The sequence below is a fragment of the Thunnus albacares genome, chromosome 11, assembly GCF_914725855.1.
Source record: "Thunnus albacares chromosome 11, fThuAlb1.1, whole genome shotgun sequence".
Lineage (NCBI taxonomy): Eukaryota > Metazoa > Chordata > Actinopteri > Scombriformes > Scombridae > Thunnus > Thunnus albacares.
The window spans coordinates 23,974,302-24,115,145 of NC_058116.1; the positions used below are offsets into that span (position 1 = coordinate 23,974,302).

Sequence of the window (140,844 nt, forward strand, 5' to 3'; positions counted from 1 at the left end):
ACTACAAAACCACAAATATTAAATGAGTGCAGACATGAGAAATGTGTAATAAAAGATTGTTTCTCAATGCTTTGTGTCATTGTTTTTGTTGTGACTTTCTAGTACTTGATAGCCATAAATGTTGGCCTGGCCCATATCAGATGGTATATGGAAAAGTGCCCCCACTGTTTCTGAAAAGCTAATCTTAGGCAAATAGGTGATTTAGACATGTGGATTCAGGGTCGTAGATCTGATCTTGTTTGTTATGCTCTACAGATGGGGTTTGATGGTCCTCTCTCTGCACAGGAGCAGATGTACATCCTTTATGAAATCAAACTGCAGTGCTACCAGAACCTCTCCAACATCGACCCAGGGACCTCAGGTACAAAATGAAGTGATACAGTGTTACATTATGTAAAAGGCTAAAAATGCTGCTATGGCTGTTTACTGTGACGTAGGATACATTATGTGACCTTTAATATAAAGACTGAATGGAAAGACCATTGTTTTTTATAATGGCACTTTACAATGTTTTCTTTACACAAGTACAGCCATTTTGTGGGTAGAGCAGAGAGGAGATGAATCAGCACAGTTGCATATTTTGGTTAGAGATGTTCATGAGCTAATTTCTAAATAGGCTAACATTTTCTGAATTTGATCTTTTTATATTTTATAGTTTTTTTATTAGCTTTTTTTGGCAAAAGATGAAGGAATGAGTGCTTGAAAAAAACAATGTAGGACATGAAATATGTTCTTAAGATATTAAAGCGTGTGTTAGTATACTGTATAGCAGAATCATTTGCAAAGAACAACATAGTGACTAATGATGCGTAATGCGTGGCTTAATTTACTTTCATGTAAAAGATAATCAGAAAGGCATGTTTTTTTGTGCCTGGGTGTTTTAAAACCAAACAAATCAACCCAAAACTGTCTCACAGCTGATGAAGGGACAAGTCCAGTGAGCATGCATCATAAGTTTATAGAGGTAATTTCAGAAAGACATTTAGACATCTCGGTTAATGACTCTGTGTCTATTTCTGTTGGTTTTAGTGACCACAATATAATAGCTATAGCAAGAAAAGCTGAACTACTGAAGGTTGAGCCAAGGACTGTGCTGCAATGATCTTATGAAGCCTTTTGTGAAGAAAAATTTATTGTACAGACACAGATATTGCACTACACTTGTTCTTGGAGATCTTACAGACTATTGCTGACAAGCGTGCACCAACAAAAAGATTCACTGTGACAAAGACTTTGGCCCTGTGGTTCAGTGAGGAATTTAAAACTTGTATGGCTCAATGGGGTGAAATGAAATGCACTGCAATATTCAATGGAAAAAATATCATGAACACAGAAACAAGGTCACAAAAATGAATAGACTCAAAAAAGATCTCATTACCAGAACAAAATTCATGAAATAAAGCATGATGGGAAGAAATTATGGAATACTTTTATTAGGTAGGTTTAAAGCAAATAACCCTTCCTTCATAGAGTCAGGTGGCAAATTCATTTCAAAGCACCTTGAAATTGCTAATAATTTTAACAACTTCTGAATAATTCAAATGGTGAACTATTTGTAGAATTAATTAATGAATTCATCGTGGAAAAACAAATATGGTAGGTTTAACTTCAAACCAGTACAACTAGAGGAGGTAAAAAAAAACAAAAACACTTCGTATCTCAGTAAAAAATGATAAACAATCTGGACTGGATAACCTTGATGGTTAATTAATAAGAATTATTTATTGGAATTTTTAACTTTAGCCTGAAGGAAAGTGTTTTCCCTCAAACATGGTAAATCGCTAAAATAATTCCAATATCTAAGAACAGCAGGATTAATATTCCTCCTACTCTTAGTAAACTTACGGAAAGACTAGTCTTCTCTCAAAACTATTAAACTATTTCTCAGTCAATGGCCGAGTTTCAGCATACCTATAAAGATGGCCACTCAACCTGTACTGCCTTAACATAGATGACTGATGACTGGCAAATAGATGATTAAAAAAAAAAAATGTTGGTGCTGTCTTACTTGACTTCAGAGGTGCTTTTGATGTAATTGACCATGAACTATTACTGATTACTGGTTTCAGTGCAAATGCTGTCAGCTGGGTGAAAAGTTACTTAACTAACAGAATGTAGTTTGCGTACTTTAATGGGAGTTTTTCAGCTACAAGAAAGCTTGAGTGTGGGAATTCCCAAGGTAGCTGCCTTGGTCCTCTCCTCTTCTCAATTTTTACCATCTATGATGATGTAAGCTGATGATTCTACATTGTATAAGTCCGCTAACAGTCTAAATGAACTAGATGATGTTCTGCAAAGTGAACTTGAATGTGTGTCAAATTGGGTAGAAAAAAATGAGTTTGTGCTAAATGTATCTAAAACAAAGTCTATTGTCTTTTGTTCGAATCATACATTGAGAAGTTAGTTGCTTCTCTGCCTCTAAATGAAGGGTCTAGCTTTGGAGCAGTTGAATGAAGCGAAGCTTTCAGATGTCACCCTGGATGAACAACTTATCTGGTTTTGTCATATTGATAGGATTGTAGCCAAAACGGGTATTGCAGTGTCTGTCATCAGGAGTTGTGCCTATTTCCTGACTGATCACTCAATCAGACAGATTATACAATCGCTGGTTCTGTCTCCAACTTGTGCAGAACAAAGCTGCACGTCTAGCTCTTCACTGTTCATCCAGGACGAGTGTAGAGGGCATGCATTATGCTCTCTGCTGGCTAGCAATCTCCTAGTTTTTTTTTTTCCATTACATTTGTACTATGGCCAAGCCTAAAAGTTTACACTCAAAGATTTCATATATCAATGGCAGAAACACTACCAGACAGATAACACAAGGTTATGTAGTAGTCCCTGCACCTAGAACTTGTGCAATGCAGAAATTGTACAAGGTTTTTCTTTTACAGAGCTACCACTCAATGGAATGTGCTATCATCTTCCCTAAAAAAATCTACTAGCAAGGCGTCTTTTGAGAAAACAACTAAAAAAATTGATTCTTTCTAGATAAGTGAAGAAATAGTTTTTGTCAGTTTGAGAATGACCTGTCAACTGTAGTCTGGTGTATGACTGTATGTCTCTTGGTCTTATTGTTGCCTCCCAGTTCTGTTCTATGTGTTTCATTTTGCGACTAAATGCTTTCCCTCCTGGTGGAAACAGAGTTTTGTTTCATTCTATTTTATTTTATTTTGTTTTCTCTGTTTATTGTTAGACTTCTTATCATTGTCATTGTTGGAGATATGTTTGTCTTTTGTATATGGTTGGGAAATGTGTCATTTGAATATACTGATTGAACATAATGCTTTGAAGTTCAGAAGGCTCTGTGAGGGACCAATCTGGGGGGTTCTGGGTGGATGTGAGGACTTTGGGTTTTGGGTATTGTTGTTAAGTGTTTATGCATGTTGTATGTTGAAGAATAGTTGCTACCCTGGTGGCAACTAATGGGGATCTAATTGAACAAATAACAAATTATGATCAAACCAGAGTGAAGTTAAAGTTAATTTACTGCCACAAAGAATAATTTGCAGTGCGATGTGAATTAATATGCTCAAATTAAAATATTACAATATTGGTCCTCAAAAAACAAAAGACTGACAAGATCACTGTGTGTTTGTGTGTGTTGGTTTAATCTCCTACTTGCTGCAGATGAGGTGTGCCCTCCAGACTGGGACGGTCTTATTTGTTGGCCCCATGGCTCCCCTGGGCTGGTTACCAAGGTTCCCTGCCCCTCTTACATCTATGACTTCAATCACAAAGGTTAATTTTTTTTTCTTCACTATTTTGTTTTGGAAGTTTTAAATTTATTTGACATTTATGGAGAGGCTTATATTCCAGCCAAACTGGAAGGAACTTATCTTAACTGAATGTCATCCATGTTTATGATTTGACTGCTGCACAGATTACACTACTGTTATTACATCTGCGCTTGCTTGGCAGTTTTAGACCTCAACATTGTTCACACTGGAGTTGGATACACGTTACTTACAAACATGAACGTGAGCCATCAACACAAAAAGATTGGATCTAAAAAAAAAAATCACAGTTGAGCATTAAGGCCTGTAATGTGAATGTAGCTTTAGGCAGGCTTGTGGGCAAGTGCCCATGAGATCCACCCATACTCTAGAACAGAACAAAACAACAGTCTAACGTTAGACATTTAGACCTCTTGTGAGTAGTTTTCCATCTGTATGAAATGTTTAAGTCATGACCAAAACCGTAATTGAAATAAAAATATGTTGTAAATGTCCGAAATTATGTAAAAATATGTGTTTACAGGATATGCTTACAGGAAGTGTGATGGCAACGGTTCCTGGGTGTTTGTAGAGCTCTGGAACAAGACATGGACCAACTATTCAGAGTGTCTGCGTTTTCTTCAGCCCACTGATGAGGAAGGGAGAGTAAGTATGGCTGTGAAATATGTAAGCAGCAGCTGATTTGATTAACTAATCCAATTTTTACTCATACAAATGCATGGAGGCATGTGTTAAACATGTAGATTGTTAGCATACTGTATGCCGCCGTAAGAGCTGAAAATCCCACAGGATCTCTCGGGGAAGCTAATGTGGGGGCTGACTGTGAATATTCTTTGATGTCCTTTGAGAAATAAAATCAGATGAATATGCTGGGTTGCTGTACGTGCTTTATGTTATGTAAGGACACAATGTGCAAATTTGGCTGTTTGTTGACATTCACATCCTACCACAACAAATGAAAAGCTCCCAGGAGCTCCCAACGTTACCCCTTAATATGTAGAATGTCAACTTTTGACCCGTTACCACATGAGTATTTAGCAGTTCAGCTGGAGTGGTTTTCATTCTCAGGCTGTTTCATCCGTTTCATCATCTGAATAATTTTGACAGGTCTCAGGAGGAAAAAACTATATTATTTCATAAGAAAAAAAAGCACTGAAGTGTTTTTTTCCTAACTCCTACGTCTGCAATCGAAATACCAAAGATTTATCTTCCGTCCTCATGGACGAAAAGAAGCTTCCCCAGGTTGGGAAGATAAATTGATAAAGATGTAATAGTGACTACTTTTGGAAATTAAATCTGCACTTGTTAGGATAGGGGCACCACCCTTATTGAACGGAATAAATAAAGAAACAAATTAATCAGTCTTATTCCCAAGATTTGGAATTCTTTCCAATATATTGTGTTCTTGGGAAGCAGAAGACAGAGGTCAAACAGACAACATCTTGCTGATAACTTAGGGCATTTATTTATAGCTAAATGTATAAAGACTACACGATGAAGAAACTTATGAAGCAAATGGATAAAAGATATTTAAGTGGTGAGATAAATTGGTCACCGAGTCGGTAATAGTGATGGAGGAACATGATTTAAGTACATAGGAGGCTAGGGGCGATCAGCTTCTCTAAGGGAATTAATTTCTTATTCAACATCAGCTCTTAATCACAAGAGGGCCTTGATTAGGTCTACTTGTTGCGTTGTTGCAGAGATGAGACCGTTTCAGCTAGTTCTGGACTGGAGTTATGAAAACGAACATGCAACTCGACATGGACTTGTCTGCGGTAACATTTCACATAATTGAGAGTTGATTGCCTGACTTGACTTCTCTTGAGACTCTTAAAAGTATGTAGGAGGGCTGAAGTGGATCCCCATCTTGGTTTGCATTCTTTAAATTTTGACGAAGAGTAAACCATGTGACTCCTGTGAGACACATGCATAAAATGACACATAAGCCTCCATCATATAACTTTCTTGTGTTTGGTGTGATTTTCAACGTTGTTTGATTGTAATTGGCACACTCGGCATTGATAAAGTGGAATGATTGGCTTTTTGACACAGCTTTGTTGTGTAGTTGATAAATGCCGCTGCTCACAAAAAAAATGTATTAATGTTTTTTTTTTTCCTTTTAATTTGATTCAAATGTTTTCTTAACACCATTCCAGGAAATCATGTTTTTATTTTCACAGAACAGATGACAAATACTCCCTCAACCAAAATCAAAAACTTAATGGGTTGAATACAAAATGATGTAACACTTATGCCTCTAGTAGTGTTGCAGTGCAGACATGTTTTTCTCTCCTTTCATTTCCTAAATATTCTTCCAAGAGAGCTATTACTGGTTACACTGGTGCTAATGAAAGCATCTATAGTGGAAACACGGAACGGAGCAAAAGTTTACGTTCAGGACATGGGAAATTTTCAGAGCCCCGTCACAGACTTAGCTGCTAGCCTAGCCTACCACAGCATACAAGCTCCGCCCACCATCAAAAGACAACATAAAAGCTATGTCTCCAAACCCAACAAAGTTGGTAAACTGCATGGACTGTGAGCAAATGAGTGAGAGGATAACGCAGCTTGAAAAGAAGATGAGAGTGAGCAATTCATTAACTCTGTAGCAGCTAATATACGAGGTACAGAGCTACCAAATGGTAACAGACAGACACAGACCTTTATACACGGGACTACATTAAACATAGAGCATCCCAACACAGACTTGGCCAACACGGTCCCCTGGATTTGTTCTTACACCACTGGATTAGCTGCTGAGGCTCCCACACCAGCCTTCCCTAATGATGCTGCTCACTGGCACTGCACAGGAGATAGCCCGAAAACATTAACTCCAGTCCGGACTTGGTCTGATGTTGTCAATACTCACTCCACCACCTGAACTCTTATTACACTGAATGAAAAGTGTGAGAATTCTAACTGTGTTGAACCCAGGGAAGGGGTTCACATCATTCGCACAAAGGCTAATCAAAGCCTAAGAAACAGCCCCAAAACCACTGAGCACAGGGAAGCTAATCCGAGGGCCAGAAAAAACACTGCTAATTCCCCACCTAAGTCAGGCACTATTTTTGTGGAGACTCTATAACCAAGCATGTAAAAATGGCAAAGACTGAGAATCTAACCATGGATGTCAAGAAGCTAACAGGGCCATTGCCAGTTATCCTCACAACATGTCCAAGTAATATGAAAGTTATTATCCACACTGGGTCTTTCAACATTCTGTGAAAGAAAACTGGCTCTGAAATCTTGAAAAAAAAGACTTTTCACTGCAACTAGAAAAACTGAGTGACTATAAATCACAAGATGTACTCATTTCTGGACCAATTCCAACTTTGAAAAAGGAATCGAATACACGGCTGACATCGACATGCTTTACCCATGGGATAAAGTTTACTGACAACTTCAGTATTTTTTGGAACTGTAAAGCACACTCACCAATCAAGGAGTTGATTAAAACTCTTCAAATTGATGAACTATTAAACAGCATGAACCACAGATATCACCACTCAGGTGTCTACCGGAGATGAGACAGACCCCTGCCACTCCCTTTAACATACCAGTGATATTAGCCATCACAGACCATCTGGTACCTGTCTCAGTAATCTTAAATTTGTCAATGTCCAGCCACAGCCAGTCTCCTATCACAGAGTCTCTATGGCTGGAATTAGCTCTTTTCAATGTCAGATCATTGGCTAACGAATCCTTGGTTAATAATTTGATAACTGAAAAGAGCTTGCATCATACGTTTTTAATTGAGACCTGGCTAAACAGCACTACTGGTGTTGCAACACTGATAGAGGCTTGTCCTCCAAACTATACCTTTTATCAATCAGTCAGACAAAGGAGGAGGGATTATAGCCATTTTCTCTACACAGTTTGTGTGTGATGACATAGACTTGGGTGATTTTACATCCTTTGAATATTTTGCTCTATCAGTGCCCAGCATTACATTATATCAGCCACCAAAATATTCATCATTATTTCTACAGGAAATTTAAGAGCTGATCTCACATGACCGGTTAATCCTGAACGGAGACCTGACTGTACATATTAATAAAAAGAATGGCTCCAAAGCTATGGAGCTTATGAATTTATTGGACAGCTTTGAACCCACCCAACATGTAAATGAAGCCACTCGTCAGCATAGTAACACTCTAGACTTGGTAATATCAAAAGGGTTAAACATTGATAACGTTTCACTATTTGAATCACCTATTTTTGACCATCATTGTGTGTTTTTTGATGCCAACCTAACCGAACAAAGAATAAAAGGGAATTTTTGGTTTAAAAGAGATTCCTAGATGACAAGGCTGAAACAATGTTTTTTTTTTCTTTGTGCCTAGTTTATAAAATTTTAAATGGTTTGGCCCCTCCTCCACTATGTGACTTAGATCCTCCAGAATATTCTCTATACAAAGTTGTACCATACCATGTCGTTGCGCTGCATTTGGGCAGTCAGCTTTCTCTGTAAAAGCCACAAAAATCTAAAAACATCAAGACCAATCAGCTGTGTGACCACTGAGTCTAGTTTACATTATTTATTTTTAATTGACATTGTGGGTGTATGTGATGTGCTGTTGTGTGTAGCTTTGTATTTTGTATGGTGTGTTCTGTGTGTTTTGTTTTTTTTTTGTTTGTTTTGCTTTGTTTTGTTTGTCAGGTTGGGGAAGCAGGAGTGGACCCAAACGCAGAGGCCGGAACGCAGATTTGATGAAAATCTCCTTTAATTGTGGATGGTCAAGAACAGGCAAACAGAGCTGAACAGAACAAAACAAAACGAATGATCCAACAAAGACTCAACTCAAAACCAGACCTTAAATACAGACTAAACTAATCAGGGAATGGGCAACAAAGGGCAGGCTGGGAGTGATTGGCTGAGGAAACAGGAAGCGGGGCAGGGCTGACGAGACTGATACAGGGCAGGTGTGGGGAAGACGCAGAGCAGAGCAGGGCTAACGAGGGTGAAGCAGGGCAGGTGAGGAAGAGCACATGAACGCACCAGGGAAACACATCAACAAAACCAAAACCCAAAAAACACAAAACTCCAAATACAACCCACACCAACCCGTCCAAGAACCCAAACCCAAGTACACAATACGCCAGGTTAAACAACAAAAGGCAGTCCAAACCCACCACCCAAATACAGCAAGAAAACCCACATGACCAGAAGGACTAAACAGAAGTGCGAACCAGGAAACCCCAAAGAACACAAAAACACAAAAAGACCAAAAAACACACAAAGTCCAGGCAGGGTGTGACATTGTTTTGTTTTTTTTTTGCTTTGTACTGTTTGTTGTTGTGCTGTTGATTGTTTTGATTGTGGGGGATTACGGATGCATATTAGCTTCGTGCTAACTCCAGTGCAGTGCATCTTTAATGTTTAAAACACTCATATATTATGAGATCATTTTAGCCATACAGCTGTGACTGCCCTTAAAATGACATGGTTGAAAATTTCAACAATGCATTATCATCTGCTTTAAATACTTTTGCTCCACTAAAGGTTAAAAAGCAGACAGAATCTCCCTGTGGTTACACTATAATAGTGTTAATGAGATCAAGAGAATCTGTCAGGCAGCTGAAAGAAAATGGAGGAAAACTAGGCTCACAGTTCACTATAATATATACAAAGAAGCCACCAATACATCTGGCAAAAAAGATTATTACAGAGAATACTGTATTATTATTATTATTATTATTATTATTATTATTATTATTATTATTATTATTATTATTGTTATTATTATTACACTTAAGGAAAGGCAAGGCAAGTCTATTTGTATAGTACCTTTCAACAACAAGCCAATTCAAAGTGTGTTACTGAAGAATAAAAGGCATTAAGAGAAGAAATGCAATATAAAAAGACCACTTATTGTATAAATAGGATTTTAAAGGAGGAATATAAAATAGAATATAAAATGAGGTAAAGTAATATAAATAATAACAGATTTGTGGTGCACTGTGGACTTTAAGTAAAGTGTTACCACCTTTTTCTATTCAACCCATTCATTGTTTGATATCATTTGAGAGAGTCTTATCATCTGCTCTGTGAAAATATAAAATAAAAGGGTTGCTCTCAGAAAATAGAGCTGAATGCATCTTTTGTTTGTGCTATCAACTGATTCTTCTGGCTCCTCTGAGCCTGACCAAGCGTCGCTCAGATAAAGATGAAGTTATCTCAGGTTTAAGCTGAAGTTATTATAGATTTCAAACAAATAGGTTCTTTGTTAAAACTCTCGATGCTCTCTCCAGTTTACAAGCGTTTGTAAAGCCCTTCATCTGTCAGAGATTAAGGATTTAAAGCTGCTATATTCTGACTTTATAACTTTAACCTTTTTCTGTTTTAATTAACTTCAGAGAAAACACACACTGACATGGTTACAGATCTGAGAGCAGGTTACTGATCCATTCTTTGATTTGTCAATGGCAGCATTTGCTTCAGTAAGCTTCAACTGTAATATTCTTGGCACCTTCATCCTGTCAAAAACGCAAATACAAAATAATTAGATCCCTAAAACATGAATGGTGAACATTGTCTTGCTCTCATAGAAGCATCCTGTTCAACCAGGCAGCTGTGATTCATGGCTGTGTATCTGACTGAATGGCTCTTAAACTGTATCGTTATTGCTTCTCTTTGTGTTCACAGCAAGACTTCTTCGAGCGGCTGTATGTCATGTATACCATCGGCTATGCTGTTTCCTTCAGCTCTCTGCTAGTGGCCATCTTCATCATCGGATACTTCAGGTAAGAGGAGAGGAGTTTCTAATACGTAAGTGACAGACTGCAGAGTAAACACAACATTATCATATAATATCAGAGATGCACACATCAGTGGAATAACTATAGGAAGGGGTCCTCTGCTGTGTCTTGAATCTTCAAATCCTGCCTTGTATCTTTAAAAAAAGGTTATCTAGTGAGTTTTGAAAAGTCTTGAGACACCTGGGAAATGTAATTTTCACTGTAACACCTAACGTGTCCTTCTGTGTGTTCACAAGGACAACTTTACAAAACTAAGTATATGTAAAAATGACATCATACAAATGATTTAATTGTTGAGTGAGGTGTTGCCCTCCACTACTGCATGCAAAATTAAAGATTTACTCACAGTGCTGCAGCTGGTCAATACATATTTTCAAAAACAATTCAATAACAATAAAATACTAAGAGCTTAGATAACAAAAAAACATTTTCTCTTGCCAGTTGTTAAGTTTTCAACTAGAAATGTGGCAGTAGCATTAAAAACTGATTTGATTGCTCATGCTTTGAGAGCTCTGGCAAAATTTCATACTTCTGTTTTGTTCCAGTTTTTCTCTGATTTCTTTTTCTTTCGTTCTTTCTGTTTCTTCTTTGTTCTGCATCTCTTCGTCTGTGCAGACGTTCAATTAACGTTTGCCTTTTTATTAATTGTTACCAAGATCTTTCCCTAACCCTAACCAATTATTTAGTTGCCTAAACTTAAATAATACTAAATAATACTGTAAACATTGTTTTTGTCACTGAATGTATTGTAGTTCAAGGTTTTGCAAATCTGTCCAATATTGATGTTCTTGTCTGGCAATGTACAGATGTATTTAAACTGTTTTAAACTGTTTATACTGTTTCTGTTGCAGAGAAGCTGAACACCTCAGCTTACTTACTGAAGTGTGATTGAATGCATGTTAGATATTAGACCAGCTTAATGGCACATGTGGTAAATTAATCCAGCACAACAATAATGAAAGAAGGGGGCAATCAATGAATAAATAATCATGTCCTGCACTGAGATTACCTTGTTAGCAAAGCAATATAGCGCTGTAATCCTGACTTTTGTTAGCAGAGGAGGCTTGGAACTTGTTTGGTTACTATTTCCTGTCACTGCTGATGGACAGGCATCTGGCATCCAGCAGAACAAAATATTCCTCTCATTTCACGCTCAGTACTACAATACAGGATGTTTCCAACTTAATGCTAATCATATTGAAAATGGAAACAGTGTTCAATTCGAGCATTTCCAATTAATTAAGTCATAAGCAGGGAGTCTCGGGTGCACAGCAAGTCAGATGAACATGCAAAATTGTGCAATTTGTCTGCAGGGAAGCATACAATACATTATATACAGAAGATAAAGTTTTGACTAATAACTGAATATTGAATTAATATTCATGCAGGTTTAAATTGCACCTTTCTTCTAAGAAAATTCCTATTTCCTACAATTAGTACCAAGTCATATAGCTCATTTTAGGAATTATGGGAATTATTATGAAATCACAAACCCATGAAATAAAGTATTACCGAATAGCCAGTTAGCTATCCATGCACAAGAGAACACTGCTTTCATTTTCAGAGTAGTCAGTGAGGATAGAAACTGGAGGCAGAACAACAAAACTTTTATGTGTATTACTGGATTCAAATGTATTACTGGTAGATCAGTTTATATCCATTTTGTGAAAGAAGAGTATAGATGATATGCATTTTTAAATTAAAGTAGTTTAAAAAATAATGATGTAAAGAAAATCCTTAAATACCTCCCTCAATTTGCACCTATTAACTTAAGAGATGCAAGTAAACAGGAAACCATCTCTCTTCATGCACCACAGACAGCCTCCTTATTGAGAAGGTTGATCATTTTCAAAAACACTTCACCGTACCTTTAATCAAGAAATTGCACTGGCGAGGCTGTACAGGTTTATTTTGGAATTTTACAGTGGGTGTAATCATCCCATCAGCAATTCAAAAACCTTTTTTGGAAATCCCACCTCACTTGAAACAGTACGTAATAGAGGAGCACACTTAGCTGAAGTGGCCCTGCCTTGAAGCTCAGAGCCTGAGATGGATAGACGGCAGGCAGGGAGAGAAGGACTGAGAGGAGGACAGCAAAATCAGAACAATTATGGTTTACAGCGAAAACTGTTGGCTGGTAAGAAGAACTGGTGAGAGTTCAACAACTCAATGTCCATCTATGAAAAGGCTAATGACTGATAGTTGACATCACAAGAAAGATATTTCTCAGATATGTATAACTTTGCAGGATTGACCATTTTCTACTAGACTAAGTGTACTATTAGGTTTTGACTTTTGAATGCTTTCCATGTCGGGGAAAACCATCATAGTAATGGCTGTGTCACTGCTAATCGCTACTCAGTGTAAAAAGAAATTGCCTGCTGTCTTGCTCCATCATTTTCACAACAAGACTGGTGTGCAGAATTTGATTAGGAGAGACTGAAGAAGAAACTTGAGTCAGCAAAATGAGTGTCTAACTTTCCAGACAGGAAACTCTCCTTGGTGAGCAGAGCTGCATGTTTAAATAGGAAAACAGAGCAGAAAGTAAAATTTCAAAGATCCATCAAGATGACTTTTGAGAAAAACAGGTCTTATCTTCACTATGTGTTTGACTTCATAAAGCAGCTTCTAAATCTTTGATGAAAGCTCTTCCTCAGCCTCCCTCAGCCTCCCTCAGCCTCTCTCTGCTCTCTCCGCCTCACTGAAAACAATGTGCAACACCTAATGTGAAGCTAGATTTATCAAGCTACAGTACATTAACCTTTTCAAACAGTCAACAGTTAAATGGCTGCATTTATTGACAAAGCCAGGTCGTAGGTGGAAGTAGACAGGCCACCATTACTGCGGTGCTGTCTCATGTGTAAACTCATATGTAACACTGTAGTGTACAGTATGTAAAAAGTTCTCACTTTATGGACATTTTTGTCAAAAAAAAAAACTGTACAGGAGATCCTGTAAAAGTGGTTATATGTTGAAATTATAGCCATCATATGCCATGAAATGAAGGTTAAAATAAAGGTTATAATCTAAAAATCTTTTCACCAACATTTAGTTCATTTTAACTCTTTTCTGGGCAATTGTGGACTTTAATTTTGAAAAAGACATAAAATAAAAACCACAAGCCTCTGTTCCATGAAATATATTTTTATAATATAATTGTTTCCAGTTGTTTCCAAGAAATCATAGCGTTTAATGGTTTAAATCATAATCTAGCAAGTTTCTGCTGAGTTTAAGTAGCTACTACACATGTCACATTCATATATCCATTAACATTTAAAGCTCAATCGCCAGTTTTTGAGTACACTTTGGGGATTTGAAGGAAACAACTGCCCTGTGAGCTGAGAGAATCTGCTTGGTTGATAAACTGGGAGCATGTCAGATATAGCCTGGGGCCAGAATAAGAGCAAAGCCTTAAACTAAATCCTGTAATGAGCAGGTAGCCAGTGGAGTTGTTTTGAGAATTGGGCTGATATGATTAAATATTTGGTGCATTTTGAATGAGCTGAAAGCCTTTGAATGGTAGGGAGACCAGTGAAAAGGGCATTACAATAATCTATTCTACTGGTGACAAAAGCATGGATGTGTGAAGTGTTTCCATGTCTGACTGAGATAAAAAGTGATTGTTCCATGGCCAGATGAGAGTTTTGAAGGCAATGCATCAATTGAAAAAATAGTCTGAACCACCGACAGCTTCAGGAGGGGAGAGAGGGAGAAAGGCTTAATTAGGGTATTGCTGTGTCTAATACTTACACAGAAAAATAAAAAAAAAATGAACTCATTTGGTGATGGTGGTGTACTGGAGCTCATTATATTTAAAGGTGTTTCTAATATTTTCCATTAACACACATGAGGGGGGCAAAATAATAGGAAAAATTTACGGCAGAGCTGATGTATTGGATTGCATTAGATTACACAGGTTTACATGATGGAGTGGCCGGTGAGTGTATATTGTTATGTATATAGGGGAGACCAGGGATGGTTGTAACATGGGTTAGTTGTAACACTGTAGCACCCTCTGGCAGACACAGCCCATTTTAGAAAGAAAAAACTAATTTGGGGGTAAGAAAGTAGTAATTTTTTACTTCATTTATTTTTGTGATAGCATTGCCTGCTTTGTAGATAAACTCATCAAACCTAAATCATGTTAATTATGTGTCTGTGTAGATATCTTTCATGTTAGTTGTTAGTGCTAATATTTTAGTTGTTAGCTGTAAGGTAAGCTAGTTCATGGTTACAAGAGTCTGGGTTAGTTGTAAAAACATGTGAAAAAATGTTGCAACCTACCCCAAGCAAAACATTTCATTATATTTATCATATATATATGATAATTGAATTGCCTGGGTCCTGAAAGAGAAAGACTGACAGGGGGTGCCTCTCAACATTTAGAAGAGAGCATCAAATGATGTAAAAGAGCAGGGGAAGCTAAGATTGGGTTTGGTGTATGACCTGTAGTCTGTGGGCCCGTGAAGCCTGCACTCCAGGAGTGCCATACATTTGTCACCACTGTGACTCCGATGGTGACTAACATACTTGACACACTCACACAGAAACGCACTAATGTTCAACTGGTGAAGCGGGTGCACATTTGTTTTCAGTTTTATTATTATGTTCAAATGTTAGTGTGACACACACACATACATACACACACACACACATGCAAACACATCCCAATTGTGTTAAAAAGTCATTCAAGTGTTGAGTGTTGGGTTTTAAATATCTGAAGTTTTTGTCCCAATCCTTATTTCATAATTTTACATTTCACCTCAGGGTATGTTACAACTAACCCAGACTACGGGGTCAGTTGTAACATTTCATTCCTTGTGTTTGAGACTAAACCATGCATTTTCTGTTTGTGTTGCAGAGATAAAAGCTACACAATTTAATAGCAGACACATGTCACTAGTTTGCATTACATTTTGAATGCATTGGTTTAAAAGAGCTCCATGCTACAGACAGAAATGTCAAAAATGTTATAACCATCCCTCCCCTACAGTATGTGTTTCCAGAGCACTTCAGCTGTAGAACAATTCAGTCCACAAACAATTGAAAACCAACACTAAACCTGCTACTTACCTCTTCAGTCAGTGAGAACAACAAAACACATTTTATACAGTACCTTAGAAGGAGGGGGATACATGGAGAAGTGCAGTGCTGGTTTCTGTTATAAAATTCTGCAAAAACAACAATGTGTCACTGCTAGTACGCAGTGATGTGCGAGGTGAGGGTCTTTGCACAAATGGGTTACAAAGTCCTTGAAAGCTTCTTGTTCACTAGGAATGAGAGTCAGTTTGCAGTTTTAACAAAAAAGTTATAACAAACCCCCTACAGCATGTCATGGTACCATATGAAATGAAAATCTGAAGGACAGGCTTTTGCTGCACTGACAGTTTTTAATGTCTTACAGCAACAGGCAGGGTCACTGAGGATTCACCTGGCTCTTGTTGGAGCAGAGGTGGACCTTCAGTAAAGTACGTTTGTGCCGAACATTTCACTCCAAACCCTTCAGAATGTGGTGAAGATGGATTGTGTTGTCTCACTTGTATTTAATTGTGTTTGGCCCTGATGAAGACTAACTTTACAAAACTGGTTGGCTGTATTTTCTCTAAGATGTCACTTAAATAGTTTTTTTTTCATCAACCTCTGTAGTTGACAGTAGAGAGTAAACACGAGGAGAAAGGTGATGTCATCTCAGCAAGATGCCCCAACTTGGATTAAAGGACAGGTTCACCAATTTTTCAAGTCTGTCTTAAAACAGTCAGGTGCCCGAATAACCACTCACTGTAAGCATCCCTCCTGTTCATACTGACGGTTAGAGGATCAAGACAATGTAAGTAATGGGAGACAAAATCCACACAAAAATGTAAAAGTTTTAATGAAAAGTTTGTCTGAAGGTAATATGAGGCTTCAGCTGTCTGAGTTAGTTAAATAAAGTGAATTTCCTCCAGAGTCTTTTTAGTAAAAAATTCTCTCTTTGTGTCTCGACAGTGTTTCCCTGTTCAGCTGCAGTGGAAGTACATTAACAAAGAGGGAATTCAGCACCAAAAAGACAGAAACTTTGAGAGGTGTTGACTTGGTTTGACTAATTTGGACGGCCGAAGCTTTATATTAGCTTCAAATAAACGTTTAAATACATTTTTGCACAGGACGGCTGTGGATTTTGTCCCCCATCACTTACACTGAAAGTACATTATAAAGAGATTTCTTTATGGCCAGTATGAACAGAAGGAATGATTACAGCAAGAGACACTTGTAAATATTCATTTGGGCACCTGTCTATTATTTCAGGAAAGACTTGAAAAGTATTCTTTAATGTTTTATTTCTTCCATCTCTACTCTGCCTGACTGAATTTGAACTTGTTCCCCAGTCTAGACGTTTTTATTCCCTTACAGCATAAGCAACATCCTCTAACCTCCAGATGAACCTGCTGTGCTTAAATAAATGTGTCTTAGTGGTCGGGTTGCATTTAATTGTGCGTGAAATTATGAATTTTAACAGTAATTATTTGTTGTCATGGCAGGCGTCTTCACTGCACCAGAAACTACATCCACATGCACCTGTTTGTTTCCTTCATGTTACGGGCAGTCAGCATTTTCGTGAAGGACAAAGTCGTCCATTCCAGCGCCGGCTTGCAGGACTTTGATTCTGCCCTGCTGGACAACTTAAAAACAGTTACCATGGCACCGCTGGACAATTCTCAATATGTAAGTACCCAGCTTACTTGTTTCTATAGAATAAAGTGCTTTGAGTGCTTTGAGTGTTTTGGCCATAGAAACCTGCTTTAGAACCATATTTTAGAGTGACTGACTGAGCTGTAAGCCCCCCAAATTAGTTAACAGACTCTGATCACTATGTTCCTTAATATAATCACAAATTTTTGTCTTCTGAACCCTTGTAGAAAGTATGTGATGTGAGATGTATGTTTTTAAAAAAGTAAATACTGCAAGTGCTGTTATTTTGTGAGTCTTTTTCTAATGCTGAAGAATAAGAATAAGTAACAAATGTGGAACAACATAATGAAAGACAAAATCCATACAGTACATTATCAACAAATCTGGTAAAATAGTTCTAAATCTTCAAACTCAGTACTCACCAAAAAGTATTATAGTTTTACATACATCACCTAAAACAAATGGTGTGGTTTCTTTCGCCAATTTTGTGGCCCATTTTTAATTTTTTCTATAAAAAACTTTTTTTGCATTTTCTCTTGCAAATAGTTTGCCATGTTAATGGTAAATATGTCCAAATAATAAGCATTTACAACTCGGCTTTCTCCAGTAAGATGATTTCTTAAATGTCATATGAACGAGTTTGTTTCAAGACATATAAAAATCTGTGTCTGACATAGTTTTTTTTTAAATAAAAAAGTTAAATTCTTTAAATTACAAACTATTCGTGATGTCACATATCATGCTGGTTGCAGGTGAGGAACTTTCCACTGTCTGCAGTATAATATGAAAATAGCTTTCTACTATCAAACTCTGCTCATTCTGCACAGTGAAGCTCAAATACTTTAAATTCACACACTTGAGTGCTGTGAGGAAGTCACTCTGTCTGTCTGCTTGACCTGTCTGCTCCGATTAAAGAAAAAATAATGTGAGAAAGCAGTGTCTTCTTTCTTTAATACAGTTAAAAAGGAGTAGGGAAGAATTCTGGTTACTGATCTGCTGCATGTATATGTGAATTAACAGTTACCAGGTTACTTAAGTGCACGTAAACACACTGAGCGACTGATCATGTGGCAGACGCTTTTGGCTAAAGCGACATACAAATGAGGCACCATCCGAGCTACAGTAGATCAAGGAGAAGCCTTTAAGAATAAGGAGGAATAAGAGCCTCAACACTCCATGTTCTGCCTGACACAAGTGTCACAAAGCCTGCAGGTGCTTGAAGTAACAACTAAGTGCCTGGAAGATCTTTCTTCTTCTTTTTTTTTTTTTTGAGAAAAAGAGCTAGAGAAGGATTGTTTGATGGGGTGAGTAAGTACTCTTGGAGAGATAGGTCTTCAAGTGATTTTTGAAGAAGACAGGGATTCTACCAGAGCACATTCATATACTGGAAACTTTACTGATCAATCAAACTTTATAGCAACTATAACTGTAATAACTGTATAGCACCTTTCGTACAGGTTTTGTGCAAAAGTGCTTTATAGATGACTGAGAAGCTTATAAGAAGACAGTACAAATGTAAACAGTAAAATAACTACAGTGGCTAAATGATGAAAATGTAATAATAAAACCAATAAAACTGATTTAATAAAACAATCAGTAAAATAGATACAAGACAATAAGAAATAAAAATAGATACAGTAAGGGGGAATAAAACATTTTAAAACAAGAATACAATAAAATACATAATTAAATGAATAAAATAATGGACATAAAACATTCTAATCAAATGCCAGCTAAAATAAGTAGGTTTGAAGATATCAACACTCAACTGGCTCATACAATGCGAGCATGTCAGACAGATAGGCTGGTACAAGACCATGAAGTGCTTTAAAGACAAGTAAAAGATTTTAAAAAACAATACAGAGACTGACAGGCATCCAAATGTCAGTTCTGTCCTTCTGATCCTTGTCAGCACTCGGGCAACAGAGTTCTGAATCTATTCTAACTAATATATATTTTTAGGTGGACCAGGAGAGCATTACAATAGTCCAGCCTGTTAGATATAAAAGCACACAATAGTCTCTCTGTGTGGCTCAGAGAGAGAAAAAATATTGCACTTTAGCGATAATTTTAAGATGATAAAAAGCAGATTTGGTGCCATGACCCACAGTTTTGAGTCAAAGACAACAACACCAAGGTCAAGTCCTGCAGAATCTAATTTTGTGGACAGTTTCTCTCTCTGACCCTTAGAAAATTTTAACTAAAATGTCCAAAATGTTCAACTGTAGCATGATGTCATTTTACTTCACTTCACTTGTGATCAGAGTCAGTGGAATTTGTTTCGGGTGCAACATGGAAAAACACTAAATACACAGAGAGACATGTAACATATAATATACGGTAACATGTACAATAAGTCCAAATTAAGTGACTAAATAGGTTGTTTGACCATGTACTCCAAACAAACCTAACAAACATGTTGCTATTGGGGTTTAAAAGTAAAATATTATCTCTATTTTGCAATTCATACATGGGCTTGGATTGGACCTCGCAAGCTCACCCACTGACTCCTCTCACTTGTTGATCATCCATATTTAAATGTAGCCCACTTTTATCTAAGTGCGTCCTTAGTGCTGTAACCATTAGTGGCAATTACCTGGCCTTATATACTCTCAATTACAATCATTAAACCCTGCCAATACCTGATGATGTGGAATTTCAAAGCAATTACACCTAATAGTGATATAATTACAACTGTAAATGCACAGCTTTGATAAATGCGCTGATAAAATGAAAGAGACTCCAATTAAATAGATTTATAGTGTCTCAGTTAAAAACAGCTGTTTAAATTCACTGCTGATTATCAATTGCACTCTCATGAAATTACTTTCAAGGCTAAAAAATGAGTCTGGCCTTCAGTTTGCTGTGATGGATGCGTATTTACCAAAAGGAACTGATAGGTATGCCTGATAAACAGACACCCTGAGGCGATATATAAAGGATCTGCCCTTCATCTTTTTGTGTCTGACCCACCCACACATCATCTTCATAGACTGAAGTAACCAACCGTTTTGTTGGGAAAAGACAAAAAGAAGAAGGAGACATTTGTTTTGATTCTCCACCGTGTGATTAAACACAGTATAGTCCTTTTTTTTTGTTTTGCTGCAGGCATCCCCCTAATTTCTGACGCTGTTGTCTGCACTGTGACATTCAATGCATGTTTTTTATGTTCTTTTTCTGTCTTTTGAAAACTTTGTGCAACAGAATAAGCATTGCCAAAATGCCTCAAGATAATACAAATGTTTGTTGTTTTTTTTTTTATTCTTGTTTGTAGCTTTTCTACCAACTGATGAAAGGAATATGCCTCTTGTCGTCATGCCATGTCATCTGACAGATAAAGATTTGAAGATGCCTTTAATGAAGTACAAACTGGCATGGCATCTGCAGGGTTGCTTAAGGAGAATAAAAAACATCAGTTATCTTAATACTGTGGCTGCTTTATAGCAAAAAGGCTTTCATCATTCAAAACTCCACAGGTTTTTTTTTTTGTTGATACTGCACCTCCACACAAATGTTCTACTGAGACTTTTATGATTGAATTTAACAGACCTGCTTATTTTTCAGTATGTCATTTAACATTGTCATTTTCTTTCATTTCAGTGACTCAGCTGCAGCCATGATCCCACCTTGAATTTTAGCTTTTAATTTGAGTTTATTTCATTGTTTATGAATGAATTAAGGCGTCAGAATGTTGTTTTTGAATGATCATGATATCGTTACATTTAGTTGAGTTGTGAAAGACGCACATTTGGAAATCTAGGGATCTCTAATTAGCATCAAAGGTTGAGATTGCTTGTTTGATTTTAATCAGAAATAATTGTATTAGGTTACCAGTAAGTTTACACCCCTGAAAGAGTAAAATCAATTATACAGATTTCCACTGAGCCATATAGTTTAATCCTTGCCCTCAGAAATCTTTCCCGAGATGGCAGTGAAAAGAAGTGAAAGACTTATATAACCTGAGCTGAGTATATGCTCACTTAGACTAAATAAAACCTAGTTTTGTCTTTTGTCATTTGTTTTTCAAGCTTTGAACTATAGCACCATGTTTACAGGATTTGTGTTTTTATAGTATAGTACTGAAAAGGTCAGCGCAGTGAACATGTGTGATCATACATGTTACTCCAAGTGTTTGTCATCTTGCTAATGAATTCATCATGTTTGTGCAGACATGAATTATTATAATATTTGAGTCCTCACATGTGTACATATATACCCACATGTAGTCTGAATATTCATAACATTCCCACTTATAGATTCTGTTACCTGGAGCTAAACACATACCGCTGAGGCTCAGTCAGCTGCAAGTTTACCCTCTAAAAACCTGAGAACTGAGAGTGAATCTAGCAGGCACAGTACCTGGTTTAATACTCTGCCCAAAACTCAGTAAAATGTGTGAGGCCAAGTGGGTAGTCAAGAGGCACAGTACATTAGATTTGATGGCTTTTACTAATGTGCATTTAGTATTGACAGTTATTTTGTGCTGTGTATTTTTTCTCATTGTTGTGCAAATTTATACAGTGAAGTATAATTGGATGATCTGCTCTCTCATGGCCCAAAGCGATAATTGACGCACCTCATTTGACGTGCGTCATTTGATGCTTCTATGGCTCACTGCAGGCATCAGATTTGAAATGCCAACAACCACAGATCCAACACAGATTTGTCCTGTTGTTCTTTGTATTTACTGCTACATGATTTGGATTGAATGAATGGAGAAAATGCAGAGGAGAACAACAAAACTAAGAGCGTCTGTTCCCACAGTAAATCATCTGTTGAGTGTTTGATGGTTATTAATTTGTGCTTTAGAACCTAACCACAATGAAACAATCAGAGAATAACGTTTTATTTCTCTCATTCACTCTATCGCTGCTCGCTGGACCACAACCACCCTGTGTCTGTCTCCCTCTCTCACTCACTAATACTCTCAGCTCGCTCTCATTCTCTCTCTTTTCCAGCTGCAGAAAAAACAGCTTTGGTTGCTGGGTCCTCATTTGACGCTCCAAACTCGCAACAAGATCGGAGTAGCGGCGTCGAGGCAGTTTGACGTGCCTCATAATTAGGGGTGTACCCAAATACAAAGACGCTATTTTGCAAAGCACAAATATTAGGTTTTTACAAATATTTATTTTGTACAAATATTTTACAAAAATTGTTTTTGGGATGAAAAAAGAACCATGTCAAATACCAGCGCGCAGGTTGGTTACATCACTATCTCAGTCTCTCTCCTCTGCTCCACTGTCACGCCTATCAGCCGGTCTCAACAAGGGGAGTCTCATCCACCTGCCACATGACGCACATTTCCTAATTTGGACATCACTCCCGGAGTTGGGGGTGTTCCCCAAAGATAACACAAGTGAAGTGCTCCCAAGGGACTCTCCATAACCTGTTGTTCCCCTTCTCCTTTCCACAAAGTTAGGTTGTAAAAAAAAAAGGCAGTAAATGAAAAGTGCAAAGCAAGAATCGCCTTTGAAGTTCTTTTCTATATGTTACATGCTGTGCTCTCTGTGTTATGGGTGTATAAATAAGTAGAGGTCTGTCTGCACAATGGCAATGCCCTCAGTTTAGCTCAGTAGTCAGTGCAGTTGTCGAAGTCGAGTTTGAGAAGATGGTTTATTCATAAACACACTAATATCCCAAAATTAAAAGCATAATAAAAACAAAAAACAGATTTTTATGCCTGTTTCCACTTTTATTTGAATACGAATACAAATATAAATAATTTTGCTGCCTCAACAAATACAGATACAAATAAAAATACTGGGCTCTCTGCACATCCCTACTCATAATGTCTTTGGTGCGAGTTTGGCAATTTAAAACAATAGGGGTACTTCAAAACACGCATGTCAGATGCTTTCAGTGCATTTGGGTCATTACCCCATGTCTAGACAGCAAGTGTTTCAAATGCGTTTTTTTGCGCACACCTCACATGCAACAAATATACTCTCATTTTAATCTATGCAGCTGTCTGCACCAGCTCCATGCAGGCTCCCGACTTAGCTGTGTCTCATGGGGGTAACCACGACCTTTACGCTTCAAGTCTATTTTCCTCTGTTTTACACGCATCACTACAGTCATGTGTATTGGGCTCTGAACGCTTCCAACATGTGGGTGACCTACGCTCAACACTGCACATGAACACCTCCAGTGTAGACACACAGACAGAGCACTCGCCGCTGCCACCACTCTGCTGACGTGTTGCTCACACTACGCTTGCTGTCTAGACACAGAGTTAGGGGCACCTGTGCTGTAAGAATAGTTTGTGTGGTCACAAAATGTGTCAACACACAGGCAGACAGGTATGAGCTAGATGTGATAAAAGTGTTAATGTTTTGTTGTCAGATTGGCTGCAAGGTGACAGTGCTGCTCTTCATCTATTTTCTGGCCACCAACTATTACTGGATCCTGGTAGAAGGCCTCTACCTCCACAGTCTCATCTTCATGGCCTTCCGATCAGACTCCAAATACCTCTGGGGCTTCACACTCATCGGATGGGGTAAGCAGTCAATATATACACGTCTCATATCACACATATAGACATGGTGCAGTATGACTAAAGAATCCATTCTAAACAATTCTCCATCTACTTAAGAATAAATCTAACTGATGCTGAAAGCTATTTAAGGCACAGCTTGAACTTGTCATACACCCAACATCAGCATGTCAGTTTATGATTAAATATACAGATAATACAATGCATTAGTGTATACAACACAAAACCTAATCTATCTCTCCGCCAACTCATGTTTTAGGGAAAATGCATAACACAGCATTGACATAAACAACTACTGCATGTTGCCCTCATATATGATTGTCCTGTGGTCATTAATATTATCTGGTGCACAAGAGAAATTGAAGGCATATAGTGGTCACAAATCTCTACGCTTGCATTTTGCAAAACAAACTACTACTACAAACTAATGTAAGGCTTCAGCAGTCTTGGACAAATATCTCTCATAGTAACAGACACAGTATCTGTGAAGTCATCCAGGTCAGGGTATATCCTGAAGGGCTAAGTCAAGGGCAACTGGACTTGCTTTAGATTCTTAAAGATGCTTGGCCCCTCATCCAAAAGGCTTCTTCAGTGCCTTTGAATGAAAGGTCAAACATCTTACTTAGCCCTTCAGGATTCCCTGGACGGTGTTTCCTTGCTGACCTTCAGGGGAGGGATAGTAACACAAAGAGGGATTTTCAAAAAAAGACTAACTTTGGAAATGGTTTGACTTAATCAGACTGCTGAAGGTTTGGTATATTTTAGACCGTGGATTTTATACTTGATCTCTTTCACTGGAATTGCATCAGGAAGGGATCACTTCACAGGAAGTATGGGCAGGAGGAACAAGTACCGCAACCAAAAAGCGGTTTCAGTGTACCCATGGGTATGTGAGTGTTGTTTTAAGATAGACTTGAAATGTGGACCTATCCTTTAACTGGTTTTGTTGTGTTTTGGGTGGTTATTGAAAATAGGTAGATTGAAATAGGTGCAGAACAACTTGTTTTGTATCACTGTTTTCTTATTTGCAAAAGTCACTCATAAGATGTGATGCATTTCTTGACAGGTCCAAAATAAGTTCTGCCAAATGGTGCATCCACCTCTTAATCTTCTATCAGGAGACCTGAGAACTAAATTATTCTTGCAGCCTGCATGTTGTACTATTTTGGCATGATAGTGTGAATACAGATGGAGGGGAGGCGTTTACTAGTGGATGAAAAAAAAAAACCTTGCAGAAAAGCGTACTGATAGTATTAATGTAGATATTTTGGTGTAGATGTGTTGAGTGGCTGGTCTGTTTCCAACATAATTGTTTTTCAATGATTCCAACATCTTGCCTTAATTAGCTATTTGTTATTTTGAGTTGGTATGGATAAGAGAGGCTGTGCTATAATCCCCCTGACAAGCTGATAAATGAATGAAAATGTGTTTCCTTCCATCAGTAGGTACTATTAAGTGCTCATAAACCATTAGATATAAACCACCCTAGCTGTTACCCTAGTGCAGTAACTCAGTGACTACCATAAGATTTTGGTTACATCCCTGCATTTCCTCCATTCACGCTCTTATAATGCTCTCTCAGCCTCTTATACTCAGTTTCTCTTTATTTTCTACATTTTTCCGTCTATTCCTTTTTAGCTACAGATAAGATACAGCATTCATTTAAAATGTGTGTCTAGTTAGCTAAATATATACTAAAAGATAGGGGAACACTTATCACAAAATTAAAGTTTCATTAATTAATCAGATTGACTGTAATGACGCTACCATATGTAGATGAGGTGCTTAGAGGGGATGAAGGAGGGAAATTGCATTTTCTATTTCTTCTGAAAGAAGTCGAGCTTTCACAACCACACTTACAGTGTTATGCAATCACTACTGCTTAAGAAACTGTGTATTCAGGAGGCCACATCAATCATTTCAGATGCATTATCTATGACAAAATTCAATTTTCATTCCCTGTTAGTTTCTCTGTTAGTTTACCTAAATGTTGCAACAGCTACATGACATTTACAATTCAAAAAGAAAATAATGGAAAACCAAACGTGTTTGTATTGTTCATGTTAGAGGGGATGATTGTGGATAAAAAAATAATGTCTGGCTCTCTTAATTTCTGGATTGTAATACATGAAGTCTCTCTCAATAGATGTCATAGTAGATTACACTATCTTCTTGGCTCTCGCAGATACAGCATTTCTTCATGAGGCCTTTTTTTTCCACCCAGAGATGAGAGAGGTTTAATTTTGCTCTGGTACAATTTTATCCATAATACCATTTGGAAGCTTATTTCTAAAATTGCCCAAGGGTACCATATGCTGTGGATTTTAAAAGTGTATAGTAGATTGTTCCAAGACCTAAATGCAGCCTCAACAATTTCAAAATTGATCCAAAGAACATGCAGTGCAGACTTTGTCTGGTAGCAGGTTTGCTATATGTGCACACCAGTATATAAAGACTGATTAAATCTATGCTGGTGAAAAATTCTTTTGTAAATATTAATATTAATGGAATCAAAGAGAATCAACAGTTGCTCACTAAATTTAAAGAAATTAATGGTGCAGTAGAAAGTTTCTTGAGAAGGTTTTGTTTCTTGACTTCATAATAGCTTTAGAAAGCACAGCAGCTCTTTTGTATGGTTATTCTTTGTGTGGTATGGCAGTAAGTGTGAATGCTTCATAATAGCTTTAGAAAGCATAGCAGCTCTTTTATATGGTTAGTCTTTGTGTGATATGGTAGTAATTGTGAATGCTGTTTTTGTTCATACGCTGGCAGAGCAGGTGTGACAGAAGAAATATACAGTAAAGGTGGAATGTGCTGATCTTGGGAGCAGGTGTGGAGAATTGATGTGTATCAGTGCTAGGGAATAGGACATTGGCGTATCTGGATGCTTGATGTGTTAACCTGTGATGTGGATTAAGGTTAGGGTTAGGATTGGTGTGTGAGCTCACAAATAAAACAATGATTTCGGTTGTTTTTACGTGTGTCATATGCCATGTCATATGATCAGACATCATGCATCATGGGTGATAAAAATATGCAGAGGATACAATAACAATCGTGTCTCTGTGTCAGGTCTTAATTTTCCTTTCACAATCAACTTAAGTTCACTAGTTCAACTAACCAGTAGTATTTATGTCGATTTACGTGTTTTGACCAGTTGTGTTCTCACTTGTTTGAATTTGGTTACACACACCCCAGCAACCCCATGTCTTTTGGTTGAGTGCGATGTTTCACTTTATCCCATTTGATTACAACAGGCAGGCATGACATTTTATTACACTTTTATGCAGATGACACAGATGTGTAAACCAGTGAAGTCTGACAATTCCACTTTTAGAAACGGTTTAGCAGATATAAAAGATTAGAAGTCAGCGAACTTTCTTCAATTAAATTCTGATTAAATAGGAATTCTTATCTTTGGCTCTGACCTTCTGCATCCACGAATCCAGTCATCACTTGGTCCACTCTGCAAATATCTTCTTGGACCTGGGTCTGATGTTTGACTCCAGCTTCAACTTTGAAATACATATCAATAAAGTAGTCCAGTCTTGCTTCTACCATCTCAGGAACATCCCAAGAATTAGTTAAATTTTCAGTTTTACAGATACTGAATGCATCATAAATTTCCTCTTGCCTGCTCCTATGGTCTCTTAACTGGTGTAAATCATAAATCAATTCACATACTCCAAATTGTACAAAATGCAGCCACCAGACCAATCAACACAGACCAAGAAAAATCATATTGCTCCCCTTTTAGTATCCTACACTGGCTGGCTGTTGGTTTTCAAATTGATTTTAAGGTCCTTCTCATTACGTTTGTACCACTTCATTGCCTGGCCCCAGATTACATCTCTGAGTTACTTTCCCCCTATTGACCTGTCTGCGGTCCTCAGGCGGGAACTTCTTGGCTGTTCCTAAGGGAAGACTGAAGGCAAGATGTTTTTTGGCTAAGTTGTTTTTTAATGCTGTGTGGGAATGTATGTTTAAATACTGTATATATGTGTATTAGTCTTTTTTTTCTTTTCATGCTTTCCCTTTTAAGTCACCGATCTTTATCAGTGTTATATAATTAAACTTTATTGTCAATATAAATGCTTGAATTGTGGTATGTCATCAATTATTTACTCTTTACCTCTTTTAGTTATTAATGTTTGATTAATGTTAAATCAATACTGTCATATTATTTTGAGATGTACTGGGAGGGAGGGTGTCGCAGCCTTTTTCTAAGTCAAGATTCCAAAGACTGTTTCATCATTTTAAAAAGTAAAACAAAAGTTTTATCCCCTCTGCCCACTCCAGTAATTCTTGTACAGTCCTTAAGGGAGTTAAATAATGTGTCCAAAGAAAGTCTGGTTCTTTGAAAGATGCTGCCCATGAAAACGGTTCATGTGTCTTTACTTTCTTAATATGATGTGGGAATAGGGGAATGTGAATATGACCTGCACCATATATCAGGTAAACAACACAAAGAGTGTTACAATATCATCAGGACGGCTAAGCTCATTGTTTGTTTTGTGCACTTTCAGGTGTTCCGGCTCTTTTTGTGGCAGTGTGGGGGATTGTCAGGGCAACGCTAGCAGATGCAAGGTGAGAGTGCAAGTCACAGTATGTTTATTTACTGGTCTTCTTTTATATCAATGAAGTTAAAAGAAACCACGATTCAAAAGGGAACCAATATTTAAAAAGATGTAAATGAGCTTGAAAATAAGCATGAAAAGGGAGACAAAAGAAGAATTTCAAGAAGTTAATCAGTGCTTAATTGCAGTGACATTTCAATCCTTAGTGAAATCCAATTAAATATGCATGCATCTCTTGTGCAAGAAAAATCTGAATAAATGTTTATGTATGTATGTATGTATATATATACACACAACCACCATTCGTCTGGGAAGATTTTGTAATCTGGATGCAGAGATTTCCTCCCTTTCAGCCACCACCGATGCTGTGCGATAATATATTTAGTTTAATACAATTCATCCCAAAAGGTGTTGGGCAGGGTTGAGGTCAAGATTCTTAACCACCAAACTCAGAAGAAGAAGAAGACCATTTCTTTATGCTGGCTTTGTTTGAGACCGTTCAAGAAAAATTACAGGATCAGTTATTTATGCAAGTCCCCCGAAAAACATATACGCTAATTGGCCACTTTATTAGGTACATGTGTTCAAGTACTGGTTAACACAAATATCAAATCAGCCAATCATATGGCAGCAACTCAGTGCATTTAGACATGTAGACATGGTCAAGATGATTTGCTGAGGTTCAAACCAAGCATCAGACTGGGGAAGAAAGGTGATTTAAGTGACTTTGAATGTGGCATGGTTGTTGATGCCAGACAGGCTGATCTGAGTATTTCAGAAACTGCTGATCTACTGGTCTACTGATTCGAGCTGATAGAAAGTCAACAGTAACTCAAATAACCACTTGTTACAACTGAGGTATGTAGAGGAGCATCTCTGAATGCACAACATGTCAAACCTTGAAGCAGATGGGCTACAGCAGCAGAAGACTGCACCGGGTGCCAATCCTATTAGCTAAGAGCAGGAAACTATGGCTACAATTTGCACACCAAAATTGGACAATAGAAGATTGGAAAAATGTTGCCTGGTCTGATGAGTCTCCATTTCTGCTGCAACATTTAGATGGTAGAATCATCACAGACTACAGCCTACTAGAGTATTGTTGCTGACCATGTCGATGTCTTTATGACCACAGTGTACCCATCTTCTAATGGCTAATTCCAGCAGGATAACACACCATGTCATAAAGCTCAAATCATCTCAAACTGGTTTCTTGAACATGACAATGAGTTTACTGTACTCAAATGGCCTCCACAGTCACCAGATCTCAATCCAATAGAGCACCTTTGAGATGTGGTAGAACAGGAGATTAGAATCATGGATGTGCAGCCAACAAATCCGCAGCAACTGTGTGATACTATAATGTCAATATGGATCAAAATCTCTGAAGAATGTTTCCAGCACCTTGTTGAATCTATGCCACGAAGAATTAAGGCAGTTCTGAAGGCAAAAGGGTGCCCAAACCAGTGCTACCAAGGTGTACCTAATAAAATGGCCAGCGAGTGTGTTTACCTTCTGGGAGGAGGTTGGGGTGGATGAATGGGTAAACAAATCATCACACTTTAATACAAGAGATTGCTGTACCATTTCACATTTCCAACCACAAGTCAATTCTGTTTTTTAAAGACCGTGGCCACAATCATCCCCTAACCTTAACCTTGTGGTTATTATTGTAACCATGTAAACAAGGGTATCCTAACCTTAAGGAAGTAGTCATTTTAACCCAAACCATGATGCAGTATTTTTAAGTACTTATTTGTTGAAAACGTTTGTATTGTGTTGGTCCTGGAGCAAATGGACTAACAACATATTTTGTCATACAATTTGGAGGACTTGTTGCATTGTCATGTTGAAACAGAAAATGGCCTTCCCCATACTATTGCTACAAATCTGGAAGCACAGTATTGTCTGAGGTATCATTGTGTGCTGTAGCATTAAGATTTCTTTCAAGTGGAAGTAATGAGCCTTGCCTAAACTATGACAAACAGTCCCAGACCCAAAGTACACATACTTTAGGCTACGCTGTGTATTTCAGAAACATAAAAGGTAATGTTATAGATGCAGTTCAGGATTTCTACTGGACAATAGCAATCTACTATGTTGTATGTTATACTACTATGGTTATATTTGTACCATTGAAAAGGTCCGACTCCATTTGCATGAAAATCATCAGAGGTCTTCACCCCTGCGTTGAGTGGTGATTTTCATAAATTCAGATATAATGGTATTCCCTGCCACATATGACCCCCCTCTGCCTCTCAGTAACTGTTAATAACATTTATTGTTTGGTTCACACTTGTTCAAAGACTGAACAAAACCCGCTGTGCTGACTCTCCACAAAGGTCACAATACAAACAACAAAAGAGTTGCAAAATCTGGAGCAGCTGAAGTGATATGCTAAATTATCTTAAGCTTTGAGAACTGTATTTGGGTTGGACTTCTGAACAGATTACTTTGGACTAAATAGCAAAATGTTCATCAAGGGCTGACAAAGACGTACTGCTTCCGCTTCAAAAAGTAGTTGCCTATTTGTTGGGCTTCAAATTTTGGGAGGCCTCATTATGCATCTGCAGAAATGTACTGCAACACACTTGTTAATGCATAAGACAATGCTCATCTCTGCATTCAATCTCTTACTCTAAAAAGAAAAGTCCCTCCGGAGCCAGAGCCATCAGCAAAATGACAACTAAATTCTAAATTATATTTTTCATCTGTGTGAACAGTTGATTGCTTCATTCAATTTCCATTTATGCTAAATCGTTGTGCCCCAGGACTCTGATGTCCACCACAAGCACTGGTGCTCTTATGGGGAAGAAAAGATCATTTTAAAGAGGTAAAAATATGCCCTCATCCATGGGTGGGGTGTCACATAAAAAGTCCAATCCCAGGCACTCAAGTGGATGGTTAAAAATAAATATGGGCTAATACATTAACAACACACCAATGCATATTGGCACACTTGCCTTTCCACAAAAGTTGGTCCTAATACATATTTGTGCAAATCACATTAAGCTTGGGTTAGTACACTGTGTTGAGTTAAATTTATTGGCATTACTATAAAAGTTGTTTCAAACTTAGCTCACAGTGCAAACAGAACATACAGTGCAACTTTCAACACAGCATACACTATCATGTAAAGACATATGAAGACATATTCAAAATAAATACCATAAATAAATGTTGAAAGGACCATAAGAGCCACTAAAAACAACATAAAGTGTCAAAGGTTTACCATTCAACAGTCAAATAGTATCAGGGAATGTATTCTAAAAGCCGCTCTGATTTAAAACTAAGTTGTCTACATACCCTCCCGAGAGGCATTTCCTCAAAAAGCAAAGATATTCTGAGCCTTTTGTAAAGTGTAATTTAATAAATTGAATAAGGAGATAACAGGGGATGGCCAGTAATTTTCAGCAGTATTGAGGCTACCACTAAAAATGAACACACATGTCCATAACTAATGTATAAAACTGAACCATACTGTAGCTTTCCTTGAAACTCCCAAATCCACTGTAAGTCAATGCTGTGGCCTTACAGCAAAAAGTTTTGGGTAGCCGGTGACCCTTTGACCTGTTCAGGGGTGTTTCCCGGCCTCCTGCCTCCTGACTGTCGGCTTAGACCCACCAGCAAACATGACCAGAATACTCAGGTATAGAAATCAGCTTTTCCAATAGTTTTAGAGATAAATTTAATGAATTTGTATCCGGTTAGGTCTTTCCATGTACTTGTGGTGAAAGGAAGTGGTGACATCAGCAATATAATCTAACGGGATTATTTTCTACATCTCTTTTTTATATACAGTACATGTAGTAGTAGTTATATTTTACCCAGCACAGCCTGCATCAATGACAAGGCATATTATTTATTTGATACTCAGGACCATGCCCTGGTGTATGAAGACTTGTTTGTACACAAAACACACCATCACAGGGCTTAGGTGAATTAAGGTATTTGTTCTGTAAACAACCGTAAAAGCCCTGAATATGGGAAATAGAGTACTGCTGCTATTCTCCTGGCAGTATAGCAGAATTCAATTTACTCAGTGACCTAAAAAATGGAAAATCTGTGTGCAGTGAACAACAAAGGCAGTGCTGTTGACAAAGTATAACAGCGTGCAATAACAAGTACATTTATAAAACTTGTGTTCAGTTGTATTGTAGTTGCTGCCATGAACTCTGTGGTAGTTATTAAGGCTGTGGTAAGAGGTGATACTCTTGACTTTCATGCCACTTCCCCCACATGAACGCATACATAACATGCAAAGTGCACATGTCGCCAGGTTTGAAGTCTGCTCAATTTGTGATACAACTGCATAATCCTATTCGCATAATTGCCGAAACCCTGAAACAACTGCTCTTTGGAAAGCTATATGTTTGTGTAGTGATGTAAGGTTTTCTTTGAAGTTTTCTGTGTTAAAAAAAATCCTTCATATTTTTAGAGTAACACAGACAAAATGAACCCATGTATGTTAGTTTCACCTTTATCTACAGGAAGATTAACCATTTTCCACCTGGTTCATTTTTTGAAGGTATGGAGGGCAATTCACGTACAAGAGTAGAAAAAAAAGGAAGTATAAAATAATTGAAAAGTGAAGTAATTTTGCTGTACTACAAGGAAAATGCAAGTCATTAAAAGACTAGGAAATAGAAAAGACAGTTTTTGAGTTGCAGTTATGTCACAAAATAGTAGTTTAGAAAAAGAAAAGTAACTGAACACTAAGAAAAATGTTATATTTAGAATATAATTCCATAGGAAATGGATGAAACATCTATAATGAAAAAACAGAAAATGACCTGAAGAGAAAAAACAACTTCAAAAGACTGAAAATAAGCTGCAAAACATATACTGTATAGATTTTTTTGGCTTTTTTTTGGTTTTCCTTCTTCCCTTTTGCATTTGCTATGTATCTTTCGGCTTCAGAATGTAAATGAGGAGGAATGGCCAGAGGAGTGGAGCAGAGAAGGGACATAGACAGACATTTAGAGGGGCAGTGGCTCGATATTTTGCAAAAAAAAAAAAAGGGCACTCCCACACTGTATCGCCCCCATGCCTTATGCCCCATGCCAGAGATATGGAGACATACCATCTTCAGTGGATGTTAGATACTTCAGTAATGATTCATCTGTTGTCTGGCTGCTGCTTTGAAACCAGGTTTTCAAAGAGCTACTTCCCTTTGCTGTCTCCCTCAGCTCTTTCTCATTTCTCGTCTGTCACCCCTTTTGTCACTGTAAAAAATACAACCCTCCTTCCAAGTAAATGTCAAATAACATAGCAAGCATACATTGGAAAGATCATAAAACTCTACATTAGAAGGTAAGCAACTAAGCAAAAGGATGCTATTTTCATGTAATTTATTGCCATGGTTTTCTTCATTATTAATATTACATTATGATTTCCACTGATACCACAAGACCACAAATCAGACCGCAAAAGAGTAAAGAAACTTCCCAGCTGGTTAACAAATTCACTGATACACTTACACATTCTCTGTGGTGTGACAAGCACACACCCGACGACTCTGTTGAACTCTTTATGAATCAGTGACTTTGGCCTGTCTGTCAAACACACAAGGAGACAGACGGCTCCTTTAATGTCAAATGTTTACCAGCAGAAACACGAATCAGCACAACATCACACAGATATGAACTAGAAGTAGAAATCCAGCAATCACTCAAAAGTGGGCATATGCGACTACATGTCAGACAAATATTCTTTGTCTCTCGCACACACAGCAGAGCATATTCACCAGCAGTGTCTGACATAGGTGTTTACTTGTCCTCTGGCTTTAATTTCTCTTTATCTCTGTCTCTCTTTGTCTGTTTTCCAATTAAGATTCTGTCTCTGTTACTTGCGGTATCCTCTCTGAGATCATTACTTTGATTTGTATCACAAATCTTACATTAATTAATCATTTCTAACAAAAATGCAATTTCTAACTATTTCTTTTTCACACTGAACTTAATCATTTATTTGGTGCCTACTCAGTCTGTCTGTGCCCTTCCAGTTAATATCACCCAGCTACTTCTTCCTTCTGTCTTCCATTATATCTTGCTTTCTTAACATCATCTTTTTGTCTCCTCTCCTTTAAATTCTTGTCTCAACTGCAGGTGTTGGGAGTTAAGTGCTGGTAACATTAAGTGGATCTATCAGGTTCCCATCCTGACAGCCATCGGGGTAAGAGTGTGAGACTGTGAGTGAGTTTGATATTAACTATCGATTAGTGTTGATGTAGCTTGAGGAGCTGCTAAGAGCAGGGACAGACATCCCAATTTGGGGGCCTTTTGTGTGTGTGTGTGTGTGTGTGTGTGTGTGTCTGTCTGTCTGTGCATGCAAGTTATGGTATAAAACCTTTTTTTAAAAAGTCCTCCACCAGGTAAAAATGTGTTTTGCTATATTATTACTTCACTTGGATGTTTGACCTTCACTGTGCAGAATGATGTATGTGGAAAGTTTCTTTTTGCTTACTTTATATCTGAGTTTAAGGTGTGTACCTGTGAACATGTTTTGTGACAATTGTGGTTCTTTATGCAACTTACACAAGAGTGATGTGGAAACTTGAACTTTACAGTGAAGTAGGAGACATCTTGTGTCCAGCAGTTGAATCTTTGAAGTAGAAAATATTTCATAGATTCTGGATTTTTCAATGAGCAAGAAGGATTTGATGTAATTTAAAGGATTTTAACAAGGTAATAATATATTTTTTGTGGAAAAATTACATATAAATTATTATTGAAGCAGAATATTTTTATCTATCGTAAAACATGTCTGGAGGGGATCTTTAACCTTGTGAAAAAATCAATACATGTACCTTGCATATCCTTATATGCTTCTAAGAGGTAATATTTTTTAAAAAAGAGCCTAAATCAGTCTTGCCCTCCATGATTTATGTTTGCTGACAAGTTATTTGTCAGCAAACATAAGTTATTCTTTCTCATTATTTGTCATTTAATTTTTTCTTTTCTTTTCTTTTCAGTCAGTCATTCTACATGCAGTACATATGACTCATATGACTCAAAAATCTTATGTTATCAGTATTATATAAGTCAACTTTTGCAAACATACACAAGAGAGGGAAAACAAAACCGAGCAATATAAAAAGAAAAGAAAACACACACATACACACAAAAAAAGAAAAACACACACCTACAGACACACACAAAACCAAAACAAAACAGAAGGACAGTCAATTACAGCACCTAAAACATTTTACATTTTACACATTGATTTTCTTACATCCTAGCTATTATGTATTCAAAGGAAGCAGTTTCAGTCATAAATTTAACCCATTCAATGAGCTCTGGTGTTCCGCAAAAAACAAGTCTTGCTGCAATAATGAAACCTGTCAGTATTAATCCAAACTATACTTTGGTGACACCCTGTGGTAAAAGTGTTTTTATCACCGAGAACATAAACAGTAACTGAGGACAGTCTGATAAGGGCTGTTCTATCCATACTTTAAGTTTCGCCAGCACTTCCTTCCAAAAGGGAAGAACAACAGAGCATTCCCATATAACACATAACAATGTGCCAATTGCCTCTTTACACTTACAACACTTTCTATCTTGTATGAGGCTCATCCTAAATAACTTCAGAGGAGTTTAATAGTATCTATGTATAACTTTGTAACTTCTAATATCTCTAGTGGCCAAACTCCCCAAGTCCCTTTGCCAAATTAACCTTAGATTCTTAAACTTCTCACTATGCGTATTTATGATTTTTTGTACACTGAGGTACTGTGCATTATGTTTGGTAAATCAAAGAGCTTCTGTATCATATTAGATTCCTCTAAACTCCTGTTAAGTTTGAACACAGTCCCTATACTGCTCCATAATTAGAGGCATTTCCAGAAAGTTAAACCGGTCAACTAGCTCCTGGTATGTTTTAAATGTTGCATCTCTATATAAATCATTAATCATGCATATACCACTCCCCTGCCAACTATCCCAACTAAATGAACGTTTTCCCATCCAGATTTGAGAGTTATTGCATATGGAAGATAAACTTGTCTGTATTGACATTTCCACATCATTTATGCACCTCAGACCACACCCGCTGGGAATGCCTTAATATGGGGTTTCTTTCTCCATCTATATGTCTTATCCGTGAAAGGGCCTGTCTAGGTTTGAAAGGAGCCGTCATAGACTTTTCTATTTTTATCCAATCCAAGTGGGAATCCAATCCTGCCCGCTGCATAGCTAACTTTAAAAGACAGAGTATATATTTTCACATTTGGGATTGCCCCTTTCCCTAAGAGTACATGGCTTCATAAAGCTGATCCTCTGCCTTTTCCCATTCCATATGTAATCTTTCAACCTTATAAAGTTAACCATAACCTGGTATCTTGTATACTCTACTCTACTCTACTAGAATGTGAGAAAATTAGCCCAGACAACCCATTTATTAGTAAGCTTCTTAGGGTGGTATCCGACTGCCAAACCAAACAAAAATATTATGGATGGAACATTCTGCACAAACCTTAACAGTAATTCCAAACAAACAAACAAACAAGCAATAAATCCTACTCACTCCTCGAAGCAGAACGGGAAAACAGAGGCTTGTCTGCCAGAGTCCCTGTCTGTCAATTTCAGTACAAATGAGAGATGTGGTCCATGTCAATTTTCTTTCTAAATGAATTATTATAAAGCAAATCAGTTCTCTCAACAAAAATAATAGTGCAGCTCCTCTGTGTCCTTTTGCGGATCAATTTCTCACAAATAAAAGAAAAACAGAAAGAAAAACTAAATCCAGTTGATGGTTAATCTTTACCAGCAGTTCAGTATTTCAAATGTCCATATTTACTGAGCATGTTTTCCATACTAGTTCAGTTTATTTGCCGGTGGTCTCTTTGTTCAGAAACCACTTTACATTGGCCATTATGTGAAGTGAAGCACAGTTCTTTTGGGTATGCCATGGTGAAGCATATATCCAGGGCATGCAACTTCTTCCTCACCTCCGTAAACTTATTCCTCTTATCTGCCAATTATCTTGTCTAATCTGGGAAGAAAGACAGTATGCAACGTCCCCATGCGACATCCTGTCCACTTCTATGTTTTCTCCTCGTGGCTGGCAGCACTCTTTTCCCGCTCCAAGTTGCTCAAGAAGCTGATGATGATAGGCCTGGGAGGGCGGCTTTCATCAGGCATTGGTTGCACTCGTTGTAGCTGCTTGGTCTTTCTCAATACCCAATGCCTCCGTAATAATTTTTTCATGCATTCCGCCGGTTTGCCGCCCTCAAGCTTCTCTTTTAGTTGAAAAAACCTCACATTCTGGCGCCTATCACGATTAGCAGCATCTTGGACTGCCGCATTAAGCTCCTCACATTTTCTAGTTTTCTTATCAGCTTTTTGACGAAGGCTGACATTTTCATATTCTAGCTGTTAGATCCGACTTTCAGCTTCTAGCCTTTGATGCCGTCTACATCTGTTTGGAGCCCTGCATTAACGTCCTTGATTTGTTCGATATTGGCCTGCAGAACTGTTAGAAGTTTGCTAACCTGGCCAATTTCTTTTCCAAAAGAAGCTTGCATGGCAGACAAAACTTTTGTCTCAATTTTCTCATTCTCCGTCAACGGGGTGACTGTGGGATCTGTTTGTTTGGCATGCTGCATTTCACTTGCCATGCTAGTGTAGCTCAGCGCTTACTTGACAGCTCTAGTCTTGGAGTTACTCGCTGTTGACATTGAATATCATTGGTGTTTAATTAAGATTAAATTAAACTAAAATAGAAACCCCACAAGTAATTTTGACCATATAAAAAGTATTCTATCAATTGAATTTCGACGTAAACTGGTTGTCCCTTTGGGAGCTTCGGTTTAGTTTGCCATGTTCTTCAGTGGTCCCAAGTGAGGGAAAAGGAGCTGAGGGTGCCTGCTGCGATAATAAAGTTCAGAATTTGTAGAATTGTATTCAAGCATGTATAATGAAGGGAATTGAGACATATTATTCTCTTTCCCATTATTGAGCAGTCAGCTTTTCATGTCTTGAAGTGATTTATACTGGTGCCAAACAGTTTTTACAGAATGGTTGCATGGTTACAAACTACTTCCTGCCTGTTGACCTCACTGTTTGCACTTGACCTACTATAGAGCAACAACCTTTTTTTTTTTGCTCCTTTCATTGTGGACAGGAGATTTTATGTCTGCTCTGACTCCGACTCCAACTATTAAAGCCACTTAGAGGAGTAGTAAAACTTTCTCAAAACTAAAAGATCAAATAGTGTATCTTTGACTCAGTGATTCTTGATATCCTATGACCTGGATGACTGAAGATCTGCATGCCGTGCCTTCTTCCTGTACTGGCACAGTACGAATACAGTGTGCCAGCGCTACGGGCCAAACCTCAGGTCATTGTCCTCAAGTGTCTGCCTTTTATATGCATCCTTTGGTTATGGTCGTCACTGTGTTACTGATGGAATAAGAGATTTTCAACTGGCAGGGGGGTTTAACTCAGGCCTGGTGGGCCACCAGGCTTGCAATGCACTGGCAAAAACCCCTGTATTATACACATATAGGGAGGGAAGTTGCAGCATTCTTAACTATTATCTTAGACAAAACTATTACATGCTCGAAGTCAGTTTATTACTTGGCAACTTAATTTATCAGTCAGTGAAAAACCTATACTATTTGTGTGTACAAGAGCAGTTAAAATAATGATTGTCTGCAGATGGAAACCCCCTCGTTCCATTTCTAAACAGAATTGGGTTGAAGCGTTTAGAATTAGCAGCGGCAAGCACACATGTCGCTGTCATATCCAATATCAAAGTAATACACCAGATAAATCAGAAAATACAAACTCTATTGTGAAAGGATGATTAGCTAGACTGAAGGATAGGTTGGTCTTCTATGTGGCTGAAATGGGATTAGGTTCTTCTTCTCCTTTTTAAATTATTTTTCTTTCCCACTGGTTTCTTATTTTCCTTTGCTGCTTATTTCCTTTCATTGTGTTGGATTTTTTTCTTTGTCCTTTCTCCACTCTTATTTAGGTGATGATAAAGACTAAAGGCACAGTTGATCATTACTTTCTTTTTATGTTCATTTCACTATCACCTAAATTACTTTTGAGCATTTACTTTTACTGTATACCACTGGAGACTCATTGGTTGTATTTCTATTCGTTGGGACTATGGGACTATGTATTCAAATCGCTTATTGCGTTCTATAATGTTATATGTCAAAACAAAACAAACGCACACACAAAAATCAATATATATATATATATATATATATATATATATATATATATATATATAAATGGGATGGTGGCGTCATTTCCAGTCTGCATGTATGCAATACTCTTTTGTGAAACGCAACCTAATTTGTAAATGTAAACATGAAAATAACAATCCCCCAAGTTACTACTCTGACTCTGTGGTCTTTGTCATCGTGTCTGCATGGTTACCTATACTGCTGAAGCTGGGTGTATTTCCCTGGGTAGCTGGATATCCAGTGTTCTGATTACCACCCAAAATGTGACTGCAGCATAAATAATTTGAATAAAACAAGTTTAAGCATGTTAATATTCCTTAAATAAGGTATTTAGGTTCTGAGATATTTTGTTTGCACTGACATAGAGATTTTTTAAATGATTTCCAATCCTGCCCTGGAGCGTAGTAAAATTTATGTTACACCACTTAAGCAGCAAAAGCAGCATGTTAACAGCAGCAGCTGCAGTCTTCTGTCAGTTTCTACATTATTCTGGTACTCACAGAGTGTAAGTGGATAAAAGAAAAGACTTGAGGCTTTGGATTTCGATTGCAGTTGAAGACATACAGTGCAAGTGAAGCGCGAGCCATTAGGTTGGAGTTAGACACACATACATACTGTATAATTTTATCACCTGACAGATTATCTATACTGGATGATTTAGCACCTGTTCACTGGCAAAGTTTAAACATTTAATGATGATATTTATTTATTTCTACATGTGCAATGCAGATTTAAGGTTTTAGCGGCGAAACCTTTGATTAAGGTTAAGGAAATATTGTAGTCATGTTTTAAAAAAAAGCCATCATAAGCCTCTGACTCAGTCTGAAGAATCAAAGTCAGATGTGTTAAATGCCAATCCACCACACTGACCTCCACATTCCTAGGGAAATGCTTTTTGGGCTGCAGGGGGATTTTTTACTGCAATACCGTGAGTGGCCACTGGGAAAAAATGGCTGCAAGGCTGAGCAGCGGCACCATATCCAGCTATTATAATACATCCATGGTCACAAACTTTCTCATATTACAGCTAAACAGTACACTAAAATATGTTTCTGAAAACATTTGAGGCGAGAAATAGGCAATACAGTAACAGAATCTTGATTCATATTTGATCAGCACTGCTCAGTTTTACTCCTCCTTGGTTCGGGTGCACAGACTGACAATAGCTTGACAACAGTGTTAGTTCTGCCCTTGGCGTTGATTGGCTAATTGTTAGTCCCTCTGTGGTGCTCATTGAATTGATTCAACCAAGACACCGCTGTTTCATGTCATGATGGGTGGATTCAAAGATCTTAACCCAGGCAATACAGATTATCTTATTGTGGGGGTTAAGAATATCTAAAACCCTCAGTTTTTTAGATTACATGCTTTCTGCAACGGTGATTTAGGTAACCACTGCTACTCCTCATCATAGCCACCAGCCATGAGTCTTTCTGTCTCAAACACTATTCTGTCATTTTACAACTGTTGCACAGTATAGAACGAATATAATAGCCGAGTAAACAAATCCACAGATTTGAAAGACAATAATCTGAAACAGAGCTGCCACAGAATAGAACATAATGAACAAATGTCCTCCATGGAGACTTTCTGACATAGGTTATCAAGTGGTGGCAAACTGAAAAAGATTTATAGTTGTGTGAGTGTGTGTATGAACCAATTATTGTACTGGTTAAACAACTGCACCAGACCAGAGCATAACCAAAACAGCAAATAACTGAGCAGAATCTGAGCACAATTAACCCAAAGGCAGTACTGTAAGTAACCTCAGAGTTGGCTGAACATGTTTTTTAATGATCTCTGGTTTATTCCAAAAAAGGAAGGAACGGCACAAATAAGTACCGAGAGACATGAACAAAGAAACTGAGAGTCGCAGAAAGGAGAGATCATTAAAAAGGCTGCATCCAACTTTAATTGTTTGTTTCTCAGAGAAATGGCTGTACGCAGACATGGCACTCAAAACTAAAAATATTCTTTCCCTTCTAAGTAAGAAGGGAAAGAAGAAAATATACACTGAACCTGAATACTGGGAATGAAGATATGTATTCATAAGTATCAAGAAAATGAGTCTTTATTATGACTCCCTTTAATTCAAATTCAAATGAGCATTATGGCTTAAAACCACAGTATTTGTTGCCAATGCAAATGATGAGAATCAAACAGGATTAACACCAGTCTCTTTATGTCTTTTATCCATACTATACATACTACCTCTAAATGCTGAGGATTTTTTTAGTGTCTGCTGTTATATATATAGAGAGAGAAATGCAGTGTCTTGCTGTAAGAACCACTTTCACAAAAACTATGAAATTATGACCAAACTCCTGAAATGTGATACACTTGTAGAAAGACATGTTCTGACATCAGTCATCTGTCCCTGTCTGCTGAAGTTGCCACCAAGCTGCGACTGGAAATGCAGACTGATGCGCTGCTGGCTGCAACAGATTATCCCCTGAAGATACAAAAAGAGTTTGGACTTGCAGAAATAGTTGCACATGCTCTAATTCAACTCTTACAATCCTCATACACATGTGCTGTAAATTACTTCCAATGACTCCGGCTGTGTGAAAAGACTTTCAGAACACTTCATCTCAGCAAAGCATGTCTGTGTGCTGATGAAGTCCTTGGTGAGAAATTAGATTTTTATATCCAATAGGAATGTAACAGCTGATTACTGATAGCTGATAACTCAGAGATTAAGTGGACAAAACAGAACAATCTCAGCCAGTGGCATGGCTCTGTAGATGTCTGCTGATCAGTCGGCCCACCAAACTGAAATATCTTGACAACTATCTGATTATTTACCATGAAATTTTGTACAGACATTCATGATCCCCAGAGGATTAATCCTACTGGCTTTGATCATCCCCTAACACCACCATGAGGTTGTAATTTGTGGTTTTGAGTGAAATATCTTGACAACTATTGGCTGGGTTGCTATTGAAAGTGGTTCAGATATTCATGTCCCCCTCAGGATGAATTGTAATAACTTTGCTATTCGCTCTATTTAGCAGCATTAGCAGGCTTTTTTCAGAAAACTGAACATTTTTTCAGAAACTTTTGTTTATGACCAAATACCTGCAAAACTTCCTTATCTGAATCGATGATCTAAGGATAGAGGATGTTGCATTGCTGTGCATCTGTCAGTAAAGTTCACTGAGGCAAATTTGTTATTTGTGATAATAGGCTATACAAATAAAATTGCTTTGACTTGGTGTGATATAGCTCAGTGTTTGTAAACCTTGACATATTTGGTCATTGAATCTATACTGATTATTTCTCCACATTAAAAGAAGGCATTTGATTTTAGCAGTATTGTAAAGCCCATTGTGTTGTCCCACTCTTTATGCAACCATTTGAAAAAATGTTTTTGTTGGTGAATGTTTCAGCATCACGTAAACAAAGCTAGTAGAGATGTGTTTACCAGTTTTTACATTACTAACATGTTGCCCATCCTTTTTATTTACTGAGAGTTAGAAGAGTTATATATTTTGTACACTGCTTTGGACAAAAGCGTCTGCCATATGAATAAATGTATGAAGGAGTTTATTTTATACAATAGTTTTTTTTCTTCCAAAATTCATTACAATATTAACCTTCTATTGTGTTCACTGTTTTCTGAGAGTTTATAGTTACATACAAAGTAGTTTGTTTGATATAAATATTGCTTGTGCATCAATAACTGATGTTAGAGTACCTTTGTGAGTAGCCTTCAAATAGATGTGGAGAAAAATTCAGCTCTGTGTGTGTTTTGTGTGTGTGTGTCAGACAATTGTTGATGTTTTTGCAGTGCAGTCTGTATATCAAGCTCTTCAAGATAAGATGATCTATGGAAAATGTTGAATGGTCAATTGCTGAACCTCAAGATGTTTACATCTCTTGTTCAGTCACTGCTCAAAATAAACTTGCACAGGCTTGCATACACAGGTGATTTAAAATGGATTAATATTGCTGTAAAAACATGCAAAACACCTGTCACATTGTGTTACATTTATAGATACTGGAAGTGACGCCTCATAAATTCTGCATGTCAAGAGTAGGCTTTGATTCCATTTACCACAACGTGACCAGTCATGAATGATATTATTAATAGTCATCACAGTCTTTGATAAGCATTATTTCTGGATGGTGCTGTAAGTAGGTTCATAGTCTAAATGCCACTTTTCCTTCTCATCACACAGAGTCACATATTTTCTGGGTTTTTCAGGGTCAGATGGCACTTTCTCATTATCATGTATTCCAATTACAGGTGCAAAATTTCAATCTTGATACTGTCAAGCAAGTCCCAAAAGTCAATTCTTATTTCCGTCTGTGATAATCAAGGAACAATGCGACTGTAGGGCAGCTCTGGGTTTGAGTTAAAATCTTAAAAATAAAGCCATGTTTGGAATATGTATACTGCATCTGTTAATATACCCTCATTCAGGCTCATCCAAGTGGCCTACAGGATTGAAAGGATTATATAGATTCAGTGGTCCAAGTCTTTATCCATGTTAAGAAAATGGCTGCAGAAACACAAGCCACAATTTACATGTTTCTAATTACTTTACTCAGCCTCACTGGAGGTCTCTCAGAATAAATCCCCAGACTTGGCAAGTCTTTTTTTTTAGCTGTTTTTCAACTGCTGAAAAATAAATTGACTTTACAGAACACTACAATAAGTCAATAAGTCAAGTTTTTTACTATTGCTGTTGTGGCTTTTAAACTGCAAGCATTCAATACTTATTTAATCCTATCTTGTGATAAATTGACTTGAAAATGATGTAAAAAATTTACAGATTATGGTTTCTTACAGAATTAGATACAGTATGTTAGTATTTTTGTTGCAATTTAAAGATGGAACCATTTTCCTTAATATGTCATTCAGGTTTATGGTGGACGATAGTAAAACACTAAAATTGGCCTGTGATTTGGACACAGTCCATATTTTTATTGGTAATAATGTTTTGTGTTACTCTGATATATACACTATAGATTGAGATTAATATTAAGATTAACTTTATTGTCCCACATAGTGGGAAATTTGTTCTGGGCTCTTCACCCATGCTGCAGTCATTAAAAAGACAACATTTCATACAAAAAATACAATTGAGTTAATAACTAACAAATAAGGTACTAAGACCTTGTAAGCTGTAACCACAATATTTTTTCTTTGATTTAATTTCTCTGATTTAATTTGATAAAACTGCGGTAATAATTTGCCTTTTGTGAATATTGATGAATGACAAGTTAGTGATCTAATTGATGAGAGTTTTTCCACTTCTTTTCTTTTGTTTCAGCTCAACTTTATCTTATTTGTGAACATCGTTCGAGTGTTGGCCACTAAAATTCGAGAGACAAATGCAGGGAGATACGACACCAGGAAACAGTACAGGTTTGTACTGAGCTGACTGTATCTATAACTCTTTTGCTCTTTATTTCATATCCAAGGTGGGAGTTTGACGTAACCTGCGTACTGCAGAATTGTCCCATCTCTGTCTGTGATTGCTCATATTCACATTTTCTTAATGTTTTCTTGTTTCAGTGTTTTTTCACTTTTGTAAAAGTTCTGGAAGCATGTCGTTTTTAACCTTAAAGGATAAGGCTGCTGTTGTTCTGTACTGTATCTCAGTAATTTTTGACAAATTGCATGAAAACACCAAAATCAACACTGCATTAGTCAGCCTCTCAATACTCCTTAACCTGTCTGTTGTGCTTGGCCCCAAGCCCAATTGTTACTACTGAAGATATAAACTCAAAAAACAGGTCACAAATATATACTGTATATATGTTTTTTTTTAAAACTCTTTGCTTTTGATTTGAAGCATTTTTCTTCTTTCCACAGTCCTCTCCTACTCAACCCTCCAGGGCTCAATAGGTCACCTGTGATACACTGTCTGACAAAAGAGTTTAAGATGTAAAGAAAACACTGAAGAAAGAACGAGTGAAAGAAAAAAATAAACCCAGGAGAGCAAGATACATACAAGAATCTCAAATATGACTATGTACAAGTAGATATAGCAAGTGTACATGCACGTATCACAAAACAACACAGGTATAGGAGTATTGTTTAGGCACATAGTGTTATAGTCACAGCAATCTGTAGTTTATATGTATCACTGTTTACCTTGGAGACGGCTTATATCACAGCTCATGTAGGGGATTCATTCGATGCCACTGATATCTGCTGACAACACACGGCTAAGTACTTTCCTAAACCACAGTAGACAGATAAAAAAGGAGAAAATATTGTATTTGATGAACTATTTTCAAGTGTGGATTGGTAAGATAATGACTGGGACTGACTCAATAAACACTGTTAATCACAAGGAAGAAACATGTCATCCTCTGCAGCAGAGCAATCAGTGGCTATACAGACACTAATTGTTAGCAGAGGATCAACTCATTGTTTTTTTTGTCTTCATCAGACTTATCCTTTAGACTTAAAATAAACTTTGTCAGATGTATCTCGCTTGGTGTGAACCAAGTCTTTGATTTGTGCTTATGCACTTGTTTTTTTGCTAATCCCTTTGTCAAATTTAAATTAATTCAAATTTATACACCATGATATCCAATAGATTTTATTCCCAGATGCCTTTCATATCTTCACTGACTCTCAATTATACATAAACATGCAGAGCTCATGCAAATGAGTAAACACACACACACAAACAGACTTGCCCTCCATAATGCATAATCACTAGATGCTAGCCCTTAAATCAAGACTTAACTTAAAATTTATATTGTGGGGACTTGCATTTTGTCCTGAAAAGGGAGGCGAGTCCCCACAACATAAGTAGGCTAATATGTACAGACACACACACACACATTTTCACATCTGCAATTATCAGTATTATTCTCCCCTGCTGGTGCTGGCATGCATGTGTCAGATAAAAACATCATAATTACAGAGTATTTTCTAAGAAGAGCTTGTGTTTTGAATGCAGCAAGCGAGGCTGTTTTGTATAGATGAGCAGACTATTAGACAGAAAAGATGATAGTAATCAGGTGCACTAAACTGGAACCAATGCTGAGAGATGAATGCCAAGCCAATAAAGCCCATTGCATACATATATGTGAAAGAGTATCAATAAATAAAGAAAGAAAGAAAAAAAATAAAGGAAACAGAAAGAGAGCACTGAGGAAAATCAACATTCTCTCAAAAGAATACATCTTGCAAAGACTGAGAATGACTTAAGCAATATTCATTAAATCTATGACAGATGTACCATCACGGTCTACAGACCTACTGAACTTAGTGTTGTTTTGTGCTAACACAGTTCCCCTGTGTAAATGAGGGATTGTTAGCAGCATTAAGGGAGCACTCTGATTTAACTCCAAGTAAAGTGGGTTATATAAAGTCGCTAAACTTTTTCTTTGTTATGTAAAAAAAAAAAAAGGAGTTTTGTAGGGAGTTTTTCCTTATTCGAATCAAGGGTCTAAGGACAGGCAAGGAACTGATTGGCTAGGGGAAACACAGGGAGCAGTGCAGGGCTGATGAGCTTGATGCAGGGAAGGTGTGGAGGGAAAAACAGGCTGGGGAGGAGTGCAGGAACACAAAAGGGAAACACAGAGCAAACGGAAAACACAATATAATTGTGCATAAACCTCTTCATAGATAACACATCATAAATCAAACTGTCTCAGAATTACATAAACTTAAAGTGCACAAGTCATATTGAGCAAATGCAGCAAACAACTTGAGCAAATAACTTTCAGTACACAACACTATAAGCTAAATAATCATGCAAGACAGTCCTTTAAAGACACAAATCACTCAAATCATATGAACAAGCAAAACCATGTGACCAAAAGGACTGGACAACAGAAGTGTAACACAGGAAACCAAGAGAACAAAAACACAGACAGTCCAAAAACCATGAGTCCATTACAAGGGGATGTTGTATTGCTGTACAGACTGTAAAGCCCCCTGAGGAAAATTGGCGATATTGGGCTATACAAATAAAATTGACTTGACTGTTAACTATATGATGCCATAGGATGTAAACAATGCAGGATTTAGAATAAGTTTCATGGGGAACAAAATGCATTCCACATGTATAGTCCTCAAGGATACACACAATGCGTTTTGTTGTGTAAAACTGAATCAAAATGTTTGTTTACAAGGAAATTCCACAGGGCCCCTTTAAAATGGATGATTACATGTGAATTCAGATTTTTTTTTTAATCATAAGCCTCCTAAACGTTTACCACAGATGCTGTGGAACCGAGAGAGACCAAAGGAGGAAAAAACATGAGCCAAAACGAATGGATTGAATTTTAAATCGAAGTCATGCAGTTATGTTGCATATTTCAGGGTAAAAAATATAAAATTGCCTCTTGGATTGCATTAAATTACTCCTTTTCTTGGCCGTATGTTGTTTATACTTCATTTTCACACTAGCAGTTAAACTAGAAATGCTAAACGGACAGAAACAGGAAAGAACATCACTGTTACTTTTTTTTTGTTTGGGCAACAGATCTTGATTTGAGGCTTGTGTATTATGATTTATTTTTCTTTGCATTATTAAAATGTGCAGGCATTTAGCACTGTTGCCTAGTCAGCATTAATTATGACTTAGCTAAATTGAAATTCACATACACAGTAGAGCTGCCACAGAGTATTACCATCACAGCTGAAGAGAGCAGCAGACAGATCAGTTTCCCTTCCCAAACGGAGGATTTCTTCAAACATAGCGACCTGCTGAGAATCGCTGCAATTCTGCTCCGATATCTGCTTCAGTCAGTTACTGGAAGCAGATATGTTGAATGAATGTATATGCTCTCCTTTCAGCTAGTTTTGAGTTCATCATGCAGACGCAGTTTGCTATTGTCGTCCAAATTGCTCTTTCAATACAGGAATTTCTGTTTTTCTCTGTGTGGCCATTTTCTGGGACCTTTTACATTCCCAGCAGAGTTTGAATAGCTACATCTGACTTGTTTTCTTTACAAAGTACTCTTCCTCTCTTTTCTGGATGGATCATTATATGAAGATATTGAGCTAAAGTCCTCACTTGAACTTGTGGTGAATGTTGATAATTCAATGCTTTGTACAAACAAACTCCAACAAAAACACTATTTTCTAATCAGGAATCTTCACCTCTGTCAGTTTGCATGGCGTGAGCTTCTGCTACGTACGTTCCAGATGGTCACCATAAATTAAAAATGTTTTTTCAATAGGGCTGTCTGGGTCCTAACTGTGATTACTTGATGGCTGTGTGGCACTGGGTCTGAGATTTGTATATAAAGATGAGAGAGATGTATGTAGATGCATGTAAATCAGCCAGCTAGGTAAAGATAGTGTGGTCTGGATGTTGGATTGCCATGAGCTAAAATCTGTAGTGATCTGTAGGATTATGTAGTACTTCTAACACTGCTAGTCAAAGCACTGAAGACACCTTAATTAAATATATATATATATATATATATATATATATATATATATCCACCAGGAAATCCCCAGAGAAAAAAGTTTACAGAACAAATTCAAACATAGAGTATGTCACTTCTTGATTTAGACGTGCGGGTTAGCTGACTGGATTCTAAGGTGGGTGTATTACCTTAACATTAAAGTTTTTTTTTAGGAAAGTCAGCAGAATATCAAAAATCTGTCATATGCTTTGGGAAATAGAAACCCAGAGGCAGTTTGCAGGATTTATAATGCAATTTTCCCTAACAGTAAGCCTAAACAAAAAGTGCACTTCAGTGTTGCAGTCTAGTATCGACAGAGACAGCTGCACTTCTGTATCTAAGATAAGAAACTCAATCTGTGGAAGGAATGTGACCTTGGCAAGAAAAAACCATTAATAATCTCACTATTTGGATTGTTAGAAGTCATAAGCGCAGAAACCATAAAACTAATTTGCTGTTGATTTGTGCCTCTACGTTAAATTTTGCTGCTTTGATTTCATTTGATGTGAAACTCAGATTACTTATCATAGTGTTTACAAACATATACACATGCATTTCACACATTTTTGTTTTACATTCACACATGAGGCTGGCCAAGTTTACACTTTTGTTAACTTATGCCACGACATGCCATGTCTGCAGGTTGTTCTCTGATAAATAATCACCAATTCCTTATCAAACAATTTTGAAAATTTCCTTGAGGAATATGTATCATAGAATGATCAATCAATACACAGATACACAGGTATGTTGATACTGGTGTATTATGTTGGCAGATAATATGCAAAAAGAAGAGCAAATTGCAGCAATACATGTTTTCAGTGGGCTGCATTTTATTTCATATTAAACCATTTTTATTAACTAAAGGTAATTATGTTTTTGTGTGTGCCATTTGTGTTCATAATAATTTACTGACATGTTCAATAATAAACCATTTTTAACATAACAAATCGATAGGAACTCTTGAAAAAAAATAATGTTTCTGTAAAAGAATAAAAATAATAAAAATTGGCTTTAATACCATTATCAGATTTTTCTTTTTCTCTAATACTGATATCAGTATTGATTGCAAACATTGCAAGCAGTTGGTGTCATTTGTAGCGGAGCAGGTGGACCAAAATGCAGAGACTGTGAACAAAGCAGACGAAGAAAAACTTTTTTATTCTGAAACTGGGCAGTCAAAAAACAAAAAGCTGGCTGAACTGAGCAAAACTGAACACAGGACAAGACTGAAGAAACTGAACAGATGATCCAACAAAACTGAACTGAATACCAGGACTAAAATAGAAACTGAACTAATCAAACAACAAGGAACAGGTGGCAAGACACAAGGGCAGGCTGGGACCTGAGAGGCTGAGGGAAACACTGAGAGCAGAGCAGGGCTATCAAGCTTGATGCAAGGCAGGTGTGGAGGGAAAAATGGGCTGGAGAGGAGTGCAGGAGCACAGGAGGGAAACAGAAAACCAGAAAACACGATACAAATAATTAATACAACCCAGCATACATTAACCCATCCAAGAATACACATGAATATAAACCCAAGTAAACAACATCATAAGCTAACTAATAACAATAATAACAATAATAATAAAACAATAATAATAATAATAATAATGATAATAATAATAATAATAATAATAATATATTTATTTATATAGCACCTTTAAAAAAAAAGTTTACAAAGTGCTTTGACAGACAAAGCAAAAGCAGTACAATGCAAAGCAAAGACACGACACAGAAAACAATAACAGGTCTGACCTTAAGAAGACGGCAGCAGAAGACAAAGAAAGACAATAGAGAGATGATAAAAAGATTAAAAGAGAATAGATAGATGATTGAAAGAGAACATTACATAAAAGCAAGTCTGTAGAAAGGGGTTTTAAGAAGTGATTTAAAAGAAGTTCCTGATTCTGCAAGTCTTATCTCCTCAGGTAGGTCGTTCCAAAGTCGAGGGGCCCTGTTGGCAAAAGCACGGTCACCTTTAGATTTAAGCCTCGACTTTGGAACAGCCAGAAGGGCCCCACCTGAGGATCTAAGGCTGTGGGCTGGCTCGTATGGGGTCAACATATCTGTTATGTAGCTTGGAGCCAGACCCAGACGTGCTTTAAAAGTGATCGGTAAAATCTTAAAATCAATTCTAAAACAAACAGGGAGCCAATGAAGAGAAGCCAGAATTGTGTGATGTGATGTTGTCTGTTAAAACCAGTTAGAAACCTAGCTGCTGCGTTCTGAACTAGTTGGAGGCGAGAGAGGGATTTTTGTGTTATGCTGGAAAGGAGGGAGTTACAGTAATCTAATCAGAGTGGGAGAGCATTGGCTTAATTCTAGAAATGGTTCTTGTTTGGAGGAAACAGGACTGGACAAATTTTTTAATGTGCGGTTTGAAACTTAAATCTAAATCAAACAGTACTCCTAGATTTCTGACAGTGGGCTTCATGTAGGTGGACAGGGGACCAAGACTGATGGCGTTTTTCGGATTAGGGGCACTGAACAGTATGATTTTCTGTTTTTGAGTTGTTGAGTTGAAGGAAATTTTGTGCCATCCAACAGTTGACATCGCTGAGACAATCTACAGCAGCGGCTAGGCTTCTAGGATCACGGGGTCTCAGGGGAAGGTATATCTGTGTCGTCTGCATAGCAATGAAAAGAAACGTTGTGTTGTTGAATGATTTGGCCAAGTGGAAACATGTAGATGGAAAATAAAATTGGACCTAAAATCGAACCTTGCGTACACCACTGGTAATGTGGGCTGTGGAAGAAGTGAAGTTACCAGTGGTGACCGAGAAGGTTCTTTCTAAAAGGTAAGAATAAAACCAATCAAGTGCAGTGTACTTGATGCCCACCCAGGTCTTAAGACGGTCAACTAAAATAGTGTGGTCTACTGTGTCAAAAGCTGCACTTAGATCTAAAAGAATTAAAATTGCACTCTCCCTCCTGTCAGCTGCTAAAAGGAGGTCATTAGTTACCTGCAGGAGGGCAGTTTCTGTGCTATGTAAAGCTCTAAAATTTGACTGAAATTTCTCAAAGATATCGTTTTGACACATAAAAGCTAAAAGTTGGGTTAAAACAACCTTTATTAAAACTTTGCTTAAAAAGGGAAGTTTAGAAATTGGTCTAAAATTATTAAAAAACAGAGGGATCGAGGTTAGGTTTCTTTAAAAGAGGTTGCACAACAGCATGCTAAAAAATAGAAGGAAAAAGTCAATTTTCTAGGGAACTGTTGATAATCAATAAAATACTGGGGCCAACTATGTCAATAACTATAATGCAAGACAACTCAAATCATAAACGAGCAAAACCATATGACCAAAAGGAACAACAAAAACAGTCCAAAAACCACGAGTCCATGACAGTTGGGGTCTATACATATTTACATGTGTGTGTCTCCATAGGAAACTGGCGAAGTCCACCCTTGTGTTGGTGCTGGTGTTTGGCATCCACTACATCATCTTTGTTGGACTGCCTCATACATTTGAGGGACCGAGCTGGGAGGTCCGCATGTACTGTGAGCTGTTTTTCAACTCCTTCCAGGTACTCTTTTTCAATTGGTAATGGGATGTATTCACATATCAGACAGCTCAGTGATTTTATGATTGTTCACTAAAAGCACTTTTGTGTCCACACATCGTCTCAAAGTCAGCGTGATGACTCTCAGTAACACAGAGACACGCATACAACACATTTAGAGTCCATTAGATGACAGATTTCAGTTTGTGCTGCCCCATAGATGGTCTCTCACTGTGGGCAAAGTGCTGACTTATTGTAACTTATAACATTTTAATTTCACAGTGTGAGGCTAAACCACAATTATCTGCGATAAATTACTCACTGTCAGTGTCAGAGTGAAACTCTGTTCATTATTCAGTGAAGCAGCTTGTTAATGAGATTGATCCAGTGTCATAATGTGACTCTGCCAAAGTTTAAATAAGCAATTTAAATCTATGTGTAAGTAAGGGCGTGATTTCCTACATATTCATAAAATTACATTTCATACTTAATTAGAATTTATTTCTGCCCTTAATTTATGAGCTATTGTAATTAAATGATTCTCAGTTCTACGTTAAATTGCTTGGATGACAAACGGGAAATGAACCCTTCCATGTAAAAATGATGATGGATGGAGAAAATCAAATTACACTACAGGGGCTCAGCCAAAAGCAGCTAAACATACTCTAATGATTACTCATTTTATGCAAAATTCAATATGGAAAAAACATGTCTATCTTGCATATACAGTAGATACTTTTTAGATCACAAGAAAAGTTTGCTGAGTAAAGTATAACTTGCATAGTATTCTTATGCAAGATAGTAAAAAGTCTTGCCTCATTATATTGAATATCAAGAAGACCCAGAGTTAGACCAATATGTAACAGATTTTACAGTACCGAGTCAGGCAGATGGCTTGCATACTTATAAACTTGGAGTTAATGTAATACTAAAAGCATATAAGTGAAAACTATGAACTTCAAGGGCACACAGACAAATTAGGATAAAATGAAAGTACATGATGACATTGCTAAAATCTGGTAGCTTCTAACCTCTCATACACTTTTCCCATCAAAGTGCTGTGCATCTCCTAGAAATCACACCCATTTGCAAGTAATTTGCAATAGGAAATACATTTTGTAGGGAACTTAATGCTGCCCGGATTAAATTTTTTTATGAATATAATAATTAGCGGTGTCTGCAAACTGTTCCTGCAACATGATCATCACTCGTGTATCATCGTGTATCACTATACGGACAGACAGCATCAGTGCCCATGATAAAAGTTCACTGTTTTGTTCACTGAACAAAAATAGAAAGACATTAATAATCCTGTTGCAGTTCCTTGTGAAGATTTTCCATCATCTTAAAGGTTCCCTGTGGAGTTTGTGACCTCTAGCAAGCTATGGCCCCAACTACTAGGGGCCCCAAACAACTATAGGTTTATTGATGTTATTTAGATATGAAACATACAAAATTATGTTAGGGCTTATTATTCTAACTCATTATACCCTCCAAAATTACTTACAAAGACCCCCAAAGCACTCAAAAAATATATTCAATGTAGGATCCTCCCCAAGCACTACAGATTAATGGACTAATCCATCACTGTAGGAGCAGCTGCAACCGCTGCACACCTCTCGATTCACATGTGGCTAAGGTCACAGAAACCCCTTGAGGTAACATGCAATTCAACACAACATCAAACAGTGAAACAGAACACATTTCAAAGGGGAAAAAATGAGAAAAAGTCAAACAATCATTGTACAACTCCAGAAGGTAATCTGCTTTTCTATTGCTCCCTGTGAAACAACTAGCAGGACCACAGTTACTAATGTTTTCTTGTTGCATCGGTTCACTTGTTAGGTGATGGGAGCACCTTCATGAAAACAGGCAAAGAGAAAGATGATGATAAACGAAAAAAAATACATTTAAGGTGGAGGGAGAGTCAACTAGTAGCTTATAAAAAAAGAAAAAAGCTTTCAGGGAGAGAGGAAGACAACATGCCGGTCCCAGTGAGGAAAATTCAGACTTTAAGTCACAATACTGCAATATAGAAATACTCTTTTACACATCAGAGTCCTGCATTTAAAGTTTTACTTGTGTTATATTATGTTACATGCTACATGTATTATTTTTACAGATGTATTGCCTAACATTTGAATGTTAATTTTAATATAATTTTAATTACCTTATATACTGCTGGGTAGTTTAATCTATATTGATACTTCGTATTTTATCACTTCATATATTTTGTATCAATAATCTTAATCTGCAAATGTAGTGGAATATAAATATAAAGTAGCATAAAATGAAAATATTCAAGTAAAGTAAAAGTACTGGTAAAGTAAAGTGGCTGGTTCAGTGAGCAGTTCATGTCAGAGAAGAGGAATACCATATGTTGAAAAGTAAGCAAGTACATTTTTTCAGGTATTATGCTTGCAGTTATGACATACATGTACTTTACTTTAATATTTCCATTTCCAGGGATCCAAAGATCCTACAGTTCCTTCTGTTTCAGAGGGAAACACTGTACTTGTCATTCTACTACATTTATCTGACAGCTTGTTACTGGTTACTTTACAGGTTAAGATCCTCCATAAAATATATGATCAACAAATAAATCATATTGACTTTGTTTACTTTGTAAGTACAACATCTGTTTATGGAATAAATGAGATGACGTATTCCCAATATATGTCCAAAAGGAAAGAAAATTCATGCTTTTAAAATAAGCCAAAATTGTGGTCACATAGATCTTCATCGCATGTTGTTTTCCTCAAATTACTAACTAGAAATGTCCATGTGCTGCAGACACAGCATTACAGTTAAAGAACTGTGTATTCCTGAATATTGGTACACACTCACACTTGACACACAGATATACACGAGTGCTTCAGTAACAGACAGTTCCTCTCATCCTCTTTAAAGCAGTTTTTTAATGGACCGGATGCTGGTGCATGTGGGAAGATTTCTCTTATTAATGAATGTATCCGTATCGTATGACCCATTCATAATTATGCAGAAGTATATTCCTTAACACTAGAACTGCCAGGGGTCGCTATATACCTAAAACCGCCAATGGGTAAAATTTACCTGTGTGCCTGGCTACCGCATTTCTAATACTAAAAAATGTACTCTGTCATCGTCTTCACAAAGGAATGTTTAAAGTCACAAAATTAGTTTGTTTAATCCTCACCTGTGCTTTGTTCCTTTTGTTTTATAATATCAGTATCTTTAAGAGCCCTAATTGCTTTGCATGGCCATCAGTATAAATGAGTCTAAAATGACACTGGAAATGGGTATTACGAGGAAATATTTGTATATTTGGGTGGTATGATATTTTTATAAAATGACATTCATCACATAATAAGATAACCCATGTTATTTAAATTACCAAAGTAGCCTAAATACCCCAAATGGACAGTAATGAGCCACAATAATAACAATAAACAGCCACCACACTTGTGAGTGATTTAATGTTGCAACAAAATCGACATGACAAAGTCAAGCGCACAATTTCATCTAATCAATTATTAATTTAGGCATTGCAACAATGTGTGAATAAGACTTGAAGTAACCATTAAAGACATCATAACACAAATATATATTTCTCTTTTGATGTTCTGTTCATCAACAGAGTAAGACAACGGGCAAATTAGGCTAAATAGCCAATAAACAATAAATGATAACATGGCAAAACAAACATGAATGAATAATCAATTAACTAAAAATACATTTTTCACACTAGGAATGTATGTGAGTTAGCTAAATCATCTTCATTTGAACATATGTGGTTATATGTGTCCCTCAAACAAACTGAGCAGAGATTCAGCACCTTGACTGTGCGTATCCCTCAGACCCTGCTCTTTTTATAATTTAATTATGAGTTAACGTAGTTGTCGGATCATACACTCCAACGAATGCCATTGCCTAGTAACTAGAATGTAGAAACATAAACCACAGGGAAATAACTGCATTTCATAGGGTTAATATAGGGTTACCCAGTGGCGGTTATAGGTATAAATTTTAATCTGGATTCATCCTCACTATTTTTAACAAATGGGAGTGCTTCACAACATTATTTTAGGAAAAGACAAAGACTGAGGGACATGAATATTTTATTAAAACATAGTGACACAAAATTGAAAAACCGCCATGGGTAAATTTTACCCATCTGTAGCGGCTTTAGTGTTAAATTATAGGCTGCCAATGGAGCGAACATAATTCTTGCTGCAGTGTGATGGTTAGTGGTATTTAGTCAACCAAAAGGGATGGGACCTATTCATTCCTCAAGCAATTATATCAATTTAATTTTTGATGTGAATTTAAATGTGTACTTGTTGAAATAATTTCTATTAAAGTGAAAGTGGAAACATTTACCGTCATGAAAAGGCTTTTTGTGATTTTAGAGAGGTCTGTTTTTGTGCCTCTGCCACCTAAAGCCAAAAAATGACTCTGGTTTGCATTTGTGATGGTGGTCTGAATGGCCAGAGATACAACAAAAGCACAATTTCATGCCAAAACAAGTACAAAAAAAAACCAAGAAGAAAAACAAACAAACCTTCAGCTGCATCACTCCATCACCCCAGCATGAGCAGATTTGTTTTGAAGCAGATTAAACATTTGAGATGTTAAATATGGATAATAAGGTCTATGGTATATAATAACTCCACACTCACACGCTTTATATATTATGTTATAATTATTAATAACATTATTATTATATTTTTTATAAATCAATCTGGATCATGGTGAGTGTATGTTTTGACACAGGCCAATTGTTTCTAAAACAAATTGAACCAAAAAATAATCAACAATAACTGAATCATGGAAATTCCAATAGTGGATTCACTTTGTGGAGAATCAAATCCTGGTTAATCAAGTAACTTTATTGGACAAGTGATTATAAATACTTTTATGAATCATCTAACTTTCATGACCTCCCTCTTGTACTTGAACTTGAATACAATATGGGATCCTAAATCAAGTGCAAGTCTTTGTAATTTGGGAGGTTGGTGTCTCTTTAACTTTACATGCTTATGGCGACAGAGAAAGATAATCTATGCTCTGAAGAAAAATAAGTCACAATGTATAAAAAGCCACATACATGACCAAACTGTGACAAAACAAGATTTATTTAACTGAAATGGTTGAGGCTTCCTTGTTTGCCATTGTGAAGCTGTGTTTAGCAAAGTTTCTTCCTGCAAGGTGGATACAACACTTCAACCAAATTTAGAAACTATGATAAATCCAGACATAAGAAAACAGCCTTTTCTGCTACCTGAAGTATTTGGTTATTTATCTGATGCAACTAAGGATGAGTTCCACATGTGCCTTAATGAAAAGATTAAGTAGTGTGATGGCTGCGACTAGCATTTAAATTTGTACTCGTTGATAATTGGGGCACTGCCTCCAATTGAAGGAAAATAAACAAACCAAATCAACCAATCTTATAATTGGAAGTTGCGAACGCTCGGTACAGTGATCTCTGTCTGCTGCTTCAAGGAATACACACAGACGACGACTTGGCGATAGATGCAGACATTTATTTATCGCTAAATGTCTATCTACAACTGAATAAACGAGGCATTAATAATGAGTACATAACAGAAGATCAGAATCAAACAGATGAATAAAATAGATCTTTTAAATGGCAAAACATAACTAATCAGTTTAGCAATAGTGAGTATGTGATTCAGTTACTATGAAACAGCAGAACGCTAGAGGAATAATTAAAACTTCTCTATGAGGATCAAAAATAAGAATTCAGAGCACTATCCAACATCAACTCTTATCACAGGCAGCAGACGTAAAGTTCATCTACTCGTCGTTCGTCGTTGTAGAGATGAACTCGTTTCAGCGGACTGTGTCAAATAGTCAAATAGAGCTCTACTACACTCACTTTCCTTAACTAAATTTGTTGGCCGGATGACAAAACTTCCAAGACATATCAAATGCTAGGCTTACTGTGGTACAAAAATATATATAAAAAAGGTTCATTCAGTTTGATAGTGAGGTGCAATCTGGGGCTCGTTTCTATCTAAAGGTTAAAATGCTTGCATACTTAAGGCAAGGACAAAAGATGAACAGATTAGACATCTATAGAAAAAACTAAGATAAACTGGAGCAAAGCCTTGTTGAGCTTAGGAGGACCAGCCTGCTGACAAAAATCAGTCAGGTCTTATTATCAACTAGCAACGATAGGCAGGGATTTTGTGCAAGGAGAAGATTGTTATCCGTCTCTAATGAATATTTATTCCTTTGTGTCAAGGAATGAAAAAAAAAATGATCTGAAACTTTCCCAACTCTAGGGAGATTAATTCACTTGAGGTTTTACATGCAAAAGTCACATACTTCAGCTTATCACTATTGTCAACAACAGTGATTGTAAGCATATATTGCATGTTTCAGTGTATTATATAGAATATCCAATATATAGCATAACAATAGTCATAGTACAGCACATCAGGTAATTATTCAAAATGATGTTCATGACTAATTAATTGGCAAAGTGATTTCCTATACTTCTAATAGATGAACAGAAAGTTAAACAACAACTAATTGGATCATACAATACGCAAGCAATAACTATATACATAGTATTACAGAGAAATAACTGTCTATGGGCAATAGATTGCAGTGTGGCTACACAGCAAACAATGCATTAAATCTGTCATTTTATATCATACAGATATGGGAGTTGAACTATTTTTCATGAAAACATTTGCTTAGTAATATTAACTGGATTACTACATAGTTGGACAGCTATTTCACATTAATTCAGACGTGTGCTTCACAAGGAGAAATACAGTGTGGAGTCACTGCAGGAATGTCTCTACAACTTAGGACGGTCTGGCAGATATCTCAGACTATACAGGGTATGACAGGGAGAGGGTATGTGTGTGTTTAAGACAGAGATAATGGGGAAAGAATGAGACTGAAGGTTATTTGTTTAATCCTGGTGATTTTTCTTTTGTTCTGATGTGAAATGTATTTCAGTCTCTTAAGTGAAACTCATTTCTCTATTCCATGGGGAGACAGAATCCCTTTGACTTCTGTCTTTTCATTTGGTTCACGGCTAAAATGACCCCAGAAGGTCATTAAGTGTTTCTGCGTCTTGCTGTTAATTTTGTTATCTTGTTAAATCATCGGTCTCTCAGGGGTTTAGAGCACCAGTGCCCCGTCTGGCCAGTGTCAATACTGACACCCCCACCACGAGAGATGAAAAGCCAGTTCTGCAGATCCAGAGGGCTGGAAAAACACCCACCTTTATCTCTTAGCAGATTTCTAAAGGGTGGCTGCCCTTACTACAGTTATAATGAATGTACCCATACACATATATACACAGGTGCTTAGAATTCAAAGAAACATCAGCTATTCCTAGAAGGCAGTATCTAATTAATGTTAAAACAAAGTTTTTTTGTTTTCTCCAAAAAAGTATAGACAACTTTTATAAAAGGTTAAATTCAATGAAATGAAGGATTACAAAATACAGAGTATGGTAGGTTCAGTGCTCTGCTACAGGGCTCTCGAGCTAAAAATCATCTGATTTCACTAATTAACTCCCCTTCTCTTTACAATGCTAGAGAACTACCTGACCTGTTTGCTGTGTTATAATTAATTAAAATCATTTATAGAAATATGCATTTAAGCACAATACTCAAATAATGAAGCGTTAAACTAGATTTTGATACAGGGATCTTCTTCAGTAGGAAATTAAGCAGGACCCACCTTAAGGCCTTTATGATGTCAGTTGATGCATATTTCCAAAGATTAAAGATTAAATCAGCACATATCAGTTGATAAAGTGAGTTTGAAACTTTGGGGCCTCTGGGGATAGCTGCAATCCAGCCTTGGCAACGCATATTTGTGCTTTGAATCTTTATTGTGTGTTGCTCAGCAGTTTGAGTCACAATTTTTGTTTATCTACAGTTTATCTTCATATAGACATGCACATCACTACCATTTTTACTTTAAAAAAATGTATGTGCTCTGATTGCATGCCACTAATAAAACTGTACCTGTGCACAGTTATTTTTTATACAGGTACTTGAGTAATCTAATCAGATACTTTAGTAATATAAATACCTACCTTTTCATTTTGCTACAGTCTATATATACCTAATAATTTTGCTTTTTTAAGAATGATCAAGAATCTCATGTGCCATAACTCCTTTGGTTGTTTTGTACATTTCAAACTCTACTAGAACTTCAAATTCACAGTTTAAAAAAGGAAAAAACAAAACCTCTAGGTCTTAAAAGGGGTGTTGAATTGTAATAAAGAAGTTATTAGTGTTGCTGGTTTTCAGTGTTAAGTAAATACGTTCTTATTAGATGACTGTTAGGATAAATGTCTCTTGAGACTGTTCTTCATTACAGAGTGCAGTGTTGATTTAGGCTTATCAGAAATTGTCTCTGCCAGGTTGTCTCACTAGCAAAGATATGCAAGAAGGCACACACACCCATGCACACACTGATGGTCACGTAATCTACCACTTTCACAAAGACTGTGTGTCCTTCAACTTCTTATCATAGTGTGAGGAAAGAACACAAGATGAAGCAGAGATTAATGTTTCTGTCTTTCTTTTTTTCATTAGAATAAGCAAAGGGATGACAGTGGGTGACTTGGAAAATCATTATCATATTTATTTGATGATAAATATTGTTAGTGTACTGAGACAAGAATGACATTTGAAAAATGATTTGGATCATCCTATATCTACTGTATATTAGTTTTTTTCTCACTTGACTTGCCACCCACTGTAATCTACACTCATAATTTATATGTCAATCTCCTCTCTTTTCAGGGTTTCTTTGTGTCCATTATTTATTGCTTCTGCAATGGGGAGGTGAGTGTATATACTGTATTTTTCTTCCAAATGACATTAATCATAGCACAAACACTCCAAAACTGAAGCACATTAAAAAAATATGTACACAATGTATTTAAAAAAAGTTTGTGTTAGTATTATTCTGGTGACACACATAACAGGGGGAAGTATGTCAAGTATGTTTTCTGTTCATCTGCTTCTTGCCCTCTCTAATGAAATGTGATTTCATTAAAAGTGTTCTAAGCCATTACATCGTTCTCTGAATCCCTCAATCTCATACACTCTGTACTCAGCACTCTCAGTTGCAATCAGAATTGGCAGTTCTGCCAGTTTTGTCTTCACAAATGCCTCCATGTTCTTTTTGCATTTTCTCTGCTCGCTTTTTATGTTCTTGATTGTCTCCTGGGGAACACTCTTTTCATCCTCCAAGACCTTTCGGAGCGACTGCAATTCATACGACTCAAAATTATCAGAAAACAGAGGATGTCTGTTTTCTGTTGAGTCAGAGCTAAATCAAAGCCCCATAAAGCATAATTTTGTTATTAACATTATTATTCATGTGGTGTGAAGGGGTCTCAATCCGCCCTGAGAATTAACACCCAACTCTGTGGCTCTAGATAGCTTTATGCTGCATTGTTTTTGTGGTTTGGTGCAGACATAAATGGTATACTTGAACCTTACCATTTAATTAACTGGACAATAGAAAACTGTAGGCAGCTGTGTCGCCACAGCATTAAGTGGCAGGTTGAAAATAAACAAGATGCTAGTGAAGGCAAACATCTAGCAAGTTAAGACTGATGCTTTTTCAGTTGGAAGAGACCAAACACAGATAGTGACATGGCCAAAAACATGACTCCAAATGCTTTTGTTGCTTTGTGTTTGCTAGAAGGAAATTGTTTACTGATATATTCAAATTTAGTCTGTGTTGTCCCACCGGTCACAATTGTGACAGAATGTATTTTTAATTTCTGGAAGCTCTAAAAGTGTTGTTGTTGGCTTTGGGCAAGAAATTCAACTTTTAAATGATAAAATAGACGGATTGTCTTGATTAACATTAACATCAGTCATGTGACTAATGTGAAAGGTCACATAACCAGATCAGTTTACAATTGTGACTGATAGTATAACACAGTGTTTCAATTGAAAACACAGGTATTGGCTGTTAATCCTAGTGACCATTTATTGTTATTTTTTTTACACAGTTTAAAACTATTAGATGTGTTGGACTTGGTAGACATATGGCTACCCCCCAAGTGCTGTGTGCAGCATCACCGTCATTCCTACACTTGAAAAAGAGGCATATCTCGCTATGGAAGGGTGTGCTGACTTTTGTTGCAGTTCATTCTTAAATATGGACCTTTCATTATAGTTTGATCATAATGTTTTTTTTTTCAATGAATTGGCTTAATTTTTCTTGGGTTTCTTCTAAAAACAAATAAAATTGTATGAAATGGACAGGGCTTGTAATTATTTAACATTTTAGTGATAGTGACAGGGGATGTACTCAGTCTTGTTATATACTGTGTTTTTACCATGTTCACCATCTTAGTTTAGCATGTTAGCATTGCTAACATCTGCCAATTAGCAATAAACACAAAGTACAGCTGAGGAAATGTGATTCGTTCTGCAGGTATTTTGTCATAACCACAGTAGCTATAGGACAAAATAAAATTTTGACCAGATGATGGTATTTGAAAAGATAAGAGATCATCAAAGTTATTACATCCTGATGGGGAATTTCTGACCCAGACTCAACTCAACTAAAAACCAAAATGTCAACCTCATGGTGGTGCTAGACAAAAATTCGGGGGATCCCCAGAGGAGACAATGAATCTGTTCAAAATTGGGTGCCAATCTATCTCATACATTTTGAGATATTTCACAGGATAAGTGAAAATTGGACCTGCTTGTGGTGCTAGAGGAAAAGTCATCAATGAATCAATGAATGTGCTTAATTTCATGGCACCCTTACAGCTATTGAAATATTTCAGTCTGGACCAAAGTGGTGGCCATGCTGTTAGCGTGGCTAAAAACAAATTAGGATGAAACCAACTTTTGCAAAAAAACCCAAAATGATTGATTTAGATATTTGCAAAACAATGACGACTTCTTTTCTGCACTTGATGTTTATTGCTTCCTTTGTTCACATTCCCACAGGTCCAGACAGAGATAAAGAAAACATGGACTCGCTGGAATCTGACCTTTGAGTGGGAAGGACCTGTGGTCTGCGGCCGCTACCGTTATGGCTCAGTTGTTGTCGGCCTCAATAACAACAGCACCAGCAGCCAATCCCACCTGGCAGGGGGTGGCCCCTCCACACGCTCCACAACGCTTGTTTCAAGCCGTGTTTATCGCAGCACAGGTCCCCCCATGATCAGCATGCACGCCACCCTCCCAGGATATGTGATCAGTAACTCAGACCCATCCATACCAGAAGAACCTGAGGACAGCGGCCCCAAGCAGGTGGATGATATCTCGCTGAAGGAGAATCTGCCTGTTTTCAATACCAGTGCTGCAGCCGAGGATGAGGAGGAAACACTGTAGCAGTCAACAACCATCACAAGGGAGAGACTGATGAATTTTTTTTTAGCTAAACTTAAAAAAGAAAGTAAACACAATTACAGAGTTATGGAGCTGAATGCCAGTTTGCTGCAGTGGTGCCATTCCGCAGTGTCTCTTGATAGTACCACTTGAAGTCGCCAAAATCAGAAATATTGAAATCATACACACAAGCTCTTTAACAAAGAATGTTGATCTTGGCTGAAACTTATCAATGAGTACTACCTGCCTTGGCACTAAATGTTGATCACTGATGTGGATTATTGTGTAAGGTCCCACCTAGTGCCCTAAAGGCTAAATGCAACTCATTCAACTGAAAAACTGCAGATGTCTTTAGATTTAAAAAAAGGGCAAACATTTTTGTTTGAACACAATAAACAGAAGACCCCATGTTTTTCTCAGGGAGGGCAACACCATAGTGCCCTCTATTGTCCAGCAGCCACTGGAGGCCACTTGGTTTGGTTGGTGGACAAATGGAAAATACAGTATGCTGTTGAACAGCATTTGCATTAAAGTGCACTTTTCCTGCTGTCACCCTGATTCTATACCTGGAGATAATGATAAACCACAGTGGGGAAAAAGCACACAGAACCCTTGAGAAATTTACATTAAAATATGTTTACCATAAGCTGGGAGAAAAGGGAGGTAAGAAACAGGTGCATACTTTTCTAAAAAAAATAAATAAATAAAATGAAAACACCAGCAGCATGATAGCTGTAGAATAAAAAACTGGAATGGTGACATGATGAATCTTTGTTCTTGCCAACAAGTGTTCACTTAATCTTTATAGCAGATACTGTATGTCATTTTCTCTGCATAGCTCCAAGCTCCACAGAAAATGTAATTTTCAGCCATTGATAGGAGTGTGCATCCCTCCTGTTGGCTTAATTACAATTACAGTATCTGTCATGCAAGAGGAGTCAGTCAGTGTCATGGTGAAATGATGTGCTTGCTTGTACAGTCAGCCCACTTTGTGAAAAGTCATGCATTTTGTGAAGAGCAACATGCTACCTGCGGCTCCCAGTGGAACTAAACTGAATGTTTCCAGAATATTTTTTAATGTAACTTTAAAATCAAACTGAAATGAACTTCAGATGTTGCTCACCTTTTGGGAGATGTATTGATATATTTGTGTGCACACACAATTTTGACTTTTATTGCCGTGAAGTGCTCACATTGGTGGATTCACTTGCTATGTTTAAGCTGTAAGCAAGGGCACAAAAAACAGTCCCAGTCAGTAGCACATAGAGTTGTAGTGGCACATCAAATGTGACAGCATTAAAAGCACCATTTTTCTATTCTGACAATCAACTATTGTGCTGACAGTGAAGGCCTGCATTTGGTGGCTGCTTAAGGATTTTTTTGTCTGCTTTGTGCGTGCATGTCTGTTAGTGCATTATAATGCTTGTCACACAAATAGTATATTTATTGTATGCCTCTCCTGCAGAAGCTTTAAAAAAATGACTTGAAGAGATCCTTCTTAATCTCATCTTTCCATGTGCTAAATGAATTTGGCTGTTTTTCTCTGTGATATTTGTTTGTGTCTTTCCTCCCTTCATTCTCTCCTCTCCCATATATTTTCACTCTCCCGCTGTTAACTACTGATAAATGTTTAATGTTTTCAACAACTACCTGTTGAGCTGCTCTTTGATATTTTAGCTATCAATGGATGTGTGATACTGTTATGGCCACAGATAAGAAAAGACGCTTGGCTCAAGAGAGCGCCAGAACCATGGTTTAGTTGTACCACAAATTATTTTATTTACAAAGAATATTAATTAAAATAAGCTGCTGAGAATTTAACCAAAGCTATGAGAGTCGGGAGGTCAAGTCAAACAAAACACAAAGGTGGGGGAAGTCAGGGCCAACCACACAATGGGCTGTTGGAACCAGAGCTTCCCTCCCTTACCTATCAAAAAAATGGACTTAACCTAACCTATCAAACAAAGCCACGACCTCCGTCCTCAAAAAGGAAAAAAAATAAAAAAGAGAGAAGCAAAGCAAAAAGGAACAAAAGAAAAAATGAACCGCAACAACAGTAGTTGGCTGTTTAGTCAGGGAGAGAGACATCTCCTCCAGCCTCTCTTAAATAATGGGGCCATTCGCCACTCAGCTGAATACCTGAGAGGGGGGTGGGATTTTATGAGTTAAATAATTCATATACACATAAATCCTTTTTCTGGTTGTCTTAAAAAGAAAACCAAAACAAATTTATGACCACCACATTAGTATTGTTCAGGTTATTCAATTTTTATTAATTTTATGTCAGTAGCTGGTATTATTTAGCCGTGATTCCTCTGGGGATCAGAGTTTTAGGGTATGGGCGCCGTTCCAACTCATAAAGCAAGCGACACGTGGCATTCACTCACTTCTGTTTACAACTTTTTCCAGGTTAGTGGAGAAGCATAGTCTCTCAAAATCAACATTAAAAAACTTAGTAATGTTCCCTCAGAGGATAATGATGTTTTGTTGTCACAGCTTGCTAACAAGCAGTAAATTGCCTGTTTCATGTACCCTAAGGTGCCGTCTTATACTGGGCTTTTTATTAGTGGTGGTTAGCTGGCAAATAAGCTCATTACTGTGAATATTTTTGTACAATGTTTAGTGTATTTGAATCAACGTAGTCATATTTCCAAGTTTCCAAGTTTGCTACAAAGAAGTTTGTTCAAGTGTGCTATTAGCATACTTCTTTTAAACTAAAAAATAAGACTTGCTTTCAGTTTACTTTTTATGTAACACTTACATGAGGTCTACCAGTCAGTACTGTGGGACAATACAGCTGCCCACCTCTCCCATAGTGATGTAGTATTCAATCTTTTCTCTGAGGGTGGATGTCAAGAGGATAAGCCTGGCCCTTAAGTCAATTCCTGCAATGCAGAAAAATATCCTACTTTCATAATTACATACATCTTCAAGTGTGCAATGTGGTAACTACAGCAGATCTATTGTCAGGTTCATTAGCAAGGTGACTGTCACTACCTGGTAGAGCTTCAGCCAGGGCATCCTGTCTTGCACCGGTGTACTGTTAGGTGAGATTTTCCCCCGGGAAGTTTCAGCACATTTGGCAAAACACCTGCGAAGTCCTCCCTGAAGCAATGACAGAAGCTGCTTGTTGAAAAGTGGATTTGGTCAACTTCGTCAAAAAACTGTAAAATATAGATGAAAACATTATAATTGACATTCAGTATATCACTTATTTTTATATTTACTCATTTTGCACTAAGTGAAAAAGTAAATGTTAGATTAGCTGGTTGGAATGGGTTGTACTACTGAAGTCCACATGGGCTCCATGAGGGAGCGCCAATGCATAAAATTAATAAATCCAGAAAAACCCAGTGGAAAAAAGTCCCAGTGGAGAATTGCAAAGAATATTGAATGAAACAGTAAAAATACTTTGTAAAAAATGAGATAAAATGGGGAATAATGGTGATGGAAAATGGAAACATTTCGATTCTGCTAAACTGCAGTTAGCAACTTGGTAAAATGAACAAAATCACTCTGAAATAAAAGTATTCTGTCACAAAGTTAAACTTACTTGATTAAAGACCTGAAATAGCTAATAAAAGTGTAGCCTATCTAGCAACAAGCCATAAATGTAGCTAGCTAATGTTAAGTTACAGTATCCTGAGTTAGGCTTGTTAAAGTCAGCTAGCTAGCTAACAGTAGCATGAAAGGAAATGTTAAGGTCCAGTTACTTACCCCTGAATTTTCTTGTCTCTTCTTTGTTAAATTTATATTCCATCTTCAATTATCTTTTTCATTAGTTCATCTGTGGACATGCTTGACAAAACAGGAAAACTAACCAACATTTTCACTGTCTTGTGCCATTTCATGTCTGGGAACACAATGGGGGATTAACCGGTTTGAACCAGCTTAAGCTTGTTAAAAGTACAATTATGTACCCTTTTCTGTGAGCAATGATTTTGTACCTTTAAAATAAAACAAAGGCCTACAGTTATCACCTTAAGGACCATTTCCGTAGCTTACAGGGTACTTTTCTGACAAATGTACCTTTAGGTACAGAAATGATACCCCTATTTCTGTGTATGTATCATCTTTCAAGTATACAGCACTGTTGTATCTTTTTTTTAGTAGTAGTAGTTTTTTAGTCATATTTTTGACCGCGATACAAAATTCCATCTAAGCCCAAAAGCTGTGACTTAGATTTCCACATAACTTGAAAATGGCAAGCCTATATGAAGCTGTGATATTTTCTTGCAATAGGGATTGCCCAAAAATCCTTGACGCTTTCATTTTGTATTTCATATTTTTCTGTTCTTCACTTCTTAAAAAGTTCTTCAACAAATTACTGAACCTTTGCACTTGCTACAGTGATAGTATGCTTGGGTTTTTCCAGCAATTCTCTCTACACCAGAAAATTTCTTTTCTTTCACTCATTGACTTTGGTGTCCTAGTTATCTCAACAGGAGGTTTTATTTTTACAAGTCGCAAGTCAACCTCTTCCATCTGTTTGACATTGTACCACGGGGCTTTACTGTTTACTGTATCAAACCAAAATATGGACAGTTGGCTATTGACTCCAGGGCACGCACTGTGTTGATATTCAGGAATGAAACCATTTATCATTTGGAAGTGACTAAGCTTCATTAAAGGAGATGGCCCTTTGGCTCCAAACACTGGCTCATTAACTGAAGCTTCCTTTCCATGACTGAAATGATCTCTCTCATTTCATAATGGAGGTTCAGGTTGATCACATGGATAGGATTGACCACTTTTGTGATAACAAAAGTCACAACCATTTAAAAACATTAAACTGCTTTTTGTAGTGAAGCAATGGATGAGCCATTGAATCTGAGCTACAAACCACTTAAACACTTTAGAAACATGACAGTTTCTCTGTATGTCTCACCAGTCGATACCTCCGGTCTCTAATAATGAGGCTTCTTTAACAAATGGCATTAGTAATGTAAAAATGGTTGGTTTACATTAGATGGTTACATTAAAATGTTTTTCCTCACTTCTGGTGCATTTAGAACTTTTGAACACTGGTGTGCCATCACAATTCCAAATTAGCGTCAAGTCATCTTTTCCAAGAACTACATTGTCACATAACTTTTGATACTCTTCACTAGAAGAGTATCCAAAGGTGCACCAGGATAAAAGGGCTTGTCACCAGTATCTGCTCTAGCTTCACTTGCCCGAGAGAGACAGAGAGAGCACAGCAGAATGAAGCAGGGATATCAGTTCAGTTTATTGTCTTTTATTTTAGCAAATGTAATCTTCGAGAAATACTTGCCTTGGATTATCACAAAATGGAAAATAATGTCATCATATCCTACAGAGCTGCAAATTCAGAACAAAGAGTAGCTACCCGAGTATGTACTTAGGTGTTGAACTAAGTAGTAGTAGTAGAGTCTTGGGTTATATAATTATCCAGGCATGACATGAGTCCTAACAGTGTTGAAATATCCTTATTCGTTTCTTTGTGCCTTCCTGTATTGGTAATACAGAATACTGTATTTGTATCTGTCCATGCTCTTCCATATTATGGCAAAACAGGTCTCATAATCACACTTTTTATCACATAAACAGACAAAAAGCGGATTATGCTAACATAAAAAATAAAAAGTCCCAGTTCCCCTTTTTTGTGCAATTATAATTATTTTCCTATTACCTATGCTGAATGTTGGTACAAGGCTGCTATTTTGGCATAATCCATTTTGATATGTTTGTTATTGTCCATTAAGTTCATTTATATGCAAAATGTCTTATTAAAAAACATAAATTCATGGTTACTTTTTATATCATAAATTGAAAAAAAAAAACAACAAAAAAACAAAAACATCACTGTGGCATGTGTTTGGGCACCAACATAATACTTATGTAATACATAGTAACACCCCCCCAACAGATATCACAGCCTCCAAATCTTTTTGTAGCCAGCTAAAAGTCTTTAAATGCTTGTATTTGGGATTTTCTTCCGTTTTCCTTTTGGCTTCTAGTTCTGCAATATTCTTGGGCTGTCTTGCATGCACAGCTCTTATGGATCCACTCAAAGATTTTCAACTGTGTTTAAGTCAGGGGACTGTGAGGGCCGTTCCAAAACCTTCTGCTTGCGTCCCTGCAGGTAGTCCATGGTGGATTTCAAGGGTATGTCTAGGATCGTTACCCTGTTGTAGAAGCCATCCTCTTTTCAGCTTCAGCTTTTTTTTTTACAAACGATGTGATGTTTCAGAATTTGCTGGTATTTAGTGGAATCCATTTTTCCCTTCACCTGTGCAGTGGCACAGGAAACATTGCACAAAGCAAGCAAAGAAACATTGCAAAAAGCAAGCAAAGAAACATTGCACAAAGCATAGTAAATCCACCCCCACGCTTAACAGTTTGCGAGGTGTTCTTTTCATGATATGCTACTCCTTTTTTTCTGAATATAACTTTGCTTATTGTGGCCACAGAGTTCTATTTTAACTTCCTCAGTCCACACCACTTGTTTCCAAAATGTATCAGGCTTTTGTGGATGTTTTTTTCTGCTGACTCTTCCTTGAAAGTCTTGTTTGTGCAAGCATCACTGCATAGTGGAACAGTGCACCACCACTCCTGAGTCTACTAAATCTTCCTCCAGGTTTTTTGCTGTCAAACGGGGGTTTTGAGTTTTCTTGGTCTTCCAGATCTCATCTTGACAGTTCACCTAAACTGCCATCTCTTATCTACATTTTGTACTGTGGAAACTACAAGCTGACAATGCTTTGCTATCTTCTTGTAGCCTTCCCCTGCATTGTGGGCATCAATAACTTCCATTTTCACAGTCTTACACAGCTGCTCAGAGGAACCCATGGTTGCTGAGTGTTCACACAAGAGGTGCCCAAACTTTTGCATACAACTGCATTTACACAATTTTAGATTTCTAATAAACATTATTAGTAATGTGGATATGAATGATCAAGCAGGTAAATATTTTTACCTTCATAAAAGCAAAAAATGCTGACATCGTACTGCCATAATAGGTGTAATATGTAAATACCTCTTAAATGTACTTCTCAAAGTATTCACTGTCCACTTTATTTTTTTCATCTTCCTTATTGAAAGCATTACTCATGTCATCTCAAGTATTTCTTCAATCATCTTCATTGTTATTGTACTGGTAGACAAGGAAAGACGGAACGTGTAAGAGGCAATGCCAGGGAATAAAAAGGTAGTCATTTCTTTCCCCAAGGTTAATATTACTGAATAAATATGAAGAACACTTAAAAATTAAAGTTAATTATACCCCTGATTTTTGCAGATGCATCCAAATGATGCTGTGCATCAAATGTAATGCACAGGTAGCAATTACCATCTCATAGGGGTGCAACGGATCACAAAACTCACGGTTCGGATCATATCACTGGTGCATGGTACTTTCCTCCTTTAAACATGGGAGTGAATGAAACAACAGCCTGTGTCCACATCATCAAAACTTGATGATAACTTACAAACATGAACACATGTCTTGTCCTGCAGCTTGTTGAATGAGCCACCAAACAAATATTCACCAGGAAAAAAGTGCACCGCTATTGTCAGTTAGCAGCTAGATCGCTAGTTGGCTGCTCAGCTGCAGCACATTAACCCGGACCCATTTCTCCTTAAAGGAAAATTATGGGAAATGTAAAACAGACCAAATGGACCACAAGGAACACATTTCTGAATTTTTTTTGAAATTCTACCTTCAGTGTCAAAGATCTGTAATGTAACATATATGTCATAATGATATTTCCCTAACCTGTTTTATATAAATTTGTTCAAGAAATGTGGTCAGAACAGGTTAAATGTAATCCAGGACATCTTATTAAAGCATCAGAATTGTTAAATGGGTTGAAACCTACCTTAGGTAACAAAAAACAAGCTTTTTAAAATTAGCTAGTTCTGTCACATTTGCTGACCAGGCACACTGCCATTTTGGAAGTGATGTAATGGGTACACAGATTCACACATTGTCACATGACTGCACCAGGATGTTCAGTAGATGTCACTGAGGGACTTCATGAGTTAAAATCAAGGATAAAGCTGTATAAGGAATTTTCCAGAACATTGAAAGGGTTGGTGACACCTGTGTCACCATGGATTCTTATGGGTTAAACAGCATGTAAATATACCTGCAGATGTCACTTCGGACCCGTTAGATGCTGGTTTGGTCATTGCTCTTCAAAATCCCTGTTAGCGACGCTGTCTGTACTGTTTGTACTTACAGCGCTTTGTTTACTTTATCTTAAATGAGACATTAAATTTTGCAATGAATCTGCAGTTCACATGTGTGCCGAACTGTGGGGGGTGATACGTACGGATTACGGATCAACTACCTTTCACAATGTGTACCACATTGTGTCGGCTTGTAGTCAATTGGCCGACCAAAAATCCTCCATTGGGATGCCATGATGCCGAAGGTGTTCTCTATGATTCTTCGGGCCCAGGAATGTCGGTAGTTGTACACCTGCTGTGCTGTTGTGAGGTTGGAGCCTGTGGGATAAAGTGACTGACAGTGGTGGAAGAAGTGCAAGTAAAGTAAAGTAAGTAAAATACCACACTGAAAATACTCCATACAAGTAAAAGTCCTCCATTCAAAACCTTACTTAGTTAAAACTATTTATTATCAGCAAAATTTACTTAAAGTATCCCTATCAGTGTTTTGCTATTATATACGATGCTTCTGGATGAATTACTGCTGTAAATCTTATAATTAATTTGTGAACTCTGATAAACAAATATTGTTATCTGGGAATGGGCACATAAGGTTTGGGTGCAGTGGGAAAGCTGCATCTGCAACAAACACATGCAGGTTGGTGACACCTGTGCCTGGCAGGTTGACCGGTTGTGGCAGCTCCAGAGACCCATCGAGTATTTTGGATCCAAAAATACTCTCCTTGAAGATGCCCCCATCGCTTTCACGTCCATAGGCCCCCATGTCCACCATCATGAACTGGTTATTGGCATCACCTGCAGCCATCAAAACAACCGAGTGACTTCCCTTTTAATTAAAGTAGTCACTTGCTGCATTTGGTGGGGGGGGGCTCTGATGGTAACATGCTTCCCGTCGATGGCACCAAGACACAGTGGGAAGTTCCAGATTCTCCAAAAATCCTTTGCAATTTCCCTCCACTGTGTCTGGAATGATCTTCGACAGTGCAGCTGCCCAGTCTGTAACTTGCGGCCACACTTGTCTGTAAGCAACCAGTGGCTAAATAGCTTAACGTCACTGCTAACCTTTCGGCCATATTGATCGGAGCTTGGTGCGTTCTCTGGTGTTGGATACGTTCTCTGACGCTGCGGGCTAGAAAATCAAATTTTGCGGCAGACATATGGTGCTTCTCCGCGTCTATTGCATGCATTTCCTGTACCAACATGCTGAACTCCCCGTCTTTGGCCCTGTTGTGGTTGAGCAGCTGCACACACCACTTTCTTTGTTTCCTTGCTTTTCTTTTTCTGTGTGATTTTGCTAAGTACAACAGACAAAGCAGCTCTTCTTCTTTGTCCATGTATGTCGCCATCTTGGTTTGATTTGATTTGTAGTGCGCATGTGCGCAATATGTCAGACGCTGCGGTATATGTCACACGCCGATCTACTGCATATGTGTGGAACACGTCCTCAACACGGACACCAGAGGGTAGTATAAACACATCAACTATCTGGCCGTGGTGTCCGCAGCTGTCCGTGTGCACGTCCACTAGGGAGTATAAATGAAGCATTACACCACTACCATCTCAGATAACAATTTTTACTTTATTATATCTCTCTACAGGCATGAGTGTAGTATTTAAATGCCTGGTTATTAATAGGTTTTTAATGAGTGTTAGCTAGGGCTGAAACAATTAGTCAATTAATCACTTAGTTGAAATTGATTATAACTTTGATAATAAATGAATAGTTTTAGTCATCGTTAAGCACAACTATAAATATTGGGTGATTTAACACTAAGTTACCACTAAGCTGTCTGTTAGGGAGAGCTAAGCGGCATTGCTCAGCAAAGAGATCCCACATAGCCTGAGGACCCACTCAGCATTTTAATTTGCTCACCATTTACGAGGAATTCATAAAGGGTGAAGACATCTGGGAAAAAACACTTGAGGAAGAAAAAGCCAAATAGTAGGTGGATGAAGTATTTGGAAGAGGAGGATGAAAGACCAACAAAACAGGTGATTACATAGTTAAACAACAGTATGGAGAGGATTCTATGCCACCTCTCTAAGTGATTCTAGCAGAAAAAAATGTGCATTGCAATTCAGAGGTAACACATTACTTTCTTATTACTCATTATTGATGTGCAGAAAACTGAAACTGAAAAGCAAAACCTTCCTTCCTTCCCATCGTTCTGACCTCACTTCATCTCTTAAACAAAAAAACAATCAACAGGGAATTGTTTTTTAAAAATTAAATGCTGAATATGTGCCAGATGTTAGTGTAATCCACTTAAAAAAGCAATTCACAAAGCTGCATTGTTCAAAATTGCGTTTATATTATATTATATTATAATCACTGTCAAACGTCTTAAAGGCTAGCTCTCCCTACATACCTACCCTGCATTTAAAAGGCAACACCGGTTAAAATACCATACTTACCTATTTGGAAAGTGCCAGGAACTCCTAGCTTCACTTTATCCACTTACACCGTACCTGCAGCCTACATACATAGCCCACACACCCCTAGAATATGTTCACTGGTGGGAGTGAAGATTTTTGGGAGAATTTTGGGGTTTCTAGAAATGTCAGAAGCCAGTGTGAATAGTGTCATGTACAGTGTCAGTGAACGCAGCCCCAGGCTTGACTCCTCCTCTAACCAATCCCCTAATCAGGGCCAGATTATACGGGACACCTGTGGGCTTTGTTCTCCCTCTTGCTCGTGCCATGTGCCCTGGTCAGAGCTTCCTTGCAAGTTTGAGGGTACGCGTGCCGTTCCAACTCTCCGACTAAAGAAAACTGTTGTTGAAAAGGAACGACACGTGGCATTCACTCACTACTGTTTACAAGTTTTTCCAGGTTAGTGGGTATGCATCGTCTCTCTCATGTACTCTAACGTGCTGTCTATGTACTAGGTTTTTCCTTAGCAGTTTTTAGCTAGCAAATAAGCTCATTACTGTTAATATTTTTGTACAATGTTTAGTATATGTGGATCAATGTATAATTTGATATTACTGGCTTGTTATGTTTGCTGGGAGTTTAAGTTTCATACTGTGATAAATGTGTTTAGAATATGGACTCACCTGGTTGCTTAAGCATATTCATATTTATGCTGAAAATGGCTGTTAACAATAGCAAACTAGTAGAGTACAAAGTCAGAGGAACTGCTTGATATGTTGTTATGACAAAGTAGTGATCATAGTGACCACTACTTTGGTCACTATGACCTGAGATCTGTCCATCTCAGATCAGAACTGTGATCTGAGATATGAATGATGTATCTGGAATTGTCCATTGCTTCTGTTTGATATTTGTAAAGATGAACTGGCTTACAGGAGTAAGACAGATTTTATTCAGGTCCAAAGACAGAAAAAATGTTTCTGTGAGAGAAAGGACATTGGGTATATCCTGAAATGTAATTGTAATAACATGGAAGACATATGATGCTTTTGAGGAACCACTGTGAATAAAGTAAACTGTTTGTTGACAAGGAACGACATGCCGCATTCACTCACTACTGTTTACAACTTTTTCCAGCTATGTTACAGCATAATCTGTTCATCAGTGACCACACTTAGGACCTGTAACAGATGTGCTAGATAAATTGTTCCTTTAATATTATATACTCCTACATAACACACTGTAAGATATGCATAATGTTGCTGCTCTGTTAATTTGATATTTTTGGATGTGAACTTGTTTGCTGTCTTGCAAGGAGTTGGATGTATGGTTGATATCAGTTTCATTTCTTTTTATTCAGTGAATAAAATGGTCTGGATGTTAGCTTGGTGCAGAGGCTGGAGGTAGAGCGAGGCAGCCTCTGCCAAAAGAGAAATCTTCAAGTAACTCCTTGTTATGATCCCATCTAGGGGAAACCCTGGCACAACATGAAAATGAGACTCCTTCTTCCCAGCTCCCAAGAACCACCAGCAACAAGGGAATTCAGAACCTCTTTTAAATGTTTATTTCAGACTTTTGGCTTCAGGGTGGGTTAACAAATGGGACAAAAGCTAATCAACCTAAAATTACCAACTCAAACAGAAAGAAACCAAGATATAATTCACTTACCTAACTCATAACTTGACAAAAACAGGAGAAAAGATAGGCAGGCAGTGGAGAGAGAAGAGCCTGCAGGAGCTGGGGGAAGCCTAATCATTCACTTACCCCTGGGCCACACTGGATGCGTGAGCAGCGCGTGTGCATCACGGAACCTCTTGCTTTTCATTTCGGCGCCCATGTTAACAGGTTAGAGCGGTCACACTACCCGCGTGTCACACGAGGCTGCTGCGTCGCTTCATCTAAAGATTCAAGGTCTCGCCTATGTTCTCCGCATGATGCGTGCGGTTCTCAGCAGAAATAGACAGGGAAAATGAGAAAGATAGGGCTGCCAGTGGCAGAAGCACTGCAGCAAACTGTCACATCTTGCCTGGACTTTGGGTGTTTTTTTTGGTCTTATGTTGTGTTCTGTGGAGTCTCCTGGTTTTGGGGGAAGCTACACTACTATGCTAAGTCATCTTGCTTTCTTCACTGGACTGCCTTCCTGGTTTCTGATCAGCTTGTCTTCGACCATCGCTCCTCGTCTCTGCCCTGGTAAACCCACCAGCCTTCTGTCCCTGACTCTGAGTTCTGCCTGCCTGTTCCCTGGTCTTTGTCTGCTGTGGGAGTGGAAGATCGGGGTTCAATTTCCGGTGGAGTCATACTCCTTAGAACTGTGTTTCTCCGACCGTGCTTATATTGCCTTGACATCGTGTGAAATAAAGACTGCAAAGTTTATACCAGTGTCATTTGTGCTGCTATTGGGTCCATCCTATACCCGTTACAGCAAACACGCTTTCAGTGTGGACACCGCAAGCGTGAGAGACGCAGCAGTTCAGCAACAAACAAGCACACAGGCAGTTAAAGCACACAATACACAGGAAATGTTCAGTATACGATCTCTGGGTTGTAACACTCCTACACTGTCTTAAATACATAGTGTCTTAGCTGAGTAGCTTACCACTGTTATGCTTACATTCAGGAATCGCCAGGGTATGTGTAAAGCTGATGACTTCACTGTGAGGACATCTTTAAGGCTGTGTGCAGTCATCGGGGCTAGAGCTCTATCGTCCATAGGTTGTCTTCTCATTAAACAACAGTGTCTCATTTTATATGCAACATTTGAGAAAGCACCTTTGATGTAGCTGGGTTGAATAATGGAAAGTAATGATTACTTCTCTGATCTCTGTTCAGACATTTGTCATTGTTCAGGTCAAACATCAAGATCATGTTCAGAATAGCCCAGATAACAGTTATAAAAAAAATTGTTAAGCACCCACGACATTGCATACTAACATCCCTTAAACAACCTTTGAAACCTGCTTTGTTTTTGAAGTCTAGACTCTCCACAGTCTACAGTCAGCATGAATAAGACAAGATTATAATTGGCCCTTATATTGAGTCACACGCTCCTAGCTTGAGTAGAGGACATGGGTTATGCTGCATTCAAAGCACTATGGGCAGATCTCTATGAAACATGCAAACAACTAGTGTATTAGCTCAGTTGATTCAATTTGTTTCAAGACACTATACTCTGAGGCAAAAAAATCATCGTATATTAAAAGGACTAACCCACGAAGAGATGTGTCCTATTTGTATTAAACGAAAACTATACGTGTTTCTTATTGCTGCTTTTGAAAAAATATCATCGGTTGCAGTTTTTTGCTTCAGGGTGTCATTTAATGTGAAATATACACACTTCATAATGTTAAAGTTGTACATTACGTGTATGAGAAATATTTTAGAAGCAAGAGCTTGCAGTACTAATACATTACATTTTATAATTAAGCTCTTCCAAACAATACCATAGGGCTGGATGTGTCACTTGACTTCAAATTATTTGTGTATTGCTCTTCTCTCCAGGTCTAATTAGCACTGCTCACTATTACAGATGCTACAGAATAATGGGCAGCTGAGTGAAGATGCAAAGGTTCGAGTGGCTTGGTTATATGCTGCTATAAATAAATGAAACAGCTAACTAGAGTTGTGTGCAGTCTAACAGACCTGCATGCTCTGTTTAAGTGCTACATACTGGTTAGACTGCAAAATCCGTACTGTGAATTGATGCCAATTTTCTGGCGAAAATGATTTTGAGTGGGCGTTTATTTGGGTGTTTTTTGAGCATTTGCAGTACTGAAATAGCTCTGGGGGCGGTACTCTTAAAATGAGATGAGTGCATGCACTCCTCACTGAATTAATTACACAGCTGGTTTTAAAGGACGACTACCTGCATTTTTTTCCTGGGTTGTTCAAATTTAAATGGCCATTCAGCTATTAGCAAAAAGGTCACAGAGAGCAGCTGCAACAGTGAGTGTTCAGTCCATCTCTGTGGCTACTGGCTAGGCAGGCCAGGGGATTTATATCAGTTCATATATAGCAACGTCATCATGCAGAAACCTATCTCAGGTCATGCTGGAAAAAGTTTTCAGAAGGGTTTGGAAAAATGGCATTTTGATGCTAAAACATACACACTTCGACCAAAATTTGAATTTTCAGATTTTAATACATATGGAACACTAAATTTGGGTACCAAACTTCATACCTTTTAAGGGTACCGACCGAATTACGTTGCTACTACCAAGTAACGATTCATGTTAAATCAGTTGGTGCCAAATATCAGCACCTCGCGGGACTGAGAGTGAGGGCAGCCCCGAAATAACTTCTAAAAACATTTACCGAAACGTCTAACACAAATGTCTCAACACTGACAGGAGCACCAACCAACATACAAAGAGACAAGATCGATCCATTTTACCAACCTGCATGGCCGCTAGCAGCTAGTTAGCTTGGCTAGCATCGTTAGCATAGCTGTGCCGTGCTGTGTGTAGCCCATAGACCGTGTAAAAATAATGTGTAGCCGCGGTGTCTCCGGTTTAACAGCACAATGCTGGGCAGGCGACAGGGGTGTTTACGGTGCTGACAGACTGTTAGCCTAGCATGCTAATCTTATGTAATTGTATGGATTTCCAGGCACCAGTTCAAATGTGAACCATACCCAACCCTAAGGAACACTAGTGGGAAGCTACAGAATGATATATACACATATATAAATAAAAGGACCCACCCTTTAAATTGAAAACCCCTCCAGAGCAGAGATCATTCCACAGAATAAGTGCAACCATTGCCTCTATAAGAGAGCCATCCACCTGTATCACTGTTATTTCAACATAAAAGGTAAACTTGGCTCAAAGTAATGTCTTCTTTCCCCCTACAGGGAATATAACATTTTTTTCCTACTGATCACACAACACCTCTAACAGCCACACTACTACTTTAATCATTGACTAGCTACTGTGCTTCATATTTAGCCCATCGTGTTCTCATTGAAATTACACACCACTGCCAGGTATTCCATATTAGCATCAATTCAATTGGTTAATTCAGAATCAAGCCTTTTTGTAGTGTCTTACTGTAGTGGTTCTTAATGAATTTTCACTTTTACAGAAGTCTATATTTAGCAGTCTTTTTTCAGCTCAAGAGGTACATTTTGATGTAGGACTATGTCTTTATATCTTAACAAGAGTGAGACTTTCTATCTGTTGCTAGGCACTGTAGCCATAGGTAGCAATTACAGCATAACAGCACTTTGAATTCTCCTTCATTTCCCAAGATTCAGTTCAGTCATGATAATTAGGCAACCTGACTGCCACCAGTAGGAAAAAACAAACACATTTCCTGGTGTGATAAAGAGTGTTAATGTCTCATTTTGGTGATAGGAGAGTAAGAGAGGAGAGTCCTCTAATGTTTTTGGAAGGGAAACCCTTATAAACAGGATGAAAGCAAGCAGTGTTGAGGTGTATGGAGTGGTGGAAAAATGAGCGGCGTCAGTCCAAGAAGGATTTTTTCCAGAGCTCCGATTTTTTACTGGTGAATAATTAGAAGTTACAAAAAGTTACTAATTTACAAAGCTATAAAAGGTTGTTGGACAAAAAAAAAATATACTTGCAGGTTCAGCAGATTTTAGCTGCAGACATGATGTACAACCTGACTCTCTTTGACACACAACACACTTTCCCACACAGCATTTATATATAGACCTTTTCAACCCCATTACACAATTAAGGGCAAATGAAAACTCTGCACTTTAAGAGGTTGGAAGAGGAGAAGATGCAGCTGCTCGCCCCTTCTTCTTGCCAGGGAGGCGACTAGGTGCATTACCACAACACCATGGTGAGAAGGAGAGCGTGCAGGCAGGGCAGAGCACCGTCAGCCACCTTGATGGAGAGACCACAGTACCGGCCCTTCCGCAACCGCAGTGCGGCCCATACCAGGACGCAAAACACCAGCAGACCCCTACAGAAGCCCTGCGCATGGGGGAGTCTGCAGCGCTGAAACGACTGTCAGTGGGAGAGAGCATCACATCAGGTGGGCTATGCTCATTTAGGTCAAGAAGCATTTTGTCTTCCACCCAATGGGGACTTCAGGGAGGCATAATTGCATCTATTGTGTCCAGTACGTGCGTTAGCTGTTCGTGTGCTATGGAGAGGGAGAGGCCGGTAAAGCTTAAAGTTTTCTGGAGGGCAGGATTGTTTGTTGCTGTCCTCAAATATTTCTGTGCTATCGCTTGATGTCTTTGTCTTACAGTTTGGATGCCTGTTATGGTGTGAATGTAATGAATGAAGAATGGGAGTCTGTATGCCAGTTTCAGTGCTTTGTTCTGAATTATTTGCAGGCATTGTAGCTGGTTGTCAGAAACAGACAGAGTACAGAGTACTCAAAGAGTGGTTGGATGGATGACAGGTAGACTTTGATGACTGTAGAGGGTGATGCACCATGCTTTCCACAGAGGGCTTTGAGATAATTGAGTCGATTGTTTGCCTTTTGTTCCAGGTTATTGATGTGTTTTGTCCGTGTCATGTTGTTTTGGAATGTTACACCAAGGAATGTTGCTGATAATGATTTTTTGTTTGTACGGTGTTCAGTTGACACTGTTGGGCTGCAGATGTGGGTTTTTAGTGAAGAGGACACATTGTGTTTTGGCAGGGTTCATTTTGATTCTCCACATATTTGAACAGTTTTTTTTATTTTATTTATGCATTTGTGTTTTTTTGTGTCAAGTTTTTTAGCTGCTGGTTCTGGACATTTGGAGCCAGGGTTATTTCTTTTCTGTTGAAATTTATATGTCTGTCTTCTGATAACCGAAGGATGTTGTCCGTGGTGGTTCTCCCTTTCCTGAAACCAGCTTGGTGAATCCCTAGGACGCCTATTGATTCTTTGTGGCTGGTGAGGTGTTAGGTGAGTACTCTTTTGAACAGTTTTCCTATGTGTCACAGCCCGGCTCATAGGCTGCGACAAAATATGGGAAACCAGACGAGTTTTGTAACTTAGAATAAGTATTTATTTACAAAATGATAACTGAGAACGGAAAAAACGTGGAAGTCAGTAATCAGTAATGTAGGCATGTGTGGATGTCTGTGTGTCGGCAAACCGAAAAACAAAAACAGCTGTGCCGTGCTCGGAATGGACGAGGCGTGATGACAGAGGAGAGAGAAACTCTGTAGACGGCCAAGCTTTATAGACAGGACCACACCGGGCCCAGGTGTGGCTCATGATGGCAATGACGATCCTCCGCCCTGCCCCGGATCCTACAAGACAAAAAGGAAACCAGCAAACTGAACGCAGGAGCACCTAGTGGAGCGGAGGGGTCATCACATATGTGACTGAGAGGGCTTATGGAGCAGTAGCTTGTGGCATTGAGCTTGTGGGATGTGAGCAGCAGCGAGACGCAGCCTTTTATATTGTGTGAGGCACACGTAACAGGCGTGCACTGATTTGCCAGCTATGTACATGCAGATTTCAGTGGGCGATTGCGTGTGTTTGATTGGAGGAGAGTCCAGTAGAGGGCTCCTCTGTGCTTATAGAACCAGGGTTACAATATTGTAACCTTCGTTTCATGCCAAGCCAAGCTGTAGAAGTGCTCCAAGTGTGAGTCACGTAACGTTGTCTATGGGACAAAACACTGAAAGACTACACTTTCTGAAAGAACATTAATTTTATATGAAGTTATTATAATTAAGTTCAGGAACAAGACCACGCCCCGCTTCTTCTCACCAATTCACAACACCTGCGCCTTGTTAAACCCAAACCACCTGTGCCTCCCGGCCACATACCTGCGCGCACATATAAGCACGCCTAGCCTCCACCTCTCCTGTTCGTCTCAGTTCGCTCAAACCCCACCCCCCCCAAAACCCCATTCTCCTCTCTCCTCTCAGCGGGCGACACGGTGGCTCAGTGGTTAACACTGTAGCCTCACAGCAAGAAGGTCCTGGGTTATGAACTCAAGCCGTCCTGGGGCCTTTCTGTGGAACCACCAGGGATGATGAAACAAAAAATTGCTCATCGAGATGTGCCTCCACCCTGAGTCTCCATCCCTGGGTTCCTAGACACTCCAGCCTCAACTCAACTCCAACCGGTCACTATCCATCCAATTCGACTCCTTCATGACGGCAACCCACATCTGGCGTCCATTGCCTCCCCTGGACCCTTATATCCATCACCCCTCATCTTAATACTTCCTGAATCATCTTGCTGATCAAATAAACCATTTAAACTATACACAAATGGCGTGGTCTAAGTTAGTGAATACATTTGATAATGTTATGTGGGCAACAGTTAATGTGCTTGCCTAACTGGAGAACACAGAGCCTATATGTATTTTTTGTTGAAATAGTTCACGTGGAGATGAAGAACAAATCAGTTCTAATTTCCACTGAGAGACATTTTTATGAGCCACTTTTATAAGTTCCCTGAGACTGAACGAGACACATACACAGATTGGGTAAATAAATAGGAAGCACCCACACAGTGAAAAGAAAAAAAAAGGCTTTTTTAAAACACTTTTGCAACTACTGGGATATGGTACATTTACACACTAGAGCATTTGGATTCAAACATTGCCTATTCATGAAAGTAAAAAGATTTCATAAGTAACCAAAAACTGGGAAAGAATAGCATTGATATTCTGCCATCAGTCACTTCACATCACTAATCGTGGCTTTTTAAATGTCAGAATAATTACAGACAATGAACAGTTTACTTGTGCCTTGAGGTAAGATCATACCGGTGACTGGAGTCTGTCAGGTAACTGTCGGTGCATAAAACAGTATGTAGATCAGTTCTTGGAGGTGGAAATTGATATTCAATTTCAGAGATGGGAAAATAGGAAAAACACCAGGGGAGCTGCAAAAAACGCTGTGTTCACAAGGACATGATGAGGGCAGACAAACTAAAATGAAAGAGCTAAAGAAACAGGTGGACATTAAACTGCTGTTTTGACATAGTCAGGAACAGGGCTATTTGACAAAAGGAGATAATTATGGCTTGAATAAATCGACAAACAAAAGGCTGAGAAAATAAGGGGAACAGGATGATGTCTTTAAAAGCAACCCCATCCCCAAGAAATGACATTTATATACACTACTAAATTGCAAATATGCTTTGCAGGAAATATAATGCTCACTGAATTATGTTGAAACTGTTGTTAATTAATGTATTTGCAAAAATGTTGATACTGAATAGTGACAACATTTTTCTTCTTTCTTTCTTTTTTGCAGTAAAATATCCACTAGCTCATGGTTTAATAAAGAAAAACAGGCTGCACTGACTCAAAGCACAACATATTTATTCACTAACCTTAAAGTAATTTTGTTGCCTAAACCTGACTACACACAGGTCTCAGGATGAAAGAGTCATTGTCTTGTACACCTACCATCCACTCTGACCTCCTTCCTCCGACTTCAGCGCGATATATTTATACACCTAATTTCTACGAAAACCTTACTCAGTTACCCATTACTTTTGCCAACACAATGTAATGGGGAATACAATTTTGTTGAATATAACTTTCTAGGAGACAAGGATGCTTAATGATAGGACTTCAGTAGTGATCCATCCAGCCATGTGGGTCCTTCAAATGGGTATAGTGGGTTGCAAGAGGGCATGATACTGTCTGATCTGGAATAAAGGTAATGCAAGAAATTTTATGTTATTTTTAAGACTTGGCTTGTGGTAGAAAATAAGTTACCTTTGTCTAGCATATTTCTATCAATATCTATTCTTTTGCCGTCCTACTAAAAGCCTCATACCGGTCCGTGAGCACAACCCGTAACTGTCTTCACATGCACCATATACACATACTCTGCCGGCAGTTAATGTTTCAGTCTAGCTGCTCTGCAGTTGGCTGTAATGCTCTCTCCTACCTAATGAACACAGCTGTCAACCCAAAAGATCTGCAGCCACAGAGAGCAGGTCTCTGCAGATTTACCAAGCATTATTGGTTGACTCAATACGCCTCCCCCAAAAGTTACTAGATTTGTCACAAGGCTCTTTTTGGAAAGTAAATTGCTACAGGGGTTTGGAAAATTGTTAAATGTGGCAACACTGTCACAAAGTTAGGAGGTGGTTTGGGTTGCCTGGAAACTGCTATACATGCACATTTCAACACTGTGTGTCAGTCAGTAAGAGACATTTACCCTGCGACAAAAACAACTGCATACTGCCCTAAATGCATCTGTGAGCTGAGGGAGCTGTGAGACATACCCCCCACTGAGCAGGTGACGCACACTTATTGTATAAATGGCATTATTCTGTCTGCGTGAACTAGCGCCCTTTCAACACATCATCAAGGTAAACCACTGGTCATGGTGACTGCAGGCTCATCTCCGTATCTGTATCCAAAAAAAAAAAACTACTAAAACATTTAGCATAAGTACTGAAACACTATAAAAATGGTCAAACCTACACAGTATCTAGATGGTGTCAGTAAGCACTGAGAACATAAACTCAAACTCTCCCACATATTCCTGCACACTGTACCCTCTGTAGTGTAAGAAACTACAAAATGTCTTGCAGGAACCTGCACAATGTTATGTCAAAACATTGTAAACATTCTATATTTTCTCACTCTCTATCATATACAAATTGGGGTTGGGGAAATAAATATCTTTGGGTGTGTGGCTCATAATCACAATCAATCAATATGGCAAGAAGAGTCTCTGCTTAGAGAGCCTTAGAAATTTCTTTTAGAAGAGAGAGAAGCTTTGGAAAATGATGAACAGTTTCCAGAATATGAGGATCATGTTTCTGTTAATTGACAGTGAGTTTGAAAAAGAGGATGAGATTGACCCTCAGCCAGCCCATCTGTACCCAGCCACAGCACCAGACCGTTAGCAGCCTGCAGGAGGAGAGATATGGGTGTCAAAAACAGTTAAATTGAATGGTCTTCTTGCCCAAGAAATGAACCACCTGATATGGCTGCCAATGTGATAAGGATGCAACCATGGCTGATGCAGATGGCAGTTACTCATGTGCAGGACATAAAGTCTTATTTTGAACTTTTAATCCCAGACATCATCCAGAAAATCATGCTGGACTGCACTAATTATGAGGGAAGCCATGTTTTTGGAGAGACTGAAGGAGATCGACCAAACCCATGTGTGCATGCATAGTTTAGGGTTCTTATCCTTGCTGGTATTTTCAGATCCAATAGGGAATCCACAGAATCCCCGTGGGATGAAGAAACTGGCAGAGGCCAGACTTTTCTGTGCAACAATGTCTCTGGAAAACTTTCACATTATTTCCAGGATTATCTGCTTCGATAACCAAGACACCAGACCAGCTTGGCGGCAGAGAGACATGCTAACTGCCATCAAGTCAGTGAGGGACAAGAGGGTGGACTGCCTTCCCCTGTTTTACAACCTTGGGCACAATGTTACTGTTAATAAGCAGCTTATGCCATTTAGGGGGCGCTGCCCCTTCAGGCAGTGCATACCATCTAAACCCATCAAATATGGAATCGAGATCTGGGCTGCCTGTGATGCTGCTTCATCATATGCATGGAACTATGCATGGGATACAAGTTGTCCAGGACATTGATTTCTTTTCACAAAAATCACATTTTATCACAAAAAATGAACTTTTATTGATAAATGTGATCTAGCAAAGGTAATTGTCAAATATTAACCATATAGGCCTATGTTGTTTGTTGTGCTTGGAACTGAGATGAAGTCAACATCTGTTAATTAATTTCACATACATTAAAACATACATACATTATTATGGATACGTTGTCCAAAAACCCAATAATGTTGTGGGTCCACTAGACCTGGGTGAGTAACAAAAACATGAGCACCACACAACGGTTAACAACAGATATTTTATTATGGGAGATAGAGAGAGATTTGTGACCAGTAGAGAGCCTCATTGGTCACATTGGTGACACAGAGATGAAACTACAGTGTCTGTCACGCCAACCAGTAGAGCTAAAGTTATTTATAGCAGGAGTATCTCGATCATCCATGGACTAAAAGACGACGAGTGACAACCCTTGACTCCCCATGACAACAGCTACCCAGGAAAGCTTACGAGCAATTTTATCATTCACCATATTTCTCTGCAGGCTCCAACACTGGAACAACTTAAATGCCCATTAGCTTGAGAGCACAGACAAACACCTCCGGACCACAGTGGCACATGAACCTGCACAGGGCCATAATGGGTGTCTGTGTGCCACTGTCCTCCCTTTTACGTCAGTGTTTCACTTTGAGTCAATAGAGCTATGAGTCAGTGACTGTTGCTCTGTAATTCTGTTTTCTTTTAATACACTCAATCAATGCCATTCTACCTTTTCTTTTCACCTCTGAAGCTGTTTGCTTGGTGTGATTTCATTACCTGTTGGTGTTCATGAGAGACTTAAAAGTTTTTCCATAAATCTTTCGCTAAATGGTCAGAAAAGAGTAGTGTGCTTTTTTCTTTATGATATTTATTGCCTCTATTGATATTTATTTGACTGTCCAGTGTCCTATGCAAATATTTAAGTTGTTCTGATTTCCCCCAAGATACTTTTATCCTGCACTTAAAAATAAATGAAATACACAAAGCAGAGTCCAAAATGTTTGCCTACCACAAGAGGATTAAACAACTGACACGATTCCTACCTCAGTTTATTTTGTGACTGAATCCAGATGTCCACCTTCCGGACCTGCAGCCTGAGCCCTTGTGGACTTCAGTCGTACATACTGTGATGTTTTCGCCATCATCACATCAAGTCTGAGAGGTTGTTGGGTCGCGAGGGGATAAAAATACGCTCTGAGATGGACTTGAGACCTCAGGTGCTTCCACAGAGATAAATTGAAATTCCTGACCCTGTTACTCATTTCAAAGTGTTTTTCTGAACGGCTTCTAACGGTTTTGATATGTGCAAGTCTACTGCTTTATACTCTGGTCAAAATACTCAATGAGATTTTCCATTTACGTGAACTGCTAAACACTGCTAATATTATATTCATATTAAATTCTCAACTGAGGACTTTCACATGGGAGACGGACAAAAAACAATCTTTGCTCATCTAGTTAAGCTGATTATGATAAAGAAATCCACATTATTAAGCCTATAGGCGTATTCTGTGTACCTCACTATATCACAACAAAAGTGAAAAAAAGTCATCAAAAGTAAATATTTTACACATCATGTTATGATTGTTGTTGTTATTGTTGTTTATTGATAATGATAATTGTAGTATTCTTTACATCGTCACTTTATAGCTTATCACTGCAGGATTATGGATAATTTTCTGAGCAATGTCTGGTGAAGTCCAACATCTCAGGCTGGATTCAGCCTGCTTCTGTCCTGCCTTCAGCCCCATACTCTCTTCCCTTGGTTTGGCCATTCTTCCCTGCCCACCAGATGCACCTGGACTTTCTTGCCTGGTTCCAACACCCACCTGTTCATCTGTTGCCACTCCCAAATTATCCCCACCTGTTGCTCATTATCTCATCAGCCTCAGTAGCATACATACTGGACTTCTGCCATTCGTTCCCTGCCAGTTTTTCAATGTTACGTTGAACACTTGTGTTGCAGTTACCTGTTCCTGCCAGTGTTTTCCTGTTTCTCTGTTTTCTCCCTGTAAACCTTCCACCTTTGGTTTTGACCTGATCTGGACTTGTTTGCCTGTTTTGGACTTCCTTCCTGTTACCAACCTGTAGGCCTGTTTTTGGATTTCAACTGTCCTAGCACAATGGAAAACATTTTGCATTTAGCAGTCCTCACTGTGAACAGTGTGAACTGTGTTTTCATTATTTTCTACTCTATTTTGTTTCATCTGATTTCTTTAATCTTCATCACTCCTTACAGTTTGACCTAAAGTGTGTTAATCTTTCAAAATAACAACAACAAAAAAAAAACTCCTTACCCCTCCACTGTTCCCATGCCAACTGCAACACTTTGTCACAGTATCAAGGACAGAAAAAGACAAGATGTTCCAACAGCTGTTCTGCGCTAAACTGTTACTATAAAGTCTGTCATTTTATACTGTGAGTAGCTGACACTAACACTAGCCTGATCCAAATGAGTATAGTTGATGATTAGGACTTTACCTGTATAGATTATTGATGAGAGTCAACTTTATTCCTTTTAAATACCCTTTTTTTTCTCAAATATTATCATTTCACTATCATCTGCATTAATAGATCCTTTTATTAAATGTTATGCAGTGTATTTAGTGCATGTCCTCTAATATTTATAGGATTGAGAAGAGGAAACTGTCACCGAACAGCTCTGTGCGGAATTTGTAAGTCAAAAAGGTTTGTTTTTGGATTTTACTGAGATCTCAAAAGCTGAGTTCTTTCAGACAAAAAAACACCCTGTGGTGTGAGAAAAAAATGGAACATTTCAAGAGCTTAAAAGAGGATTAGAATGAGGTGCCATTACTTCTCAGGGGCTAAATTTCAGAAGTATGAGAAAATGATCTATTGATGTTCAATTAAGTGTAACTGTGTCTAGGAGAACCTGTCTCTTCAAAGATTAGATCTCTCTTTTTTTTTTTTTTTTAATTTTCCATTCTTCTGGGAATGGATGACAGAATAAGATAAAATATAAAAAAGTAGAAGTTAATTCCACTTGTGTTTTTCCAGGAAATGTTTAACTTACAGTGTCTACAAAATATTCAACTTATTTCATTTGTTTTCCCCACAATATCTGCTCCTGGCAACCAAAGCATGTCTTAACGAGATTTTATATACTGCAGGTGTGTGTAGACAATTCAAAGCAATATAGCCTTGCAGTTGTTCAAGCAGGCAAGGAAGTCATTTCATAGTCACATATTCCATACACCCTCCAATCAGACATGCCCACTACCTATCCATCTAAACATTTGGCACTCATTTATTCTCCATATAACAATGTTAAACTCTGATTCCTCATTGCTACATACCGTGTGCTTTGAGAAAAATAACCTCCTCCTGTATTCAGTTGTTCATGAATTTTGGATATTTCTTTTATTGTGTTATAGTTTGTGTTAAGCGGATTTGGTGCAGAGTATCATATGAGCAGATTCACACCTCCAAACTAAAAAGTATATTGTTGCAATAAATCAACTACACTGAAGGAAAGTCTTGTTTAAATACTGAAAATGTCAATGCCGACTCGAAGCATGGAACCAGTCTTTCCCTAACTGTAAAAAACTGTTGCAGTGGTCTAGACCTAACCACGTGGGACACAGGACGTGATACCTAGTCTGTGGTGTCAAAGTCTTTGTATATCTTTCCCACAACCATTCAGCTCATTCTCACTGTGACTTCTGTGCAGAAAAAGAATGACACACTCTCGAACTGGAAAAAAAAAAAAAAGTGGCCAGAGAACATTATCCAGGCAACAAACTGGCAAAACAAATTGGTATTGTAAGATTGCTTGTGAGATATATGACAGTCATCTACATGGCCACACAGAAAACACCAAAAATAGTTCACTCGAGTAGACTGGCGTTTTCACTACGCATTGCAGGTTTTCTGTAAAGCAGTATTGGTCATGCCATCATGTCTTATTGCATTGGATGAAAGTGTTCATGGACATAGTCTAGAGTTAGAGGAGGGAGACGACAAATTCCCCATCAGAAGAAGTGGAAGGAGACAGGACACTGCCTGCCTTTCCTCAGTCAGGGAGATAAATGTTAGACAGAAGGCATCTGTTAGGCATAATGACTCCCTCCTGCTGCTTGTGCAATTTCTGGCGCTTTCGTGATGTCAGTGCACTTACAAGGGCTGTCACAGTGTTCCTGCCTCTACTGTGCCACCATATCAAATAAGACAGACTGCCACCTCCAGTCAGGGTGAGTGACAAACGTGACTTTTTATCTCTGTTAATTCTTACACTCATTGATATTTTTAATTGCACAGACCACAGACTCCATCAAATGCCTTTGACAGCATCAGCCTTACATTTCCTAGAACATATGAAACAGACAGAGTGAGAAAAAGAGATCATCTGGGTGGTTATAAATCCAAAGATACTGTATGTGGATGTTTCCTTTAATTTGTGGCTTTGGCTTTTAATTTGTCACACCCATTGCTGAAACAGCAAAAATCAGCATTGCTGTACATCCATGCCATCTCCATTGGCGCAAACAAATAGTAGAAGAATGAGGTCTTAGGAACTTTTAACGTGACAATAAGTTCTTTATGTTTTTTAAACCTTTATTTATTCAGGGGATTTTCTCTGAGAGCAATGCTCTCTTTTTCAGGAATGTCCTGATTACATTCACACAGTTATACATTCAGACCTGAGCAACTCCACTGGAGCAGTTGGGGTTAAGGGCACCTCAGTGATGGAGGGGCAAGTGCTGCTTCTTCACTTTCCCAACCCAGATTTATCCTGCCAGTCTGGGAGATTGAACGGGTGACCCTCAGGTCACAATCTCAATTCTCTAACCTTTATGCCACCACTACCCACAATTTGTCAAATTGCTGTTATAAATTGTGCTGTTATTGTGAAATGAAGATGTCTAGGAGCAACAGCAGGATAGCCTCAGAACAGCAGGCCACACAAGCCCACAAAAAAGGACTGTCGAGTGAAGCATAAAGTGCATAATATTTTGTCCTCACTTTCAACACACACCAAACAGCAGCGAAAACATTTTGTCTGGGGTGATGAACCGTGCCTCCCGCTCTGGCAGTGTGAGAATTGAGTCTTCCCATGAAAAATGACAGCATCATTCTTTTAGCAAGTGGCCAAGACAACAACATATGTTTACTTCTAAATGTGACAAAGCCCTTAAGGTGCTGTAAAGAATCATGACTCTTGTCCGTCCATCGGGAGGAAAGGAGGAAGTAGTGTGATGTTCTGTGTATATACAGTACACAGAGCGTCAAAGTCTGCAGAGGGAGGAGGGTGGGATGGAAGAATGGGACAACAAAACCTTGGACTTTAATATGGGAGACTGCTGTTCATTTCCTTTTTTCTTCTGACAATCAGTGTTGTCTTCTTTTGACCACTGTCATTCCCCAACCTTAACCAATTATTGTAACAAAGTAGTAATTTTTGTTATTTGTTTTGATTATTTTTTTTGGCATTTTTGCCTTCATTGGACGGTAGATAGTTAACAGGCAGACGGGAAACAAAGAGAGAGAGAGACAGAGATAGGTATGACATGAACAAAGCTGGATTCAAACCTGAGATGTTGTAGTTAGTAACACATCAGCTACCAGGGCACTCCACGAAGTACTAATGATACATGATTTTTCCCTAGGTTGTTTTTGTACCTAGCCCTTAACCAATCATAGCATTGTTACATCATAAAACAGTTATTTCTGAAAGAGTGATTTGTAATGGTTTTGGAAGGCATGGACAAACAATGTTGTGTTGTTAATTGGGGTATCAGAAAACACGTATATGTGCTGTGCTGGAGGGCATGGACAAACAACGTAGTTTGTCATTTAATTCAGAGGACTTGTTGGTCAAAATCTGGCTTTGGTGGATGTCAGGAGAAAGCCACAAACAGTAAGGTTTTGTGGCAAAGGAATAATGGACCTGGGCTGGCTTAATGATTTTGGCATGGCCCTTTAATTTTATATCTTACAGTAAAAGTACTTCTTTCTTTTTTTCTTGTATGCTACAGCTTTCAAGTATACAGTTTTGCAGTTTTACAAGGTTTCTTCCTGTTTTGACATGAAATTGCCCCCATGCACAAAGCCAGGTCCATTACGAAATGGCTTTGAGAGTTTGGTGTGCAAGAACTTGACTGACTGACTTGACAGAAGCACACAGAAATCTTGTGGAAAGCCTTCAGAATAGTGGAGGCTATTATAGCAGCATATGCCTATGATTTTGGAATGACATGTTTAACAATCACATATGGGTGTAATGCTGTGGTGACCACATGCTTTTGGAGATACAGTCTATTGTTTCTTTCTCAATACACAATGTTCAGGTGAGGATACCATGTTAAGTGGCCAAAGGGGTACTGTATATATGCATTGGATTACACATAGTACACATTAGGAACATATAGTTATTTCTGGTGAAGCCTCCGATTGCAATGGCTCGAGCAGTTTCCAGTAGATGTTTTTCACAAATCTAACATGAAATTAAAGCTCTTGGCCTTGGTTATTTACTGGAAGCACTGTCCTGTTGTGTTGACCCACTAGTGACACACACACACACACACACACACACAGAGCTGACTGTGAGTAGTGGATCATTTTCTATCAGACATTTCCTAACTGGAGAAAACAGAAAAGGGTCTTGTTTTTCTCACTGCAACAGGCTTTGATGAAAATCTACCATGGCTATTCGTGAACATATAGGTACTGTCATCTGGTGTGGTTAGTCAGGTGCTGACAGTATCTCCTTGTTTGTGATCATTTTAGGAGGTGATAGTGTAAACTGTCAACTTGTACATTTAACATTATGATCTGTATCACCAGTTTTGCTCAGTAAACATGATTTCCCCCTCATTTACAGTATGCGTTTCCCACATGACAAGGCTATCTCTGCTTTATGGATATTATCGGAACAGTGGTTATCAAAAATATAAATATAAAAGAGGCACACTGATTTAAAAAAAAAATGTATTAGGAGTATTATCAACATGATGCGAGAAATGGCAGTCACACCTTTTATTTAATATACTTATCTGATACTCTTATGAACAATTTTTAAGAGAGTGGAAAACATACATAAAATAAATTTTGACTCTAAACCGTCACCATCACCACTGTACATAACAAAAAGAAATGGTCATAGAGTGTCAGCCATAGAGCTTTTTAATTGACCAAAAACATTAAACTACACAATTCTCACAGAACAAACATGTATTCAACAAATACAAAACAAAATGAGAAACTCTATTGTAGCATGCATTGGAATAAACCTATACATATGTTTATTTTCTTAATTTTAGCAAATATGTTTTGGTGCAATAACTTGATATTAATTTTTATATTTTACTTTGGAGTTAAATATAAATTATACTAAACCAATTGTGACATGAACACATATGTGTATAAAGTAATGTGCAAACAGGAATCAGACATGCTTTTTTAGTGTGGAACACACATTTAAGATTAAATATATACAGTGCACGAGATGACGTGTCTCCTTTCCTTCAGGTTTTTATACTGATTAGTTAATTTGTTCTTTAAAGGGGATATATCATGCACAATTACAGGTCTGTATTTTTAATCAAGGGCTCTACTGGAATATCTTAACATGATTTACATTTGTAAAAAGTCCTTATATATCTTGTACTGGTCTTTCGTGCAGCCCCTCAGTTCAGCCTCTGTCTGTAACAGGCCGTATTAGCTCCTGTCTCTTTAAGTCCCCCCTCCCGATGAGCCCACTCTGTTCTGATTGGTTAGATTCCGGAAATTACATCACAGACAGTTTCCTGCCACTCAAGGCTACGTAAACAAACCAACCAATGTTGCAAACGAAGCGTTCAGAGCAGGTTGAAGCCTGGGCTTGACTTGCAGGTAGCATTTCTACACACATTCACCTCAAGTTTTGGAACTTTTACCATGTTGAACTTTTACCATGTTTATCATAGATGTCTGACATCATATCAGTAAATAAGAAACAGAAAACCAGCAAAAAATTACAATATGTCCCCTTTAAGATATTTTACAAGTCAGGGTTAGGGTTTAAACAATTTGTGTCTGTACCTGCTAGGATGTAATTTTTCTACTCTTGGAACTTTTATTAATTTGTATTTGCATTTGTATGTGTCAGTTGTGTCTCACCTGATCATTAATTAGGAGTCACACCTGTATCAAGTGATTTGGTGAATATGTAAGTATATGTGTGTGTGTATACACTGAAATATATCACTTTCTCTCTGTGCAGCTGAGTGGAATAGTCATAGGAGGAAAAAAAAACATGCTATGAATAAAATATCCTTTGAGCAAACATCTCATTCACACCTGCAATTGGCAGTCTAATTCTGTATGTGATAATTATCTATCACATCATTTTCAAAAAACAGCACAGCATGCTCTGACCTTGAAAGACAGAATAATGAACACAGGAGCAAGTGGATATTAGTGCATACAAAACATTCAAATATGAAACACATACACATAAAGCTGCAGTATATTCCTAGAGATTTACAGAGTTGTCAGATGTCTGAATATTGTTTACATCAACTGAGGAATTTCTAGGAACATTTCGGCTGTTATTAAGGCTCAAACCGCTGCTGCTGTTCATGTCAGGCCCCGGGGTGTCTTTTGTAACTTGGTATCTGATCCCAAAAAGACTGCAGATTTTCTTCAACATTAGGTCTAGAATCTCCTCCTCCTCTGAGGGCTGAGTAAGAGAGGAGGGAAGAATCATTGTTAGGGTGACAGGAATTATTAGAGAGATTCATTTAAAGAGCGCTTCTGACCCATGATCTCTATTTGAATGTATTTGTTTCCTTTTGGGCAGTGTGAAATACAGACATCTAAAGATGGAAGTGCAATTTAGTTCTGGTATGTAACTGCATGGGGAACAGCTGAACCCCACAGAGAATAACAATGAAATGATTGTGTTTCCTCTATTGAAGTGACATTTTGCAGGTGTACAATGGCCCTTGTAAAAACATTTTTGGCTGGACCTTAGGGACCAGCCCTATAAACATGAATGTCTGTCACTGACTAAGTGATGAAGTCACACCGTTAGCCAGGATAAAAGCTGTTGTAATTTTCACTGTAGGACTGTCAATGTCACTTTGTTAAGTTTTAATATTTTTTCAGGTGAGAAAGTAATCATTTAGATTCCCATTATGCCGTCAGTTTATCTAAATAATATCCCAGCTGCTAGCAGCCCGACTCCTGAGATGATCAGTCGGTCAACGGTCTGTCGTCATCCCGGGGTGAACGTGATCCAATGAACTGATCTGTGCAGCTCTTTGGTAATTTACTGCTGGCTCTAATGTCTCCGTAGCATTATGATATATGATGTAATTCCTTTTGGAAGATTAATGTTGGTCTCACAGATGAAATCTAACAATTGTAGCTGCCACATTAGTTTGTCTGAATGTAAAGTGAAACTTCTTGTTTTTACTGGATGGGAAAAACCGCTGCCTCTGGGGCTCTATATGTACAGATATCACCACATTTCAATAAATAAAAATGTATTAAAATAAACAGAACACTCTACATTAAATTTTATTCTATTTTATTAAGCTACATAACAATTTCGATTTTTATTATAGCTACATTATAGACCCAATAACATAATTTACTGCATCTCTCTGTCAATACACCTACCTCACAGTACAGTGAGGCAGGTGTGTTGAAGCTGAGCTGGTGCTGTCAGCAAATACGCTGCTGTTCCAGTTGCAGAATGATCGTACTGTGTCCTCCTGTCCTCGGAAGTTTGTACTCCCGAGTCGAATTTGCCAAATCTGAACTATCAAATGCGCAAGTCTGAACTTGGCGTTACTTGGTTAAGAGAAAGGCCCTATGTCAAATTGGCTTCAGTCAAAGACTGGTGTACTTCCTGAGGGGCTTGGTCGCCATGTGTCGTTTCATACACGGTCCAGCCATATACTAGGTTTTGACCTGGTCTTGTTTGAAAAGAAACTGCTGAAATCCTGTTCCATACTGTCATGTCTTTGTCTGTGGATAATACAATCTGCACTTTAGACAACCATTAAGCTGTGATGAAGGTTACATTGTTTAAATCATATGTAGAAGACATCAGAAGTTAATATTTAGGATTGAGAACAAAATGAAATAATACATATTATTAAACTTAATATGAAAAGTTTTTTTGTCAATCAAGCTTATTTTCATAAGTTTTATTGAAGTTATTTTTTTTTTAAACTTTGATCTCTTTTTATACAAAATGCCTCCTTTCAACATTTTTATTTTTTACATAATGACATTTTTCCAAGCTACACTTTTTTTCCCCATAATGTCTCTTTTTATGACAGCGGAGCTTCTATTGGCTACTAAAGTAAAAGACTGGCTCCTCTAGCCAACAGGATCTAGCTGACTCAATTTTGGTAGCAGTTGCTAAGCCTGCTGGGAGGCCATGAATGCTGAGGAGTGAGGCGGTGATGACAAGTGACAACTCAGTTATCATGAAAAATGAAATTACATCATGAAATAAAAGTGTCACTGTGAAATAAAACTACTGAGAGAAACGCACATCATTTCTAATGAGGTGCTAGCTTGCAGGCGAAAAAATGGAAAGCTCACACTCATTATTTGTTGAAATAGAAAACTGCTGAAATATTGAAATGAATCAGTTATGAGTCTGTGGTTTTATCATTTTTTCATTGTAAAATAAAAGGTGCATAAAGCCTATAATGAAATAAAAATGATATGCTCAATTATACATTTTACTATATTTATTCATTAGGATATATATTTCATAATGTCTCATTTATTTAATACTGAAGTTTTTGATACTCCATACTGTGTAGCATCCCTGTGACCTGTGATTTGATTGATGGCTGCTGCTTCATGGTGGACTTGCTCATAACTTCTTCATTAGGAATATATATACAACCTATTCCTAGTGAAGAAGTTATTTAACTCCTATAGGAGTTAGATCAACCGTGCATATGGGGCCTTTTGACAGAATGACATGATAAACTAATTAGTTCACATTTTAGGTTTCTGCAGTTTTGCTTACATGTGACAACTGAGAGAATTACATTAGCTCAGTTTTCTAGACTTTCTCATGAGAACAGTTATGGATTGATTTGGAACGACTACCATGCTAGCTGTGATGCAGTCTGGATGGCTGAAAATATGATCTGATGGTGGGCCTACTCCAGAGTAAACAAAAGCTGCTATGGAATACAAAAAGAGGTGAGAAACTAATATTCAAAGAAGAAATTCTGCCAAGTAGAGGCTTACAGCGTCAACCTTCAGCTGCTTTTTTTGTTTGCCATGCCACGATTAAGCCAACCTAACACAGGATAGTAAAAGACACACAAAATCAAGGGGTCAGATCAATTTTTCTGTGAAACTGAAGCTTTTGGGTGCTGAAGCATAATGAGCAGGTAAAGAACTATGATCTTCTAAGGAAACATATAATTTCAGCCTTGTACCTTGCACGCCAGAGGCACGCATTAAGAAGGCATAATGTTTCTGTCCTCCTGGTGAACTTAAGTCCCACATTCCTTCTCCCTTTAGCTCTGATTTGGTCTCCACCAGCATCTGAGGGGAATATGTAACTCTTAATCTGCTAAATGCTCCACTATGTTCACAAGCTAGTTGTTAACTTTGTCAGCAGTTATGTGATGGGCAGGTAGTGTATAGTGGGCTTATCAAAGTTTTTCTGCTGAAAACAGCAACCCAAACTACTGTATATACATATAGTTGTTTATACTGTGCAGTTTAAAGTAAATTGAGATTGTATTTTCAGTGCAGCTATTGATTGTCTCTCGTAAGCAGAGATGATACCTTGTCAACTAACACAAACCAAGAGTGCATATCCATGTCCAGTCATTTTCAGACTGTCCTTCTCACAGATGCGACCATTAAATTCACGTTTTATCAAATTAATTAGATTTATCAACCAGCCCTAATACTACATTATGTTGTGCGTATGCCTTAAACAATATTTACTGTATGTATACAGTAAAGATGATATTTTTTGGTTTGAACACATTAGTCTTAAAACAATGACTTATGATAAATATTACCTTGTGATATATTTGCTCCTGATCGAATGCCACAAGAATCACTGAGATGAAGAGATTGAGCACCACAAAGGTCATGAACACAATACAGGAACCAATAAGGAATGCACCAAGCGGAAGGTTGTAGTCCAAAACCTGGTAAACAACAAATCAGTGAGATTTCACTATCAACTTGACATCAAACCAACTACATATGAAGAGAGAGAAAAAGATCCATACATATGGCTATTTGTTAGAGATACTGCAGTATGCACTTATTATTACTCAAGATAATTAAGTATTCAATCTGTGAGTAGGTTTCGATCTCACGTACCTCGTCATAGTTAAAGATGCCTATCTGAAGGCTGATCATGGTCAGGAGAGCATCCACTAAAGTTCTATAAGAGGACATCTTCCAGCCATAAATCACGTTGCACTAGGAAGAGTATGATCATTATATCAGCAGAGGAACCAATGAAATCATCTCTTTTAACTTTGAAGACTATGGACTGAGATTAGGGTCATTAGTATTTCATGCCCCACATAGATTGCAATTTTAACTGTTTTAGGAGAATATGCACAGAACTAGATCAAATTAGAATATTAAATAATTATTATTCATGAATATATGAATTAAATTAAATCAACCACCCACAGTACCATACTCCACCAGCAATGGCTTTTATGTTAATTTTAATTTAAGTGTTAATTGTGTTAATTTATTATTTAAGTCCCAATCATTTGGAAAAAAAACAGAAACTTTTCAGAAAGTAGAACTTTGAAAGAGGGAGGAACTTAGTAAAAGGGGAAGATACTCACCAGAATGGCATATGCCATAAACATGATCACAATAATCACAAGGAAACCCAATATGTCACTCCAGGCTCGCTGCAGTGTCGCTGTGATCATGTTCATCTTGGGGTTCAATCTTAGCAGATGCCACAGTTTGATTGTGGCGAGCAGAACCAGGAAGGCAATCAGATACTGAAGCAGAGAATCAGCTGTGGCCGTCTCGTAAAAACTGGGAAATCTACACACACAGTAAAAAAAAAGGAGAAAAATAGTACAAAAAACACCAAAACATGGTGACACTTGCCCTACCAATGAAAGATTAAGCATAAGGTTGAAGTCAGTTTATGTTAGTCTCACTGGTCTTTGTTATTTTGGTAGTAGGTCATATCACGATTCCCAAGCAGAGTCCTCTTGATGAAGATAGCCACGGCGCTCCAGGTCAGTGCGATGATAGTTAACTCAAGAAGGTTCCACTTGCTCCTGAAATATGCCCACCGCTGCTGCTTCATCAATTTACCCTGACAGGAAGAGAAAATGTAACACAACAGGAGCCAGTATGTGTGAATGACCATTGTTTTGGTCCAATAATCTTATAAGAAAAAAAAAACAACAAAAAACAATGGTATACAGCCATGGTAGTGAATCAGTATGGCTGTATTTAGGCACAGCGGTGCTTCAAGCTAAACGCTAACATCAGCATGCTAACACCCTCATAATGTGCCATGATTCCTCTCATGCTTTTGTTCTCCCATTTTCAAGCTCCATCTCTCACTCTCATGCCACCCGAGCAAATTTTAAAAAATATATATATAGGTTCTGTAAAAATGTCTGTTCTGTTTGTATGAAGTATGCTGTCCTTTGAGTTTATTAGAGACTGTCCTCTCAAGAAAACTGACAAAATCAAAAAAAGCAAGTGCCCCAAAATGACATATCTTTATGACAGAAGCCCTCTAGCAGCCACAGTAATTATAACAAGAGGAAAGGAGGAAATCATTTGAACAATGACAGCTTTGGAAGGCATAGACAAATCATTATCATCCTACCAAATACTGCCCTCAGGGGCGTCAGATCTGAAAATGCTTCTATGTGTCGTTCTGGGGTGCATCAACCAACAATGCAGACTTGCTGATTTATTAAATACCAGTAGCCATCACACAGCAGCGGGAACGATACCAATGAGGAGCACCTGATCATATTTTTATGCACATGGCAAAGCATCCTTAACAGCATTTAATTATTTTATTCTTTGGACAAAGCCATAGGATTAATCCGAATCTAAAGATACTTGGTGATACTTGATGGTCTTTTTTTTTTTTTTTTTTTACAAATCCGACAAGATATTTTGAAATAAAGCAGCTGTCCTCAAAATTAATCTTGAGCTCCATCAACGCTGTGGAGATATTTCTATTATAAGTCCAGATTTCATTTCCTCTAGAGAATCAAAATATGTTTTCTGTTCTGTCAACATTATTATTAGATTGCCTTTGATATAATATTTGCAGTGGTGACATCACTGTGTGCATGGAGGCGTATATACTGAACACACCTCTGATCATTAATAACAAAAAATTTGGGAACAGATAGTATTGATGCACATTTTACTCTTTACTCTTTTTGCTCAGACAGACTAATCATTATTAGTCTCAATCAATCATGATTATAATCATGGTCTGGAATTTCAGTGTGTTGTGAGCTAAATCATAAACACAGCTTATAAGAAGTTATTGTCTTCTTTTTCTGGCATATTTGGGTTATGTTTGATCCTATTTGGGGTTTTATTATTATGTTGTGGGACTTCATGGTGCTTTACAGAGGTTGTACTCTGTAGCCCGCCTCCAGTTCACCCACATATTCTCTCAAATATCACCAAATATGTGTATTAAATGTCACAGGAAGCCATTCAATAGTTGTTGAGATATTTCACTCATAAACCACAGATGCCAAACTCATGGTGTTGCTGGGGTCACCTCAGGGGATCAATTAATTCCAATTAATTCAGCAGAAGTTGAGATATCTCAATGAATAAGTATAATAACTCTGAAATGACAAACACAGTACCTTCTAATCCTTTAAAACTAACTTGCTATTCCACAAGTAAGTTTATCGACTGTGGATATGGTTAAAATATATAAATGGGTGTATACAGTCATGCAAATCATAATATATTGATGCCGATTGAAAGAATCTTTCATTTGTGCTTTTTACTTGTTTATAATTCAGTTTACTCCCTGCTAAATGGTTGGTTTCAGACACTTAATCTTTACTATAATGTGATTTAATATGCGTTATTTCTGAGCAACTCCTTGATCTCAATGCTGTTTTGATATCCAAATTTCTTGGTGAACTTCAAAGGGGTGTGCAAAAAGTTTATAAAAGGCTCCTTTCAAGCGCAGTATTAAAGTATTAAAAGAAACACTTATTTCTGTGCACATGTTGCATTATCAAAATCACTCACAAGACACGTTTATGTCTCTGCGTCATCGTAGGATGCACAATGGGACCTCAAAGTCTCAGAAATGACAGTTAATGGTGAACAAACATTAACATAAAGCCAAATGTGCTGAAGACAGAGGAAAGTCCTACTTGAAATATGACTCAGTGCTGTAACAAAAAACTTTTCTATAGAAGAGGAAGTGATTATGACCTGACTAAGAGCTGTTATCGAAGAAAATCACAGAAAAGTTGAACACTGACATCCTCACAGCAACATGATGAATGAATCATCATTAACACATTACTGTTAATGTTTTCAGATATTTTTTTCATGATGTAACACAATAGTTAAAGAGCCATAATCAAAGCGCTTGTAATGTCCTGTGTAATTTATTAGGGTGGGCGATTACAGGAAACATGAACTGTGGAGTTGAACAGGGTTTGACAAGCTACTCTGAATGAGCTGGAAATTATTTTTTGATGTACAAAAAAAAATAAAAAAAATCAGATACTGGAAGTTTGATGCATTAACCACATTTTGAACACAGTAGTTTCATCAGATATGAAACCTCAAGTCAACCTCTCTAATGTTAAAAATCCTCTTGTTAGACTGATTCTTGCCAGTCGCAGTGTAGCACAGAACAGGGATGTAGTTCTGGGGAAAACTGGTCAGGAAAGCAAAAAGCATCTAGAAGAAGCAAGTAGTCATGTTAGTGTTTACCTGCAGGAACATGTAATAGAGGATGAAAAGCAAGTATATGATCTCAGCAGCCATAACGAAGATGTGAAGACCTCCAGGTGACTGATAAAGACGAACAGTCCGCAGCTCACTGTGGAACTGAAATGCTCCTAAAAAATCAATAGAAACAGTTTTATTTAAACACATGCAGGCCAGCAATCTCATATTCATATAGTACTGGCTATCAATGTGAAGTGAGAAAAAGTGAATACACTGTATTGTACTCACAGGCTGAAATTACAATTAGATTGTAGGAAGCAACAAAATCTGACAGTATGGTTTAAGATGCACAGTTTGTGTAACAATAATGTTATATATCCTCCAGAAAACCATTTTTTCACAAAGCTTTAACTGGATTATCATGACTTACCTACAGCTGTGGTCTCCAACAAGAGTGTGACGATGCAGAAGAGGTTAACGTTAGCATTATAAACGGTGAACTCAACAAAGATTGCCCTCGTGTATACATCCAGCCATTTGTTTGTGAATAAATACTCAAGGGTCCTGCAGAAGAAGTACACAGCAACATCTTTACTGTTGGCCTCTCTAGTTTTAAGTGTCACTCTTGTGTTCAAATAATATTTCACACCATCCAACTACAAAATATTTTTTTTAACATCTTTATATTTTTAATGTTATGATTACTTAACCTATTTAGTGCACAGAGACTTGCAGTCCGGTAGAAAAAAGGGCAAAAAAGTTTGGTTTTCATAAGTATTGATGCCTGCTAATGTAACACACCTGCTGGCATTTTGTGAATCTGGGCCGAGCTCCGCGACAAAGCCTCCTCCTCTGTAGAGCACCATTTGGCCCCAGACAGGGTAAGCTCTCAGCTGAGCCTCTGTCTGGTACTTCCAGGGGCTAAAGGTGCTCATAGAGATATTATCTCTCGTAGAGTGATTCCAGCCTGGGTCATAGGAGTCCATGTCCTCCACCTCCCAAGAATATGAAGCATGACAATCTGGCACAAAGTGGAGCATGCAGTCTGCAATCTCACAAGAGTTCTTCTGCACTCTCACTTGACGAAGACGGGCATTGCCCACTAGTTTGGAGTTTCCATCTGTGATAAATCCTGGAAAAAACATTTTAAAGTTTTTTTTATCTCTCAGTCACTGCTGGATGAAAGTAATTTTAGGTTTGTGGTCTTTATATGTTACACATTTAAACACTTGGGTGTTACTTACATACTTACTACTTGTGAGCCCAGAATTGTTTTAGAGGTGTTTCACATATATTCACAACTATCACTATTTGTTAGTTGTGCCTTTTAATTTAATAACGTGGATGGCTGCCATATTTTATGCTAAAATCATTGAAAATATTAAAAATTAGGATTCTATTTCCAAGGTGTGAACTTGATTGTTGTTTAATTCTACAGAATGTGACAGAGCAGTTTGCTTTTCTGGACATCACCCAAGGTCTTAAAAAACTTTCAGACTTTTGGCACAAGAGGACATTGTTCTTACAATAAAAGCAAAACAACATGTGAAAGTTTCTTTGGCATAAGGCAGCACAAATCCACTTCTGTGTTTGCGTCACTGAGCAGAGCACTTTTATCTGATGAGAAATGAGAAAAAGGAAATGTGTGCAAATTGTTTCTGTCTTATTATAGTTCCTAAATAATAAACTAAAAATTCTGGCTTTGTATCACAATGACAGCAAAGAAAGAGAAAACCTTAATAAAAATGCAGTGGTACCTATTCTAAGCACGTCAATTTCCTTGCTGTGGTGAATGAATATATGGAAGAAGAAAAAGAATTGTCTGTGTTATATAAGGATTCACGGTTGAAAAGGCTGAAACTGGAAAGAGATTAAAATGGTTTGCATTTACCTTGACTAGGCCTCATGGATAGAATACATTTCCTTTTTGAATAACTTAGTTGTGCCGGGTGGGCATTTGCAAACATGCACACTGGTTAAAGTTCAGCTGGGAACACTGGTAAAACCCAAAAGCTTTCTTTGCAGCTCTGACACTAAATCTTTTGGTTTCCTAAAACAACAGAATCTGATCACATCTCATCCATCCACCACATTTTTACCTGGATAAACTCCAAAGAGGTTACTGAGTAGAGATGTGTTGGCCCAAGTGAACACATCCCCAAGACTCATGCTGTCTGAGACGTTTTCACTGAAGCTATCCCGAATGTGTTGGTTCAGGAAGAAAGCATTTGGGTCTCTCTGGCCGTACGCCACCAGCAGCAACATCCACATGAACCCAATGTAGGCTGCAAATAAACAAAACAAAATAACACATCACAGTTCTCCAAATTTAAGATGCAAAAACAGGACCGGGGGTCAAATTGAAAAATCCAGCGAGATAAAAAAATCTGGATTTCTGGCTAAACGCCAGACTTAAGTTGACCTAACATTTGATTCATGGTTAAGTTGTTTAGATTTTAAGAGACAGTTATAATCTTCACAGCTACAGAATTGCATCATCATACACAGTTAAAATATTTAAATGGAAAAAAAGCCCAAATAGATATTTAGTTATGTGAAAATATAGGATACCACATAATAACAGTATCTCAGTATTCTGGATTCAAGACCAATGTCGATTTTTTTTTTTTTTGTATGTAGAATTTGCCAGATGACCTTTCATATTTTATTACTGAATTCTGTTGTCTGGCTTGTTGGCGTCAATTGAGCCCCATGGTTGAGGTTGAAACTTCACATATATACTGTTGTTTCAGGTCATGTGTTTCTATAGTAACAGACAGACTATCAGTGAACTTGCCTTCTGAAATATAATTACATTTACAAATGTCCTTGAATTGTGATTGATTGACATACCAATCTCCTGTTGGAAATACAGTCAGTAAGAATAAAAAAATAAATAAATGTTTCTACTTACTCAAAATCTCTCTGAGGAGGGCAAAGGCTTTCTGTTCCTTTATCTTGTTCATCCTCATCTTCTCAATGTCTGCAGGAGGAGGTGGCTCATAAAGACTGCTGTCCCGTCCGACTGTTTGTGTTCCCTTTAAGTCATCTGTGGGTGCAGAGTTGTGGCAAAACCTGAACAATTGCATGACTTCAACTTTGAGACACAGAAATTGTATCTTGATTTGAGTATTTCTTTTTACCTGGATTCCTGTCATTTCCTTCTAACGCCACATTCTCTAAATCCTCCTCTTCAACTTTCTTTATTACAAGTGCAAAGAAGATTGCGAGACATAGCACCTGTGATAAGAGGCATTAACATAAGTGATTACAGAATGTAGCATCTGGCATGTGCTCATAAATAATTATCTGTGTAAAAAGTTCAAATTATGAGAAAACTATGAAATCGAGCCATTTAGAAAACATAATTGTACTGGTGAGGTATTTTCATGAAGAGGAGAAACAACATGTACTTCTTCTCACCTTCAGTGGCTGAATAACAAAGATACTCTGAAAAAAGGAGACATTCATGGATATCAGCCAGCTTATAGAGCGTTCCTTTCCAAATTTCAGCCCATAAAGCATTGTGAAATATCCCGATACAAAACTGGTTGCGATCACTAGCAGCCAGCCGACAAAAATAAACCACCAGGGTAGCCCTCCATGACAGCACACCCTTTTCTTCTGATTACCATCACCGTCTCTGCTGTCTGCAAAGCTGCAAGTGAAAAGAGTGGGAAAAATACCATTTTCTCAAATATAGCTCCCTTTTTGAGGTAAAATACTACATTCACACTTGAACTCTCAGAATGACATTTTTACTGGGAATTTCCTACATTCTGTCCTTCACATTAGTAGTTATGATATGAACTACATGCACACAGTAACTGATAAAAATGGTTGTGTTAAGTGGTTAAAAAGGTATATTATACTAGTGATTTTACAAGTTTTAGCTCATTACCCACAAATTGTGTATTCCTTAATGAATCACCAATAATGAGAAGATTATTGATCTCCACGCCCATATCTGAGCACTGAATATGAAGCCAGCAGGTGATTAGTTTAGCATAAAGTCATCAAGATTTACATTAAAATTACGTAAATACATCTGCACTATGTCTTGTGTTTTAAACAAATGCAGATTAACTTAAAGAGTACGGTCTAGACCTGCTCTATGTGAAAAGTGCCCTGAGATGACTTTTGTTGTGATTTGGCGCTACATAAATAAAAATTGATTTGATTGAACTTCAAAACTAGATAGATGTAACTAATTTACACATTTTTATCTTTGGTTTGTTTGTTTTATCAAAAACAAAATGTAAAAACAGCAAGTTATGGTTTTAGTGGGGGACTGCATGCTGTAACTGTTTCTTGGCAAACAGTGGTCGGGTGCAGTGCCTTGTCACTAGGAAAGACTCTAGGAAGTCAACGCACCCAGCCAACTAATGGTTCCAGCATGTAACCCCCTGTAAAACTGCAACTCTCACAACAAAAATGAGACATTTTGAGACACTTGTAAATTTGTGAAATTTAGAGGTGTTTGTAGGCTGTTGTTTTAAATTTTGGACAAAGTAAGACTATTTGTTTCCCTCTGCTCACAGCTTTTATGCTAAACTAATCATCCCGTGGTTTTACAGCTTCATATTTACAGTGTCCTCTGCAAGAAGGCAAATAAGCCCATTAACAAAAATATCAACAAACTATTCCTTTAAGGTTTCATGCATAAGTCAGCAAGTACACTGTACTGTATATACAGTACAAAGTAGCTAACTGATAAAGTAAAAAGAGGCTTAAAGACTATACCACTGGTTTTAGCTCAGTACATCATACAATATTATTGCCAGCTGTTTTCCAAACCTACTGCTCAATCAGCATTTACATTATTGGTATCACATTTGTGGGAAGGGACTATTTTATTCTCAACTTTTGAATGCAATGCCTATCAGCAGCAACTTTCTCATCTTGGATGTCAGAGTGTCCTTGAAAGCACAACCAAACATATCATCCTGTGATGATCATAACTGAACTGATGAGTAAGAAAGAAAAATAAAAACAAAGATAAATAAAAAGACAAAGACAAAAAAAACATTAATGAAGATGACAAACTTTCCTCTATCACTATGAAGTGACTTTCAAAGCTCCAGCATACTCTATAAAGTGAAAATACACACAATTTGTAGATGATAGGCTAACACATGCAGAAACCTTTTACTGAATGCATTTTGTACTTTTTCTGGGTGAGTTCATCTTGGTTCATGCAGCTGGATGTAAAGAGCTGATCTTCCAGGAAGCCCTTCATGCCCTGGACTTGGTGCAGAGCCTGACTGTAGCTGTGTGGGGTTGGGAATCCGGAGGATCCCAGCAGACTCAGCTCTCTGTCAATGTGACACAGCTGCCGGTATAGATACTGGGTTTTGTTGCTTTTCTTCTGTATTCCATCCACTGCTGTCTTAGGATGCACACTAGCACTGTTTTCTGGAAATATACATAATTTCATAAAATTGTAGGCACATGTTGCATGTATGAGTCACTGTAATAGACTGAGGGGCGAATTCACAAAAGGATTGTGCACCACTAAACCTGCACAAATAAGACAAAAAGAAACCGTGTGATTCACAAAACACCTGCAAAGGGTGAAATGCACCCCTAACTGCGCTGCCAAGCAAATAGCGTATCAGTGCTCCTTTGCCATTTATAAGTTTTTAAATTAGGTAATATACATACATTTGCATGCAAATTGGCCTCTTTATATGCAAATGAGCAATGATCCAAAACAGTCCAATTGACAAAGACCAGTGTTAATAGCCACACGTAGTAGAGTGAAATTATTAGCGTCTTCAGAGAGTTGGTGGTAACTGAAGCGCATTAATAAGGTGTGTCATGCCCAGACTTTCCAATGATCATGGCACCACCTGTTTGAGAAGCTAATGAGGCACTGGATGATATTTTTATTTTGTCCTCCTCTTCAAATCATGCCATCTTCTTTTGCAGTTTGAAGGTGTGCGTTTGGAAAAACCGACAGCACTGACAGACTAGAATATTAAATCCCAAATACAGTTTCTCTCAGTCACATTTAAATTCCTTGCCTGAAGTTTTAGGGAATGCCTCTGCACTTTGTTGTTCAGGACGTGTAGCTCATGGTCTGAACATTTAATTTTTCTCTTTCTCTCTGCCATTGTCCTGCCTACTGTGTTCTTGGCGCAAAGGCAACATATATACTTTGCCACATGGATAATTACAATCAGACGCAAAACGAGGGCAAATTTCACTCAGCTGCAAAACTTATAGGCATGTTTGCGCCGAAATATCACTAGCACAATATCTTTGGTGAATGAGACCTTGAGATGGGGCAGATAGCGGTTGCAAGTGATGCACAATTCATGGTGCCATCAGCGGCTGCAATCCGTTCTTTGTGAATTGAAGCCCTTTCCCTGTTTTGCCAGCTTATGCTCAATTTTTATTCATATATTTATTTGTAGATAGAAATGTAAATAGACATTTTATTCCTGTCTTTGTGAAAAGCTGAGACATATTGTTAAGATTAGGGTTTCCTGTCCACATTCCAAGCTAAATAGATACATACTACTGTACTGGAAAGTAAAATCTGTGGAGCTTACAATCATAGTCGATCATTAATCAGAAAATTACTATTTTTTAGCATCTAACAACTACAGCTTCTATGAGGCTTTGACAGAACTACTGTGACTATCAAAAATAATCAGGTATGCTGTGCAAATACTTCTGAATAGCAAAGAACCCTCTACAGCTAATGCAAAGTGAGTTAAATGGAACTGAATTTACTAGTAAGTGGTGCTGAATGTGGACAGAAACTGAGTATCAAGTGTTACTTTTTTAAAAGGAGTGATGAAAGCTCTTCATCACACCAACCTCACTCCATACTATAACTATATATATATAATAATAATGTACTGGATCTAATAAAGACAGAATTGTATAAATGTCACAGTATCCACTATCCACAAAAGGACACACCTGGTAGCTGAGACTGGACAAAGTTGTGAAGGTTCTGTGTTGTGGACTGGGTGTTGTCACTGATTTTGTTGTTCTGTTTGATGAAGTCTTCCACCACAGAGAGGACAGCATTGATATCAACTTGTTGTCCTGGTCCAAATTCAGAGTCTGTGCATGGGATGTTGCTTTTCACAGTCTCAGAGAGTGAGTGGGCGATTCTTGTGATATCCTGAGAGGGTAGATTTTTAAATATACAGTACCAGTCAAAAGTATGGACACACTTTTTCATTCTAGGGGATAGCAAGGTGTGTCCAAACTTTTGATTGGTATTGTATGATTTTTACATATAGAAAATGACATCTAATATGCAGTAAATGAAGCACAGTGTATGTGTCCATCACTATTTTGAACATATAAAAGGAGTGTCATAGTCCACACAATGTTTATTATATCACTTGGATGCTGCTTATTTAGCAGCCCTTAAGTATTCTGTGTAAACATAGAAAATAGCTACCTACAGTAGATGAAAAACATAAATCACCTACCTTGATGACACTATCTAAAGTGACAATGATGTTCATGTTGGCAGTGGCAGTCTGTGAGGAACGAGTCTGTGAAGTATTCTCCTGCTCAAGTGCAATCGGTTTTTCTGGCTTGCGCTTGCAACAAGATGTCTCCCAAGGACGAGTGTTTCTGAAGATGCTAACAATGAGAATATTCAATGGAAACATCATGAGAGAACTCTGAACTCCAATCATGAACTGTTGCCAGGTGAATTCAAAGTGACCTGGGAACAGAGAGAGAGAGACAGAGAGATTATTTTTAAATGCTTTTGCCATCCACAAAATAATAAATAAGGTTTGTGGCTCGTCCATAAAATAGAGAGCGATGCCATTCTCAAATAGTACATAAAATAGACTACTGCCCTTTTTTCATAGAATAAATTGTGCTGTAATGAAAATGTGTCGTACCCAGGTCCATAGTCTGCTCAGAAGGGTCTGTTGGGATGCCATAGAACATGATGCTAGTCAACATGGTACAGAGCAGTAGGGAGAAACAGCAGGACACTCGCTGAACACAAGTGAAGGTGCTGCTAGGTGGTCGACTTATTACAGAGTACCAAAGGTGTCCGTCACTGAAATCCCTTGTTGTTTTCATGAAGAACAAATTACTGGAGAATAAAAGCAACAAGGTGCAGCACTGTAGTATAAAACATTTTCAAAAACATCTTCATCATCAAACCTTAACCTTTTATTTTATTTTATTTATCGCAGAACCTTGGCACAGCTAGCTGTTGAGTGCCAAAAGAAAGAGCCATAAATCCTCAGTAATTTATCACCTCAGTGTCTACACTTAATATTTATAGAGGCTAAACTGGGATTAGATTAGATTAGTTTTTCACCTTTTATTTCAATTCAGTTGAATTAAATTCAAATAAATGAATAGTCCCACTTCACACAAAAATGTGTTTTATTGTTACTTTACTTGGATGTTTGGCTTTCACTGGGCAGAGTTTACCACTAGAAGGTTCTTTTCATCTGTTAAAGGGGGAAAGTTTCTCTGTGTTCTCCTTAAATCTGAATTTTAGATGTGTACCTACGAGCATAATTTGTGACATCATAACTATAGTGTGGAAGCCAATTGTGGTCTAGTACACAACTTACACAAGTGTGACATGGAAACTTAAAACCTCAAACGCACAAACACTGAGAATTGACTTTTCAGTGAAGTAGGAGACATCTTGTATCCAGCAGATAAACTTTACATTTTTAAGTGAACAATATGTGCATATTTATAGATTCTGGATTTTGCAATGAAGTGGGTGTAGATGCCATTTTCAGAAATTGTACCTTGGTAGTTGAACTTTTTTTTGTGGGAAAACATAACAGAGTGTATTTGTATGTATTTATGTATTACATGTATGGATGGGGATCTGTCTGTCCTTGACAATAAATGTAATAAATAAATAAATTAAACCAATGCATTTCAGACAGTCTGCAGATACTGTGTCTGCAGATCCCTTCTCCATGCAATTCTTATGTCTTCTCTCACAAAACAAAATACACAAGTGTTGGTGATTTTTTTAAAATGTTGATAGCCCCTCATGAGCATGCAAGTGGGGCTCAGTTGAAAGCTACATCCTACCTGCTGGTTTTCATATGTGACTTTGACATATCAAATCAAAAACTGAGTCTGCTGTACTCGCCATTATTCAAACTAAAGTGTGAAAAAGCCATTGCATTTCATTTGCATTTAATCTGTGCTCTTGGTATTCAAATTCAAATGAATGATGATGATGAAAACTTGTTTGGGTTTCACATTCAGCCTTTAGACCATAACCATATGTTTGTATGTATAATTTTGCTGCCCAGAACCTCAATGCTTTTAACTTACCTGAACCTTTTCAAATCCATCTCTGTCGAAACAGGAAAAACTTTATCAAGGGAACAATCCCCCATGTCTATGGCCAGCCAGGAGTTGCACAGAAAATGCCATTTCTGCCCAGTCTGTAAATCCTGCACCAGGACATTGCTTACATACCTAGGACAAAAGCATAAATGTAAAGACTCCTCAGCTTTTACATTAAAAATTAGCTTTATTCACATGTGACTATGTCTGAAAGTTCACAATTACACCCCAGCTGACTAGTACTGGCTAAAATGTCAACTTTGCGATATTACACTAACATGATCAAATTGCTTGCTAAACAGACCGCAAAGAGAGCAAAATTCTTTGTTACTCTGTAGGAAATGACACTGTGTTCTAAGTCTAAGGGCCATATTTTCATGGAGGTGCAACGACTGGTGCAAGCAGTGCTCCGACTGTACATGTGATGCACATGTTTGTTGTTGTTGTTGTATTTTGGTTGAAATTTGGTCCTAGATGTTGCCCTGAAAACAGACATCTCAGAGCCACATCTATTTGTGACGCAATGTCCATCTGCGGCTGCTTTGGTGATTTAATCAACAGGATCAAACTAAATACTTGCTGCAGACATGCTGCAACAACAGATTAATTCTTAAAATATAAATAATTTATTTCAGTTAAACAATCTAAAACCAAAATCGGCACAAAAAATCATGTTTAATGTGGTTAGAGCAGGAAAGTCAGTAAATCAGTCTGCATTGATCTATAAATGAATGTGGCTGATTCTTACAGTATCTGCTGTCCACAGCTGATTTATACTGTATGAAAAGTTTCTCATTCAGTTCATGAAATCCCTGCAGCATCTGAAGGCAGCATGACAGATATGTTGATAAATCTGCAGCTGAGAGGTGCCGTGCCAGAGTGCAGTGCCGTCATGCACGGCAGTTCACTGTGTTTACCTTCATTAAATTTTATATTCTGTATTTGCCTACCAGGCAGGATGCCTCCCTGAGTTGTTGTGCCACAGCCTGATGCTCTGCAGGTCTCCCAAGAAGAAGGGGGTAGTTAGCAGGAACATATCCACCGCACCTCTCTCAAACACACATTTCTTTGGATCTGTCAGATGGTGTGGCTCACTGTTTCCTTCTGCGCCCAGCAGAGTTATTGTCACCTAAAACAGTTAAGAACTCTGAAAGTTAAAACTCAAGCTTCCGAACCTGAGATAAAAGCAATGTAAATTACATATAAACCAAGTAAAAAGAGAGTTAATAGCTAATACTAACAGCAATCATTTGACTAATGAACAAGTAGCTGAAAGAACCCCACTTTTGGCTATTCAGTGCAATTAAATACAAAATGCTACAAGAGACCAGTCAGAATGAGTATTTCATTGTCTCATGAAATCTCATCAGCAGTCCCAGAAGTCCAAGAAACTGTGTGTGTTGTGCACACAAGCGAATATTGTAAATGCAAGAGGATAAAACAGCACACATCACACAACAAAATGTAATCAACGACACTCGGGGTATTCTCTAAGATAGACAGAAATACAAGCACTCAGCACAGTAACACTCCACTATGGTTTACAATAGTGATTATAAGAAAACCAAAGAAAAATAAGGAGTGGAAAAGACTGAATGAGATGTTGGTAAAACATTCCTCAAAAGATTCAAGTGGTGAATCAAAATGAACAAACCTGAGTAAACAAGAGAGCGATGAAGAGCCCTTTTCTCATCCCATTTTTAGATTTTATTTTAGCCTTCCCTTGTGAGTTTTATTATATAAATAGGAGATCAAATAGTTACAGGAGAGCATCATTTTTTCACTAGCTTATTCAGTGAAATTAAACATGTTGACCCTTGCTATTAACAGTTTGAAATGTTATAAATATGATCAGTTCTGCACATGCATTTGTTTACATGTATCACTTTCATCACAAAAAACAAACCAGCTGTGCATAAAATGAGAGCTTAGCAGTGACACATAAAGCTGTCTCCCCCTTGTCAATGAGCAATGACTTTTACCCATTTAATGATGATTAACTTAATTTAATTAATATTGCCTCCTAATATACACTCATTACCTGCACACTATTTAATTTAAAGTGTCCAACCTGTCAGTGCAATTCAGGCACAATATAATTAGTTTATGAGATATTTGATGTCATACATATTGGGCTACAACATCATCTGATCTAATTCATGTTTATATTCATTTCCCAGCTTAAAACTCTCAGTAGTTTAAAAGCTGGCACCTCTACCTATTTTGCTCAATCAGCTGCAGTGGTAATAATTGTTCATGTCACCTTGCACTTAAAAGTCAACTCAGCTCTGCATAAAAGCGCTTACCAGTACCACAGAGTGAGTGCATGTTGTACACAGCTCTCTTTTGCACATCAGCAAGCACTGGATTTTAAATAATGTGTGTTTTGTTATTTAACACTGTGCTCTCTTTGGAACAGCTGTCTGGACATCATGCAGTTGGTCTGATTATGACATCATATCCAGTAGGCGATATGAGGGGGGATGAGGAGGGATGCTATTGTCCTTGTTAGCAAAATGACCAAATCCCCCTTGTTAACCTGCCATCCCATAGTAGCAGAGAGAGTGCAGGGGCAAAGGGATTGTTTAGTTGAATATGTTAGTCTAATCTGCCTGACTCATTGATCCTTTATCTGACTGAGGTTTGTGCAAGTTTGAATATATGGCCCCAACCACAGCTTTGAAATATAAGTGACCTAACTGTGCTGTGTATTGATAAATCCATGGTGCTGTCCGTGGTGCTGAAAAAGATCTTTCATTGTGCATTTCAGTATGACTTAACTGGCAAATTCACCTGAGAGGAAGTGGCGGCTGCTCTCCGATGACCAGTGCTAACACTCAACAAGTAGCGGTACTCATCCATGGGGTTGTTGTCTTCCAGCACACTTACCTTCACCTGCCCACCAGCCAACAGGCAACAAATATTAGATAAAAATATAGTGGAGGCACTTTCAAACAAAACAAATATTGCAAAGACAGAAAATTTATTAGAAAATATGTTAAAATCTTCTGAGGTGTTTCATGTCACTGGGAAACTGACTATAAACGAGGTACTCTTACTTGATTTATGGAGATATACTGTACCTTGGCGGTGTCTTGAACGTCTTTTCGTCGCGCCCACACAACCACCAAAAGATAGGCTACAAAGATTGCCCCCACGAAACACACAACCACAGGATTTTCAGTAAAGGTCCCAAACAGCTCAGCAGTGCGTGATGGGTCAACAAGGTTAGGAGTGACAAAGAAAGAGCTTCCAAAGAAGGTTAAGTGGTTGCAGAGGCACTGGGTGACTAAATGCGTGGTCTGAACACCAACCTTCAAAGACAACAGCACTTTGTGTCATTAAAGTATGGGCAACATACTATGCATGGCATGCAGATTGAGTAACTTCTACTTACCCTGCATCCATAATCACTCCAATCCAAAAGTGATTCATCCCAAAATTTACATGCAGTAGCAATAGCGGTTATTGACAAATTGGCATTGATGAATTTTACTCCTGGGCCCACTATGGGCCTCACTACAAGGTAATGCGTTCCAGTGTTTCCCTTTAAGTTCTCAGGGTCTAGTAGCCAAGTGTATCTCTCCTCTGTATCACACACACACACACACACACACACACACACACACACACACACACACAGTAATACATCAAACATCTAATTTAAAAAACATTAGAGTTAAAAACATCCTGTCTCCACCACTGAGCAAAGTGATTCATTACCTTGTGTTGTTCCCTGGTGAGGCATCTCTGTCATGGCTACATAATTTGTTTCGGTTGGGTAGTCCGTATGACCAAGGAACAGTTTGAAGGGTAAAGGCTCCTCTGAAGGCACCATCTTTAAAAGATATATCGACATAGTTGCAGCAAAAGGCATAAGTGCAGAAGAAATAGACCGAAATAATTTCAAATCCTTAAGATAAAATATTTCATAATTTCATTTCATGTGTTTCCAGTTTTTTTCATTTTACATGCATACTATCAAGATACAAAAATTGCAAAATTTAAAAATATATAATCGTAGCAGTGGTGGAATTTATGCTGTTAGCAATAGTGGTGATGGTTTTGATAGTAGTAACTTGCTTTTGCCTTTTACTCATGTGCTTAAAAGATAGGTTCACTTTTTTTTCTTTCTCCCTGAAGTGAATCTATTACAGTGGAAACCTCTTATAGTGATCATGGTTACAGTGATCAACTGCTTATGTGGATCAAAAAGCTTGGGGCAGCATCCTATATAGAAAGTGTATAAATGCTGTTTACATAATTTGCTTATAGTAATAAGAAGTCCGCTTATAGTGTTCATTTTGGGTATTTTCAAAAATAACAACATATGGAACAAAAAATTACAACTATGGTAATTCTATTCTACTTTACTGTCAGATGCAGCAGTGAAACTAGATTACTGTTACTGTACCATTGTACTGTACCATACTGTATAATACTGTACTCTACCGTAACTTAGGCCTAATTATTATTTTAACTACAGTAAACTAGACTATATTTTATACACAGTACAGTAATTTAATTTGTAATTTGAAAAGCGTTTGAAACAGCTGTACTCTAACAGACAAAATTCACTAAATAGCAAAGCTGTCCATTTCATCACTCTATATTCATGTGGCAAATATACAAATATCAAATATGTGTTTAAAAAAGGGTATAATAATCATCCACTTATAGTGTCCGCGTCACATAAATTTTGTGTTGCTCATGCTGCTTGTGAGCGAGCACGAGACTATTGCAAGTGATGTCTTTTCCCTGGCGTACGCTTCTCATAATAACATGAAAGATCTCTCCGCTGCACGCTCGCTCACACACAAATGCACACACACACACAGCAAACACACAGAGGCTACTGTTGGGCTGTGGCCACTGGCTGGTGACAGCCAATCTGCAAAAGTATTCATTAATTAACCACCCAAACCTGACCTGACTGCAAACCACCAACTTTTTTGTCATAGTGTCCAAGTAATTGGTAGGAAATTATTTTGTAAGAGCTCATTATACATCTATGTTTATTTTACATACAGTGGAGATAAAACATCTTACTGGACCTTTAACACCAATGTAGTGTCAGCTGAAGGAATGTCTATGTTTGTTGTGCTGTAGTTCCTCAGGTCCAACACAGAAGTGTTCACCTGCTCTCCAGCAGGCCTTGGCAACATAATCTATGGGCCAGGAAAAATGTCAGAAAACAGATCAAAATATAGGTTCACATTTAGCTTACAACTGTAAAACAATTCCAAGGATTTAAAGAGACTGTCCTCTCAAGAAAAATGACAGAATCAGTCTTTTCAGGAAGTGCCCTAAATCAGTATCTGTTTACATCCAAGTGAAAAAGCCATTTAGAGGCCATAGAAATTATGATGGGAGCAAACAAGGAAAAGAGGCGACATTACTGTAAAGCGACAAAGTCTGCTTAGGGAGGTAAGGGTGGGTTTCTATTTCCAACTGCAACTGAACATTGTTTTTCTTTTCAACCACGACCATGATTGTCCCCTAACCTTAGCCACGTGGTTGTTATTGTAACCCAAACCACGTTTCCCTAATTTTAACAGAGTGCTTATTTTAATCCAAACCACAGTCCCTCTCTAAACCTAACCAAGTCGTTTTAGTACCTAAATCTTGATTGTAACCATTGTCACATCACATCATAAAACAAATTTATATTTTTCAACAGTGATTTTAACAGTTTTGGAAGGTACAGACAAATGTCATACTACCAATAACTTCCAATAGGAACATCTGAAAACGCTTGTGTTGCTCTGGAGTGCATAGACCAATGATGTATTTTGTTGTTTAATTTGGAGAACTTGTCGGGTGGGAGGAGCACTGAGTTTATTTGTAATAGAGAAGAGAGTCCCAGTTTTCCCTGTAACAGTGAACCAATATGTTATATATTATGATTCTGCTCTTATTTTTGCTGCTATTATTCTGTTCGTCATTGCAGCCAGTTTCAAGCATCTCTTGTGAAGTATCTGGTGCATCTTTTGCCAACCTAAAAAGAGCATGGTGCACTGCACACAGTTGTTGTCATGGTACCAGGAACAAATTAAACTAGAAAACACCAAACTTCTGAAGAAATTCTCAGTGTGCTGGCTACTTGGCACGGCCGCCCCCCCAAAAGCATACTCTGCCACGGGCAAGTCGCAGGCTGAAAGGCAACAGGCAAAAGTCAAAGCACAGGTGGCGCAGTCAGTCTCTTGTGTTAAAACAAAGAGTGGATGGAAGGGGGATGGAATGCAGGATTACAAGAGCCATGCTTACATCTTCATTACCAGCACACCTAATAATAAGTATGCAGAATAATAACAGTTGTGCTTTGCACCTTGGGTGCCAGCAACCACATTGATATGCATCACAGCAGCTCTTGGTGTGATTCTCTTGTGTGTAATTAACAATGTGGCTCCACTTTAATCAGAGACATCAGGTTGGAAACCTACCTACTGTATGCTGCATTTGTTACTTCAGCATAAATGCAACCAAATGCAAAAAAATAAATTCTCAAAGATCCCATCCCTGTTTAAGACATATACAAATAATTTGCTTTGAAAAATAATATGTTTTTTCCACAAATTGTCTAACTCTGCATATGCATAGTGAAGGTCGAACATCCGACTGAACAATGAACAGAACACATTTTTGATTGGAGGAGGACTTTAACCAACTTTGTCTTGCTTACTAATATTTTATATAAAAACAGGTGAAGTGCTTAATTCAAAATACTGCAAATGAAATAGTGTTCCCACTATATGCTGTCAAGTATCAGACATAGTTTCCATTTCATTTTCAGTTTTCAGTTCTTCTCTAAGGTCCCTCGGGTCAGTGTGTTGTTGAAACCGAATTCTGTTTTTTTAAGCATATACTCTTGTCCTCCCTGGCTGGCTAAACTGATGCATTTCAAAACATCTAACCTTACAAAGAACATGCTCGCAATAGGAGTGCATATTATAGAACAACTCTCAGATGCTACAATGTTACTGCACTGACCTCTATATCCTCATTCAAGTTTTTCACAGGGATACTGGAGCCATCTTTTGTTGTGAGGGATAAACCACCTATTAAGCTGCTGATGTTCCCTCTTTCATTCCAGGAAAACGGATTTTTATCTAAACTCAGCATCTGCAAAGGTTTTTAAAGAGCAAAATACATTTAAACCACAATAACAGAATAGAAAAAGTAATTCAATTGGTGAAAAAGTAATAAAAACTTGAGCTCTAACATGCACACTGGAACTTGAACTCGAATAAACACACACTCCCATTAACTTACTCGTATATCCACTGGTTCTTCTGAAGGAAACAGGTTTGAAGGTAGGGTTGGGAGAGAAAATGTGGGGCAGGAACAGTTGGGAATATTTATAGACTCCAGGCGCAATGTTGCTGGTGTCACTCTGGGAGAAAAGATAAAAAAGAGATTATGATTTAAGTTATGCTTTTTGTGTTGAATTTTAGGTTGCTAGTGTTCTTTGCCAGGCCTATTGGTCTGCTGGAATCATTCTTTGAGGGATCTTGCCCCCAAATGTTTTTTTAGCAAAAAAACCTAAATGATTTCAACAGTGGATGTGCAAGCCAGAAGTCTAAATCTTTACTGTGTGTCATTGATTTGGGGTGTTTATTTCATATTACTGCAGTATCGAACAAGAACAAAACGTTAATAAATTTGTCCGGTCAATATACAGCTACAGCCAGATGATTAGTGTAGCTTAGCATAAAGACTGGAAACAGGGGTAAACAGTAAGCCTCGCTCTGTCTGAAGGTAACAAAATTCGCCTACCAGCACCACTAAAGCTCACTAATTAACAGGTTGTATCTGAAAATGATGGGTTGAAGTGTGCTGCACTATCTCTTGGCTGGGCAAAGTAACTTCCTGAAGTTACAGTCCAGCACATAAGCAACAGTTTTTTGATATGACATGTTAATTAGGGAGCTTTACAGGTGCTGTTAGTCAGTTTGGATAAAGCCAGGCTAGCTGATTCCAACCATTGCTTTAAGTACATACATCTATGTTGAAGGAGAGTAATTATACCCACATCACAAAGGTACGAGGCTATTAGAAAGCAGCATGGCAAAAGTAATGCCTGCACACTTACTCCAAGCCACAAGATTTGATCAGGACAATGTTTAGATCCTACTCAGATCTTTGTCAGGTCAAAAAAGTAAGAATATCTATGTCACAACATGTAGCTGAGGGGAAACTTACCTATTAACAAACACACCAATATGAGCTTGCTGGATAATAGTTGGCCCCTCATTTGTCTCTTTAAATGTTAACAGTGCGCTCTGTGTATTGTACAGAGCAACGAGAAGGGCATCAGAGATGTTTTTCTGCAAAGGATAACACGAGGCACTTTTGAAAAGGAAGAGGATGTTTATTTTTTTCTTCCATCTGCAAATTCAATCTGCCATTCAGAGATGAATTTTCCAGGGAAGATGGGTGTGACAAATAACTGGCCTTGTTCCAGGTCATTAAACTCATAACGACATTTGAGTCCAAGTGGTTAGTGACAGACATATTCTGCAGGCAATCATGTAACCATTCATTGTGTGCTGAGTTGAAGAAACTCAGTAACAGGAAACCACTCAGAAATAGACAGATTAGATGTAAATGGGAAGAAAAACAGACATACTGAGAAACCTTAGGTGATTAGGGCAAATTTTGTATTTCTTGAAGGGTTACAGTCACTGATCACATGTAATATTCAAATCACTCAACCATCCCTAGAGAAAATATATCTGACCAGCATGTATTAAGGTTAAACAACTCACATTGGAAGAATAGTCCAGGATATTGCTCACTCCTTCCACAATAGTGCTGGCTGCAATGTATATTTGTTTCTTGTTTTCTTCACTTTTTTTCACACCCATGTGGAGGAGAGACGAGCTGAGATTTGCAAACAATACTGAAGCCTCTTCCTGGAGTTGAGAATCAATAGTGGGCACACGGTCAAATACGTTAGGAAGTGTTATGTTATCAAGGACATTATAACACACTCTCACCTCTGACATCCTGCTTCAAATACATACACATTACAAAGCTGAGTGAGTGTAACCTTGTACTTCCAGTGGCTATTCATTACATAAAGCAGTGAACCAAAGTAAAAGCAGCACTTAATGGTTTCACAGTGATAACTGATTTATTCCTACCTCTTAAAATGTCTTTTTTTTAAATTGGTGTAGGATTAACTGCACAATACCTGAGCAGGGACATTGAGTTCAGCGCCTTTCTGGACGACAGCAGCAAGTCCACTGGCTATGACCTGAACTTCTTCTGGAATAATACTGGGAACAACTTTTACTGTACCAACCATTATGTCCAGCATGTGCTCACGAAGCTTGAACAGACAAAAGCATTTATAATTATGATTTATTTTGTTGTCTAGTTTAATATTTAGTAGTGCAACTAGTAGAAGCTTAAGTCCTCCACATTTACCATCTTGTCCTTACATCCTAACCTATCCTGTATTTGCGTCTTTTTTCTTAACGTTTTGTATTTATTTCAAGGTTTCTATTCTTTTAAATTTGCATTTTAATGTTTTATATTGTTTTTCTTTTTTAATATTTAATTCATTATGTAAATCACCTTGAATTGCCTTTGGGATAACTTAGCCCTGGTAACTGCACACAGAACTTTGGCGGTCTCATCGTCACAGTGAAGCTGCCTAATAGATCCCAGACCAGTCTGTCCACTGTAATTACAGAGACCCTTCAACTCCCAGTAAAACAGCAAATCAGCTGACCCCCAAAAATGTCAAAGTAATGGAGCATTACTAGGACTGGTGCCTGTAATGTGATTACTGCATTTCAAAATAGATGATGCTACTTACACTAATGCAATCCAGTACAATAACAAGATAGACCTTTGCAAAGCTTATAATGCGCAATTTTTCTTAAGTTGATAAGCATCATTCTGGAGGTTGTCCTTTGCTGTGTTGTGACATTGCATTGTATTACACTGCAGTATTTTCTCCTGCAGTATGTTGTGTTAGATACATACAATGGGGTCCAGTGGGAAAGTCTAGACTTTTGGACCCCACTGTATGTGCTCAGATATATATTCTAGTAATCTATATCTACAGTATTGTCCAGGAGTGCATTTACCTTTTGCCTATCATCCTTTTTCGATTTATCCGTTTGTTCATTCAATTTATTGGAAACGGAATTGAAGATCTGTCCTAGAGTTTCTCCTGACAGTAGGCCTTGTTTCTTAAGTTGAGCCACAGCATTCTTAACTGTAGCCTTGAGACGGTCTACAGAGGAGCTGGAGGCCGCAGTGGAATCCAGCACCTGAGGAGAAAAAGCCATTTTCTTACACTAGTGTAGAGCAAAAGCATAGAAACTTTCCATGGGTCTTGTTTTGTAAGTATCCCCCATTTTTTTAATCATCATGGTTTTGACACACCTGTGTAGTAATAGTGGTGTTTGCTACAAAGCCGTTATTTTTTGCAGTTGCTGTAATAAGCAGGTTGTAGTTGGAGCTGCTGTCTCCAAGAGGAAGGAATACAGACTTCACCTCATTGTTCTTACTGCAACGCACATGCTTACCTGTTCAAACAAGAAAGTCATGTAGATCAACGGATTTCTGGGAGAATACGCTAAAAGTTATTATCTGAATACTATGAAGAGTGAGATAACTCAGATTGTTAGAGTTAGATCAGTCCTCTTATTCCAAAAGTTTTGTCAACCTGAAATACTTACCTTGAGTCTTAAAACAATACCGACAGTTAGGACAGGGAATTTCAGTATCGCAAGTTATATTGAAAGCCTCAAGTATTGTACCACTCTTTGGTGATATGCTACATGAGAGGCCATCAGAATTCTTGTTGGTCACTTGTGGAGTTGTACCACCAGGGGTAGCAGTGACAGTTTTAGCACTGATAGTGCCAGGTGATGTAGTGGCAGGGCCAATAGTGGTATCAGTTTTTTCTTGGCTTCCTCCAGCATTTTCTTTAACAGTGGTAGCTGGTTTTTTGGTGGTAGTGACTGGATTCTCTTTAGGCGATGTCTCTATGGTGTATGTTGCGTAAATAGGTACAACATCTGCTTTGGTATAAAAGAAAAGGACAGTGTGTAATGTGTACAGATTATTATCTAAAAGAAGTAAAGGTGCTATTTTACAAAAACATGTTGATGTTAATGAAATACTTTGAAAAACAGTGAAAAGACCAACAACATTAAAATCATTCTTTTAAATTGAAATAGTTCTGGCTGTTCTGCAATGGTGTGAGTTAATTTCCTGGCATGAATTCAACTTCATTCAGTTAAAGGATCTACCTGAGAAAACTACTCTGGTCTCTCATTACTGCTGTATTTTTGCAATATTTGTACATACTTAATAATAATAATAATTAATAATAATTGGCCTAGAACTCAAAAATAATTAAAATAATTTACAGTGCAGCTTTGATATTGTGTTCCTGACACGTGTATACACACCAGAAGTTATCACCACAATGACATTCTGACCCTTAGACTTGGCCAGTGCAAGTGTGGTTCGTTTCACAGTGTATTCAGTCCCACCATTCTGTTTCTCTATAAGTGGCCTTGTCTTTGCTCTTTGGTAGCAGCTCCTTGTCTCAGCCTGCAAATAAATTGAAATTCAGTCAATGGTACATTGTTCAATTTACAGAATTAGATCTTTTAGTCCCAAACAATTCAGAATTAATGAAGCAGATCATGTGATGTTGAGTTGTCACACTTACTGGCCAGAACTTGTCGTTTCGTACATCCTCAATATTCCACACAACTGCTGGACAATTTTTCTTACACTTCAGTTTAATTTTTGTATCTCTGTTCTTGTTTCTTGAGTTACAGCCTTCAATACACTTGAGACTATGGCACAAGAAAAATACAGATCATTTGATTCACACAACTGAAACCAAAAGGATATCTAGTAAAACCATGTGTGTCATCTATCTGTATAGGGTATAATCAGAAACAACAACCTTTTTATACTGTATTTCATGGCTGATTGATATTTTAGTTTCTCTACTTGATTTATGAAAGGATATCTTCACAATGCAAAAAACCCCTCAAAATCCACAAGTGATACTTAGCCAGATAATGTGTTGAGGACACAAATGAGAATGTCAGTTTTAATTCTCTTAGTGATCAGAGTAAATACATTTCAAAAATATCAATTACCTTAGCCAATCTGGGAGGTTACTATTGGGGGTATAGGTGATGCATATGGATTTAGTGCGCTTTATGGCATTGTCTTGATCAATCACACTGAAATGATACTTATTAAACTGAAATGGATCTGGCAGGCAGTTTTGTCGAATAATGTGAGTCAATGTCACCCAACTACCTTGGCATTTACAGGGATTCTCTGTGAACGAACAAGAAAAGTCATTATACTGCTGTAACAATTGAGAGGCAGATAAAACAAAGTATAAAACCTAAAAACTTTCTTTTTTATTTGAGAACTAACAGGCCTTTTTTTATAGCAAGGAAAACAGGAGTGTAACGAATGACTTTTTGAATCATATATCTCAAAATTAATTGGATGGTCTGAGAGGGATCGATCGATCATCAACTTATTTGGCAATTTCGAAAGGTCTTGACATGTGTTCAGATACTTTGTCAACAACAATCTCTTCAACAAGGTTATAAAAAGGCAGTGTCATTGTTTTGGGGCCTGAAAGAGGTGTACACCACTTCCCATGCAAAGGTTGTAATCTATAAACTTGACGGGAGAATGTGCGCTCCTGAAAACTCTGACCCATGCCTACGAACATTTTGAGACAGGGGTAATTGGCGACACAGCACAGATGGTGATGTAATGAATTGAAGCCAGATTGTATAAGGATTCCTCTCACACATGTCATTTCACCTCATATCACACGTTAATTATAGATCCATTTTATCATAAACATTCAAACTAGCAGTTGTTTGTGCTTGTGCTTGTGAGCCATAACTATTCCATAAGTATCTTTCAATTTTAAAAGATATAATCTATATCAAATCAAATCAAAGTCCACTCAATATTTCATCAGCGCTGTCTCACCCAGCTGGTGAGGATGTTATTTGCCATGGACATGCAGCTTTAGCCTCTGTGTTTTTGCACAATGTCACTTATCAAGTTCAAGGGTCTTATTTTAAAATGAGTCAGCTGGACTGGAGACCATTTTCAACCGACTCATGGAACTTACATTAGCTTATTTAGCTCGCTAGCTGTAGCTACAGCTGATAATGATAATAATCTGCTGGGCACAAATGTCATTTCAGCTGACAGAGTCGACAGCCGGCTAGAAATGAGAAGGTAATTTTGTTTACCTCTATCTGAAATCAAGGACTCACTGTTCCAGAAATCACTAAGAACAGACAGGCATAGCAAGTGTAACTAAGGGGGATAGGGCTTAGCAAACTACTTCGCATGTTTTGGCCTATACAGCTCAGTCAATCAACACATAAAGAACACATCAACATATATAGAAAATTGAGTAGAAAAAGCATAATTCTTACTGCACGCCCACTGGCATCGTTTGCCCGAGCCAGGTGGTACAAAAGTGTCACTTATTGAAAGTGTGACAGGTGTATTTTTGGAAGTTACTGAATCTGAAGGTGTTGCAATGATTTCGAGTGGAGCTCTGGCAACTCTAACATGTTTCTCTCTCTGAAAGTTAAAATAAACAAAGGATTTATAAATAACAGTATATACTGTATATAATATATTAATATACAGTGGGACACCCCATATTTCTGCTAATACAAATAAAGTAAAAGGAAGACATTTTACCGGTCTCGTCAACAAATAGTCATTATGACCATTTAGTTTAATGACAGAATCTTTATCACAGGCAGCCAACATATCCACATCCACTTCCAAAGAGGAGAAGACGTTCCACGCTCGGAGTCTCACTTGCAAAGATCCTGTAACAAAACATTCACTCATGAAAACAAAATAATCATCAGCTCATATGAATAAATAACCTGAAACATAAGACAATACCTATAATGATTCTGTATTACTTATTTAATGTCAATTTCTGATGTTACAACACAACACCACATGAAAATATAATTGTACATTATTAACATTACAGATGGATGAAAAAGAACATGTGGAGACAGGACTGGGCAAGACCAAACACTGCAACACTGCGAATTAACCAGCAGGACTGCTGAATAGGTTTTACTGTGTGGGTGTGGTATATGTATATGTATCGGTGGAGTGATGAGCAGTGATGGATGATAGAAAAGAAATTAGATCTGAAAGTACTGTAGCAAGAGGGACCAGGGATCAAATGATTGAACATTGTCTTTTAATGATGCTGTGAGTTTCTAGACATTTGAATAATCTGTCATAAGGTTTAACAGTATTTTATACATTTTTTGGTTCTGTCTTTCCAGTTTTGTAATATTGGCTTCTTCTCTTCTTGGCTGTGGTCAGTGAGATTAATAAGAACAGTTTGAGATGTTCAGGAATTTGTAATGCAGCGAGAAGCAGTACATCAGTAGGACACAATATTTGGATATACTGAAAGTAACAGCGGTCAGGTATGTTATATTTGTTCTGGAGCTGTTCGAAGGTCAGGAGGAAGGCACCAATGGATACTACACTCTTTTTCCATGTTGAAAAGACAAGGGGATTCATTATTAATTAAAAATATTGGGTTGTGCCAGAGTAGATGGTGAAAGATTATAGTTAAGGCTTTCATTGGCTGTCCATCATACTGTTAGAGTGGTGTTGATAATGATTTTATTTTTGTGACAAGTATCGGTTGTTTTGGATTTGTCCGGCTGAATTTGTATTGCTTGTCCAGTATCATAAAAATCGTAATCAATGCAATACGAAATGATGGAAGAAATTTGATGCACCAGAACCTCCAAGTTCTTTGGGTTTTTGAAGCATGCATAGTTTAATTTGTCTCCAGTAGAACTTTGTGACGGCACTATCAAGGTAGGTGAAGTTGGAACAGATATCAGCTAGATATTGAACAGTGTCCATTTTGATGGGTTTTGTTTTACATTTAAAAGGTAAATTGCCACCCTTCCAGTTAAATTCAGTTGAAGGCAGATTAATGGAGTAGCCTCACACTCTGCTTTAGTTGGTGATCTAATTGTGGACTGACAGAAGAGTGGATGGTTTGTGATGTATGTAAATAGTATTGTAAAGTGGAGTACGATCAAGAGGTGCTCTTTTTGAAAAGTGCCCTAACTTTTGTTATGATTGTTATGCTTACCAATTCTTTGAAATGTCACAGATGATTGGAAACTTTGTTTTTCTAAAACTTCTCTCAGGATAAACTGACCTTTTTCACCCCATCCATAGGAAGCTGTCAGTTGAGACTTTTCATAAGTATCACACAGAGGCTCCCTCAACCTCTGGGACCTCTGCTGTGTCATGAAACAAATTTATGACACCTGACTGGGGCACTTAATATTTTTTCTCTTGACATCTGAATCAAGAACCTCAGGAGGAATACAGACACAAAGAAAATAAAACTCATCAAGACAGTAATGGGATCAAAAGGATCGTGCCATTGTTTTCTCTCTCCCTGTCTCTCCCTGTCTCTCTACACAAACACATTCTTATTGATGTCATATAAGTAGTAACCAAAATAATCCTAGTTAGTCAAAGAAAAATTATGTTGTCTCTTAGATGGGATTCTAGGCGTGTCACTACTTTGAGCCCCCAAAACACCCCTACCTGTTGACAGACAAAACAGATGCATTTGTCTTACAGCGCCTTTTTTCTTTGATGGGACTCTGGCCTGTCTTGGAGTTCTTCAGCCATTTTATTTTTCTGTGCTTTATTTGTCTTTTATCACGTGGTCTCTTAGTTTAAGTCTTAGTCTGCATTTGTTTCTTTTCGCCCAGTTGCACTTAGTATTTTAACTTTAATGAAAGCAAGCTTTTTCTTTGACATCTTTTAATACTTTTTCACTCGGCCAACAAAATTACTTTTTAAGTTATTTGGTGAGGAAAGTTTAGTCTTTCAAAGTTATTTCAGAGCTCTAACCGACAAACGCAGGATGACAGATCAAGATTCACCCAAGGACTCACAACCATTGTTTGCTACCTCAAGAAAACCGTTTTCAAGCGGTTATCCGCCGACAACTCTGTCCCAGGGATTCTAGCATGATACTGCTAAGTTAACAGAGAGACCCACTGTCCGACACTTTCTCCACTCTTTCTCCGCAAAGTAAGCAAAATTGAATTCTATCAGCTGCTGGGTCATCTGCTTCTGAGTTGATGTTGGTGGTGCTCTGAATTCTTACATAAAAAACCTTAGAGAAGTGTTATTAGTTTTAACTTAACGTTCAACTATTTTCTGGTACTTTAACGTTTAACCCACATTACCATCTTTCACCATCAACTAAAACCCAAGTAATCCATTCTAACTTGCCCTTTAAAATTCATTGCATTCATCTGTTTGAGTCTATAATTACATATGTATCTGTGTTAGTACCTCATTTATTCATTTGTTGATAACATTTTGCTATAAATAAATGTTTCCTTTATCCACAAGTTTTTGTCTGTGAATGTTACTTTAAAGCAGAGAACTAGAGGTCAATGTGTCCAAAGAGCTTACAACTTTGGTTATGAGACCAAGTAATGTGATAATTAATAAGGTGGTGCCCCATCTTATGAGTGCAAATTAAAATTAAAATTAAAAATTAAGATTTATTCCTACACCTCCCCTTGATAATACCAATTTGGTCTGTGTGCATTAGAGATGAGATGACAGATTCCTGTATGAGTGATAAATCTTTGCTTATGATTGTCATGTCAGTGTTAATTAATAATATAGGATGGTAGTTAAAACATGGAGTGTGGGCTTTATCTGGTTTGGGGATTAGTGATATATAGGTAGTATGTGGAATGGTATCAGTTTGTATATTTTGTATATTTCAGATATCACTTTAGAGGACAGGGGTGGTATAAGGAGCCAAAACTGCTCATAGAACTCTGCAAGATAGCCATCTATTGATCTGAGAGATTTATTGATTAGCATGGGTCATTGGAGGAAGTGGTTCTTCAAAGTGTTTTGACTGGACTTAAGTGTGGCCCATTTGTAATAGTTTCTTCCATACCTTGAATTGGACGTTCAATATGAAAAATTTCCTTCCTTGTATTCATCTCTCTGGTCTCAGAGAATGAGCTGCTGTCCCCAGTCAGAGAGAAGAGGAGCAACACAGGTGTTCCTCGTTCAAGGGAAACACTGATGGTAATATCTGGGGAGTCTAGACAGTCACCCCTGACTGCCAACACAGAGGCCTGCAGCCCAGTTACATCCTCCAGCACACACACCTGCGAAACACATCCATTTTCATTTCATATCACTGTCAATTAAACTTATCACGACTGATGATGCACCGCTTTATTTGGTGATTCGGTATGAGTGTACAGGTCTGCAGTTAGGTTTAAGTTAATGTGTTTCCACTTTAAAATAAGGAATCACATTCTTCAGTTATAAAAGCTAGTGAATAATTGATCAATGGCTCTGATCTAGATGATCTTCACTACAGTGTTCATTCTTGAATAAGTATTCATACTACTAATACTATACATTTTCTCTACAATGCTGTTTCCTTTTTCCAAGAGGTATATTTAGTTATGTTGAGGTAAATTAAAATTCCTATAACTATTTTAAAACTGCTCTAAGACTAAGACACAGCTCTAAGACTAAAGATGCCTTCCATTGTAATATTGCCAAAAAAATAAAGAAAATAAAGAAAAGCCCTGGCAAAGTACAAGAAAATAAGACTATGGATGAGTTACAATGAAAAAGGAGAGCAATTATATCATTTGCTTCAATGACAAACATGACCAAGCTCGTGTGAAATTATTGCTCCGTTAATAAGACTTAAGACTTAATGCATCCACTGTGTTCTGCTGTTTGTGTAGAGGGTGGAAAAGATAGACCAAGTTTGTGTCCAGTGAATTGAATTTTTTAAGCCTGCATCTATTGTTTTCACTGCCTAGGTTGAAGTGACTAAGATGCAATAGTGTTGAGTGACTAAGAATAGTTGTTGTTGTTTGTTTAACTTGCATTCTGAAAATAACAAGGTACAGGAGAGTATCAGTTCCTTGTGTGAGGGGAAAGTATTGATTCCACAAGCTATAAGTGAAATTGCTGTGAATTTGTGGTCATTTGTGGTGCTGTAATTTTTATAATGGCGGCCACCAGGTGATGTTGGTTCATGTAAACTGACTGACTTGGTGCTAGGGAGAAGAGAAATATATGTAGGGATGTTTTTATTGTTATTTAACAGTTTTCTTCAATCATTTTCATGAATTTGATATTGCAGCTACAGTATGCAATTTCACTATCTTGTTATATTTTCATGCATTTGGCAGTGCAGCTGTGCAATAGCACTCCATTTATATAAAAGTATTATTAGGGCCAAGATGCTGGTAGTTGAAACAACTTACTTTCAGTCCGAATAACAGTAAACCAGTTAGGAGTGAAAGTCGGTTTGAATGTTAAGTGAGATGTACATGATGTCACTGAAATATGATTGAAATTGTAGCAATAACTGAACATACAGAAGATAGTATCAGTTTAAGGGAAAAAATGGATCCCACTCCTGATAAAGCAGAATAAAAATTGCGCTTGAGTTGTTCACACACTGATAAACTCATGTCTGCTCCGCAGCCATCCAGGACTGTGTAGCAAAATAGCTACTGGCCCAGGTACCTCTAGGCTTGAGGCCGGTAACATTTGCATATTGTGTATGCCACTAATTGATGGGATGTTATAATTAAAGGTCAAATTTAATTTCTATTTAGAAATATCTCCTCAATCAACGCCTTAATGAGATGATCAAAATGTTAACTTCAAACATTATATTTCATGCGTCACTAGCATAATCATAACAAAGACCCAGACGGATGATTGATCATGTTGATTGTTTTATTGCAGATGTCATATTTACTTATGTTAATTTACCTGCAGGTCTGTGGACACTTCAGGGAATGTGACCATGTTAGATGCATAAAGGATCAGCTGGTGGCAGCCAGGCCCGAGCTGCTTCACCATCCCTGGAGTCAGTGTGATGTTCTGGGGAACAATTCCTCTTACTACCGATATACTGGACAACATCACTTCATCACTCTGGATTCTGTAGGTCACATTTGTACCTGCAGAAATAAAGGGAAAAACAAAAGAACCTATCGCAAAATGGCAGTTCAAATTCAAACATTTAAATTCAAGTAGAGAAAATTAATGAAATACTAACACTAAAACCTGATTCTTTCCAGCAGTGATAGCAAATTGGACAAGATAATACATGGTATATTAAGATTATCTTAGTACCTACCTGCTTTTACTTCAATTTGAATTTTAAATGGCTTTCCATAAAGGGCTTTGCAGTTTGCTGCTTGAAAAGACAAGTCTCCAGCATTGCACCTGATGACTCCAAACTCAGTGATAGGCTCTTGAATTGTTATTATTTTCTGAGCTGTAATGTGTATGTCATTGCCGGTGCACTCAGCTGCCACATTGAAAACACTTGGATGAGTATATTTGTGCACCACACTGCTCTCCAACCTGAGTAAAAGCACATACAGAAGCAAATGCAGTGACTATGTTCCTCCTGGTTTCTGTAGAAGAAAGAGTCAAATCAGGTTACATATGTCACACATACCTATCAGTCTTGAAAAGTCCAATGAGAAGTTTTCTTGCCATAAAACTGTCATGGACTAGTTTTTGGACTCTTTTTGTTTTTGTTCTTTTGGGTTCCTGTGTTCACTCTGTGTGTCTGTTTAATTCCAGTTCTTTATGGTTATTAAGCCTGTTTTCTGTCACAGACCTCAGCCTTTTCTCCCTGTTATGTTAAGACTAGACTCTATGTTTCTGGACTATTTGTGTTTTGGGGGGTTGTGGTTTTGTTTGTTACAGATGGGGGAGGTTGAAGTGTTGTGTATTTGGGTGATATTTTATGTATGCAATGGTTTTGTGTGTGTCAGTTTATTGGGAAGAGGATAGTTTATTGGGGTTTGGGATCTCTGTTTTTCCCCTGTATCCCCAGCCTGTCTTTCCCTCCACACTTCCCTCCACACCTGCCCTGCATCTAGCCTAATTAGCCCTGTTATGGTACATGAAGATTCCCTAGTGTTTGCCTGTGTTTCCCCTTCCCTGTGTTCCCAGTGCTCCCCTGTCCGTCTCTCTCTGTGCTTATGTTCTGTTTGTGTTGGTGTGTGTGTTGGCCTGGGTGTGGCTCTCCTGGCTCCCAGCTCTACACACCTGCCTCTCATCAGTTCATCAGCTTGCAGTATATCTACTGTAGCTTACACTTCAGGCCTCTCACTTGTTTATAGTGATATTTCCAAATTTGGTATCGTTACTAACTGCTGTTTCTCTCTCCAGTGCTCCTGGACCACAACTCGCCTGCCTGCCTGCTTGCCCGTTCTCTAACCCACTACCACCTGCTCCCCTCTGCCAGCCCTTGCCATTCTCCTTCACACTTCTCATGTCAAACAATTCCTTTATCAGACGTTTATCATCATAAATACAGCAAACAAAACGAAAACGGAAATCTGTGGAGAAACACTCCATCATCTTTAAAATATAACAATGTGTCCTTATTATCTCATTTCATTAAGGGGTCAATTAAACCATTTGTAATTCCATGCGCACAAAAATAACAAGTCTAAACTTGAAATTGGTTATTGATTATGACCATAGGATGTGCTATTAAGAGGCTACGGGAGGCTAAGCCTCAACAAAATGGTCATGAAATATATTGCTGAAGCTTTTTATAAATGATTTGGCTTTCTGATAATAATAATAATAATAATATATGTATTTTCTTTTCCTTTTTTATGAATTGGTAGGCTATTAGTAAGAGGTGGATATAGCTTGTCTTTCTCTCTTCCTTTCTCTCTATCATCATTACAGGTGTATTGCCTCAACTGACTGGCTTATTTCTGCAGTTGAAATGAATTGAATTCACTTTAATCAAAGGTGAACTAATCTGTAACCATGTCATGAGGCTTGTCTACCTGTCTACACACAGAGTGCATGGTGCACAGGTGAGAGGAGAGGAACAAACAGATAGGAGGTTCATTCAAATGAAGTAGCACAAAGCGAGTTGTTGGTATTTTGATGGAAACTATACCCTAGAATTTACACTGAAAACAAACATCTTAGAACCACACCTGTTTCTGGTGCAACATCACTCTTCTGCCTACCTGGTGATTTCATCAGCAAGAGCAAATTTAGCACTTGCAGCAACAATGGAGTAATGCTTAAAATGTAAATGAACTCTTTTGATCAAACACCCTCCAACCAGTAAATGCGCTTAAATCAGCATCAAAAATAATGTTAAATGAAGCTAAAGCAGGAACATTGATACATCAGGCTGCGTTTATCTCTAAATGAATTTGGATGATTCTTACAATAGGCCTATCTGTTGTTCACAGCTGTTTTATATTGTATGACAACATTCTCCCATTCATGAAATCCCTGCAACACGTGAAGACAGCAGGACAGATATGTTGAGAAAACGGCAGCTTCTAATTTGAGAAGTTCTTGAGAACTGTCCACTATGTTTACCTCCATTAAATCATGTGCAGCTTCTACAAATACCCACATATACAGTACCAGTCAAAAAGTTTGGAAGGTGTGTCCAAAGTTTTGACTGGTACTGTATCTCTGCACACATCAGACTTGTCTATTATACTCAATATTCAGCTTGTTATGCAGTGGATGTCAACTTACAGGAGCTCATCATTGCTGTGCATCTGACCTCCTTTAAAACTTTGTGTGTGTATGTGTGTGTGTATTTTTAAGGGATTAATGTTTTATTCATGACAGTGTAAATACTGTTGTGTCACATTTTGCAATATGATGTGAAAATTTACAACATCAGACACAGTAGGATTAAAACTGAAAAAGCTTAGATTAATGCAACCATGTAAATGGCTTCACCGACATGTTTTCATTATTCATTTTTTAGCGCCACTGCACCAATTGATTGTTAAAAATCAACAGCCTGTCAGTTAAGACTAAAATAGTCTTTTCAAAAATACGACAACAACAACAACAACAAAAAAAACATTTGCCACTTAATTTGCTAGCCTGTCCAAGCATGATGTCCTGGCTGAGCTTACGATTACGCCTGATATATTTCATCAAGGCAGCAGAAGATTCGTTATATTATTCAGCAGGACTCCAAGAAACAATGAAAGCAGTATGCGTTTCTAGTTCACTTATCATTCCAGGAATATATATATATATCCCTAAAGTGACTTATCTGAGAGGGTTTTTACTTCTTTTTTTACTTGATGTATGTAATCTGGAACACAGCTGTTATATTTTAAAATATTTAATTTCTGTGATATTTCCTGTCAAACCGCTGTTTTATACAGCATTTATACATATTTCTCCTAGTGTTAAGTTATCATATAGTAATATACTATTTATTGCAGATACTCAATAACATTATCAGCCGTTACTGCCATAGATTAGTCTACTGTTTTGTTTATACATTATTACATTCATCATGGATCATAAAACCCTTGTGAACTCCCTGTTCCTGTTCATCCTGCTCTGGATAGGACTGTCAAGTAAATGTCTAAATGTTTCAACTTAAAACACTGACCAAACAAAGAGGATCCAAGATTAAACTAACCAACGGGTTAGCATTAATGATTCTTTATGAAATGTTAATATTATTTTGTCTATCTCCTAAAACGGGTATTCCAGCAATTTAGTGTGGCACTTCCATAAAGTTGTCTTTTATTCACAAGTTTGGGGCAGAGTCCAACACTGGATTACATTTCTCATACTGAAACTCAGTAATGTCTTTTGTTAGGCCTTCCCTGACTGGTAAACAGCTACATCTTTCAAACCCCACACCTTCAGTTTATTACACATTCCTTCCATCATAAATTTGAATGCTCAAGTCCAAACCGAGATAACCCTGACAATATTGTCGGGATTATTTTCTCAGATTCAACATTGCTCCTCTAGAGCCACAAAAACACACAATATAACTGTTTGCACAGGCTGAGTAGTACTCCTCATGATGAGTAAACTGATGTTTTGTCCTGTATTACTTGTACTGTCTTACTATCAGTTTGTCAGTCATCTGTGAAGCACTTTGAATTGCATTAACCTGTGTGAGAGGTGCTTTACAAATGAAGTTTGTTTGATTGATTAATGTGTAAAATGCGTAAAAAATGTGTGTTTCTTTATTTTTTTTTTTAGCTTAGTCATAGACAGTCTGTTTATCTAAGAATCTATAAAAGTTAAGGCAAATTCATGGTTGCCGCATCCATGTGGCTGAGTACAGCGTAAATTTTATTATCCGCCCATGTCCATGAAGGTCTGGACTCTATGCACTACAAGCACGCCAATTGTGTATGTTGAATGCTTGTTTCATATACTGTATGTGAGCACTGTATTCCCCATCCATGGTCCTATTCTCATTAAGCGGTTGCACACGCTATTTTCGACTTACATCATGAGATCATCATCTTTTCTATTGCGCATGTAGTATGAAGTATGAACAAAGCTTTACTCACCCCTCTTGAAGTTGTAGATAAATAACATGGCTGTCCCCAGCACTCAGCTTGCAGCTAATGTTTCCTCTGGGCAAATGTAAAAGCCACTTCACACCGATGGTGACATCACTGAAAACAGCAGCCACTGTACTCACTAACAGTGTGAGGCCTGGGGAGAGGAAATGACCAGAAATGTAGCAAAGTGCCTGTAACCAACCAGGTCTCTACAAAATAGACAAGCAAAGATCCTCATCAACATCAACATTAGCAGTCATTTGGTGTTTCTGTCCATCAAAGTCCAACATTCACTTTCCTTTTAGCTCTGCTTTGGTCTCTACTAACACCTGCGGGAAATGTCTGGCTCTTTAGCTGCTAAATGCTCCACTATGTTCACCAGCTTGTCACTAACTTTTTTCCATTCAGTGCTGGGAAGTAGCCTGTGTTTTAGTAGTGTGTTTTTAAAGCTTTTTCACTGGAAACAGCTTGCTGCATTTAGAAATGACATTGATTTAAAAGGGTGATAGTAAACCAAAACAGTAAAGTTGCTGGTTGTAAATCCAACTGCAGTGGAACAGCAGAGTGTGGTGATAATTCTCTGTGGGTCTGTCACTACAAATTACACTTTTACTCGTATTCATTTGATCCACTGTCAACATAAAGAGACTGATTATAGCAGCCGGCATCTAGTACAATCAGAGGTTCTTTATCTCAGTGCTCTCAGTGCTGCTTGTCCTCTATTGAAGCGGCGATGGATGTAAAAATTGTGAGTACAGTTTGAAACATTTATAACTGAGCTTTTTAGTTGATTGATGCTGTGACAGACCATCTTTGCAGTGGTAATCCACAGACAGGTAGCTCCCCAGCTGAGGACAGGGTTCACCAAAGGAGTCCACAAATCTTGCAACATGGCAGACCTGACGGCTTTGGCAGTGAGCTGAGAAACACATAGAGAAGATGATGATATCACACAGCAGTTATATAAACATCATTGATAGTTTTACAAATAATATGTGTTTAAAAATAAATAGGCCAAATTATACATACATATTTAGCAGTTGTAGTGAGAAAGGTCTGCGCTTAAACAACAACATGTTACTCAACTAGCAATCCTACAAATAATAACTCACGAATACATTAACATTCATTATAGATAAACGGCACTATAATGCTTCTAACATGAGCATGGAACAAAGCACTTCACACAGGCCCTGGAGTGCTCATATACAGTCTTACTCAAGGACACTTTGACATGTAGACAGGAAGAACCGGAGAGACGAGCAACACCGTGACTACTAGACGACCCTCCTGACCACCTGAGCCGCAGTCATCTCATCATCTTCACCATTACAAAACAAAACATGTATTTGTAAAGGTTATTCCTTTGATTCCTCTGTTATGAATTTAAGATTTGGTGCTACGGTATGTGATTCATATGGCATCAGGCTTTCACAATGTGAAATTCTTAAATCCAACATTAATTGTAGGCAGCAGGCCAGCTGGGGCCTTTTCTGTTTAAAGTCTGGATGTTGACTGAATGGGTTTCCTTCCACAGCCACAGCAGTTCACATTAATTTAAAATTCTAAATTGTTCCTTTGTGTCTTTGTCTGCCTATGTGTGTTAGCTCCTTGATAGACTGCTGACCTGTCCAGGATGTCCATCTCTTACCCAATGCATGCTGGGATAGGTTGCAGTGCCCCATTACAATGAACACAATAAGTGAGTAAGGAAGTATAAATGGATAGTACGCTTTTGCCACTGCTTAAATTCATGAGTCAATATTGACTCTAAAATTGATAGCGCTTAAGCTATCATTGTGTGGTTTATCTTCCAAATTTGCCCTGTTGGGCAGTCATTCTTTGCAAATAATGGCCTGGAGTGACACAAAATATATGCTTTGTGATATCTAGTAATCCCTTCCTTCAAAAGTGGATTGCAGAATCTTTTCATGAGACACAAGCGTTTGTTTTCCTGTTCCTTTTGTTTCCCTGTTAGGTAAGGCACATTAGTTCAGAACCCATTGAGAAGCTAAGAGTGCTTATTGTGCAGATCATATCAGTTAACTTGCTGTATTAGGTGACAGTATAATATTCATGCATACATCAGTTATCATAGAGATTAGCAACTAAATACTAAGGGAATAATTGATGTTTTTATTGCACACAGAAAATTATTCGACCACATTTTACCTGTTAATGAATCCAAAACATCCACCCAGCCACACTGATGTTGTGTGGATGTTGTTGTTGCAGAGGGTGTGGCTCGACAGTAGTGAATGTGCTTACGACCATAGAAACCACCATCTATCATTAACACTTGACCAGAACTACATTGCAGAGTGGTGTTACGACCTGCGCACACAATGGATCTTCCAGACTCTAGATTGCAAGAATACAAAAGCAGTACAAAATGGTGATTCACCATACAGTGATTCATTATGCTGTTCTTTTTTTTGAGTCAGTTTGAGTCAGAAAACATACCAAACTGGCAGATAAAGTGCAGATTTTGGTTGCAGTTTCTTGTAGCTTTCCATCGGAGACCTGAATTTTTCAGTATGTGTCCACAAGCTGCTCCTGGCTGCGGGCTGCTCACCCAGTTTGAGTAGGTGATATGTGAACCATCCAGCCAAGAGAGAAGACCTGAGGATGGAACAAACCACTGCTGAACATAACATATACATTATCTAATTTAAGTTGATGTGCGAGTAAGTACATTGACCTTTGTGGTAATAAAATTCAAACTCTACTCCATTTAATGGAAGTCAGGACAATATCTTCACTTCAAACTATCCCTAGTAATTGTTCAACAATCATTTGTAAATCTTTTTTACTACTACACTTTGATATCGGGAGATGTATATTTAATGTACTGTGTATTTGAGTTGGTTGTTATTTCTGAAATGAGAGATTTAAACAATGACCTTAATGGCAAATAGAAAAAAGAAATAGGAACATGATAGATCAAAACTATGAGTGTACGTACTCATTTCTCCCTCTGCTGTGATGAAAAAAAAGGCTTAACACCAATTAAGAGGCTGTAATTATTGAGCAGTGGAAACTGAGAATGATGTCTCGGTAGGCACAGGAATATTTTCTGAGACACAGACCAAACTGATAATAAATTATACACAAATGCACCAAATATAACGAAATCTGCAATGTTTAACTGTATTCTCTTCAGTGGTACACCACAAAATAAAATACCAAAAATAAAACTTAAGTGCTCCTCCTGTGTCTTTTTGTTGGTACAAACCCTTTGAACTCTACAATAGAAATGGTCACCAGTGCCTACAGTGGTATTTTTGCTTATTGTGATGTCATTTCTTAGAGTATCTTCAAATGCTTTATATCCCTAAAATCTCTACAACCTAAGCTAAAAAGGTTATGTAAATCAATAAAACATAATAATTGATAAAAGTATTGAAATATTGTGTCATAAATAAAAAATGTTTTTTCAATAAATTTTACTAAATAAACACACAAAACATATTGATTCAAAACAATTCTGAATGTAGAAACATGAACAAATTATTTAACGCTCCATAAGTTATTTGAACTATGTACATTTTTTTAGTTTTTGGGAGATGCTCATCTTTATGAGCAGAGTGCAAAGACATTATTTCATCTGCAATAGAAATATCCCTAAAATCTGTACTACCCTAACCTTGCATAACCCTGGACAGGGGTGGTTTTGTGTGCCGATGCTCAGGGGGTGTTGGGAAAGATGGTGCCAGCCGCTGTATCCTCTGTCGTGAAGTGTTGGGGTGCTGCACTGTGCCTCTCAGTGGTCCAGCACCAGCAACCTTTTTGCATCAATAAAGGGTGTAACTGTTACATGGCCTCGGAAAGAGTTTTCATAGCACTAACGTTACACACTCATGTTTTAGGTATTGGCGCTAGCCATGAGAGGCGCCCCAACCGGGTCAGAGGGGATGTTCCCCTTTCTTCCCCAGGTGAGGCAAATAAGGGGAAGGTGGTGTGTGAGGCTCACTGGCAGGGCCCCTACACTCCGCTGCTCTGCACTGCGCACTACCCGGGCTGCGTTGGCAAGCAGTGCTGCTTCAACGCAACAATGCCATCCCACCACTGTTGGTCAGGATGGCATTGTTGCGGAAGCGTAGTGCCCATCCCCCTGTTCCCCCCAATGTTACCCCGCTGAGTAACCCCTGTTAGCACTGGCACTGTTAGCTCCTTTAGCACCTTTAGCTCTATTAACACTATTAGCTGCCGCCATTTCAGCTCAGTCACCGATGTTTAACTGTTTGGTCTGAAAAATGCCTTATCTCTCTCTGACATGAACTATTAACCCGCTTCTCTGCTCCTTTGGCGTCACCACTTTTTGCACCGCACGTAAAGTAATGTAATGACGTCATCAACTTGTGACACAAGCGTACAATGTGATGATGCAAAAGACAGAAGCCTTAGCTTTCAGCTGCAAAAAGAATGAATGCTCTAGTCATTATGTTTTTTTATTTAAGATCAATTAAAACAGGATTATGTGGACAATGACCTCCCGCTGCCAGTTTGGGAAGTCACAGAAGGTTTTCATTATTACTTGATTTTATCCTTTAACATATATATGTAGAAATAATTGTCTGAAGTCTGTCCCAGCTCCCAAAAGGAGGCAAAATGAGTTTTGTGCCATAAAAATGTATTCTTGATAATGTGTTCATTTTTACTACTGAAATACTGCACATGCTTTCATTGCTGACAAAGCTTCGAAAGCTGTTGTAAGATTTTTGTTTGGCTTTTACCACTAAATGAGATTCTATTTTGTTGTGTTTTAGTGCTTGCAGTCATGTGCTAGAGACGTACTCATGAGTAACTTGCAGCAAATATTTGTCATATTAAAATCATCTGTCTACGGTGGATAGAAACAATCAATTACATGCTTGAGTGCAGTTTCAAATTTTTGCCTTCCTACCTTCACCAGTTGGAGAATCTTGCAGTTCTGACGAAGCAGGGGGTGCTACCCCAAGCCATATATCCTTTTTCGGGTCCAGGTGTCTCTGAAGGAAATATTGAGTGTCTTCATTTGGAACAAATGCAAGGTGTCCACTGTTCTGCTCACACCAAGCCTGAGCACTGAAAAAAGAGTGCTTGAGATCCACAAACTCATAGCAGGAACCTCCGAAGGCCTTCTGGTATTCTGGACAGGAAACAGTAACCTCTGTCTTATCTTCAGTCCAAGACATACAGCTGAGTGTCACCAAGATCTGCAGGTGCAGAATTGTTCGGCACATCCTCTCTTCAAAAATCATAGTTAGACTCACATCACTCTGCTTTCAGTGTAGTGGAAATAATAAGACCACTTCATCCTTTTGTCTAATGTTCTCATGCATGGTGACATCCTGCTTTTAAATGGGTCTGACTAGAGCCTTTCTCACACACCTTTTTCTGGATTCAATGGACTATTGTTTACCTAACAGCCAGGCTCTCTCAAAAACCAATGGAGCACAAACAGAGCTACAAAAAAAAGGAGGGTGGCTTCAACCAGATGGCCGGGTAGCTTAGGGATAGGGTTTACCAATAATTTAAACCATTTCATAAAAAAGTTCAGAGGTCTATATTTTTTTTAAAATATGCTGAATGTTAAACTATTTTTTTTTTTTTTTTGTAAAAATGTGAGTGCTAGGTTTAAATGTTCAGTCTATGGATGTATTAAGAGCTACCACTCAGCCTTGCTGCCTATTTGTCCTAGTGGCCACTCACATCATGAAACGAAAAAATACCCAGTGGCATCAATAAGCATTTTCACTTTCACAAGACTACCAAAAAAAAAAAAAAAATAGAAACTGTTGGCAGGACACCTTGAACTGCACAAAAGATCTATTATTATTCCTTATATAACGTTTTTTTTTTTTGTTTTTGTTTTTTAAACCATGAAGGTTTTATATTTGTAAAACTTTCCCAAGGCCAACATTTTTTCTGTATGTGAGGTCATCTCAATGTAAAGTCTATGAGCCAAATAGGACATCATGGACATGTGCCAGTAGGGGAAAAAAAAACCTCATAATACCCATGTGAAATGCAGTTGCATAACATGGAAGCGTATGCACTCGGTGAGCAGTTTTCATTCAAGTGAGAAGGGGACATTTTGGAGTCTGGGTTCCACTTCTTATAGTGCATCCATTTGAGTCACAACTACACTCTATTTCGGGCGTTCTATCAATCATAAAGAAAAAAGCATCCCACTTCCAGAGAGAAAATAAGGCCCCTCTTCTGTGAGGAGAAAAACATGTAATACCAAATGTAGGAGGACAGCTTGCTTGTTTTTCTGAACTAATATTTCTATTCCTCAGAAAGGAAGACAGACTTGTTTTCCTGTTTAAGGGACAAACCTTTCTTTAATTCTCACCCAAGACCTACACGAACTGATCTCTTGGCCCTAGTGGGGGTCTGTCAACATGATAATCGAACACTGTGTC

The 140,844-nt window shown here is 37.9% G+C and overlaps 2 protein-coding genes across 2 annotated transcripts; one reads left to right on the forward strand and one right to left on the reverse strand.

The window, feature by feature from the left end:
* Nucleotides 1-207: 207 nt before the first annotated feature.
* Nucleotides 208-65,864, forward strand: pth2ra (parathyroid hormone 2 receptor a). The gene is made up of 12 exons (XM_044366494.1): nt 208-361; nt 3,628-3,738; nt 4,258-4,379; nt 10,384-10,481; nt 17,015-17,198; nt 23,508-23,661; nt 28,185-28,245; nt 34,343-34,409; nt 44,718-44,812; nt 52,221-52,359; nt 61,125-61,166; nt 63,306-65,864. The coding sequence occupies exons 1-12, from the start codon at nt 208-210 to the stop codon at nt 63,690-63,692; spliced, it is 1,614 nt and encodes a 537-aa protein (XP_044222429.1). The 3' UTR covers nt 63,693-65,864.
* Nucleotides 65,865-92,677: 26,813 nt separating this feature from the next.
* LOC122992646 (polycystic kidney disease protein 1-like 2) lies at nt 92,678-139,677 on the reverse strand. Its single transcript, XM_044366509.1, has 42 exons — nt 139,341-139,677; nt 136,898-137,056; nt 136,607-136,795; nt 135,243-135,353; nt 134,441-134,588; nt 131,301-131,376; nt 130,558-130,652; nt 130,231-130,460; nt 129,861-130,051; nt 128,002-128,218; nt 124,701-124,834; nt 121,658-122,144; nt 121,362-121,504; nt 121,061-121,246; nt 120,157-120,294; nt 119,729-119,875; nt 119,163-119,287; nt 118,233-118,353; nt 117,951-118,082; nt 116,015-116,128; nt 114,684-114,798; nt 114,358-114,548; nt 114,044-114,274; nt 113,754-113,855; nt 111,911-112,089; nt 110,946-111,092; nt 109,523-109,722; nt 109,097-109,338; nt 108,573-108,780; nt 106,785-107,021; nt 105,063-105,280; nt 104,783-104,879; nt 104,554-104,688; nt 103,739-103,924; nt 102,441-102,771; nt 102,070-102,203; nt 101,682-101,809; nt 98,885-99,045; nt 98,555-98,765; nt 98,070-98,171; nt 97,760-97,891; nt 92,678-94,422 (listed from the first exon to the last, which is right to left on the reverse strand). Exons 1-42 carry the CDS (start codon nt 139,675-139,677, stop codon nt 94,216-94,218), a joined length of 7,374 nt encoding a protein of 2,457 aa, XP_044222444.1. The 3' UTR covers nt 92,678-94,215.
* Nucleotides 139,678-140,844: the final 1,167 nt, after the last annotated feature.

Bases quoted from the DNA above. Each gene is read 5' to 3' on its own strand.
- pth2ra (XM_044366494.1), top strand. From the start codon at position 208: ATGTGGATTCAGGGTCGTAGATCTGATCTTGTTTGTTATGCTCTACAG. The intron at 28,246-34,342 runs GTGAGAGTGCAA...TCTCAACTGCAG, and splicing joins GCAACGCTAGCAGATGCAAG to GTGTTGGGAGTTAAGTGCTG. The intron at 44,813-52,220 runs GTTTGTACTGAG...GTGTCTCCATAG, and splicing joins GACACCAGGAAACAGTACAG to GAAACTGGCGAAGTCCACCC.
- LOC122992646 (XM_044366509.1), bottom strand. From the start codon at position 139,677: ATGATTTTTGAAGAGAGGATGTGCCGAACAATTCTGCACCTGCAGATC. The intron at 124,835-128,001 runs GTATGGAAGAAA...GTTTTGTTACAG, and splicing joins TATTGAACGTCCAATTCAAG to GATCTTTGCAAGTGAGACTC. The intron at 98,766-98,884 runs GTGAGACTAACA...CTGTGTGTGTAG, and splicing joins TACCAAAATAACAAAGACCA to ATTTCCCAGTTTTTACGAGA.